The sequence below is a fragment of the Phascolarctos cinereus genome, unplaced genomic scaffold (genome assembly GCF_003287225.1).
Source record: "Phascolarctos cinereus isolate Bilbo 61053 unplaced genomic scaffold, phaCin_HiC Scaffold_1;HRSCAF=81, whole genome shotgun sequence".
NCBI lineage: Eukaryota > Metazoa > Chordata > Mammalia > Diprotodontia > Phascolarctidae > Phascolarctos > Phascolarctos cinereus.
The window spans coordinates 166,483,108-166,627,286 of NW_027555514.1; positions in this window are offsets into that span (position 1 = coordinate 166,483,108).

Genomic DNA, 144,179 nt, shown 5'->3' on the forward strand with positions numbered 1-144,179 from the left:
TTTGAATTTCTCTAATCACTGATGATTTATAGAATTTTTTTGTATGACTATAAGTTGTTTTGATTTCTCCATCGAAAACTGCTTGTTCATATCCTTTGACCATTTATCAATTTAGGGAATGACTCATATTCTTATAGATTTGATGAAGTTCTTTATGTATTTTAGATATGGAACTTTTGTCTGATAAACTGTGTATAGAAATTTTCTCCAATTTTCTGCTTTCCTTCTGATCTTGACTATATTTGTTTTATTATACAAAAAACTTTTTCAATTTAACATAATTGAAATTATCCATTTTACATCCAACTTTCCTCTCTATCTCTTATTTATTTATTTATTTGTTCATCTGTCCATAAGTCTGATAAGCAATATGTTCCATGTTCTTCTAATTTCCTTGTAACATCTTTCTTTATATCTAGGTCATGTATCCATTTTGACCTTATGTTGGTAAATGTCATAAGACATTGGTCTGTGACCAGTTTCTGGTCACACACTGCTTTCCAGTTTTCCCAACAATTTTTACCAAATAATAAATTATTATCCCAAAATCTTAAGTCTTCATACTTGTCAAATACAAGATTATTATGTTTATTTGCTGCTATAAATTGTATGCTTATTCTATTCCATCAATCTGCCTTTCTATTCCTTAACCAGTACCAGATAGTATTGATAATTAATGACTTATAATACAGTTTAATATCTGAAACTACTAAACTTCCTTCCTTTACACTTTTTTTCATTATTTTAAGGAGAATACAGTAGTGATATTCTATAGCATACCACATCTTAATAATTAACTAAGAGGTAGAGAGAATACAAGCCCCTTTAAAGAGTTCTTTCCCATGCATATGTCAAGGTCATGCAAGATCCACTGAAGGTGTAACAAGGAAGATATTTTTTATTCAATAACCCTTTGATTACTGTCAAGTGAGACAAAAAAACTGCTTCCAAAAGGTATTTGCTACTGGCATAAAGGAGTCCAAGTTAAATAGAGATTGCCTAATGGTTATGAAATCCTCCAGATATCCTATTTGTAGATAACCTTTCACTGATTTCATCATTTCATCAACCACTGGAACATTGCAGATGAAAGCCATACTTTCTTAAGAGTTTAAACTAACTATCCATACAGGAAGAAACAAGTGGATGAAGAATGGCAGTTTTATGCAAGTGAATCAACAATTAAAAAACTCTTCCATCAATATATTTGTATAGCACTGCATATGAATGGTGAGCTGAGCCTAGAATTACACAGGAAGAGCAGTGGGGGTTATATTGCCTTTAAGAAATGTCATTCTTTCAGTAGCAACAAGCATCTCCCTAAAACAAAGACCCATATTTTTAATCCCAGTTTTCTTCAGTATGGTTATGAGTCTTAGAAGAGTACAATCTCTGAATAATTAAAGTTAGAGTCATTCAAAAAGTAATAAAAAGGTGTCTATTGTGCATGAGTAGGGTGCAATACACTATAAATATGGGATTATGCAGGAGAAGCAATATAAATGATATAATCAGGAAAAGAAAAGATGGGCTGGTCACATAATGAGTGGGAGAACTCATTAGTGGTTGGTACACATTCCCTGTTGATATACAATATTACCACACAACATCAATGATATATAGGAAACCTATATATTATACAGGTCCCCTGACAAGTTGGGTGGACTTCCTATGGTGAATTTATAAAAGACCATGGTCAAAAGTCACTCAAGGTAAGTGGCCATGGATAATGTGTGATCCCATGGCTATGGTGTGGTCTTCCTCATTTCAGGGAAAACCTTCATCAAAGAGACAACTAATCTACTGATGTAGAAAAGTTATGGTGTAGCAAAATCATCTCATTCATTTTAAGACCAATGGGGCTCATGCTGGCAGAGAAACATGGAATTAAAATGTTGCCTCATATTAGTCTAACTGTTTTGTTTTATAATTGAGGAAATTGAGGCCCAAAGAATCCAAATGGCACAGGTCCTTCAGATGCTCTTTAAAATGATTTATTATAAACTAAATATTAAACATCAATTCAAGAAATTAAACTTCCATTGCCACTATTTTCAATAGTCTAATTTCTAAATATAAAATGTCAATAAGAAATTTTCCATTACCTTCTGAGTCTCCATCAGATTTCTTTTTTCATTCCCCATCATTTTGTCTTTTACATGGTCATACTTAGTCTATGCTCCATTACTGTTTCCCACTCCACTTTTTTTTCTTAGCATCATTTCATTAAAGCTTTTCCATATATTTTATATTCTTCATACTTGCCTATCTTAATTGCATTATAGTGTATTCCATTAATTCCATTACTCTGACGTACCACAACTTATTTAGCCATTTCCCAAATGTCAGATAGTAAGATTGCTTCTGGTTCTTTGCAATAACAAAGAATTCTGCTACAAAAACCTTTGAATATTTTAGTGCTTTTTTCATCCTCCCTGAAAACTTTCTGGGTATATGGAATAATGGAATTAATGAGTCAGAGGGCAAGATTATTCTAATTTTTTAAACTACGTATTGTCAGATTTCTTTCTTAAAAATATTTTATGTATTTTAACATTGCTGTCAAAGCAGTTAATTTAAAACAAAAGTGTTCTTAAAAATTAAAAAAGTTCAGTTAAAATCAATTGATGTGACTTCCGGGTCACATGAGCAACAAGATGAGGGATTAAAAATTTTGTCTGATCCTCATGACCTCTCAAACCTCTCTAAAACAGAAATTAAGCAAAGATAAAGTGACTTCAGCTGCTTTTGTCTAGGACACCCTGACTTCACTCAGCACCTCTTTCCCCAACTCTAAGAGAATTAGCACTGAGGCTATACCAGCAAACCCAAGGACACAACACAGGCTTTCCTCAAAATTCACCCTTGCACCTTGTTCTCCTCTCCCTCTTTCTAGTGCCATAGATATCCTGGCTACAGGATATAGAAGTATGTTCAGACCTCAACAGACAGCTTGGCCTTATCCCTTCAGAAGTAATCCCCTTACTACAGACCATAACCTAGAAGCACTAGTGCTGCAAAGCTGTGAACTGCTAATGCCAGGTAAAACAAACTCTAAACTACCAGTACTGGGCCAGAGAACAAGGAACAAACAGAGTGAGAAAGGTCACCAGGAAACGACGCCCTGAGTGTGGGGAGCTGTGCAGCACTCCACCAAGCCTGAAAGAAAAAGCACAGTATCCTGCTGGGACCATTTTGAACCACACAAAAGACAGCTGGATCAGAGTCCTAGGCTGTTGAAATTTGTATTTCCAAGTATGGTTGGAAGTTGAGATACTTTGATATCTAGCCTCTAAGAAAACCACTCTCAGAGGGGAGGGAGTCAGGAAGTGAGTGATAAAGAAAATAAGGGTGGGTGAGGGAAAACTAAAAGTACAAAAAATTTTGTGAAGAAGAAATCTAAAGACCTTGAATACAAACAGATAAATAAAAAGGAAAAACAGCAACAGAAGGAAATGTGACCTCCTGATCTAGTATACTGCAAAATGAATAAAAATGTTCCAATACTTGATGAGACAAAGGACCTGTGGAATTTGAGGACAATATGGAACCATGACACACTGTTCCTTAAATGGTTTAAAAGAGAAAGGGAAATTGTGAAAGCCGAATTTATGTTCTGCACAGCAAAAATAACAACCAGAATAGAAAAACTTGAATCCTCAGTTTTTAGTCTCATCAAAGGAAAAAATGATAATTAAAGAATTAAATGGACAGAATTTAATAGGATGAAAATAGAGGAATTTGGAAGATTGTGCAATGGAAAGCTCCTATCAAGGTAGAAGATAAGAATAGGAATCACACAGAATGAGAAGGCATACTATTTACCCCACTGCACTGAGAATACCCACCTAAAACACTATAAACCCATTGAAATTGAGTACAATGCAGGGATGTCCTGGAAAGCTATTGAGGAACTTAGGATTGATTACATCTACACTAAATGACCCTTGACTACTGTGCTTTTGTAGTTCTTAAGTGTGATTTCAATAGGGTTTTTGTTTGTTTGTTTTGTTTTGTTTTTGTCTTGTCTCTGCTGTCAACTGTTTCTTCTGTGGTCAATGTTCCTGTCCCCAAGTCTAATTTGTCCTTCTAATCTGTTGTAGACTTGGAAATCAGATAACTAGATTTGTTAGAATTGCATGTAAAATAAGTATAAATAGGCTTTGATGGCTAGAGGAACTCTCCTAAAGAGCTCATGAGCTTGATTTCTACATTTTTTTGTGATTTATATTTTGGTTAAAAGAATTTGTTTCTTCCTTCCTGGTCCTTGATTATTTTCTACTTTTGTATCCTCAATGATTAGCATGGCGCCTCATATAATTAAGAACTGTTTTTGGTTATTTGATTATAAATAGCCTGATAACTAGCTTCTGATTATGTTGTATTACCTCGGTTTGATTTCCAGTATTATATTTTGACAGAACCTGATAAAATGTTTAATTCAACTCTATGGTAGAAGTCATTCTGCTTTGTGGTAGTGAATTGGTATTATCTGTAGCTAAAATAGGGTGTGCCAATTAACATGGTTGGAAAGCTATAACTCTTAACCTAATCTCCCTGATTTTGGCTAGTTGGTAAAAACTGTCACTACTGGGGAGGAATATTCACAAGCCAAGTAGACAGACATCAATCACCACCATACTTACCAGCCTCAGATCAACTTTATTTCCTAATTCTCTCCAACTTTCCAATGTCCCTAAATCTTCCTTGCCCTCCTCTTTGATTTATCTATCTGACTTTCCTAATTCATCTTGGTAGATTTGCTACTGTTTAGTTTTAATGTTTTCTCAGTATTAAGCATAATTAGAATTGGTGAAATGTCAATTTGTAGGTAAGTTTTTCTTAGTGAATTTATTGATCTGTGTCAAAAATATCAGTATTTTTACATCCAACAGAAGTAAAGCTCTAGGCTCCCTTTCAGCTCTAAATTCTATAAAAAATAAGTATAGAATACAAGCTCTATGCAATTGGTGTGTGCTCCTACTACTCTTTTCTTCCCATCCCCCCTTAACCCTATTCCAATAAAGTTGTTTTTGAAGGTCTGTCTGTTAAGTGTTAGCCTCCGGCTCTATATGTGTACATAGTTGCTTATTCATTAAACACTTAACTCTCTCAAGTAGAGTCTGTTTTGGTTTGAGTTCCTGACTAGGTCTGAACCTTGCTGGCCTAGTCCCAATCCTCCAAAAAATCAGGGTGGGCCCAATGAAAAATTCTAAGTTCTTTCTCTCTTCTTTTCTCTGTGTACGTCTTTTAAAAAAAAATGGAAATCTGAGTATGATGCCTGCTTTTGGTTTTAGATAGATGCTTTCATCCTGTTAAAAATGTCTTTCCCTTTGACTTAATAGGATTTTTAGCATGTGTTACACTTTGTAAAAGGCTTTGACTATATTCACATAGTTTTAGACATTTTTTGTTTGTAATACAATTAATTACATTAATGTTTTTTTCTAATTTTGAACTTATGGCTAATATGAATCCAACTTGATCATAGTCAATGACTTTTTCTTTTGATAAGTTGCTATAATCTTTTTTTCCAAGATTTAGTTTTCTAAATTTTAATAGGCATTCATTAATTATATTACTTCATAATTTTCCTTGCTTGAGGTAGTTTGGCTATATTTGTCTTGTAGAAGGAATGCAATTCTCAAATTTTGAGAATAATTTGAATACTATAGATGTTATTATTTAAAATTCTGATGGAATTATTCTGTAAATTCATGTGGACCAAGAGATTTTTCCTTCGGTAGTTCCTTTGTAGGTAGTTCAACTTCCTTTTCTGAAATAGAATTACTTTAAAATTTCTATTTCATGTTCTATTAGTTTGCATATTTTATATTTCATAAATAATCTAATGCTTTTGATACAGTTTCTGAAAATTCTTTTTATTTCTTCTCTAATTTCACCTTTTTACTATGTTAAATTGATTTTCCTCCCTGTTTTTAATCAGATTGGCTAAAAGTATAACAATTTTATTATCATTTTCAAAGAATTAGCTTTTATTTTGTTTACCAGTTATTTAGGGATTTTTTAAAGTCTTCTTTCATGTTTATTTTAGAATTATCAGTATTCCAATTTTTAATCATATATGAGTACATAAAACTTTTTTTTTCTATTTTGTTAAGGTATGTTCTTAGGGATATAATTTTTCTCTGAGGTCTGCTGTAATTGCATCCCCAAAATAAACCATCAGTTGCTCAGAATGTCTTGTTGAGTCTTTCTGTGGTTCTATGTCTTCTGCTTGTGTGCCTAATATTCTATTGTGTTATATTCTATAAATGCATTTAGTCCTTCTGCTTTTTTATGTTGATTACATAATTTATCTGCACTCTAGTATATGTTCTGTTTTTGTGCCAAGTAGTGCTGAGAAAGAAATATGCATATTCTTTAATGTTTCAAATCAGACCATTCCCTAAACCTATCAGCTCTAAATTGTCTAATAGTTTGTTCAGTGCCATATTTCCCATTTTTTTTCTTTTTAAAAAAAGTTCTTATTTTAGCACTGATTTTCAAAATTGCGGAGTTCCAAATTCTTATCCTCCCTCAAATATCTTACCAACTCACTGAGAAGATAAGCAATATGATTTCAATTTTACATTTGAAGACAAGCAAAGCATATTTCCATATTAGCCATGTTGCCTCCCCCTCCAAAAAAAAGAGAGAGAGAAAGAAAGAGAAAAAATATACTTTCACGTACACGAAGAGTTCATCAGTTCTCTCTCTGGAGGTAGATAGCATTTTTCATCATAGGTCCTTTGGAATTGTCTTTGATCATTGTATTGATTATAGTACCTACATCTTTCAAAGTTAATCATCCTTACAACGTTGCTGTTACAGAATACAATGTTCTCCTGGTTCTGTTCTGTTTACTTTGTATCAGTTTATATGTCTTCCCAGGTTTTTCTGAAACCATGCAGCTCATAATTTCTTGTAACATAATAATATTCCATCACAATCACATAGTACAACTTATTCAGCTATTATCTAATTGATGGACCTACCCTCAATATGCAATACCTTGCCATCACAAAAAAAAAATGCCATAAATATTTTTGCACATGCAGGTCTTTTTTTCTTTTTATTTAATCCCTTTGGGATACAGACCTATTAGTTCTATTTTTGGGTCAAAAGGGATGCACAATGCATTGGTATACTTATTTTTCCACATCTCCTCCAGCATTTTCCTTTCCCTTTCATGTCATGTTAGCCAATCTGATAGATCTGAGGTGGTATGGGAGCATTGTTTTAATTTGCATTTCTGTAATCAAAAGTGATTTAGAGTATTTTTCATGTGATTTCAATTCTTCTGAAAACTGTAAATGTCCTTTGATCATTTATCAACTGGGGAACGGCTCTTATTTTTTTTTTATAAATTTACTTAAGTTCTCCCATCTGCTTGACAAATACGGTTTTTATCAGAGAAACTTGCTGTAAAAAAAAAATCCCCCAGTTTCTTGCATTCATTTTCATTTTTACTGCATTGGTTTTGTTTGTCCAAACATTTTTCATTTCATGTAATCTAAAATATCCATTTTACTTCCTGTGGTCCTCTCTATCTCTTGGTCATAAATTGTTCCCTTAACCATAGAACTGGCAGATGTCTTTCTGTGTTCATCTTGGTAAACAGTGTGAGACATTGGTCTACATCTAGTTTCTGTTGAACTGCTTTCCATTTTTCCCAATAAATTTGTCAAATACTGAATTATTGTTCCAAAAGCTTGGATCTTTGGGTTTACCAAATACTAGATTTCTATGGTCATTTACTATTGTGTATTGTGTACTTAATCTATTCCACTGATCCATTCTATTTCTTAGCCTGTACCAGACCATTTCAATGATTAACACTTTGTAATACAGTTTGAAATTTAGTATTGTTAGGCCACTTTCCTTTGCATTTTTTTCATTGATTCCCTTGATAGTCTTGACCTTTTGTTCTTCTTGATGAATGTCATTGCCTTTTCTATCTCTATAAAATAATTCTTTGTTAGCTTAACATATTTTTTTTAAAATCTGAATGTTAGATTTGTCCAGCTCTGAGAGAAAAAGGTGAAAGTTCTCTATTATCTATATCTTATTGTCATTCAGTTAAGATTTCTTTTATGAATTTTAATGCTATTGTATTGTGAATGATTTCCTTAAGAATAATATAATTTCTCACTTTCATGAATTTTTATCTTTGTCTGATAGCATGATTAAAACCCTTGCTTTTTTAGATTCAATTAATGCATGTAAATTTTGTTCCAGTCTTTTGACTCTGGGTTTCTTTGTTTTTAAAATATGTTTCTCGTATACAGCAAATTGGGCAACTTTGTTCTCTTATCTACAACTTTCATTTTATTGGATTTTTTTTAAAAAATTCACATTTAAAGATTATTAAAGTTGGGTGTTGTTTTCTTTAGTCATTTTTGTTTTATTTGTTTTAGATTTTTTTTATCCTCATTTTCTTTCAGGTCAGTAATTTGTCCCTGTAATTAGTTTGACACAATCTACTTTCATGTAACTATTTTCACAGGCCTATCCTCCTCCCCTGCTCCTACTTGCCTACCCTTTCCCTAATGTGACATTTCTACTCAAATTATGACTTTTTAAAAAACATATATTTCTTTCTCTCCCCCCCCCTTTTGTTCCTTCTATTCCTTTGTAGCCCCCTACAGTGCCTGGCAAAAGTAGGCACTTAATAAATATTTGTTGACTGACTGACTAGCACATAGTGAATATTGAAGAAATGTGATGATGATGATGATGATAATGATGATGATGATGATGATGATGATGATGATGATGATGGTGGTGGTGATGATGATTCCTCTTTCTCTCTGACAGTGCTCTTTAACAGAATCTCCTCCACCTCCTCTGGGTTAAGCCCACCCGTTTTAGTCCCTTAGAGTCCCTTCTACTGCCTCCACTGTGCTGCAGACACTCTTTTTTGGTCAAGAGGCTGTAGGAGTCACTGTCCTAATATTAACCTATGGACTCTTTCTATCTCTGACTGTCTCTGTCTTTCTGTCTCTGTATCTCTCTGTGTTTCTATCTGCCTCTGTCTCTCTGTCTCTGTTGACCTCTCTCCTCCCTGATCTATATAGTCAATCCCAGTCTTTCACCTAAGCTATAGTCTCATATCCCCACTTGTTCTTTAGCTAGATTTCTGAGAGACATCTTAAACTCAATATGTCAACAATTTAATTCATTACCTTTCCAATCTTCAAAAGTGTCCTTTTTTTTTTTTTGGTAAAAAGTACAACCACTCCTTCCAATGTCTCACATTCATAATCTTGTCATTATCCTGGACTTGACCCTCTCCTTCACCCCATGTATCTAATCAGTTGCCAAATATTGCTACCTTTCTCTCCACAACATCTTTCATACCTAATCCCTTTTTTCCACTCACATAGCTACCACTGTATTTCAGGCTTTCATCACCTCTCATCTGCATTAATGCAAAGCTTCCTAATTGGTCTCCCTGTCTTCTGTCTCTCACTGCTGCAGTCCACTGCTGCCAAAGTAATTTTAAGCACATATTTTTCCATGTGACTTTCCTACTCAAGCAACTCCAGTGGCTTCCCAGACTTCTAGGATAAAATAAAAACTATGCTGTTTAGCTTTTAAAACCTAAAACAACCTAGACCCAACCTATCTTCCAGCCACATTGGCCATTATTCCTCCTAATACACACTTCAATCAAGAAAATCTAGACTTCTCTCAATGGTGAGATCCTCCTAGACCCTCTATTTAAGGAGGGCCCAAAGCAGCTACTTCATCATTTCCCATCTGGCTACAGGACCTCATCATGTCCTTTTGGGGGGATGCCTTCTCTCTTCAACCCCTCTGCATTGCTTTTCAGCTTCTTTGCATACATTTTTCCCACTAGATTATGAGCTCTTTGAAGAGAGGGACTGTTTTTTTGCCTTTCTTTGTGTCCCTAGGGCTTGGCATAGTTTTTGGCACATTAGTAATCTTTCAAGAAATGCTTATTAACCAACTTTTCCTCTAAACGACTTTTCCTTCTCCTATCTCCATGCCTTTTGTACTTGTCATTCCTCAGGCCTGTAATGCATTGCCTTCTTACTTTTACCTCATAAAGTTCTTCTTTTTCTTAAAGATGCAGCTCAGCTATCAACTTTTGCATAATCTTTCTTGAACCCCCCCCCCCAACTGCTGGTGCCATTTTTCTCAAAACTTCCTTGTATTTAACTACTTCATATACATTTCTATTTATTAATTTTCTATTTATGCTATGCACATTTTTATATGCATTTGTTGTCTCTACTGTTAAAATATAAGCTCACTGTAAAGAAAGGGTATTACATTCTTTTTACTTGTATCCAGGGATACAAAAACATAACAGTCAATTGATAAATATATATTGATTGATCTCTCTTGAATAACCTTTAGAATGTTTTAACTGATTTCTATTACTTATTCTTTGTCTAGTAGCTATATTAAAATATTATTCTTTTGTTTTGAGGATGTTTTGCATATTCTGTTTAAGTATTTTCTGATATTTTTTTTCAAGAATGTCTCAAATGCCTCCCTTTTGTTGAATATGTATCTTTTACTCATGGATGATTAGGTTCAGGTTTGCAGTGTACGTCATTTAATTTTGGATTGCAGCTTTGCTTCTGAGAATATATTATTCCATTTCCTTTTATACTTTCTCATGGCTATTGAATAATCTTTTACAGAATTTGTTGTCTTTGAAATTATTAAAATTAACTACTATTCACATTAGTGTTTAATGTTTTTTTTTTAATTTTGCTTTTATTTTTGTTTTTTGCTCTCCTTAAGGAAATCTATAGATTCTCTCAATTGGTTCTTTGTTACCTATATTTAGAAGTTCTGGGTCATTGTCTTGTATTATTCCTAAATTTTGATCTTCAGTCTTGTTCTTCTGGGAGATCTATGCTCCTTTAGCTATCTCTGTGTATACTGTCTTTAATTACTGAATACTTTTTAAACTTAACACTTTTTCTAAGTGTATTTTATATGTAATATCATATTGACAGTGACTTATAGCAAGTATAATTGGCAATATATGCTTACACTGAATTATTGAATTGAGAGTCTAATCTATATAGGGAGTGACATTCAACTAATAGATGACTTCTTTCTTCCTTTTATCCTTTTCTTCCCTCTTTCCTTCCTTTCATTTTCTTTCTTCCTTTATTCTCTTCCTTTTTCCCTCCTTTTCCTTTCTTCCTTCCTTTCTTTCCTTCTTTTTATTTCATTTTTGTCCCACCATGATGCCACTGTAATTTTACCTAGGATTCACCAAATGATTTTCCCCAATAGACTCTGCACATTTTTGTTCATTCTCAGTTTTTCTCATTCTAAGATGCAGCATAATTTGGTGGATACCAAATTGGCCTATACGTCAGAAATGCTGATTCAGGTACAATCTCTGACACATACTGGCTGTATGAACCTGGGCAAGCCATTTGGCCTCTTGGTGTCCCCTGTAACTCTCCAAGACCACAAGTTGCAAACAGATGATGCAATTTCCTCCACAGGGTTCCTCCTTCATGCCAATGAAACTATATATCCAGTACTACTCCGTAGTGTTACTCCCAAATTTAGAACTTATAGTTTAGAGAGAATTATTCTTGATGTTAGGCTCTCCATTGCCATAAGTTTACATTTCTTAATCCCTGAAGATAATAAAAAGCGAAACAAGGGTGGAATTTATTTACGTTATACTTGTATTCATAAGATATAAGCCTTGTGTACATTTTCTGAACATTTTCCCTTTTTTCTTTTCCTTTTTTTCCTTTAAATTCAGGCAGACAAGCCTTTTGATAAAAGGAACTCAGACCCAAATTTTCATAGCATTAATGTTATAACCCTGGCTATTTTCTAGCTTTACCATGATAGGAAAAAAAATACACCCTCCACTTTAATAACTAAATTAATTTTTTCCTCCCACAACAGCATGGGCAATTATTAAAGTCAGAAAGATCTTGGCAGCCTCTTCCACTGGTAAATAGAATGATGCATTCTTATCATATGATTAATTAATGTTCCTGATTCGAGGAGATATGAAATCGCTTCACATTCCTTCTGTTATTGAATAACCTAACTTGCATTATTGCTCAGGCACATTTTACATTCATGCAGTTAAATGGCAAGTAATAAGCCAAAAAGGCCTAACTTTATTCTGAATGCTGTTTGAGTTACTGAATACTATAACTTGAGAGGAGACACAGTATAGGAATGAAGCAAACAAATGGGGTGGGGAGCAGAGGATAAAGAGGAAGGGATGAATTTTCTAATTGCTACTGTCCAAGGAGCTTCTCTTTAGTGTCTGTCTTGACCACAGTTTATGATGTGAGCTTGCTCAAGTCATATAATCTCATGTTAACAAGTTTTCCTATTTGTAAATCAATATGATACAATATTTCTCTGAAAATACTTTAAGATCTCTGTGTCCAGTTTTGATTTTAAGAAAGCTTTACTATGATGGATGAAGCAGTTATCAGGTAGGATAGGCCTGGGTTCTCTTAGTTAATATAGATGTAGATATAAATATATATCTATAGATGTCTATAGACAGACATAAATATCGATATGTAGACAGTTCTGCCTTCAAGGAGCTTACAATCGAATATAATCTTTTGCCTCTTTTTGTATACCTAATATTTATCACAGTGCTTGGTACATAGTAGGCACTTAATAAATGTGTATACACACATACATTTGTATATACATGTGTATGTGCATATAGTTATAAGCATAAGTATAGCAAACAAACATATTCAAAGTGCCCAAAGGAGTAAGAGATTAGAGTTTAAAGCCATTTTTGTTCTTTTCCAGAACCCCAAAGTGAAAACTTACTCATTGCCTCTTGTAAAAAAAAAAATGTTTAAACTGCCTTTAAAGAAAACCATGTATTTATGGAAAGAAATTTTAATAAGCCTCCCTTCTTCCCTTCCTATCTTTTCTTTCCTTACTTTCCTTCTTTCCTTTTTTCCTTCCTTCCTTTCTTCCTTCTTTCCTTCCTTTTTTCCTTCATTTCCTTTCCCTTTCTTTCCCTTCCTTCTACAGTAATGGGTTAAGTGCTTACTAAGGCGCAAATCACCAGGTTAAATGCTAGCTGGAAATATAAACATGATATCTTACCTAAAATGAGTTCTATATCATCATGGGTAGTAAATAATCTTCAAATTCTTTATTGAATTTAATGAATCTACATTTTCTGTCCCCTCCCCTTTGCAGGCAGCAAGTGTATTTCTGACGAAAAGTTAGCAGAAAGGTCTTTCGTAACAGAAGGCTAGCGCATTTCCCAAAGAACATCATTACAAAGCTGAAATTTTCATCCCATCAAGTCGTCAGATAAGCACACCTTTCCTGACTGCTGCATCATTATCAGTGGAAATGGACTGGACCATTAGTGAAGAACTCACCCAAACTCAAGAAACTTCATCGCATGGGTTGTTCCTCTTGATGAAAGATCAAATGATGGTCAGAAGTAGAGGTTGGGGTGAAACTGTCACAGAGAATGACAGACAATGGAATGAACTGAAAATACAAAAACTTTATAAAATAAGAGAAAAAATAGGAACTTACCTATGTGGTGGTAAAGGAAGGGGAGGGCAGATACACATGGTGCATTTGGAAACGATTTTCCTCTACTCTCTCATGTAGCATATATTATTGAGCCACTGAAATTCTGCTTTACTGGGGATAATATTTGGTAAAATAGAACGGCTTTTAAGAAAAGAGAATAGTTCCATTTTAAAAGTAATATAAAAATAAAAAGAAAGTGATGATGTGCTTGAATAATTCAAAAATCTGCTGAAAAACCACATTGCTAGAGTTTTAAATTCTCAAAACCCCAACATTTAGTCCATTAATGTAATTCCCTCATGCCTTGGGAGTTTAACTCTTATGATGCTGATGCAGATTATTGAATTGAAGTAATGGAAAAGGATCCTGACAAGGAAAAATTATTCTGGTTTACAGAAAATGACAGCATGTTTTCTCTTCCCTTTTATCCTTGTAAAAAATTCTAAGCCAGTGTGCATACTCTTGCAACTATTTAAGAATCCTAGAATATGCATCCAGGGTAGTAGCTGCAGCAACAATAGTAGTAGTGGTAGCAGTAGCAGTAGCATGTAGTAGTAGTAGTAGTAGTAGTAGTAGTAGTAGTAACTAGCATTAAATAGGAATAACAACCATTCATTTACTATACCTACATGGCATAGTAGATAGTGCTGAATCTGGAGTCTGGATGGCCTGAGTTCTAGCTTTATGATTCTGGGCAAGTCACTTAACTTCTGTCTGCCTCAGTTCCCTCATCTGTAAAATGGAGATAATAATAGATAAGCAACTTGCTCAGTGTCATATAGCTTGCTACTGTCTGAAATGGGGTTTAAACTCATGTCTGACTGATTCCAACTCTAACACCGCTGATAGGCCTTTTCACTTAATTCTATGCATATTCTGTCTAATTCTCTTTTGGTGATGTGGTCTATATTTCTTGCAGCCCTAGTGCATTTTTTAATCAATTCAAAGTAATTGCCTAATAAATAATAGAAATAATTCTATCACCTGCAAAACGTTTAAAATATGTTCCATTTTTTTCTGATTTCCTTCACCAGTTTTTCACAGTTGACTGCAGTATTCTTTGAACGTTCTTTTATAATAATCCCAATGAAGTAGCTGTGCATAGCACTCTAGACTCTGAGTCTCTAAAAATATATTCTATGCCCACTTCTGCCACTGGACTTTTTTTGTATCTATAAAACATATCATTTTTTTTTATTCCTTGACTTTTCTATCTGTTAAATGAGGATTATAATTTCTCCCAGAGAGATGATGAATAAAGGGCTGTCTTCAGAGACAAGAAGACTTCACTTTGAGTTGTGGCTCTCATGCTTACCAGCTGTGTGATCTTGGGCAAGTCACTTCTCCTATTTCCACTGACACTTCTTGAAAACTATGAGTTAGACTTACTAAAAATCTCCATCATAAGAGGGAGTTTTCACACTGGAATTTCCCTGTATGGATAAAATTATTGGTCTCTACCAAAATAAATAAACAAATCCTTCTAAACTATAATATTATGAAGATAAAAGAAATGACAGATGTGGGAAAAACTTTAGTTCTTATAAAAATTCAAAGTATTATGTATTCTATAATTCTTTAACAGTTGCAAGATGTGTTTATGAGTATTTATTTAGGTCCCACTATGTACAGCATCTGTTGTTAGGTGGAAACACAAAGACAAAGATGAAAAAGTTCCTATCTTCAAGGATTTTTTGATCTGTTGGGGAGGCAATACATTATGTATGTATGTACGTATGTATGCAGGTTTATACATATATGTGTGTACATAACTACATATATATAAGCTTAAAACTGCAATAAGATCATGGGCATGTATAAACATGAAAATATACAGAAAATAAATACAAACACAGATCTTTTGGGGAGGAAGTATGGCATTAGTATATTTGGAATCAGGAAGGGCCTCATGTAGAAGTTAATGTTTGAGCTGAACTTTGAAAGGAAGTAAGGATTTTAAGAGGTGAGGAAGGAATGCATTCTAAGCATAGGAAATACCCTGAGAAAAGTCAAAACAATGGAAGATGTAGTGTTATGGGTGAGAAACAATAGAAAGGCCAGTTTGGCTCTACTATGAAGTATGTGAAGGAATATAAGGTTAGAAAGGTAGTTTGGATTCAAGTTATGAAGGTTTTCAGTGAGTAACATAAGAGTTTTAATTTGATCTTAGGGGTAATAGGGAGCTACTGAAAGTTATTGAGTAGGGAAGTGACTTGGTAAGATCTGGCCTTTAGAAAAATAACTTTGGCAGCTGTCTGTAAAATGAATTAGAGAGATACGAGATAGAGAGACCAATTATGAAGCTATTGTATTGTCTAGGTCAAAGCTGACCAGGGCCTGAACTAGACTGATGACCACATAAATAGAGAGAATGGGATGATGCAAGAGATGATATAGAAATAGGATTGACAAGACTTTGCAACTGATTAATTCAGTATGTGGATTAAGGATAAGGTCACCCCAAAAATGACATAATAATAGAGGGCTTACTTCCAGCTCTTTTTTCATGCTCACCAAATTATCAGAGGTAGATATATGAGCTCCAAGTTAATTAGTACCCAGGAAAAAAAAACACTCCCTTACTACAAATTCAGATTTGAGAATTATGTGAAATTATGAAATGCCCTCAACTTCCACATCTTTTTAGCTAAGTAATTCAAATTGTAATCTTTCATGTTACAGAAGAGCAAATGTGTTCTTAAAAATGCAATTTTCATTTTAAAATGAATCAGTTCTATTGCAGTACACAAATGAGGATCCTTAATTTTGTTCCCAAGCTACCATGAAGCTGAGCTGCACTAGAAACAAATAGGGCAGGAAGCTTTAGTATGCAGAAAGCACTTGCTTAGAGTTGCTTCACCTGCCAGATGTGATTAATTTGCTATTTCTTACAATGTCTCACTTTGATTATTAATGATAATGATTTGATTTATGAGTTCTGTCCGCTGAATATTCTCAATTTCCAAAGATGTATCCTTTTGGAGGAAAAAAAAAAAGAGGGAGAGAGAGGAGAGAGCACGAGAGAGCGAATCTATTGGGGAGATAGTGAGTCAGGTAATGGAATGTGGCATCATTTACTTCTAGACTCCAGTTCAAATCTATCTCCCCATATTTTCCTTTGGAGTAGTTGGAAATGTGAAAGCTGGGTCACAGATATTGTACATAATGAATGAGAGAGGGAAATCCATGGTTATACCTCTGTTCTGTGGCTTTGTCTGTTTGTGTCGTAGGACTAGAGAACATTTGGGACCAAGGCTTTTAGATTAGTAAAACTCAAATTAGTCTGGCCAGAGAATTAAATCATAGGTGTTGTTTTGAATACTATGATGTGGTTGCAAGTCAGGCTATCTGTGCAAGCTGAGATTTTTAAGATTGAATGCTACTATGCTAGTTAATAGAACAGTCAACATAAAAGATTAAAATAATTTGATCTCAATACAATATTCATCCTCAGCAGACTATCACATTCTGTGACAGATGTATGCCTTGACTGATTCAGAAAAAGAAACTTCAGAGAATGCCATTTTGATATTTTTCCCCTTTTTAGACACACAAATACAAAATAATGAAAAAAAATTGAAAAAACAAAGACACTCATCTTTGCTGATAAATGTCTCACATAAATTTGAGGGAAATAAATTATAGAAATAAAAGTAGCAATGATAAATAGATAAAATATCCCTCAAGTATGATGCCAATAACTGACCTTCCCATGTAGCTATGGTTAAATAATTGCCAGTGTGTCATGAGCACAACTTTGGCTGTGAGATTCATATCTATGCTCTGTGTACACACTTCATTGTGGGGACAGGTAACTGGTAACATCTTTTTCCTACTCTTTTTATCCATATTTGGGGAAAACAGCACATGAAATGGCAAGAGGTAAAACAGAGAATGTTTCTAATATGCATGACTGTGCATCTCTAATATTATTAAACACCAATAGATGCATGGTACTATTTCATTCTATGTAATCAGAAAAAATGCGCATCCATCCCTTCTCCAAAAATTCAATTCTTATGCTTTTTTCATTTATTTCTGTTCAAAATGCAAAGTAAAATCTGGACAGTATGTTGGTTATGGATAGAAAATTAGCTCCTGACTTTGGCAAATGTGAAACAAAAAATATTTATCTGTAATGTTTTATCAAAAAAGATGAAAAAGTTTATCTGCTCTACCATAAGAAAGAGAAATATAGATTTTAACCTGATACTGTCATTAAAAGGAAAAAAAGATTCTGTCCTGAAATAGAATTTCATTATTTGCCAACCTTTCTTGAGTATCCATTGAGCATTATATCATTAACAGCACTTGCTGTTCAAAGGACTTTTACAAAAAATCTACTCTGATCCCTACACAGATCTTACAAAGTAGGCAACTGATGGTATATGAGAGAAGGAAGGAGAAGGAAGAATCAAAGATGACTCCAGAGTTATGAACCTAGATGAATGGGAGGATGGAATTACAAAAACTGGAAAGTTTACAGCACAATTTATTCAGGAAAGATAATGAGCTGTGTTTTGAAAATGTTGAATTTGAAATACGTATTGGATGTCCAGTAGATTTCTTGTGGGCGGTTTTCAGTACATAACTAGAGCTCAGGAGAAAGAGGAAGGCTGGATATGTAGATTTCAGGGTCTTCTGTGACAGTATACTACTTGATCCCAAGGGAAATGATGATATCTCCGAGATGACACATATATAGGAAGAAGAGAAGATGCCTTTTTCCCTCTGAAAAATGAGCCTTTTGAAACACCCAGGATAAAGAAGCACGAAATGTATGATGATCTTGATATGGAATCTGGAAAAGAGTGTTTATACAACTAGGAAGAAAATCAGAATTATCTAAAAGTGTATTGGGTTACCTTAAAGTATGTTTGGTTCCACTTCATTGGAAATCACCAGGTACAGCCTAGATAACCTCTTGTCAAGTGTACTATAGAGGGAATTCTTTCTTTCTTTTCAGGTATAGGTTAGACCAAGTGGCATCTGATGAAGCTCTTCCAGCTCTGAGTCTATGTATATTGAAGTCCCCAAGTATGATGGCAGAGGTGGGGTTGTTTAGAAAGTATGTCATGCAGGTTCTAAACTACTTAAGAATGATAGGAGAAAGAACTTGAAGCTGGTATGTTACAGCATCAAGAATCTGGAAAGGATAATATAAAAGGATGAGCCATACTAGGAGAGAGAAATTGGTGAATGATAATGGCAGAAAGAGGGTCTAGAACTGGCTATGAGGCTTAAGGTGCATGCTAGCTCCTTCTATTGGCTCAGTGTATCAGGGAATATGACAAAAGGAACAGCCAGCAGCCAGCACTAAAGATTGTGTCCAGTAATGAAGTATTTTCCAGAAAGATCCAGGTATCTGGGAGCTCAGCGTAACGGAAAAAATACAAAAAGAAGAGCTCAAAGATGAAGAGAGATTTGCTAACAATTGACAGATGGAAATTGAGAACAGAAGAGAAGGTGGACTGAGAGTGGTAAAATGGAGCTGGATGGGGAAACCTGGACAAGAAAGAAGGCTTTCCCAGTGGGAGATGTCGATTTTGGGTCACCAGTCTATTAATCCACAAGTATTTATTAAGCACCATGTACCAAGCACTGTGCTAGGAAGTAGGGATACAGACTAAAAATGAATCAGTAGTTTGAAGAAAGGGAATAAACATTGATTAAGCATGTACTATGTACCAAATACTGCACTGCTATACAGATGTTATCTCATTTGGTCGTACAACATTCCTGGGAAGAAAATGCATTTTAGAGTTGAGGAAACTGAGGCAGATAGAGGTTAAGTGACTTGCCCAGGGTCACACAGCTAGTAAGTGTCTGAGACTAAATTTGAATTCAAGTCTTCCTGCCTCTAGGCCCAGCATTCTATGTACTGTGTCACCTAGTAGAGGAAGAGTGTCGTCTTGCTAGACATAGGTATCAAATGGTTATAGCCTCTTCCTATTAGGGCTATGTCATGAGAGAAGATGATATTGGTGAACTGCGACATCTCTGAACACCAGGGAGCAAGAGACAATGATAACAGAAAATTCAAGTTGAATTGTAGGTCTCCAGAGATGGAAATAAGTGGGCATGTGGTAACTACTAAATAGTTACAACTCAGCATGGGAGTGGATGAGACACAGTCAGAACATAGCCTGCATGTGCAGTATAAATTCTACTCTCTGCCAGACCTGATGTCTGAATCCCTAGGCCTTTTGCCATTTAAGCTGGCTTCTTTAGCCCCAGTCAGGACAGCACAAGGCCTCTACCTATGATCAAAGTATTCCCAGCTCCAGGAGTAATGCCTCAATCCCATGAACCTCAGGTCTCTGAAGTTCTCATCTTCCTAGCTCCTTGTATGACGTGAGTGCAGGGAAAAGCGGTTGCTTGAGTTCCAAGTCTTTGTGACTCCAAGAAAGTTATCTGATGTCAAACTCCTAGTCAGTATGAGGCTTTTGAATTATTATCTAGACCTTGGGGCTCAAGGCATCATGTCTGCCCAGCATTACACTTTTGCCCAGATAAGCAAATTGAGACAATTAAAGTTGAGATTTGTCTAAGTAAATGGTAGAGCCAAAACTAGAAAACAATCCTCTTGATTCTCGGTCTCTTCAGCTGCAGGAAAATGTATGCATACATGGTATCAGGAACTATCTTCATACACAGCCTGATTCTCTTGTTTTGTGGGCTGGTAAGTTCTAGCCCATGCACTGTCTGAGAGCTAGGGAGAATAGTGAATTTTCCACATTAATAGTGTGCAGGCTGCTGTGGTTAGTGGTAAAGGGACTGGGTCTGGAAACAGGCATTTTGATGTCAGCTCTGTCACTTGCTGGTTGTATGACAACAAGCAAGTTGTTTAAACTTCTCTGAGTCTCAGTTTTCTTATTTGTAAAATTAGAATAATAAAACATGCTCTGACAAGATCAGTATAAAGATGAAATGAATTAATGTAACAGGCCTAACACAGAGCAGAGAGCTTTGTAAACCACTGAGTATCACATGTAATGTATCAAATCTTAGTACAGTTTTAAAATACCAAAACTTAAAACTGTGCTAAGACTTTTGGCACCCCCTGTAAAAATGCTAGCTATTAAAAGTGAGAAAGCCTAAATCACTTCATATATTACCCTGCATATTATTCTCATATTGTAAATTTCCTTGGGCTAAACCATTAAGGGACTTAAAATAATAACTCATTAAGCTATGGCCATCTACTAACAATTTAGTCTAATCAGTGATCAGATTAGCTAAGGTGTTATTTATCAGAGTACAGAAAAAAATAAAAATCATACAGGACAAAAAAATTCAATAAAGTGTGTATGTTATCAAATGAATATTAAGTGTCAGAGGGCATGAATGATGGAAATTAAGATAGGCCCTATCTTTGAATGGGCTTGAGGAAGAAAGAAGATTCAGAACATGAGGGAACCTCATGAAGAACTCAGGAGGATGGCTGAAATGAAGGAAAATACCAAAGAGGAGAAGAGAGGTAGTGAAAGGAGGACAGACTGGCTTTTTCAAACAAATCTTCATATTTATTCCAAGGGAAGCCCCTGAACATCTGTTCAGTTTCCCAAGTGGTCCTCTTTAAAAAGTAGGTAACCAAAAATGCTCATTTCAAAGATATTTCTATCTAAGGTAAAATTGTAGAGCCAGGAAAGTTTGTTTTCTTTAGTTTTCTACATTTCTTTTAAGTGTCTTTCTCCCTATTTTGAGCATTATTCTCTTCATTGAATGTACCACTATGCTTTTAGAAAGCCCTACTATATTAAAGAAAAAGTCAGTTTTGATGCAATATACTGGAGGGCTTACTTAGGCCTTCCTTATTCTGGCAGTACAATAGTCCTGGACAGCTACTGCTCTTTTCCCCATAACAAGACTTATTAAATGGACTTTGCGGCTCATTTTGCAGGACAACTACTATCAACTGATTGTTAGATTAGGAAGGAGGTGACAAATTAGTTTGAGGCAAAGGGTTAATTCCTGGAAAGGTAAATATGTTATTAACTATCAGTGTATAAATCACTCTATTTACATTGTAATTAAACTATGGAGACTGATATTTACTGATTAGATTTCAGACATTAAGAAAACAGGGAAAATATTTTGGCAAATGGAATTCCCCAGTGCCCTTCCAATTAAATTATATAGGTGGCTGTCTATTTCATCATCAGGGTACTTCCCTTAAACTTACTTAATACCTGAGGCATTACTGCTTCCCATCAGCTGATGGAAAGAGAGACTATAGAAAGAAAGTAGGGGGTCTCTGAAAAAAGACCCCATTGGCCAAAGAGTCACAGACTTTTAGAATGGGCAGAGATCTTTTAGAGCATATAGTGCAGTCATCTCATAATAAAGATGCTCAAAGACATTAAGTGAGTTGCTTAAGGTCATCTCATGAGTTAGTGATAGAACTAGATTTAGAAATTAGGTTTCCTGATTACCAAATCAAGTTTTATTCCATTTCACCGTACTATTTCCTTTAAGGTCAATCAAGCAGTCACCATTAAAGTGCTTACTATGCATCAAGCATTATATTGTATGCTACAGATCCAAAGACAAAAATTATAGTATCAATGTTTTTGAAGAGTTTATATTCTACATTACATTACATATGACATTATGTTACAAGTTTACATTGGTCTTGACCATCTAGGTTGTATGTTTCCAATTCTGAGACATTTTCAGCAAACACCAATATATCTACACAGCTACCAGATTATCAGTATTATTTTGAGTTGGATGTCCAGTAGACAGCTTAAACTTAACATGTCCAAAATGGACCTGGTTATTTTTCCCTAATTCTCCCAAGCTCACAACTTGGGCATCATCCTCTATTCCTCCATCTCCAATATCACTCCTCCATATCCACGTCTCTCACTGTCCACATTCTATCTGTCACCAAGACTTAGTGATTTCACTTTTGCCACATCTCTGTGATACACTGTATTTTCTCCACTGACCCTGCCACCACTCTGATGTAGGCCCTCACCAACTCATGCTTGCACTACATAGACTATTGGTGGGTCTGACTGCCTCAAGTCTCTCTCCATTCCAATCCATTCTCTGCCCAGTCATCAAAGTGATTTTCCTAGAGTGAAGGTCTACTCAATGAATTCCAAAGTCTCCCTATCACCTCCAGGATCAAATCTTCTGTTTGGCATTCAAAGCCCTTCATAGTACAGCACCCCTCCTAACTTTCACTTTTCTTATTATCCTTGGCTCCAGATATTTTCTCTGGCTGTCTCCCATACTTGGAATGTTCTCCTTACTTATCTCTAACCCCTGGCTTCCCTGTTTTTTTCCAAGTCCCAACTAAAATTACATCTTCTACAGGAAGCCTCTCTCAATCCCACTGATTTCTAGTGCCTTTCTTCTTTTAATTATTTGCTTTTTTTCTGCATATAGCTTATTTATATGTATGAGTTTGCTTGTTGCGTACCCCTCATTATCTTATAAGCTCCTTGAAGGTAGTCACTGTCTTTTGCCTCTTTTTGTATCCACAGTGCCTGGCACATGGTAGGTTCTTAATATGTTTTTATTAATTATTATACTTTTCTATGATGCTGTTCATATAGAAAACAAAAGGGACTTAATTTACCACATCTGTACAACCTAAAGACAAAAGCAGGGAACAAAATAAATCCCATTTAACTAATATTTAATAGAGAAAATGAATCCATTAGAACAAAAATCCAGTTCTTAATAATAATAAAATCATTATTATTAATAATAATCTACCAATAATAATAATGAGCATTTATATAGCATCTTAAGGTTTTCAAAGCACTTTACAAATATTATCCCATTATTATCCTCACCACAACCATAAGAGGTAGGTGGTATTATTATCTCCATTTTATAGATGAGGAAATTGAGGGAGATAGAGATTAAGTGACTTGCCTAGAGTCACACATCAAATAAGTGAAGTAAGGTCTTCTTGACTCCAGTGCTCTGTGCACTGTGCCATCTAGTTGCCTATCTACCATAATAACAACAACAAACCATATAGAGGGCTTTAAGATTTACAAAGCCCAATACTATAAGCAAATTGGGAGAGCAAGGAATAGTGTACCTGTCAGATTTATGGAGAATAGAAGAATTTATGACCAAACAGATAGAGAACATTATGAAATACAAAATGGATAATTTTGATTACATTATCATTTTTGCACAAACAAAGCCAATGCAACCAAGATTAGGAGGGAAGCAGAAAACTGGGAAAGAATGTTTACAACCAGGGTCTCTGATGAGGGCCTCATTTCTAAAATATATAGAGAACTAAGTCAAATTAATAAGAATACAAGTCATTCACCAATTAATAAATAGTCAAAGGATATGAACAGGCAGTTTTCAGATGAAGAAATTAAAGCCATCTATAGTCATATGAAAAAATGCTCTTAAATCATTATTGATTAGAGAAATGCAAATCAAAACAACTCTGAGGTACCACATCACACCTATCAGATTGACCAACATGACAAAACAAGAAAAATGATAAATGTTGGAGAAGATGTGGGAAAATTGGAACACTAATGCATTGTTGGTGGAGTTGTGAAATGATCCAACCATACTAGAGAGCAATTTGGAACTATGCCCAAAGGGTTATAAAATTGTGCATGTCCTTTGACTCAGCAATAGCACTTCTAGGGCTGTATCCCAAAGAGATAATAAAAATGGGAAAAGGACCTACATGTACAAAAATATTCATAGCAGCTCTTTTTGTGGTGGCAAAGAATTGGAAATTGAGGGGATGCCCATCAATTGGGGAATGGTTGAACAAGTTGTGGTATATGAATGTAATGGAATAATACTATTTTGCTATAAGAAATGATGAGTAGGCAGACTTCAGAAAAACCTGGAAAGACTTGTATGGACTGATGCTGAGTGAAATGAGCAGAACCAGGAGAACATTGTACACAGTAACAGCCATGTTGTGCGATGACTAACTTTGATAGAACTAGCCCTTCTCAGCAATGCAAGGATCTAAGATATCTCCAAAAGTCTCATGATGGAAAATGCTATCAACATCCATAGAAAGAATTACAGAGTTGGAACACAGATCAAGGTTTTTCTTCTGTTTTGTTTTGTTTCCTCTTTCTTGTGGTTCCTCCTATTGGTTCTAATTCTTCCTTACAACATGACTAATGTGAAAATATGTTTAATAGGAATGCATATGTATAGCCTATATCAGATTGCACACCATCTTGGGGAGGGAAGTGGGGAGGAAGGGGGAGAAAAATCTGAAACTCAAAAGTGTATGGAAGTGATTGTTGATAACTAAAAATAAATTTATAAAACATCTTCAAAATCAAAGAAAAAGTTGTAGTATCTGAAAATTTGTTAGTCATTCAAATTCCTTTTTATATTTATTTTAAAGAAAATAGATTGTTGATAAATCAAAATAAATTAATAAATTTTTTTAAAAAAGAAAATTCTGGATGGAAAAAAAAAGATTTACAAAGCCCCTTCCTCACAACAACTCTGAGAGGTGAGTAATACAAGTATGACTGGACCCATTTTACAAATGAAAAGCTGAGAATCTGAGAGATTAAGTGGCTCATATAGCAGTCAGACCCATAATTCAACCCAGATTTTCTGACTTCAGGTTCAACCCACTTTCCATTTTTGCAATTTGATGATGATAAAAATGATTCTGAGGATGCATGATGACAGTCATGAAGTGCTCCAATTCTTGCCTATTTTTTTAAACATTATCTTATTTGAGAAGTACCCATTCATTTACGATATCAAAGGCAGAGCTAATGAAGGCTTCTCTAAAACTAAGTGACCAGTACCATCTCTTTTCTTTTATAGAGGCATTTGAGAGGGGGAGGGGTGAAAGTTAGATACAAATCTACATTTAATATCTCCCTCAAGAAAATGTCTCTTCTGGTTTATAGTGTCAATGTTGAGGAGCCATGCTACTAAGAGAATCTTTCTGTCCAACAACAATATAGTTATTTTGCCTGAAGAAGGATCAAGAAACAGTCCTTGATGGATTCTTCAGTGGCTTTCACATGTATCCCTTTTAACTTCTTGGTGATTTATTCCTGTGGGAAACAATAACACTACCTCTACCCTGCTAGGGAGTTGAGATTCAGTAAGAAACTTGATTAAATTCTGTCATATATTTGTTTAATCCATGACATATCTTGTCCATCAGATGTGAAAACCCCATTATTCACCTTAGAGTTTTGCAACACTTTAACACATCACATCAGACAAAAGAGGATGGGAACAAAATGGTATCATGATATAAGAATGAAAGAATTGATCAATATCAAGCACCACATGGGACATGGATTTCACTTCCTGCTCCATTCACACAGCAAGAACTGCACAAAGCACAGACATTCTTACTATCTGTTGCTGTAGAATCAAAGGGAATTTTTTGAAGGGTAAATTCTCATTGCCACGTACTGGGAATCAAGCCCTTGTTACTCTTAATGGATGTTTCATGCCAAGTTCTCCTGGCCTACGGCTGCAAATTTCCCCTAAAAAGACCTGGAAGGAATTCAAGACAGCAAAGGGCTTGAATAAAACCCTTCTTAATGTGTATTGTACATTTTTATTACCACGAGATGACATGTTATAATTACTCTCTTAAATTATGTGAGAAAGCTCTAAAACACATCAATAACAAATGATGATATCCCTAAACTGAACCAATTTGGTACCAGTGTATTCAAATAAGGAGATGAAATGGGCAAGTGTTCTGTAGGGTCCCCAGAGTTGATAAACATCCATGACATCGATAATTAAAATGACCCTGATGACAGAGACAGACCAGCCAACTTCTGGTGGATTTCAATGTCTGTCTGAAGGGATAAACAACTTTTTTGACCTGATCAGAGATAAATGGTCATTATTTTTGGCATGTACTTCTTAAGAAAGAATTTGTTTCTGGAAAAGAAAAAGAAAATTAGGATAGAAAATGAGGGGGGAACTCTTCTTTGTGTAAATAGCACTTTTAAATTAGCTTATTAGATTTTGATTTGAATTTTTCTACAAGTTAAAGGTAAGACAAGGGGAATTTTTTTTATTATGGGTTTTTAAGTAGAGCTTTTGTTTGTTTTTACTGAATAAAAATTATTTGGGAAAAACAAATAGTAACAAATTGCATTTTTTCTTTGTCTTTGATGACATCTTTTGAATCTACATGGTCCCTTAAAAGGCAACAGAATTCTTTACAGCTAAGTCATATGTAAGGAATTTAGATTGAGAAAGAATTGTCTTTAGGTTCTTTCCATGTCAAATTTGCACCTGGGGGATTTTTATAAAACAGGACAGCATTTTCTACTTTAAATTAAGATTTAAGGTAGTAGGCAAAATTTTTCTGCCATCATTGGACTTGGTCTTCACTGGACTTGATTTTGCCTTAATTGTGTATAAGGGTGAAAAGATAATTTTCCCCCCTTCCCTTTCTGGCATTCTTTAGGCTGGTGGGTGCACATGCAGGTAGAGGCAAGTTTCCTAGTGGAGCCTTAACAGGGCTTTTTGGAAATGGCTGGATCCCAGCTGAAGGTGATGCACTGTAGGTGGTGGCTGGCTCTTCCATCATTTGATTGAAGATCAAAACAGCTTTTGTTTTTGCAAATGCATTTTAGAAGTAAAACCTTCAGAGCATTTAGAAGCAACACTTCTGCTATGTTTTAACAAGGAAGGGTTGGAAGCCATTTTGTAGGTTTTCAAAAGTTAAACTGCCATGACTCCTTAAATAGGAACCCAGAACAGAGGAGAAATCTTAGTCAAACTCATTTCAATTTAATCTAATGCAATTCATTAAGTATTATTAAGGACCCACTATGTGCAAGATAATGCTCTAAGTGTTGGAGATGTAAAGATAAAAGGAAAAATAGTCTGTTATCTCAATGACTTTATATTCTGCTGATGGGGTATATCTTTATACAGATAAATAAGTATAAAATAATTTGAGGCAAGATATAGAGTGCTAGCAACTAAGTGGATCAGAAAAAGCTTCCTCAAGAAGAGGGCTTTTCCTCAAGAAATTTTTTTGTCATCAATCTCTTTGGCAGTGTGGTTGAGACCTATGGACCTCTCTCCAAGAATAAAAAATTTAAATGCATAAAATGAAATACATAGGGTTGCAAAGAAAACCAAACATATTGACATAGAGTCATGGAAATACATACATTAATTTTTTTCACAGACCTCAGGTGAAGAATCATTGACCTAAGAAATGGCTTCTTACTTTCCTTTAAGAAAGTAAGGATTATAAGAGATAGGGAGGGTGTGGTGAAGAAGGATACATTCAAAGGAGGGGGAAAGAAAGCTTATTTAATGGAGTAGAAGATGGAATGTTGAGTTTGGGGGGAAAGGAAGTGAGCCAGTTTTGTGTAACTTTAAGGACTTGAAAGAAGGCAACTGTGAAATATGTTTGGAAATGTTAAATGGAGCCAAACTGCAAAGGAATAAAAATAGCAAGGTGAGGATTTTTGTTGGGTTTGTTTGTTTTGTTTTAGTCTGAAAGAGAATAGGAATCCACCAGGGGAAAATAGTTGAATAGGAGAGTGTCATAGATCATACTTTTTCTTTAGGAAGATTATTTTTAGTGGCTGTATATACATTAGAAATGGGAGAGAATGGAAACAAGGAGAGCTATCTGGAAGTTATTGAAACAATATAGGAAATATGAAGGGTACCTGGATTCATATGATACTTTTCCAAGGTGGGAGGGGGGAAATACACAAGACAGCTATTGTGGCAGTAGAATGACAAGACATGCAATTGATTGGTAAGGGAGAATGAAAAGTTTAAGGTGACTCCTTACATTGTGAATATGGATTATTGAAAGAATGGTGATGTCCTCAATAAAAATAGAGAAGTTAGGAGAAGGTTCAGGTTGGGGGAAGGGAAGAAAAAGGAAGGTTTTCTATTATGGGTTATTTTTGAATGAAGTCATATAAATTATAACTATGTAGCATGAAGGAAAGCCTATAAAATCATAGAAACATGGACTAGAAATGTGATGCCACATGTTAAATGTCATGAAACTCACTACTTCCTAGCAAACCCCATTTCATTTTAAAACATTTGCAATTGAAAAAAGTACTTTCCAGAAATGAATTCAAATTTGCCTCCCTATAATATCCAAATTTACCCCTCTAAATATTTAATAGTTAAAGATACCCAATCCAGAAAATTAAACTGCTACAGTTTGCTTTGTTTAATTTGAAATAACCGATTTATCTCTTTACATTGATCGTATCAACTCATCCTTTGTTTCTTCTCTTTTTCTTCACATAGACTTAGATAGTGTTTTCTTTCCAGAAAATGTTACTTTTTTTAAAAGTTCCAAATATCTAGCAAAATAAAGATAGAAACAAGTCACCTATAAACACCAAGCTCACAAGATTTACTTTTTAATATTAAAAAAAATTGTAGTAAGAGGAATGATCTCCATCAGTTAGTTGATATAATCATAGAAAGTAAGAGACAGATAACAGTGTGTTTAAAAGTTTAATGAATTGCCAATAGACTTCTATGCCCCTATTATCCCTTTACAAAGTGTGAAGAAATTCCTTGAAGGAACTGGAAGGGTAATTGATCTTGCTGTTGCTGTTCTGTCATTTTTGACTCTTTGAGGCCCCATTTGGGGTCTTCTTGGCAAGGATACTAGAGAGGTTTGCCATTTCCTTCTCCAGCTCATTTTACAGATGAGGAAACTGAGGCAAACAGGGTTAAGTGACTTGCCCAGGGTCACACAGCTAGTAAGTGTCTGAGGCTAGATTTGAACTCAGGTATTCTTGACTCCAGGCCCAGCACTCTATCCACTGTGCCACCAAGCTGCTAGTCTGATGGGCTAACAAAAAAATGGCCACAACCCCAAGAGGTCTTTAAAAAGCCAAGGCTAAGAGCCCTGGAGAGAATTTGAGAGAGGAAGCAAAAGGCACTTTGGAATGCCAGGAAGCATTTACTTTGTGAAATGTGAACGTGCACCTCCAACATGAAGCAACACAAAGCAGATAAAATTTAGCTTTTATCCTCTGCCCGTCATTCATGATGTCATTCAGAAGAGCAACTCAAAGGGAGGAAAGAGATTCAAGGATCACAATTGGCAGCAGGGAAAGAAGTTCATTATGAATTCACTGAGAACTAGTCCCATAAGCTGAGCATTTGTTTAGCTGTGGAATGGAAAATAAATGAGAATTCCAGCTGACCAACCTGACTGGAAGAGATGATGCATCTAAGGGCAATATTGTGAGGCCTCAGTCTGTAAAATGAACTAGAGAGAGAAATGGCAAAGCTCTCCAGTATCTCTGCCAAGAAAACCCCAAATGGGATCACAATGAGTTGGACACAGCTGAACCACACCACTGTGGAAGAGAAAGAACATGAAGACAGTGCACTGCTAGTGGTGTGAGTTGCTTTGGCTGCATGTGTTTCCTGTAAGTATGACTCACTTCCTGTGTACTCCAATTTTGTTTCCACTCTTTAAAGGGATACTCTGTGAATTGTGGGAGATTACATATCAGTTTTATGGGAGGGATGTTTTGAATCTACTGTTCTTATCCTTGAAAATATCTTTGCTTTGATCTAAGTGACTATTAAAGGTAAACTCACAAGTAGAGGCTCATGAGACAGACTTTTAGGAGTGCTAATTCAGAATCTGCAAGAATAGTCATAAACCTGGTGAAACAATGTGAAACCCAAGAACAATAAACTCGGGAGCTAGCCTAAAGAGGCATAACAATTTAAAATCATAAAATTTATCAGAAATCAAGTTGGATCATAAGCCCATAGAACATAGAACTGAAAATGACCCTACCAAAGATCTAATGCAATCCTCTTACTTTACTGATGTGGAAGCTGAACCCTATAAAAATAAAGGGACTTGCCCAAGGCCACAGAATTGAAGAAACAGAGACCATATTCAAATCTGCTTGGAGGAGATCTGACCCAGGCCAGATTACTGGTAGTTTAGGTTACACATTGGAACAAACGGAGACAATTCTTAGTCATTCGACGCATAGCAAAAAGAGATTGGGACTTAAAGGAAGCCAGGAGGTCAGTAGTAGGAGTGGAAAAGGGATAGCATTCTAGACATGGGGAACAGCCAGAGAAAATGTCAGGAGCTGAGAGATGAAGTGTCTTGTTTGCGGAACAGCCAAGAGTTCAGTGTCACTGGATCAAAAAATATGTGATGGGGAGAAAGATGTAAGAAGACTGAAAAGGTAGGAGTGGGCTAGGTTATGAAGGGCTTTTAATGCCAAACAGAGCATTTTTTCTTTGCTCTTAGAAATTATAAGAAGCCACTGGAGTTTATTGAGTAGGGGAATGACAAAATCAGACCCTTGTTTTAGGAAAATCACTTTAGTGGCTGAATAGAGGATGGATTGGTGTGGAGAGAGACTTGAGGCAGGCAAACCTACCAGTAGGCTCTTGCCATAGTTGACAATTCTTTGGTAAGGGATTAAAGTAGAAAAATTTTAAGATTGATTGAGCATCCCTATCTTAAATGGGGTATGATTAGCATATCTGTCTACATTCTCATATCCAGAAATGTCACTCAGTTCCCAGGGAGAATGTAGCATTGTTCTTTCAAGTGATTCCCCCAATGTCTAGCACCAAAACTATTTTTAAAAATTCAGAAAGCAAAATTGTAGCTGCTTTTTCAAATTCCAAATAAATTTTTTTTTAAATCAAGTAGTTCCTTCAGCACAGTTGTTAGACAACCCCAAAATTCCAGAGATCTGCTTTGGTTTTCAGTCTCTTACTTTTGGGATTCCTCATGCCACTCCTTCCTTACTCAATGGCCAGCTGTCTCTATATAAAATTATTATTACACTGAAGACTCCTGATTCAACTGCATTGTTACTTCAAAAAAATTCAAAACCAAACAGTTTTCGCAAATAAGACTTCCTTCCATAAGGTTGTAATGCCCTTCTTTCAGCTAGCCTCCTCCAAGGTGATAGGGTAATAATGTGCATTATCAATAATGTCCAAATGCATCCAGTCCTAGCAAAAGCTGAGCAAAACAAGTGCTTCCAAACTTGTCTTTTTCTAATAAGAATACAAATATTTCTCAACCCCTCAAAATTAAATCTCTCCAGGCTGTTTTAAAGGTAAACTGAGTTCGAAAGTTCTAAAAATATTCCTTGGTCAGGTTTAGAGGAGTCTGAAATCATAAGGCTGAAAGGCCCAATAACACTGGAGGATTAAAACAATTGAGCACAATCATCTTCTAGGTACAGCTTTAAAAAACATAGAGAATACTCTCACAGACCTTCCTTTACTGAATGGCCACAGGCAGTTAGTTGTCTAGGCTCCCAGGAGTGAGGGGTGGTAAGTAACCACCATCTCTGGAGGAATCATAAAAAGTAACATCAGAAAGTAACCACTTCAGGGTCATCTTCCTCTGTATTGCCCATCCCCTACTTCAAGGAACTCATTGTCTTCCAATCCTGTAAGACTACACCAATTATTCTGGGCTGGGGCCAGTCCCTTGGTGGTTTATTTTGGTTGTTGGAATAAAATGAGACAATCATGGATTATTCAACAGTTAATAAAAGGAGATTTACTTAGACAAAGCATACAAAGGATATTCAACAGGGATAGGCATAGAGGATAACTTAAGTTGATTGAGCTGACAAACTTTCTTGACTGAGTTACCAGCCAAAAATCAGAAATTCCCTAGAATTCCTTGTAGCTGTTTTTGCACTCAAGTAATAAGGAGATGAAGTCAACAGCCTAAATCTTTAGTTTCATGAGTTAGTTGGGTCTTGAGGATGGCCTTAATACCTTTTAAGGAAAAAATAGTCTTATTTGCATGGAGGCAGGGGTTAATATATTTCTCCTACCACAAAATCTAAGGCAAAATTCAAAACAAAAGCATCTTAAGATCTCTGCTAAATAAGAGATTATGTCTCTTACTTTGATACATTCTTGAAATCAACCTTAATTCAGTAGTACTTCACTCTTTGTTGGTAAGCCAATAAGAAACAATTCTGTAGTTTTCTATCTTTCCTTTTAAAAACATGAATTTCTCAAACTGTGAACCAAACCCACAATGGAGATAGAAAAGAGTTCCAGACAGTAACAGAGATTGTTGGAATAAAATGATACAATCATGGATTGCATATAAAGAATATAAGTTTGGTGGTGTTAGCGCCTACAGAAGAAACTATGAACCTTCACGGTGTAGGAAAGATAAGTAGGCCTTAGAATCTATTAGTTTAGAAAAGTTTAGACAGTTTAGAAAGAACAAAAGACAGGTTCTATAATTAATGCTATTAGAAAATAAAATGATGTGTGTACTATACTTTACTCTTGTTCACTTACTTCACTCATCTAAAATGTCTAACAATGATTACAGTGGATTCTTCAATCGACTTTTAGGAACTTGGAAAAGATGATTGTCTCTAAGGTCCAACTCTATGGCTCTATGGAATTCAGCTTAAGTGGCTAAGAGTCATCTATTAGGCCTAAATTAAGTTATTTCATTTTTATATTTCCTTGTTACTTGATTAGTTTCTCATATGCATTTTTGTGAAAGCTGATAGAGAGACAGAGACAGAGAGCTGCAGAGAAAGAAGATAGAGCTAACCATACTAAATGTTCATTACTAGAGTTTGGATGAGAATACAGTAAAGTCTATTTGTGTAAGTCCTCTTTTATTACTATTAATTGTTTTATTGTTACATTAGTTCAGTTGTGGATAAACCTCAGCTATAGCATTCATCATAAAGGCAAACTGTTTGGTGAATTGATGTTTATTTATTACAATAAATTACATTACATTAAAATCATTGTCTATACTTTAAGAAAAGGTCATCAGACACAAATTAAGAAACTTCTATTTCCATCTCAGTAGAATAAGATACTGTCCCGTTTGAGTTTCCAGATAATGAGGAATTTCCAGAGTGCCATGCACCAAAATGGCAGGCTATCCTCACGGGTCACCAGGTAAATGCCTGATTATCTTACAGTTTAGTTTTACTATAGATATAACTGAAAAAGTATAAAGCAATTCCTCTGTATAGTGGCTAACTGTGGTAATGATACATCTGTATATGAGGTAAAAAGGTTCAATTTTGGGAGTGAATAAAAGCAATTGAGTTGCATGTCTTCTACTTGATTTAATTGTGTATACTATGCAGGAAAATTAAATTTGGAGATATAAAGCAATGATCATTTATGGCTTATGTATTAAGATTATCAATAGACTGAATCAACTAATTATAGGTTAGTAAGGCATCTCTAAAGGTGTTCGATATATCATTTATCAAGAATGCTTATGCTTTAATTGAATGTTCTTCGTAGTAATTTGTAATTATTTTATGTCTAGGTAATGTAAATCCAATAAAAAATTAATTAGCAAAAATATGGTGGATAAGGAGATAATGGCAACAAACTTTAGGGGAATATAATCATGTTTCAAATCATGAATGTGTATTTAGGACATTGTTAAAAACAATAATTAAGTAAAGGATATTGTTTAAAACAATTTATTAATATAACTATGTTTCATTGTTACTCAACTTTCTGTCCAAAGATATCTGTCCATTTTGCCAATGCCATTTAGTCTGTGATGAGGCCAGTCCTCTTGTCTGGCTTCGTTTCCCCTTCTACAGCTGCTAAATTAATTGAGGCAAGGAATGAAATTATATATCTCAATTCCCAAATTAAGTCAGTGCATGGAATTTTATGATTATTTTGCTTTGAAGTTTGGGGTTGGGTCCATAGTATGCCAGATCTATTTTGAAAACAAGGTGCCCTTTAAAGGTTACCACTATGAGAATATACCAAGGAGACATTCAATTTTTAAAAAAAAATCTATGTACTGCTACTACCCAAAGTATCAAAAAGTTCCTTTTCAAACAAAGGATGCTTCAGCTTTTTCTTGTCATGGACTCCTTTTGTGACACCTACGGATTCCTTCTCAGAACATGGTTGTTTTGTTTTGTTTTGTTTTGTTTTGTTTTGTTTTGTTTTGTTTTTTAGGCAATTGGGGTAAGTGACTTGCCCAGGGTCACACAATTAGTGAGTGCCAAGTGCCAAGTCTGAGACCAGATTTGAACTCAGGTCCTCCTGCCTTCAGAGCCAGTGCTCTATCCACTGCACCACCTAGTTGCCCCAGAATAATTATTTAAATTCATAATATAAAATAATAGGATTAAAAAGTAACCAATTATATTGAAATACTGCTATCAGAATATTTTTATATAAGAACCTTTTCTTTAAGCTATGGACCTAGGAATGTGACCATGTCTTCTTAGTTTTTCTCATCATCCCTTATGCATAATGAATCTTAACAATAGGTCAAACTTTCAGTGCTCAAAAACTCTTGAGACATAATGTCTTTGCTGGCTAGTGAGAACAGCATCATCATGCTATCTAATCTTATCTTCTTTAAGAGATGATCCTGAGTTATTTTCTTAGGTCCATTTTATTCTGGTCCTTGAGAAAAAAAGTCTCTCTGTGGTTGTCCAAGAACAGTTGTCAGATTCAGAATGAAAGTTCTATTCTTCCTGTTTCTCTCTAAATGAAACAACTTTCTCCTTATTTATTAGTATCTTTATTACCATTATCAATACCCCAAAATTATATAGAGTGCTTTAAAGTTTGCAAAAGTGTTTTACATAGATTATATCAGAGCCTGACCATAATTCTAGGAGGTAATTACTACAGGTATTACAGCTCTCATTTTACAGATGAGGAAAATAAGGTAGCCAGAGATTAAGTGGTTTCCTGTGGTCAAACAGATAAAAAGCTTCAGAGGTGGGATTCAAATCCAAATCTATTTGGCAGGTCTTACTAACTCTCCCAAGATGATTTTTCTAGTTCCTATTCAAAACTCTCTAGTTTCTTTTATCATCATCTTGGCTTTATTATTGTTGTTATTGTTATCATTATTACCATCATCATAATTATTAATTTTATCATTGTATTCTTCTTATCTTTTTCATTAGAGTTCAGATAGAAATGATTCTGAGACAAGTCATTATCCGTCAATTATTTTTATATTTAGCATTCTACCAATTATTGAAAGGTGGATACAATAATAGAATTCAGAGTTGAATAAAAGCATAAGGATGCAAGTTCATCATCTTTAGGATCACTGAAAACAAGCTCAGGGCAACTCCAGTAGTAGACACAATGTCAAGGATGATCTGCACCTCATTGTTAGTCCACATAATTTTGGTTTTGTTTATATTTTGAAAAGTTTTTTTTTAATTCCTTAGAGATTATGAACACTCAGTAGAGGAGCATGTATTAAAACATTTCTCTTTAGTATTGTCTCAATAGGATATCCAGGTGGTTGTAAGCTATAGGTCAGTGTGTGATAATGGTCCAATTCTAGCATAGTTTATTGGTTAGTCCATGAAAAGTAGCAAGTTGCTGATGTATAATTCTAGCTATCAGGACATATCTTGTAAATATTGAATTAAGTGTTAAATCTTTGCAACCTACTATAATGTATTGCATAGTTTTCTACCATTTCAGTGCATAATCTACATTGTTCACTAAGTCTGCATTCCTTAAATATAATCATTCCATAATTTCTGGTGTCAATGATCTCTAGTCTTGATTTGCCATCATACTTTCTCCTTTTCCAAGAACAAATCTTCATGACTCAGTCATTTGTTTGATTCCTCTTTGTTAACATACTTTTATTAAGTTTGTGTGAATGGAAACCATGGAGTCCCTTTCTGGGTCTTAGTCATTCATTCATCAGTAAATCACTTTTGGTTTCATTCAACAAATTTAATATCATTCCCCCATTATGCTCTTTTCCTGTTGTTCAGTGAAGTAATATCTGCTTGTTGCAAAAGGTTTTTTTTTTTAAGTTTTCTGATAAATTTAGCATGTGCTCTAAGAATATCTATTAATTCTTTTCTTCCTTTTCGACAAAGAAGCGTTAATCTTTCAATACCTATTTTAGGGTGATGGGCCCTACATCACATTATTATTGTAAGACCTATTTTTAGGATACTTTCAAATATGTTATGGTCTATTTTATAGTTCTGAAAGTGTACCTTAATACTATTATTAGGGCAGCCAGTTAGTGCAGTGGATAGAGCACTGGCCCTAAAAGTTAGGAGTACCTGAGTTCAAATCCAGGATCAGGCTAAACACTTGACACATACTACCTGTGTGACACTGGGCAAGTCACTTAACCCCTATTGCCTAAAAAATTTTAAAAAGGGGGGAAAAAAAACTACTATTGTCAGCCAACAACATGCCTGGGATCCCTGCTACTCAGGAAGCTGAGACTAGTGATCTCTTGAGCTAAGGAGTTCTGAGCTACAGTTTGGCTAGAGCCAATTGGATGTCCACATTAAATTTGGAGCCAATGTGGTGAGTCCCCAAGAGCTGAAGCTTGCCAGACTACTTAAAGAGGAATAAACAAGCTCAGTACAGGAATGTAACAGGTCAAAACTTTTATGCCAATTAGCAGTGGGGTTGGGCTAGTGAGTGGCAATTGCATTTCTAGCCTGATCAAGATAGGGACATCAAGTCTCAAAATAAATTACAAAATAAAAAAAGACTGTCATTACATACATAAATTGGTTTAAATATGTCTTTTCCTTTCAGTATGCCAGCAAATTCCAATATATTCAACCACAGACTTTTCCTTGATATCTATATAATTAATGTGACTTTTCTAAAGTGGACTAAAATATTTTGCAGGTATTGCCTTCATCTATTTATTCAACATGATCTTGAAAATCCAACTCAAAACCTTCAGTCTGTATCTTTCCTTGTCTCTGAGAGCTATCCACTTACGGAGTCCAAATGACATTTTGATATCTTTGGAGAAAGAGTCCACAAGATGAAATAAGTTTTAAACGTGTTTTCCATACAACCATTAGTTTGATGTATGTGCCAAGTGATTAGTAAACTGTTTTGACCTGACTCCTTCTTTAATCTGGAAGTCATACTAAGTTCTACTTAGGAGTTGGTTGGTTATGGATGAAAGACTAGTTCCATAATAGATTTAAGATTCTACTTTTAATTTCAATTGTTCTTGACATTATTGCGTTGGTGCCATGTCTTCAATTGAAAAGTTTTCCATGTACCAAATACTTTAGCATTCTTATTGTACTTGGTTCCATCTAATATATTTGCAGCACATGAACAAGCAATGTATACATAACTGAGTAAAAGGTTGTTTTTTTTTTATAATAAAGAATAAATGTTATGGAGCTTTGAAGTAGCTTGTTTAGTAATTAATGAATCAATAACATATATTTCTTTACAACAATTTTAGGATACTCTTTTTGCTTCTTAGCCAATATATTGTTTTCTGATAAGCATTCACAGTTTCCTTTTACTGATACAAGAGGTGGCTATTTTGGATAAAATACACAAATATATAATTAAACCCTATTTGGAGGGGTTACTGGTGTTCCCATATTTTGATAATAGAAATGTGATGATGCTTTCTGGGTGGGATCAGGCTTGTGTCACAGAGGAAGTTGGTAAAATGTGTTGCTAGTCCTTGATGCTCCACTGAGGAGAGTTAGAGCTAATAATCATAGATTTTGTCTGGCCCAGACACTTTCCAATTTGTTGGAGAAGCTAAGGTTTCACTTACTTCCCTTGATGAAACTGTTCAGGTGGTTATTATGGTAATGATGTGCCAGTTTTCTATTTCTTCTTTGATACATCTTGCATTTTTATTTATTAGACTTCTTGTGGACACATAAGAGACCAGAAATTTTTCATATACTCCTTCCTTGGGGGTTCTTTTTCTCCTCTGATTTTTTTATTTTTGCTTCTCAATCTTCTTTGGCACAGTGGATAAAGCAGTGGACTGATAGTCAGAATACTTATGTTCAAATGCTTCCTAAGACAGCAGTCACTGGAAGACCTTGAAGAAATCATGTATCCTTTCAGCCTCAGTTCCCTCATCTGTAAAATGAGGATAATAATAGGACCCTCCTTATAGAACTGCTATGAATATCAAATTAGATAATACATGTAAGTAATTTGCAAGTCTTAAAATGCTATATAAATGTTAACTGTTGCTATTATCATTATTATTGATACATGCTGACTTATTTATTCTGTTCTTTACAACTTGGTATTGCCTTAACTTTTTTTAAAACCTATGTTTATAAGTTTGCTGATTAAGGAAATCTAAAATTTCAGACATCCTTTTGTCTTCCCCGCTCCCAACCCCTAACTTTAATTGGGTTAATATAGCTTTCAAGTTTGTTTTTGTTTTTTAACTAAATGTATCTGCTAGATATTGATGTAATCTTTCAGTGCCTTTCTACAGATCTCCAGATGCTTCCTCAAATATCTTCTGTCATGATGGTTTTTGATACCTGTCCATAGGAGTATGGACCCTTACACTCTTACACCAGGAGAAACCTGAAAATCATACTATGATGATTAATGATCAACAAATCTAATAAAGAACTAAAATCAATAACACACACACACACACACACACACACACACACACACACACACACACACATACACCCTACCCTCCTGCCCAAGAATAGCACAAAATGTCTGATAGAATCCCATGACTAATCAGAAAGGAAGCAACTATCAAACTCAAAGTCTACATAGGAAATCAGGAATGTAATAGCCAAGTAGCATCAGAGAATAGCCAGAAACATATATAGACTTCACAGCTCTGTAGTTGGAGGCAGCAAGAACAGAGAACTCCCATGAGAAAGGCTTAGGGTATTCAGAAATTAACAGTAGGGCCTTTGGAAGACACTAGGAATAGCAATGACAAGTGTGGACATCACAAAAGCTCGGTCTAGGACATACCATGATTCTAAATTCCACTGCATAAAGGGTTCTGAAGTGCTCTAAGCCTCAAAAATCCCAAAGGGGAGAGCACTGTCCTGGGAGGTAGAAGTCAACCAAGAAATCTGAATAGCCTGAGTTGAAACCAATCTGGACTGATTATCCCACCTAAATGATCAGCAGGAAGTACAGCCTTGCCTTCTCACAAAGTCCTAGCTCAAGAATTAAAGCTGGAGGGATGAGTAAACCAAAGAAGACACCAAAGATTATTGAAGATCCAGAGACATCCCAGAGATGCCTCTAATCTAGAAGAGAATGATTCCATAAGAACTATAAAGAAGGGCTCAGAAGAAAAAAAAAATTATTTTCCATGAAGATACCAAGTAAAAAGAAGAATGAGATTAAAAAATGAAAGAAATAAAAGCACTGGAGTAAAGAATTAGGAGAATAAATAATTTAACAGAATGTGTTAAACCTTTCACCAAAAATAAAATCTCTGAAAAATAAGAATAGAGCAAATCCATCCTATTATTCTATTAAATAGAAACATCAAGAGATACTAGAATGAAATCAAAAGACTGAAAAAAGTTTTAAAGATATTCGATAAAAAAACAGACCTCAGAGAAAAAAGTCAAAGAAATTTAGTTGAATAGTCACTAAACTCCCAGAAAATCATAATTAGAAATTGCTTTAATGCTATATTTCATGAAATCATAACTGCAATCTTACCAGATTTACAAGTATCAGAGAGTAAAATGAAGGTAGAAATAAAGCTGATCATCCTCTCAAAGAAACTACAAAAGGAAAAGCCCCAGGAATGTCATAGCTAAAACCCAGAGCCTCCAGGTCAAAAACAAAACATTCCAATATCCAGAAAAAGAAAAATTAAGTTCCAAGGAGCTACAGTCAAGATCACACAAGACATACCAGTTTCTAAATTAAATGAGAAGAAAGCTTGGAAGACAGTATTCCAAAAGGCAAATGATATGTCCTTTTAACCAAGAATAATTTACCTCATGAAACTAAGTATAGTTGTAACAAGGAAGAAAGTAGACCTTTAATGGAATGGAAGTCTTTTAAACATTTCTGATAAAAAGAGAAGAGTTGAGCAGAAATTTTGAAATGCAAATAAAAGTAGCTGATGGCACGGTGAATAGAATGCTGGGCGAGCAAGACCTGAGTTCTAATCTGACCTCATATACTTGCTAGCTCTGTGGCCAACCCTTAGCAAGTCACTTACCCTCTGTTTGCCTCAGTTTCCTCAACTATAAAATGTGAATAAAAATAGCATCTACTTTGCTGTGTTTGTGTGAATATCAAATGATATTTGTTAAAAAAAAAAAAGCACTTAGCAAAGTGCCTAACACAAATGTTGCACTATATAAATGATTATTCCCTCTAGTCCCTCCAGAAGTACAGGAATCAAGAGAAACCAAGAAAGGTAAGTTCTTCTGAGGAATTAGATACAGCTGTATACTGATGCAGTGCTAACATTCTAATGGAGAAAATGAAACAAATACTCCTTCATTACCTTAATGTTTTCATAGAATATTGAGGGAATTAAATAAGAAAAACAAAGGTACTAGTAGGAGAAAGATTTTGTTCTAAGTGTTTTAAGAGATTAACAGAAATACACTAGTACAAATGAAGAAGGGGGCAGTTGAGATATTTCATAATTGGGATGTGTGAGACTATACTAACTTTTTTTATAGGTGAAAGGAGATGGAAGAGCAGACATCATATGAACCTTATCTTTCACTTAACTAAACGAAGATTAAACTATGCACATACAACTAAACGAAGATTAAACTATGCACATACACATACAATTTGGTGTAGAAATTAAGCTAAACAGGGAAACAAGGTAATTGGTGGGAGGTTTAAAAGAGAAGATACAGGTTACATGTAATCCTGTTACATGTAGTCACAAGCAAAACAAACTTCCTGATCATGATGAGGTGTTAAAGGTGTGTGTGAGGGGAGAAGCAAATAATTGCAATCAAAGTGAGGAGGAGTATCCATTTATTCTGGAATGGCTGAACAGAATGTGGTATATGAGTATAATGGACCATCACTGAATCATAAAAAAGGATAAGACAAGTTCAGAGAATCTTGGGAAATATGAACTAATGGAAAGTAGTAGAACCAGGAGAATAATTTATACAATAATAATATTATAAAGAAAAACAACTCAAATATTAGAGAACTTTGATCAAAGTAATAATGAAACACTTCTAGGGGATCTATGATGAAATACATTATTCACTTCATGATAGAGGGGATGGACTAAGTGTATAGGAAAAGACATACATTTTTTGGACATGGTCACTATGTGGCTTTGTTTTACCTAACTACACTTCTTTGTTACAAGTTTTTTTTTTCTTTCTCAATTTTTAATTGTGGAAGTAAAATTAAAGGGAGAGAGAATGAATTATAAATTTTAAAAAAAAAGTGGTAAGAAACAGAGACTTATAGTTTCATATGCAATCTTCTTTTTTTATTCTCTGTCTAGTGTCCCTAAAGTTTTAATTCAGTATCAAGCTATAAAGCTTAAAAACAGAGCTAAGCTTTTTTGAAATTTCTGTATATAGGAATGTTCATGCTTTCATGTTTAAGTTGAGAATAAAAAATTTTCAAAAACACTATGGGGGAATGCATTCATTCCCCGTGTATATAGCAATATCAACTTTTTAAAAAATCACTGTGCTTTGATATAATTGGTCTACTTTTTTAAAAATTCATGCCAACGCATACAACAATAATCATTTGGAATTCCAGTCTAAGTATACCCATTTCCATTTGGAAATTATTTAAATCATTGGTGTCTCTTTTGTCATCTATTATTAGGTTTATTTCATAGAGTTTACACTAAGTGAAGATTTTTAATGACTTCAGGGCCTTCAACTTTTTTTCTCTTTTGATTTTAGCAACTCTTCAATTCCATATCTTATTTCACCTACACTGGGCTCAGGGATAAAGTAATTTTCTATGATTGTCCTGTGCTGATTATCAACACATTGTGTCACTCTGAGGTCACTGACAAAAACAATATGAAACCTTTGCTTATAACTGGTAAAATCTGTTTCCAAGTTTGATATGGTATTATACTAGCACATAATGAAAATATTCATGTTTTCAGCACATTTCATACACACTTGCAGTTTGCCTGCTAGAATGGTCAGCACCATTTGCACTAATGCATTTCAGCAATAAGAATAGGAAGATTCCTGGTTTCCATAGTATCTTCTTATGTTTAATTCCATAACATAAAGGAATGCCATTTACTCTGCTATGCTCTATGTCAAGCCCAAAATCATGATCATTTTGAGAAGTTAGCCTGAAATCCTACACCACTCAGTGAGTTTCTCTGATTTTTATGAGCATTTGTACCACATTGGCCTGAGATACTAATATAATCAATGATATTAGCAGCACCAAATTCATCAACATTTCACAGTTTCTGGCATGATTTTATAGTTATTATAATAGCCTCAAAGTACATGAAGTCCCCACCACACATTTTCACTCTGACTGGCTTTCTTTTCCCTTGTCTTTGCCGTTCCTTTTCCCCCACTCAACAATACACATCAGATAATGGGTTAGGCATTGAGGGATGTTTTCGTTATTGCTATTTTTGCATTATTATTACAATAATTGGGGTCTTTAGCCCACTATTTGGGCTTTCAAGCTTATAAACTACTTTACATTCATTATCTCATCTATCTCAATGCATGCATGCATGTATGACAAATCTATCTCAGTTTTACAGATGACATCACTGAAGCACAAAGAAATTAAGTGATGGGTCTGTGATCACACAGTAGTGGTATCAGAGGTGGGATTTGAACTCAGATCTTTCTGATTCCATTATTCTATGCACTATACTTCAGTTTCCTTTAGCTAGCTAGCATAATAGCTAGTATTTATATAACACTTTAAAGTTTGCAAAATGTTTTACAAATATGACCACATCTTATCCTTGGAACAACCCTATGAGTCAAGTGCTATTATTTATGCCTATTTTACTGATGAGGAAACTGAGGCAGGCAGTGGTTAAATAACTTGCCCAGTTGGGCACCTAGTATGTGTCTGAGACTAGATGTGAACTCAGATCCTCTTGATGCTAAGTCCCATGCTCCATTCCCTGCACCTTGTAGCTACCTAAAGTTCTGCTGATGTCATCATGGCATGGAAGTAACCATGAGTTCTTAAAACCTATTCCAGTGGCTCACAAGTTAAGGCAAGTCTTACCTAGCTGGAAGGTTTGGATTATGAGCCCAACAACAGAGTGAGGACCAGCCTAATTCAGCCCAAAAAGGTTGTTCTTGTGAAGATTAGCCATCAAATTACATGTCTATCACAGTAGTTCATGAAACTGCCACCTGAGGCAGGGAGGGGTGATGAGGATCTGCATTACCAGAGAAAGTACCCCTACTGATAAAAGCACACGTTGTTTGAGGTATTGAAGAAAGATTTACTCCTAGTTTCTTTCATCCTTTTGATCTTCCCTCCCCTACTTATATTGGCATCAACTTATCTGTCCCTCTGTTCTTCTATCACCTGTCAGTCCATCTCTAAGCCACCACAAAATTAGCATACACAAACACAGAAAACCCTCTTGATTTGTAGATTCAGGATTCTCAGTTTCAAACAGTTGCCTGGTATACCATCATGAGCACTCAGTATCAATCTCCTTTGTAACAAGACTGGCAAGCATCAATGAGAGATGTTAAAGATCATTAGCTTTGAGTAGAATCTCTTTTTTTCCTGATACAGTCAGAAGTAGAATAGTATTGAGAAAGAAAGAGCCTCAAACAGAATGTCTGTTCACATGAGCCCTCTAGAAACTCTCCCTAGAGCATAGAGAGAGCTGGCCTTGGAGACAGGAGGACCTGGGTTTTCTCCCACACATCACGGCTATGTAACCATAGAGATGTCACTTAATAGCTGATAATGCTCGATGTTAGAAGATGTATTATCAATAAAGACTTCCCTACATTGATAAATCACTGGTCCAAGCCAACAAAAGAGAAAGAGAGACAAAAAGAGACAGAGACAGGCAGAAACAGAGAGAGGAGAGAGGCAGAAAGAGCCACATATGGAGAAAGATGATGAGAGAGAGAAAGAAAGAAAGAAAGAAAAAAAGAAAGAAAGAAAGAAAGAAAGAAGGAAGGAAGGAAGGAAGGAAGGAAGGAAGGAAGGAAGGAAGGAAGGAAGGAAGGAAGGAAGGAAGGAAGGAAAATAGATAGATGATAGAGACATAGATAGATAGGTAGATAGATAGATAGATTAGATAGATAGATAGATAGATAGATAGATAGATAGATAGATAGATAGATAGATAGATAGGACAAGATAAGAAACATCCAAAGGACAATAAAGATGATTTAAAAACTGAAAACCGTGTTATATTAAGATCATTTTAAACAACTGGAGATAATTAGTAAGGAAAAGGAAACAAAAACTTATAGAAATATGATAGCAATGTTCAAGTATTTGAAGGACTAACTTGTGGAAGAGGGATTAGCCTTGTTCTTCTCAGCCCCATAGATCAGAACTATAGTAGAAGCAATGGATAGAAGTTATAAGGAAGGAAATTTGGGGTTGATGAAAGAGAAAACTTCAGAGCAGCTAGGTGGCAGAGTGGATAGAGCTCTGGCCTTGGAGTTAGGAGGATCTGAGTTCACATCCAGCCTCAGACATTTGACATTTACTAGCTGTGTGACTATAGTCACTAAACCCTGATTGCCTCAAAAAGAGAGAGAGAGAGAGAGAGAGAGAGAGAGAGAGAGAGAGAGAGAGAAATTTCTTATCATCAGCAAAATTACAAAGTAAAATGATTTCCCCTCCCACAGAATCTTCCAACAGAGGCTGGATATCTAGTCATTATTAATATTGCTGAGGAGATTCCTGATCAGGGATGGGTTGGACCCTGAGAGATATTCCAATTCTTAGATTAGGTCTCCTTCACATCAATAAGTCATTTTGGGCAGATATCAAACATTCTAGATTAAGCACAGCACCTTGAGAACCCCTAAAACAGCTCAGGATTCCCAGAATATGGTTTCTAGCTCATACTAGATTTCAAATGCACAAAAAACTTTTAAAACTCTGAGAAGGAAAAGCTAATATGTTGTATAAGAGAATCTGCTGAAAGATTCTGACAGGCCAAAATTGAATTGAGGAGGAAATTTAATAAGGAAAAGTACGAAGTCCTGAACTTGGCTTAATAAAAATCATTTACACATGTATAGAATGGGAGAGACATGGCTAGACCTCAGTTTTTGTCCAAAAAAAAAAAAAAAACTTGAGTGGCTGAAGCGGATTGCATATTCACGATGAGTTAACAGTGTGAAATCGTAACTAGAAAAAAACTAAGCCAATCTTTCAATTACATTAACAGTAGAATTGTGTAGAGAATAGAGAGGCAGTATTATTGCAGGTAATAGCAAAATGGCCTCAGAGTCAAGAATTATCTGGGTTCAAATCCTGCATCTGACACATTCTGGCTTGTGTAGCACAGTCCAAGACATTTAACTTCTCAGTACTCCAGGAAATGTCTAAGATTGACCTTGCAAAACAGTTACAAATCTTCTTTGGTTAATGCACTTTCCTGACGAAAAGTTCTCTACAGTGTTAAAAACATGATCAAAAGATATTGAGTTTGCTGGGAGCTTAGAGTCCTGCCATTCTCTGCCCCTGTTGGGAAGAGCAGAAGAAAAATAAAGGAAAAAAAGAAATTTACATAATAACTTTATTATACATTTAAAAGAAATAGCAAGTTGTACATAATACATTTGCAGGTTCATGTGCAGCCGTCTTTTTATTATACTATGTTATGGAAATGCTTGTTTTATTCCATAAATTAAAAGTTAAATAAATAAAAAAAAATTTAAATGTATTCAGTTCTAGGTATCTTAAGAAAAAATATTGACAAGCTAAATCATCTTCAGGGGAATATACTAGGTTGGTAATGAGATTTAAAAGCCTTCCATATAAAGAAGAGTTGAAAGTCATGGAAATATTAGCTTGAATAAGACATTTTTAGGGGTGACACACTCATTGTCGCGCACTATTTGAAAGGCAGTCATTTGAAAGAAGAAACATTTGTTTTGCTCTGTTTCAGAGGTGAGAACTAGGTCCAATGGGTGAAAGTTGCCAAAAAAGACCCCCATAATTTTGGCTCCATACCAGAAAAAGCTTCTAAATAATTAGTCTTATGCAAAAATAGAATGGGCTGTTTTAGATGGCAGTTGGCCTTCTACTACTGGATATCTTTAAGAGAAAAGTGGATGGCTATCTATTGGGTTCACATAGAGATTCATAGACAGTCTACAGAATTCTTTCCAGCCTTTGCAACTATTTTCTGCCACTCTTCTACTATTGCTATGGAAGTTGAAGGGGTATTTGGTACTCTTGACTTTTATGAGTCACATAAAGAACGAACATTATTAAGAAATAAAGAAATATTAACAAACAAATAAATGTCAACCTTCCAGGAATAAGTCATATTTCTAAAACTATACTTCATTGTGGGCTTCCAAAGTTAATTGTTTGATCCTGATGACTGTAGAAGCAAAGCAGAGTGTTAAGAAGTCCTATTAAATATGCCTAAACAACATTATTATATTGTGGTAAACAAATTCAGATTATTATGAGAATTCTAAGTCATTTTTATACCATTTCTAAATAAAAATAGTTCATTTATTTCTAGTGTAAATCCAAATTTAATAGTAAGAGAAGGAATACCAAACCAGATTTTCCCTAACCAATGAAGAAAGCATATTTCAACTGATTCTCCTCAGTCATAGGTTGAGTATAAGTATCTATGGTTAAAAGGCCTTATTGAACTTATGACCAGCGTTTACTGAACTATACTGAGTCATTGTTGACAATCAGTACTATACAAACAGTAGACTACCAAGTCCACATGTACACAAAAGAGAAACTGAATACCTCAAAGAGGAAGCTGAAGACTCCTTTCTTTCTTTATACTTTATAGATCTAGGACTGAGTCCCAGTTTGTCAGTCTCATCTACAATCCCTGCTTTGTCAAGTTTTCCCATAGCATTAGTTCAACTATTAACCATGCTTGGTTCTGATACTCTCTAATGCAATTATAACTTGTCCTAAATCATCTCTTGTACACAGTCCTCCTCTAGTCCTAGCCAGAGAGCTACCTTACCAGCTACTCTGACCATGTCCCGCCTATGATCAAACCATAGACTGCTACGGCTTACACCCGCAACATAAATTATGAACTATTTCTGTCATTTCCATGGCAACACTAATCCACTAGTGATATTGTTACTTTTCCCAAGACAGAGAAGAAGGTTATTAGGACATTTCAATCACGTCTGATTCTTTGTGACCCAATTTAGGTATATAGAAGAGTGTTATATGAAAAAAATACCATTAAAGTAGAAAGGGGACAGGTCTTAAAGAGCTTTGAATGTCAAGCTAAGTTTACATTTTATCCTAGAGGTAATATGGAGTCACTGGAGTTTATTGGGTAAGAGAGTGGCAAAATCAGACCTTTGCTTTAGGAATAATCAAGCCAGGAGGACTGATTCAAATGCAGAAAGAATCTAGGCCCAAAGAGACAAGGCTGTGGTACTTTTGTGAGTGAAGTGGGTACTGTTTGTGCAAGTGCTTCTTATGCTCCATGATGAAGAAATGCAGACTTACTTTTTGTTCCTGGTACAAAATGCACTATCTCTCATCTTTATATCTTTGCACTGGCTATCCTCTATGCCTTCATTGTTTATCTCCCTCTCTTCCATGTTCTGGAATCCATGATTTTTATCAAGATTCAGCTCAAGTGCCACTTTCTGCAATAGAATGTTTCTGGTCTCCCCAGCTGCTAGTGCTTTCCTCTCTAAGGTTATCTTGTATCTTGTATCATCTACTTTGTATATATCTTAAATATACCATATCTCATTTATGCATTTAAAATGTAAGATCCTTGAGGGCAGGTGATGTTTCACTTTTGTCTTTTTATCCACAGAGCTTAAAATAGTGCCTAGAGTATAGTATCTGTGAAATAAATGCTTGCTGGTTGCTTCATTGATTCACTGCAATTTCTCTCCTTTGGTCCCAATTTTTTCCTCCAGGGTCTAGAAGAACACATTTAACCTCTGTCTAACATAATGCTGCCAAATATTTGAAGATTGGTATCCTTTCCATTCTAAGGTTTTTTTTTATGCCCCCATTTCCAGGAAAAAATATTGTAAATTTCTTTGACTAATCTTCCTATGAAATATTTATGGGTCCTTGTTTATCTTATTCACTCCAGCTTGTCAAGATCTCTCCTATGGTGCTTAGATCTCAATGCAATAATGCAGATGTTGCCTAACAGGACAGAACACAGTAGCACTACCCCATCCCTCACATTTTACATTATTTGGAAGATGTCATTGTATGGTAGAAAGTTCTAGACATAGGGACATACGTGAGCTAAAATATTGGCTCTGCCCATTATTACTTGTGATTATAACTAAGCCATTCAACTTTTTGGGCCTGCCTCATCTATAAAATAAGAGCAATATTAATTGTAGTGAGTATTCTCTGAACTCACAGTCCCAGAGTCAGACTGCTAAATATTTCTCTTCAGGGTCCTAGGTGTATTTCTGTGGGTTTGGGCTGTCATTAGTGTCATTTCTCATTCACAGTGAGTTCTCCCCAGTTGTGAAGGCCAGGTGTTAGCCGCCAGTGTACATAACCCCAATTCCATTTAAATGGTAATATTAATTAGCTTTTTAGAAGTGGATATTTACTTAGAGGATGTGGAAAGCAAAGAAGTGCAAGGATTCCCTTCCCACCCCCACCAATACCTTGTAGTGCACATGCCCCTCTATTCCATCCTGGTCTCTAGAAAGAAGGGGCTTAGACTTAGTACCTTCTAATATAGCATTGATCCCACCAAGCAATTCTCCAAATGTGGCATCTCTGCTGGATGAATCCTTGTCTCAGTTACAGCTGGGCTGGATCCTGAAGGTGTCTCCTTGACTCTTGGGGCAGTTGTACTGGTCTGGCTGTAAAATCCAACATATGTACTCAATTCCTGGTATGTTCCACTCTTTTTAAAACTCAAAAGATTGTTTCCTCCATCTTCTTACACTGACAATGAGAAAGAACACTGAGGCAAGGAAGTTAAAAAGGCCTCTCACTGCCTGTCACCTGTTGCCATTACCAGGGGAATCAAACTAGGACCAAAAGAGACAGTCAGAAGCCAACTAATGTTCTTTAGAATTCCTCTGCAGTAAGTCAGAGAGCATTCTATTCATCACTTGTTTAGGGAACTCACCCCAATCACAGAATGTCTACAGGCACTCCAAAGTCTCTCCAACATACTCCCATTAAATATCATCCAGGATCCCCCAAAATGACATCAGCAGAACATGCTGGTATACTCATGTAGCCTTATAGGGACTGGGTTCGTTGAGCAGTCACTCATTATATACATACATATGTACATACATACATATATACATACATATATACACATGCACACATATACATATACATACATATATATATGTATATGTGTATGTGTGTATATATAATATATACTATAAATACCATATATGTATATATAATATATATGTATATATATTATATATAGATATATAGTGTGTGTGTGTGTGTGTGTGTGTGTGTGTGTGTGTGAGTGTGTGTGTTGTATCCTAGGGGGCAGGTAGGTGGCACAATGTATAGAGTGCTGGGCAGGAAGTCAGGAAGAACTTAGTTCAAATCCTTTCTCAGACACTTACTAGCTGTATGACCCTGGGCAAGTCACTCAACCTTTCTCTGCCTCAGTTTCCTCAACTGTAAAATAGGGATAATAAGTAGCACCTAACTCCCAGGGTTGTTGTGGGGATTAAATGAGATAATAATTTTTAAAAGCTTAGCACAGTTCCTAAAATAGAGTAGAGCTATATTAGTATTAGCCGCTATTATTATTATCATTTTGAAAAGGTGGTATGATATATTGGAAAGATCACTGACTTTGGAGTGAGAGGATTGGGGTTCAAATCCTGCCTCTATTATTTATCACCTGTGTGACCTTTAGCAAGTCACTTAATTTGGGGGGTGCTTGTTTTCTTCTGTAAAATGAGGAGGTCAGACTGGGATCTATGATCCTATATAATGCAAGCAGAAAGGCGGGGCTCTTACAGCCAGTGGGGAGTGGGTTGGGGCCCCCACATCTGTCTGTCCCCGAGCAGATGATGAGATGTTCTCTGACATTTAGAAGGTCCTGGAGATAGCAAACAAGCTGTGCCTGGAGATGGAGGGGAAGATGATCAGTAGGACAAAGGGTACCATTGATGATTCATTCATGAGTGGAAATGCCTCTGATGAAGGTCCTGAGGGTGAAGGAACGGATGATACCGTAATCACTGGAGTTGACATAGTAATAAACCATCATCTGCAAGAAATTAGTTTCACAAAAGAATCCTACAAAAAGTACATCAAAGACTACATGAAATCAATCAAAGGCAGACTTGAAGAACACAAGCCAGATACAGTAAAACCTTTTATGACTGGGTCCCCAGTCCCTGTACCCCATTATACGGGGGTATAATACAAGCTCTTTGTGGGTGGGGACTATTTTGTTTTTGTCTTTTGAACCCCGTTGGGCTAATAGAGGGCTTACATATTATGGGAAGTAATAAATGCTTCTCTAATTTAAATGGACTATCTCACCCTGGCTATACCAAACTCCCCTCCCCAGACCAGCCACCCTGCACCAAACCTGCCCCTCATCCAAGTTCTCAATTTTTTTAATTGTACTACCACACCCCAAGTCACTCAAATTTGAAACATCAGTCATTTTTTTTTACGTATCTCTTTCTTTATCTCACACATCCTATCAGATGCTGAATCTTGCCTTTTCGGTGTCTGTGATGTTTCTAACTTCTGTCCCTTCCTCCCAGTACTCACATTTATTCCAGCCCTTATCATTTCTCACCCATACTATGGTAATAGTCCCCTAACTGTTTTTTCTTCCTCCAGTCTATCAGCTATCCAATCGTTACTTTGTGTCACTATCTGAGTAATATCCCTAAGACATCATACTGAATAAGTCGCTCTGCTCCTTAATCACATCACTGGTTCCCATTGCCTAGTAAATAAAGTATAAGTCCAATACCTTAACATTCAAGCCTTTTCACCATTAATTTTACAACCTACAGTTCTAGACTTCTGTCTACTCTTAAATTTCATCTTTCTACCCAAATCAGAACATGTTTAGTCCTTCATTCTCAACCTGCCCTCCCATGTCAATGACTGTTCATGCAATCTCTATGCTCAGAATCGACTCTGCCCCCCTCAATATTTATAATTTTCTTTCAAGGGCCAATTTAAATACCACTTTCTCAATGAAAGCTTCCCTAATCTCCCTCACTCAGGTAAAAGTAATTTCTTTTCTTTCTGTTTCTCATAGGATTTTGGCTGGGTTCCTCCTTTGCACTTATATCATTCTGCCTGATCTATATCCAACCACTGGACCCAGATGGCTTTGGAGGAGAAAGTGAGGCTGGTGACTTTGCACTCAAATCCAATTCAATTGCAAGTCATGGCATCATCTTCCTGATGTCATGGTCCGCTTTGAGAGCGAAGGACAGACAATAATTTTACTTAATCGCATTTATTGGTGTGGGAAGAAGAGGAGAGTAGAGAGATAAGTATCAGGTGTTTTTTTTAACTTAATTAGTATTTATTAAACATCTACTGTGAATCTAGGAATAATCCAAAATGTGGAAGACAGATCATTCCCTCCATTTTTAATGGCAATAGAAATGGGATGCTCATGAGAAGAAAAAACAACTAAGATACAATATAAAGAAGAGAATTATATGCCACAAAGTAAGTTGACAAAAAGTTAAGACAGGTAGAGTAACCAATAGGCATTGATTAGGTGCCTACTATGTACCACACTTACGTATTAGGTACTGAGGAGGAGAATAAAAAGAATGAATCAAATGAAATAATATATGTCAAGCTTTTTAAAAATCTTAAAGAGCTATATAAATGTTGCTTATTGTTATTAGTTATTATTGTTAATAAAACAACACCTTGAGAGTTCCAGGAGCTTACATTCAATCAGGGTAGAAAATATAAGCATATGCATTATATATATATATATATATATATATATATATATATATATATGTATACAATAAATCAAATATAAATACCAGTGAATTAAATACAAAGTAGATAGAGAATGAGGCAGTAGGAGGAGGAAGGGAAGAAACATTTATAAAGCTCTTACTATATGCCAGGCACTGTGCTGAGTATTTTTTACAAATATTGTCTCATGTGATCCTCTCAAAAACCCTTTGAGGTAGGCGTTATTATTATCCTTATTGTGCTGTTGTTGTTTAGTTATGTCTGAGTCTTCATGACTCTATTTGGGGTTTTTTTGGCAAAGATACTGGAATGGTTTGCCATTTCCTTCTCCAACTCATTTTACAAAAAAGGAAACTGAGATAAACAGTGAGTTGCTTAAGATCACATAGTTACTAAGTGCCTGAGGCTGGATTTGAACTCAGGTCTTCCCGACTCCATGCCTAATGATTTAACTATTGTACTGCCTAGCTGCCTCTGTAGTTGAAGGTTGGGAAGGAATGAGGAAAAGTTTGATGTAGAAAGTGGTGCTTGGCCTGAATAAATAGAATATGTGAGACATTTGTGTGCGTCTATGTGTCACGGAAGATGTGTCTTGAGCATAGAGAGTCTTCAAAACAAACAGAACTGAAAAAATAATTAGGAATCTGTGATTGACAAATACATATAATGCAGGTATCATTGTGTAGTATAATGAATATTAGTTTTATAATCAGGAGAGTGAGGTTCAAATTCCATCCGAGTCCCAGACTAACTCTATGACCTTGGACAAGTGATTTAGGCTTTATGATTCAAGCAGTTCTGTAGGGCTTGTCACCTAAATCATCAAGAAATTGTGAACTGAGTTGGTAGAGGAAGTTCCCACACTGGGAGGTCCTTACAGATCTTTGGTGAGTTGGGGCATATGCATATTTGGTCTGAATCAATGATTTCATCAGTGTGGGGGAGCTCCCTTTATAGAAACTCTTTCCCATATAGATTAGCAAACCAGCTTCCTCTCTAGCACTTAACCAGTTAAACTTTGGTTTCCTCATCTGTAAAATGAGAATGCATGTTCAACTTGCTTCATAAAGTTGCTATCAAGAAAATGCTTTGGAGTAAAGTGTGCCCTACCTGTGAGTTATTATTTTCATTATTCTTAGTTTATAGCTCTTTTCCCACTTCAACTGTGAGCTCCTTAAGAGCTATCTATATGAGATGTCTCTCTTTTTGTAGCTCAAGCTCTCAATATAATGCCTCACACATGGGCAATTAATTGTATGTGTGTGTGTGTGTGTTACAAGAACGACAAAGTTATAAAAAAGCAAAAGATCATTTATCCAGCAAAATCAATTTTGTAATCACAGAAAGAACTGGGACCTATTGAAGCAATTTTGAGTTGGGCGTCTTCCATTTCAAATGCTTTGACAGCATGCTGACCATTAAACAGCCAGTCTGAAGACAGGCCCATGGCAGGGCAGACATTTTTACAAGCTGCAGCTATCTGAGTAGCTGTCTAGGAATGTCAACCAAAATAGAAGAGAAAAATAAACACCCTAATCTTCCTTAAACCACAAAAATATGCATTCATTTTATAGCTAGCCTTACACAGAAGTTAAATTAAAAAAAAATCTGTGTCATCAAAATTTCTCAATGTAGGACCAAACAAGTTGAGAGATTTGAGATAATTTTTACCTCACAGTACAATTCTTTGAAATTAACCCACAAATTGGTTTTACACTGATATTCATATTTTATCACCCATCATTTTGACGTAGATATTTCTTTTCTTGGGATTCTTAAAAAGATACTTATCGGGTATGCGCCATGCTGAAGACTTTAGTGGGTTTAATCTGAGTTTAACATCTCTATATTCAGTGCATTTCTGTTCTTTCCTTTGATAATCTACATGTTCAGATGTCAAAACCAAAGCCCTCCTGACATAGCAGTCGAAGTATCAGATCAATATGGCCAACTCTTCAACTACTGTAGCACTGAGCTTGAAAAGAAGGCAGTTTTTAAAAGTCTGTTGAAGAATAGATTTTCATCATTAATTACTGGAATTAAGAAAAGGGTCACCCCACAATGAAACCTTCTTCCACTACTGTTATTAATGCTGTATATGTTCAAGAGGGACAGGTGGTACAGTGGAAAGCATGGTAGATTTGGAGTCAGAGGCCCTGGGGTCAAGTTTCAAATCCTGCCTTTGATCCTTACTACCTTTGTGGTCATTCAAGCAAGTCACTCAATTTCCCTGGTCCCCAGTTTCCTCAGAAGTAAAATGAGGAGTACTGGACCAGATGACACTTTCATTGTTGTTGTTCAGTCATTCCAGTTGTGGTCAACCCTTTGAGACTCCATTTGGGGTTTTCTTAGCAAAGATACTGAAATGTTCTGCCATTTCCTCCTCCACCTCATTCTACAGATGAGGAAACTGAAGCAAATATGGTTAAGTGACTTGCCCAGGGACACACAGCTAGTAAGTACCTGAAGTATGATTTGAACTCAAGGAAATGAGTCTTCCTGCAAGCAGCCCTAGCACTCTAATCACCATGCCACCTATCTGGCCATACATGACACTTAAAGTTCCTGATAGCTCTAAATCTGTAACCCTATGAATAGCAACAAAATGTTAATTAGTTCTAGGTAATAGATCTAGAACTAAAAGATCTATGAGGACATTTAGCCTACTTCCTCATTCCTCTTTTGACAGATGAGGTGCTAGTGGCCCAGCAAGGTTAAAAAACTTGCCCAAGATCATGAAAGTATTAAGTATCAAAGGTGAGATTTGCACCTGGGTCTTTGCCTCTTGAATTGTATTTAACAGAGTGAGAGATAAGCATAGCCCAGACAATTCACAGGTCAGTTTGAGATTCAAACTTTAAATATAAAATTGTTTTTCCATACCCGTGTTTCTCTTATAACACATTTTGGCTTAATACGTCAATATATAATAATTCCTACTTGCAATTCTATCCTTATGCACTTGCTATATGCTTTCCTTGTATTTGGGAGTGGGGAGGTGTAAGAGAGGTTGGCTATAAGGTAGTGTCTACCCCCAGCATGTGAAGATGTCCTCGAGCAGAATGGGAGGATGAGAACAGTTTTTTCTAACAGCCACAGAGGCGGCTTAAGCAAGCATGATGGAGTGCTTAGAGCTTGAACAGACATCAGAGATGCCAAGGTCATTCACTGCATCCCAGGCCATCACCAGTCATCATGACTTTCGTCTTGCCACTGGACTTTGATGACTCTGGAAGAGAGAGTGAGGCTGCCAACTTTGTGTAACTCTGCCTCACTTAAATTCAATTCACTCACAAGTCAAGATATCATTCCATAATTTTATATCCTCTTTGAAAAAAAGGACAGACAACAACAATACCTTAGTTCATCCTATCATCTTATTTCATATTACATAGTGTATTTTCCCCAAGGAGCTTACAGTATTTTCTACATAGCAATCCTTAGTCTGGATACTAAAACTGAGATAGGCAATTAGACAAATCAGAGGATAGATTACTGGGGCTGAAGGGAAAAGTCAGGAAGGCTGAGTTCAAATCCTGATTCAGATTCTTTTTTTCACCTTTTTTTGTACTTATTAGTATTTGTATCAATTACATGTAAAGATCATTTTCAATATTTAGTTTTGTAAGATTTTGAGTTCCAAATGTTTCTCCTTCCCTCCCTCCTCCCCAAGACAGCAAGAAATCCAACATTCCCAGTCTAATTGGGAATGCTTCTAGCTTATCCACATTACATATAATGCTTCCTGATGATTTTAGTTAGATACTGCTTAACATTTTATGCAAAACTTCATTTATTCCTATGTTCTTTTGTGTTTTAAATAGGAATGGGTGATGTATTTTATCAAAAGCTTTTTCTCCATCTATTCAGATAATCATACTATTTCTGTTAGTTTTGTTGTTGATATGATAAATTATGCTGATAGTTTTCTTAATATTGAACCAGCCCTGCATTCCTGGTATGACTCCCACCTGATCATAGTATATTATCTTCACGATAAATTGCTGTAATCTCTTTGCTAATATTTTATTTAAATTTTTTTCATCAATATTCATTAAGGAAATTGGTTTATAATTTTCTTTCTCTATTTTGGCTTTTCCCGGTTTAGATATGAGCACCATATTTGTGTCATAAAAGGAATCCTTTTTTTTCCACTCCTTAATTTTTTTAAATCATTACATCAGAGTCAACTTATACCCACAACTCTGTCTATGTATACTTCTTCTAACTAATCTAATAGAAATATGGTTCTCAAGAGTTACAAGTATCCTCTTCCCATGAAGGGATGTAAACAGCTTAATCTTACTGTATGACATTTTTTCTTCCCTATTCACTTTTTTTATGCTTCTCTTGAGTCTTGTATTTGGTGATTTAATTTTCTGTTCAGCTCTGGCCTTTTCATCAAGAAAATTTGAAAGTCTCCTATTTTGTTGAATGTCCATCTTTTCTCCTAAAAGCCTATGATCAGTTTTGCTGGGTAGTTGATTCTTGATTGTAATCCAAACTCCTTTGCCTTCTAGAATATCATATTCTAAATCCTCCAATCCTTTAATGTAGAAGCTGCGAAGTCCTGTGTAATTCTGACTATGACTGCTTGATATTTGAATTGTTTCTGATTGCTTACAGTATTTTCTCATTGACCTGATAATTCTGGGATTTGACTACAATATTCCTTGGAGTTTTCATTTTGGGAGCTGTTCAGTGTTCAAGAGGTGTTCAGTGTATTCTTTCAATGACTATTTTATCCTCTGGTTCTAGGCTGTCAAGGCAGTTTTCCTTAATCATTTTTTGAAAGATGCTGTCCAGGCTTTTTTTTTGATCATTACTGTTTCTTCCACTTCTCTTACTTGATTTTTAAAATCTTTTCTGAGCTCTTCCAAGAGGACTTTTTCGGCTGGAGACCAATTCATAATCTCCTTTGAGGCTTCACATGTAGGCATTTTGACATTGTTGTCCCCTTCTGAGTTTGTGTTTTGATCTTTACTGTCACCATATGGTCAGGGTCCTTTTTGGATTTTTGTTCATTTTTAAAAGTTGAGCTCTGTTCCTTTGGCACAGAGGATAAAGTCCCAAGCCTGTTGTGCTGGGGGCTAAGGGCCTGGTCACTGGCTTTCCATGCTGGGGCCTGGCCTAGTCACATCTGTTGTGCGAGGGTTCTGTGGCTGACAAGTTGCCTTCTGTGCTGGGGCTGGAGGCCTCAGAGTTAGCCTGGTATACCACCAGCCTGCTGAAGCAGAACCACAGGGTCCAGATTGCTAATGTGTGCTGTGGCTAAGAGCCTCCTACTGACTTGCCTGGACACCGACTATGCTGGGCTATGCTCCCCTTTTACCCGAGTGAGACAGATCCTTCCTGAAATCCTTCCAAGTTATTTTAAAGCAGAAAATTGCTTCGCTCCATCTTTTTGTGGGCTCTGTCACTCCAGAATCCACTTAGAGGCTTGATTTAATGTTGTTTCTGAGGGAGACTAAGGAGAGTTCAGGGAACTTCCTGGCTTCCCTCACCATTCTGGCTCCTGATTCAGATTCTTACTAGTTGCGTGACCCTAAACAAATCATTTAAGCTCTTTATGACTCAGGTCCCTTATCTTTAAAATGGGAAGAATTAGAGTATCTACTTCCCAGAGTTATGAGGAAAAGATAAATTGAGACAATATTTGTAAAAATATTTTGAAAACCTTAAAGTGCTATATAAATACCAGTCATTATTATTATTTCACTGCTAATTTAACATGTGTTTAACATCCTTGTGCTCAGTGCATTTTTGCTCTTTCCTCTGATCATCTCCCTTTTGAGATGTCAAAACCAAATACCTCCTGACATAGAAGTTGAAGTGTCAGATCAACATGGAAAGAGGAAAACCCTTCCACCTGTATAGGTCTGCCTAGAGCACTGAGAGGTTTGTGACTTGTCCAAGGTCACACAACCAATACGTATGAGGAAGAATTTGAATGCAATTCTACTCAGTTTCAAGGCCAGTTATCTAGACTGGTTCTATCCACTCTTTCTTGCTACATTTTTCTATAGAAGACTGGAATTAAAATTTTCCAAAATAAGAAATTGTCTATTGTATTTCCATTCTAGTTCATGCTTAAAGAAGACCCTGTTAACTCCTAGGATTAACTTCTAGTAACTTTAAGCCATCTTCACTCATCTCTTAGTAGAGACTCTTAGGAGATCTCAAAATTTGTTACATAGACAGCTTATTACTTCATACTCCCTAAGAAAATTGTGCATACTTCTCCATGTACGTTTACTATAGGCCCTCAGGGGAAGGATTTTCTGTTTTCTGTCTCTGATACTGACCTAATATAACACACCATATATAGCTACCCTCTTGCCAGTAATGTTAATGATGGTGATTATTAGTAATAACTCTGAGTAATGAGGCTTTCTTCCCTGTACTCAAAATAATTGCTCCATGTAAATCCACAGCAATTTTTTATGGTGTGCTAAAGATTAGGAACATTAGAAACTTGGCAAATCTCTCCTTTACTTATGGAGGTGCTTTACATAATGATCTAATTCAATGGTTCTCAACCTTTTCAGTCCTGGGGCTCACTGAACATTTTATTTAGTGATCTCCAATCTCTTGAGCATGAGCCAAATAGGGCACCAGATCATATCTTAAAGGATTTTTAAGAAACTTTTTAAAAATCTAAGCTGTAGTTTAAAATGGAGTAGCAAATGAGTTTACCACTAAACGAAATGCAGCTTAATCCTAGAGGCTCATATTTTTTTTAATGATAATTAATAATATATGTTCCACTTAAAAACAAATAATTTTGCTTATAGAACCATGTGTTTAGAAACAGAGGGACCTCAGAGACAGCTAGATGGCATAGCAGCTAGAACACTAGATTTTAAGTCAGGAAGACCTGAGTTTGAATCTTACCTCAGACACGACTAGCTGTGTGTCTTTAGACAAGTCACCTAACCTTTCTCAGTCTCTCTTACCTCGTCTGTAAGGCAGGGTAGATAATAGCACTTACTTCAAGGGTTGTGAAGATTCAAAGAAAAATTATTTCCAAAGTGCTTTTGCAACCCAAGCGCATCATCTAAAGGTTTGCTATTGTCAACTACTTTGCTTTTCAGATGGTGAAATTGAGGCTCCAAAGTGACTTTCCCAATGCCCCCTATGGACATAAACAGAAAATGGTAGAGTTCAGATTTAAAACATAGGTTCTGTGACTTCAGGTTGAGAATTCTTTGCACTGTAGCACCAGCATCATCATCATCATCATCATCATCATCATCACTACCACCACCACCACCACCATACAACATTTGTATAGCATCTATTATGAGCCAAACGCTGTGCTAAGAGCTTTATAAATATTATGTCATTTGATCATCACAATAACCTTGAAATAGGCTCTATTATTAAACCTATTTTATAGTTGGGGAATTGAGGCAAACAGAGATTAAGTGATTTGCCTAGGGTTGATAATATAGCTAATAAATGTCTGAGGCCACATTTGAAGTCAGGTCTCCCTGACTCCAGGCCCAGTACTCTATTCACTGAGCCACTCAACTGCCTCACTTTATCATACTGACTCTCTTTATTAAAGTAACTCTTGCTTTTCAGTCTACAAGAAAATTCCCCCAAGTTTTAAATTATTATTAAATTATATATTAAACAAGGTGTGTTTAACCAACAATCAGCACTCAATTACACAAGACAATGTAGTAGAGTTTTCATGGTTAATACCTTACATTTGTATAGAAACCCCTCTGCATTGCCACAGCCCTTCTCTTACCTGTGACAAGATGCCCCCATTAGAATGGAAGAGGGGGAAAAAGTAAGTAGCAATAAGTAATGATATAACTAATGAAAAGTAATGAAAAGGTAATGTTTACTCATTACCCTGGGATCAGCTTCTCTTAAACTAAACCCGCTGTATTTTAACCTTGGTCACACAATTCATATATCATGATTTATATTTAGAACTGGAAGTTGATCCTGGGGAATCATCAGGACCAACAGCTGGAATGATAAGATAACAGTGTTCAGCACACCAATAGGTACATAGCTAGTGCAACTCTTCTTCCCTTTAGCACATTCTTAGGAACCAGTAAAACTAGTATGGATTAAGTGTCTGGAGTGTAGCACTTGAGAAACTGAGAAACTAAGATAAAATCCATCAACTTTGCCTCTTTTTCTGCCTATCTAACCATGTGCTAAGACCATTATCTCTGAACTCTCAGCTTCAGCCAGTTCTTTAGAGACTTGTGATATTGACCCTAGTAGAACTAGGTCATTTTTCTTGACCCTGTTAGATGCAGTTCAGAACAAATATTACCCTAAAGACAATGATGTAGGGTACTACCTGGGGAATTTTGCAACCACATCAATGCCAGGCATAGAGCATTTGCATAAAATTCTTTTCGTTGGTGAAGAGAATGATGACTGAGGCTATGTCCCTAAGGTAAATGCTATCATTGGTAAGAGAGCTCTGAAAAAGACATTCTTCATTCATATCTTAAGAAAGGACGTGTGGTTATAGACCATTCTGAGAGAGACTCAGGAGAAAGAGACTTTGAAAGGCAGACGTATCTGGAATCACAAGAACAACAACAACAAAAAAATTCATTTCCAATGTTCTCTGGTCAACACTGTCCCTCACCCCAAGCTTACATTGATTTTCTCAATCAATGCAAAGGTCCTTATTACAAATGTCCCATGCTTTTTGGAAAACTGGGTTACATATGTGTTCTAGCAATCATTCATTTTGTGTATTTTCTTGTAGGATTAATCAACCAGGTTTTACATATTTCTTTTCCTTTTTTTCAGAATATCCATATTTTAAAGCCTCTTTCTTGCCTAAAGGGATTATTCCCTATTGCCTACCTGATAAGTTAGGAAATCTTTTTTTGTCCATTTATTTTCTTTTATTAATTAATTTATTTTTAGTTTTCAACATTCACTTCCACAAGATTTTGACTTCCAAATTTTCTCCCCATCTCTCCCCTACCCCTACCCCAACACAGCATGCATTCTGAATATCCCTTCCCCTGATATAAACTTCCCCTCTATAACCTTCCATTCTCTTATCCCTTCCCCTTCTATTTTCCTGTAGGGAAGGATAGATTTCTATACCCCATTATGTGTATATCTTATTTCCCAGTTGTAACTAAAAACAATTTTTAACATGCTTTTAAAACTTTGGGTTCTAAATTCTCTCCTTTCTTCCAACTACCCTAATACTTAGAAAGGTCTCATGAATTACAAATATCATCTTTTCATGTAGAACAGTAAACAGTTCAACTTTAATAAGTGCCTTATGATTTCTCTTTTCTGTTTACCTTTTTATGCTTCTCTTGAGTCTTGTATTTGAAAATAAAATTTTCTATTCAGCTCTGGTCTTTTCATCAAGAATGCTTGAAAGTCCTCTATTTCACTGAATGACCATTTTTTTCCCCTGAAGGATTATACTCAGTTTTGCTGGGTAGGTGATTCTTGATTGTAATCCTATCTCCTTTGCCCTCCAGAATATTATATCCCATGCCCTCCAGTTCCTTAATGTAAAAGCTGCTAAATTTTGTGTTATCCTGATCGTGTTTCCACCATACTTGAATTGTTTTTTTCTGGCTGCTTGCAATATTTTCTCCTTGACCTGGGAACTCTGGAATTTGACTACAATGTTCCTAGGAGTTGTCCTTTGGGGGTGTCTTTCAGGAGGCTATCAGTGTATTCTTTACATTTCTATTTTACCCTCTGGTTCTAGAATATCAGAGCAGTTTTCCTTGATAATTTCTTGAAAGATGATGTCTAGTCTCTTTTTTGATCATGGATTCAGAGAGTCCAATAATTTTAAAATTGTCTCTCCTGTATCTATTTTCCAGGTTACTTGTTTTTTTTTGTTTGTTTTTGGTTTTTTGTTTTTGTTTTTTTGCCTTTTTTTGGTGAGGCAATTAGGATTAAGTGACTTGCCCAAGGTCACACAAGTCGTAAGTGTTATGTGTCTGAGGCTGGATTTGAACTCAGGTTCTCCTGACTCCAAGGCCAGAGCTCTATTCACAGTGCCACCTAGGTGCCCCCTAAAATCAATGAGCTCATCATTTCTTTCTTTCTTTCTTTCTTTCTTTCTTTCTTTCTTTCTTTCTTTCTTTCTTTCTTTCTTTCTTTTTCTTCTTTCTTTCTTTCTTTCTTTCTTTCTTTCTTTCTTTCTTTCTTTCTTTCTTTCTTTCTTTCTTTCTTTCTTTCTTTCTTTCTTTCTTTTTTGATGAGGCAATCGGGGTTAAGTGACTTGCCTAGGGTCACACATCTAGTAAATGTCAAGTGTCTGAGGTTGGATTTGAACTCAGGTCCTCCTGACTCCAAGGCCAGAGCTCTATCCAGTGCTCCACCTAGCTGCCTCTCACTTGTATTTCACATTGTCTTCTATTTTTTTCATTCTTTTGATTTTGTTTTACAATGTCTTGATTTCTCATAAAGTCATTAGTTTCCATTTGCTCCATTCTAATTTTTAAGGAATTATTTTCCTCAATGAGCTTTTGGATCTCCTTTTCTGTTTGGCCAATTCTACTTTTTAAGGCATTCTTCTCCTCATTGGCTTTTTAGACCTTTTTTGCCATTTGGATTAGTCTATTTTTTAAGATGTTATTTTCCTCAGTATATTTTGGGTCTCCTTTACTAAGCTGTTGACTTGTTTTTCATGATTTTCTTTCATCATTCTTATTTCTCTTCCCAATTTTTCCTCTACTTTTCTTACTTGCTTCTCAAAACCCTTTTTGAGATCTTCCATGGCCTAGGGCCAATTCATATTTTTCTTGGAGGCTTTGGATGTAGGAGCTTTGACTTTTTTGTCTTCTGCTTGTATGTTTCAATCTTTTTTGTCACCAAGGAAAGATTCTAAGATCTGACTTTTTTTGCACAGTTTGCTTGTGATCCCAGACAGTTACTTGAGTTTTGAACTCTTTGTTAAGGTAGGGGTCTGCTTCCAGTGTGCAGAATGTACTGTCTCAAGCTTCGGGGGTTTTGTGCAGTTATTTTCAGAGACACTTCTAGGGAACTGTAAGTTTTCAGTTCTTCCAAGGTGGTATGATCTCCTTTCCTGGCCTTGGAATTGTGAGGAGGATTCTCTCTGTACTGCTACCACAAGCTCCACCATGCCAGCACTCCTTCTTGCCCCAGGACTACCACCCAAAACTGTGACCCAGATCCAAGCACAGGCAAAGTAAGAGAATCCTGTCTCAGCACCAGCAAAGAGATTCCTGCAATTCCCCTCTGATCAGCCACTCAGTCTGTGGGCCAGAAGCTCTAGAGGCAGCTGCCGCCCAGGTGCTGCGCTGGGACTGGGGCTGGGACCAAGACTGAGTTTCTCTCTTACCAAGGACACAGACTTTTCCTACTGACCTTCTAAGTTGCTTTTGGTATTTGTGGGTTTGAGAAGTCTGGAAACTGCCACAACTGCCTGTGATTCAGTCCCCTGAGGCCTTCTCCAGGTTTGCTGAGGCCTGGTCTTTGCCTGCGTGACCCACACTGAACTGTGCTTCTCTCCCAGCCCAGCACAAGAGATCCTTCCCATCAACCATCCAGGTTGCCTTGGGCTGGAAATTTGTTTCACTCTGTCTTTTTTGTGTGTTCAGTTGCTCTAGAATTTGTTTGGAGCCATTTTTTACAGGTACATTATTTATAGGGATTTGGGGGACAGCTCAAGCAAGTCAGTGCTTTTATGCTGCCATCTTGGCTCTGTCCCCAAGTGTAGGCAATCTTTGTAGGATTCCAATCAGATCACACATATGGAGTAACTTTGAATGTATGAACTGTCATTCTACTGAGAAGTATTATTATTATTTTATTACTATAATGAATGTAATATTTTTATTATTGTTATTAAAATTAGCAAGAGGTTTGAGTGGGAATTGGACCAGAAGACACTGGAGTTCTTTCCAACTCTGCTATTGTATAATTCTATGATTTAGTGTCTCTAACTCTGAGGCATGCTGGTAAAATCTCTGGATTCATGGCATACACACACACACACATACATACATACATACACACACACGCGTATGTGTGTATATGTGTGTATAGGTGTACATATTTATATATGTTTACATACACATATGCATACCTACATGTACATTTGTATGCACATGAACATTTATGTATTATATTCGAGCATATACATCATATATATGTATACACATAGATATGCACACATATCTATATGCATACATATATCTGTGTGGTATATACTACATCTATATTTATATGTGAATATATGTATACCATATATACATATCTGTATATATGCATTTATAGCTATGTATCTTTGGAAATCTATGTTATACATACATATGTGTATATATGTGTGTGGATACATTATACAAATCATGTATGTCCCTTTCCTCCCTAAGAATGGTATAGGGATTACTTCTATAAAAAAGGCATATATGTATATCATATATACCCTATTAACTATACATACACTAAATAAACCTGAGGAAAATTACTTCAAAGGATTTCCTAAAGCGATACCTGATATATTCACCTCTTAATCTTCTTCACATCTTACAATTCTTTTAAAAGTTTTGTTAGCCTATTTTTTAAAGTTCATTGAAATCATTTCTGTATGGAAGTATGAACAGAAAACATTTTTAGGATATTTTTGTGATTTTATTATAAATTTGTCATGGGATTGTGAATACAAGACCCAAAATTTTCAAATTAGCTTCCAGTCTCAGCCAAGGATTACATGTTTAAAACCCTTGTGAGATGTGGAGAAAACAAGTGCCAGGCACTTAAGCCAATACATATCTAAATAAGAATATGCCATTGACCAGCAATACATAATGTAAGTTTTAAATTAGTTTAAATTCCTGATTCTTTGTATTGTTTTAAACTCTTTTACTTACAATTATATACATATATACATACATAGGTGTGTATGTATATGTGTGTGTGTGTGTGTGTGTATATATATATACACACACACACACACATATGTATGTGTGTATGCCTTTTGAAATTGCTTAGAATTCTTGTTAACCTGTCTAATGTTTGGTTTATTTATTAATGTCAAAAATTTGATTTCTTCAATCATTTAGCTTAATAGTATGATTGTTGAAAGGATCTTCTGTTTTAAAAACTACATCACTCTTGGCTTTTTTGCATAGGATAGGTGTCTTGAATAAGGAACCACATTTCCCTGATGTCTTTTATTATATTTCTTTCTTCATGTCAACGTGGGAGTGTGTGCCTCTAAAGAGTTGTTTAGAGGGAATGCTGCACTGTATAATGTTGACTCAAAAAAAAAATAGAGATAAAAAATGGAAGACAGAATATTCTTTTCCAGGCTTCTACCTGCATGCTTAAACTAAGCCCGTCTGGGGAGGATCTTTGAACAGCAACTGAAAGGAATAAACTTCTTCTGTGAAGTAATATGTAAGAAATAATCATAACTTGCATCCAAATGTGGTACAACTTATGGTAATAATGTTTTCCACAGACCATTGCCTTTCCTAATCAACCACACTATTCAATTCAGTGCCTCAATGAAACTATGTTTTCACTTACTCTGGGTTCTTTTTAACAAATTATCTGCACTCCTGGTGAAGGATAAAGTGCACATAATAATGGTTGGTAACAACATCTTTGTCTTGAGTCTTGCAAACCTAATCATAAGGGCTTTAAACTGAAAAGTGAGGAGTAAAGGGGGGAAAAGCAGCATGTATCTAGCTACTAAGTAAAACATTATAGCTACAATGCAGATAGAAGAACATAAATAAGGGTGCTCAGGTATTTATGAGAGAAAAATAATCAAAGAAATGACCCATTAAAAAGTCCATGGCCTTAGATATCTGCATTCAGAAAAGGAGGTAAGCATTGTAGAAAGTATTTGCATGAAGATATATACAAATATAAACAGATATAAACAAATATAAAAGAGATACTGGTTTACAGACCACCTGAATAGAAAGAGGAAATAGGAAAGGAATTCAGGAAATAGGGCTCATGCTTCAGTCAGAGACATGGTATAGTAGTACTGGGATATGGGTGCTTCAATTACCCAGATATACAAAGGATCTCTCTCTGTCTCTGTCTCTCTGTTTCTGTCTCTGTCTCTCTGTCTCTCTGTCTGTCTGTCTCTCTCTCTCTCTCTCTCTCTCTCTCTCTCTCTCTCTCTCTCTCTCTGTCTCTCTGTGCCTCTGTCTCTGTTTCACCCTCTGTCTCTGTCTCTCTCTGTTTCTCTTTCTCTCTGTATGTCTCTATCTCTCTCTGTCTCTCTATCTCTGTGTTTCTCTGTCTGTCTCTTTCTGTGTGTATGTGTGAGTGTGTGTGTGTTTCTCTCTGCGCGTATCTCATCTATTGATGAAAATCTTGGATACCTGTCACACTGTGCTCAGCTTTCCCCTGCTCACAGAGTGCCTGTCAAATAGTAAACATGTAATGAATGCTTGTTACATACCTACCAAAGCACTCTATCACATATTCAAGATTCAGTACTCCCTTTTGTCCTGAAGGTTACTTGAGCAATTAATTCCATGTGTTTGATAAGATTCATCTCCAAATACTATCCTGCCACTTTTCACACCTATCTCTCTTCCTTCCAGTTTCATGTACTTATACACTTGGAAGGGTCTGACTTAGCTAAGTCTCATACCAGACATTCAGGTGTATAGGCTTGTTTCCTTCTGAACTGTTTTTGTTCTTATTTTTGTTTTTTGCTATTTTAAAATATAAATTGTCCATAATTTTTAATCAACCCACTGCACAATTCAATATAAACAACTACATTCTCTAAATTAACACTGCCCTTTGCTTTCATGTCTCCACTGTGAAAGAAAATCAAGTGTTTTCAAACTGAAGTGGTTTCTGGGTTCTGTATGCCTTTCTCTTTTGGTAATGGCCTTGCATCAGTGAAACATCTATCCACTTCTCCTTTTTTCCTCAGAGTTGAAAACTTGTTTAAATATGGAAAATTGAAGCTTATAATTCATGCAATACTTCCTTTCCCACTTCATCCTTTCTTAAAGTATTCTTAGTCCTTTGCTCTGACTAAGTTGATGGTGTGACTTCAAACACACAACTGATTCAGAATTTATTTCATCGGTCATTTACCTGCATCATCCTTGGTAAGTCACTTAAGTTTCCTGGGTCTCCAAGATCCTTTACAGCTTTAGAATTTTGTTTTCTTGTCCTATTATAAAATGATATAGTAAATGTTATTTTTGACATTCTTTTAGGGTTGTTATGCCTAGTGCCTTCTCTTCTTAAAGAAATAGTCATGTGACACAGGTGTGAAGGTCATGCAGGTAAGCACTCCATAAGTCTGAGTTTTGACCTCTTTCATTTCTCAATTCCAAATCATATTACATATATAATATATGTATATACGTACATATAAGTGTATATGTATGTATATGTATATGTACACATATATTACACATACATATATGTTTATACACACACATACACACACATATAATATTTTCTTTGCCCTTCCTTGTGCCCACATTGCCATTAAAGTCGTTGAATACAAAGAGGTGTTAACTTGCTTTTGAAATCTTATCAAATTTTCTAAAGACTTTGTCTATTTTGTCACTCTTAGTTATAAATGTTGGCACAGAAGCTGCAATTATTTTCCTTGGGTCTATTTGTTTGCCCTCATCGTGAACACTATAAAGTAAGATGACTTCATATCTAATTAAATGATTCCTCTTGTTGGGATTGGACCAGAGACCTTGAACCTTACTAGGAACATGGGAGGTTTTCATTAGAAGATATATACTTTAAAAAACAATAGAATATCGTGCACTAATTGTCTCAGAATTGCCTATTTAGAGGTAAGTTTAATCTTAAACTCAAACAAAGGAAGTTTGAAGTCCATCCTATAGATAAGCTGTATGCAATGATAGTCTAGAAACTGTCAGAAAGGGTGATGAATTTACTTGGCCATAATAACTCATGAAACTCTCTACTAAAGCATGGAGGAATTGCCATCTGCATCACTACTAGGCAAGAATCAACGCAGATAAAATCATAGAAGTTTTCATAGGCTAATATATGTTGTATCAATTACTTTGCAAATTATTAAATAACCTTTGTGTTATATAGTGTCCAATGATAAATTTGTTGACTCAGAATTAGGAGAGCATATCAAAGACAGTTTCTCGTTTGGGAGGCTAGAAGACAAGTATGCTCTGCATTCTTGGACGTACATAACATCATGACTGACCAAGTCGGTTTTTTTACGCATTCCATTAGTCAAGTCAACAAGTCAAGTCAAAAGTATTTATTAAACACTGACTGTGCACCAGGCACTATGCTAAGGAAGTACTGAACATTAAAAGAAAGGTTAAAACATTATCCTTGGATCACATACACAACATGTGCAAGGTAAACAGAAGATCATATCAGAGCAAAGACTAACTAGTAGAGAGGGAAAAGGAGGAAAATGGCCTCTAGAAGGTGAGTCTTGAAGGAAGCTAGCAGGAGGAAGTGAAGCAGGATAGCATCATGACCGTGAAAAGCAGCCAGTGAAGGCAAAGAGTTAGGAGATAGAGTGTCATGTGTGAGGAACAACAAGAAAAGCCAATATAGCCAGATCACAGAACAAGTGGAGGAGAATAAAATGTATGAAGACTGGAAAGATGAAAAGGGACCAGGTTGTGAAGAGCTTTAAAAGCCAAACAGAGGATTTTTATACTTGATCCTGGAGGTATTAGGGGGCCAGTGGAGTTTATTAAATAGAGGGATGATGTGGTCAGACCTGCACTTTAGGAAGATCAATTTGGCAAAAGAATGGAGAATAGACTGGAGCGGGAAAAGACATGTAGCAAGAGGCAACGTAGCAAGAGGCAAACCGTACAACCCCAAGTCCAGAGCGCTATCCACTACACCACACCATGCTGTTTCTCAGATATGATGTTCTAGAACTGTAAACTTGAACATCTGATCACAACATCCTATCATGCCATCTCTCCTCATGCCATATTTGTCCTAAACTTATTCCTCGGCCTGACTGCGACTGCCAGTTCCTCAATTTCTCAGTGCTTTCTCAGACTATCATATCTGCTCTGGTTTCTTTTTCCTTTCCTCCCAATCCTGACTCCATAATCAATTCAACTTTACCCCATTCTCCACTATCGAATCCTTTGGCCTCTTCTCTTGAAAATGCTCATGCTTTGCCAAACAAGCCTGTACCATTGAAACCATTTTTCTCCTCTACTTCCACTCCTTTGCTACCAAACAGAGATGGAGGAAATCACACCACCATGCTGAGTCCACTACTAATTTGTGTTTGCTCATCTCAGCTGGCCTTTTACTGTTTCAAGATATTCCTTTGACTCTTTAGTAATTGGTTATTCCATTCCTCACAGTGGCTGTTCTAAACCTCTTCTTTCCTCAATCCTCCAACTTCATTCTTCATTCCTTCCACTCAATAGTAAACTCGCACTTGTTTTTCACAGAGAAAATAGAGACTATTTGTCATGAACTCCTCATTTTCTCCTCTTCTACATCTCAAAACACTTTGAAATCATTCCCCATCCTCTCATTCTTTCTAAACATTTAGTCAAGCAAATTACCCATGAAGAGTATTGCCATAATGCTGCACATAGTTGTTATTCATCCTTCATTTTTTTGTGAAGCAATTGAGGTTATGTGACTTGCACAGAGTCACACAGCTAGTGAATGTTATGTGTCTGAGCCCAGATTTGAGCTCAAGTCCTCCTGACTCCAGGGCCAGTGCTCTATCCATTGCACCACCTAGCTGCCCCAAAGGCCAAATTTTTGTTTTTGTTTTGTTTGTTTGTTGCATACTTCATTTTGAAGATGACCAATAACATCAAAGGATAATGTCTTGATTTGTCAGAGAATTGCATTTCAGTGAAGCAGAGTTGCACAAAGTTATCAGCCTCATTTTTTTCTTCCAGAGTCATTGAAGTCCAGTGGTAAGACAAAAGTCAAGATGACTGACAATAGATGTAGTGGCTGACTTCTGCATCTTCAATGTCTGACCATGCTCTAAATGCTCCATAGCACCTGCTTCAGCTGCTTTCATGGCTGTTGGAACAAATTGTGCTTGTCCACCCAATCTGCCAGGGAAATTCTTCACATGCTTGGGGTAGATATTCTCCTAACTCACCAACAGGTTTGAGGCTTGCCAGTTATCCTCAACCTGTTTTAGCCAGCCTACAGAGATGATTTTTCTGGGGTGTGGCCACTGGGCATCCTACAGCTTCTTGAAGGCACAGGTAAGAATCTATTGACAGGTGGCACATAGCAAGTATTTAATGAAACCTTATTGGATGAAGGAAATGAATGGATGAGAGAGGAGTGGGATTGAAGAAAAAAGAGAAAACTTAGAGAAATTGCCTTTACATCAGGAAAAAATAATACTTATGCTTCATTGCAATGAGGATACATTAAAAATGAAATAGTAATGATACTACACAAATTTAGCAGAACTGTGTGACTTTCTCCTGTGGCATGCAGCACTTTAGGAGCAGAGAAAGTAGATTGGGGAGGGCGGGTGTAATCCAGGTTTGTAGTATTTAAAAGAAATGGTAGGACAAAGTAGCAATGGATTCAAGGATGGAAAACACTGCACAGCTGAACAAATCAACTATAGAGTTAAGACTTAGCTATAGAGTTGTCTTAACTCTATAGTTGATGTCAGGGACATCTTCCTAATAATTAAAGTTATCTAAAAGGAAACTGAGCTTCTTCAGCAGATGGTGAATTCTCCTTCACTGGCAGTCATCTGGAAAAGGCCAAGATGATGACTTGTCAAGTTTATTATAAACGGGATGCTTGTTCAGGTAAGAGTTAGAGTAAATGGCTACCAAGATCTTTTCCAGGTCTTAGCTTCTGTTATTCTATGGTTCCAAAGGGAGTCTAAGGCCAGACCGGGGGTGACATATTGGGAAAAGAAAGTGGTATGGAGATGCTGGAATTTGTGGTTGGGATGCAGAACAGGTTTAAGAGGACTGAGTCTGAAGAATAGGTGATATCTAATGTCTCTTCCAATTCCAAATCTTTTCACTGAAAATATCCATAATACATTGAGATGATATGAGATGATTAATCCCCAACACCCCCCCCGCAAAAAAAAGGAAACCTAAAGTTAAGTGGCAGTCCTATATAGTCTCCAAAGTCCCTTCCAATTTTAAAGGATCTGAAGGATTAAAGGATTTAAAGGACAGCACCAAGGTCTGTGAATAGTGGTTGAAATTTGGAACCAACAGGTAGCCAATTTGCCCATGAAAATGACTCTTCATAATACATCTGACTTTTTAGCCACTCCCATATATTTAGGGAATGACCCCTCACTCCCTTTAAGTATTAAGGACACTGACATACATGATTTTTGCAGTTTTTCCTTTTCTTTAAATGAGAGAAGTCTGATTTCTTTATATCTTTCTAATTTCTTTCTGATCTTATGATCTTCAGGCTCCCAGTAATTTGCCTGACTAAATACAACATTTTTTAGTTCCTTTAGGAAGAAAGATTACTTTGGATAAGGGAATCATTATTAAATGTAGATAATATATAAAAACTTTAACGCAAGTTCCATTTTAAAATTTTATCCTACATCAGCTCTAATCTCACAAGGAATTCACATAGGCAAATATATGCTCTCTCTTTAGCAGACACTTTATTTTATGTATGGAGAACATATATATATATAAAGATAGCATCTACCTTTGAAAAAAAAAAGGAAATCAAGATAGCATGGCACTCCTTCTTCAAGCATTAACAATTTTTACTGTATAAGTACTATACAAACCCTTAGGATTAAAAAGAATAAAATGACTTTAATACAATTTTTCAAATTGTTTTAAGGAGATAGCCCATATTTCATCATTTGAAAGCAATTGTTTTCCTGACTTAGGTGATGACGGAAATATAATTTTGCTATAAAAATTCTACATGCTATTTATATTACTGAAAAATATACATGGTGCCCATTAATCCATGTTATGAATCATGTCATACTGAGTCAGCTTCCTAGGTGGTCCAGAAACTTCTGTAAACAGGTAAGAGAAATCTGAGAGCAAACTTTGAAGAGGAATATTTAAACCAAAGTAGATTTAGATCTTGAATTTTCAGCAGAGGAGCAAATTCAGTATCAGAGTGTAGGTGTAGATGTGTGTCTAGACATATACACACTTTGATGCATACAGATATAGATTACAGGTTATAACTATAGATATAGATGTTGATGTTAGAGATATAGATGATATAGGTTAAGTATATAGACAATATAAATTTATGCCTTCTAGTCCATATATAGAAAGATATAGATACATAGAGTTTAAAGTGATTTAAAAGTAAGCCATTTCAAAGAAAAAAAAAAGATAGATCCTTAGGGGATTGCTACAACTCTAGAATTCTAATTCCACAACTTTCAAAGCTATGCCTCCAACAATAGCTGGTCATAGGTCAGAATCTCCTCCTTTCATCTCTTACATGTCCAATCAGCTCTATGGCTGCAGGAAAGCTGTGACCTCAGCTTCAGTTGCCCCATTATATCTATCTAAGTTAGGGGGGAAATTCTTAAAGAGACAAAAAATCTTTTCTACCCTCAGAAGACAAAGATTGTAATGCTGTCAACATTCTCTTATATACATGAGGAAGGATGCTGTATTAGTTATTAATAATTGATCCACAGACTAATATTAGAAATGTTTCTTCATTTTCAAGGCCAACTTTGGTGAAATCAATGGGAAGTTAAAAAAAAATGGGTTTCTTTAATGCTTCAGAATTCTTGAAATGCAGGGTTGCAATGATATTTAAGGATATTATAATGAAAACCTACTGAAAAGATAAATCTCTCTCAGTTCAGATTGGGCAGAAAGTAAATTTGCCTTTTGGGATCTCTCTGTCCAAACCAAATGGCACCAGTCAGTAGCTTTTAGTAATGTTTATAACTGGCCTTCCTTTTGGACTCCTTAGTGATTGATTTGAGATAGAGAGGGAGGTAAACACTGCGCTATTAGCAAGTCTGTTCTATATTCTGATATGGACCAAACTCTCTAAAACCCAAGGGAGATGAATGCCTTAAAAGTAACTCAAAATCTCATTATTTTAAAAACATACTAGGTTTAAAACATTTCATGATGAGAGTAAGGGTAGTCTGCCATTTATTCTTCCAAGGTAATACTTTACTAATATTTATAAATAGGGAGGAAATTCCTTTAAAAATTCTTGAAGAATGAATTTGTTAAAGTGAAAGATGTTAAGTAAATTCATGTTAACTCACAGAAGAAAAAAAATAGTATATATTGTTGTTTAACATATTGATTGATTCCATTCTTTACTTGAAAATCACAAATGGGCAATAAAATAAATACCTGTAATTTTGCTCATGCATCTATGCATCTACCACTCTCTCACCCTCCCTCTCTCATCCTTCACTTATCTAAATCTTACTCATCTCTTTAAACATAGCTCATGTCACTTCTTCTATGAAGTCTTCCCTGATCAGCCTAGCTCTCAGTTATTTTTTACCTTTAGTTACTGAAGCATTTACTATGGAGATGCCAGTTGGTGTCATTTGTCACTTAAGATATGCCTCTTGGTAATGTTATATATCTTTTTAGGTTCATGTCCTGTATCCCCAACTTAACTGCAAATTTCTTGTGGTAAGGGACTATCATGATACCTGCTTCCTCTCTCACTAATCTTCAGCCTTTCCCTGTTTACTGGATGCTTCCCTACAGTCTCTGAATTTACCCATGTCTCATTCATCCTCCAAAAACACTAACTTGATCAATCTTCTTTGTTAGTTATCTTCTATATTTCTTCTTCCTTTTGTAGATAAGCTTTCAGACAACCATCTAAAACAGGTTCCTCCACTTCCTTTTCTTTCACTCTTTGCAGCCTGCTTTCAACAAATCTAAATTGCTCTCTCAGAAGTTACCAGTGATCTCAATTGTGAAATCCTTTTTTCTCTTGACTTCTCCGGAGCCTTTGACAGTATTGATCACTGTCTTTTCCTTGAAACTCTTCTCTCTATATATATTTGTGACATTGCTCTCTCCTAGTACCCCAACTGGTACACCCACATCTTATGTTTCCTTTGCTAGACTTTCATTACTAACTATGGCTGGACCTCAAGGAGGCTGGGCCTCCTTTCTTTCATTTTCTATACTTGTGTGTGTGTGTGTGTGTGTGTGTGTGTGTGTGTGTGCGTGTGATCTAATCAGCTCCCAAGGATTCAATTATCATCTCTACATAGATGTTTCTTATAACTAGTTATCCATTCCTAACCACTCTCCTGACTTCCTATCTTTTATCTAGAACTGCTTCTTTGCCTTCTCAAACTAGGTGTGCCATAGTCATCTTAAAGTCAACATGTTTCTCCCAAATTCTTCCTTCTTCCTACCTTCCACATTACTATCCAAGGTACCACTATTTCCCCAGTCATTCAGACTTAAAACAAGGTGACATCCTCAATGCCTCATTTTCTCATCACATGTAACCAATCAATTGTCAAGTACTGTTGATTCCACCTTAATAACGTGCTTAGAATATGTCCCCTATTCTTCAGTGATGCGGACACTACCTTCTTGCAAGCCCTCATCATTTCACATCTGGACAATTACTATAGCCTTCTGGTTGGTCTGTCAGCCTCAAGTCCCTCTCCACTAATCCATCTTCCACTCAGATATCAAAATGATTTTCCTAAAGCACAATTGTAAGCATATCACCCACACACCCTCCTCACTGTATACTTAATAAAAGCCAGTGGCTCCCAGTAAACCCCTGTGGCTCCCTAGTACCTCCAGGATCTAATACAAAACCCATCATTTGGTTTCTAAAGCCCTGCATATCCTGCCCTCTTCCTGTCTTTCCAATCTTCTTATACTTTACTTCCCTTCAGATATTCTATCATCCAACCTCATTGGCTTTCTTGCTATTTGTTCCTCACACATGATGCTCCAATTCTGTTCCTTTTCCCTGGCTGTCCTCTATGTTTGTCTTCTCATTTACCATGATCATTAAAAGATAATTGATCTCAGCAATAACACCTGCTAGTTTGTTCTGGACCCAAAGTTGCATGGCAACTGGGTCAGATGATTTTAATTCATCAAGGGCAAGGAGAAGAGAATAGGTAAAGTGTGGAGGGGAAGAGCTTTGAATATTAATGATGTGTACAAATATTCTAGGAAACAAGAGCATGATAATGAGTATTTCAGGGAAAACCAAAGGAAGAAGAAACAATGGTACTGCCATTTGGATATACTACAGACCATCTGGACAGAAAGAGAATATGGAAAAGAATTTCAGGAAATAGATCACAAGCATGGAATCAACAGAGCATGATATAGTAGTAATGGGGAACTTCAATTACCTAGAAATTTGCTGAAGCACTCTCTAGTAGAGTAGGTAGAACAGGTAATAATTTCATGACTGGTTTAATGATAATTTCACCCTTCGAAGGTTCTAGAATAGGGGAAGTTATCCTTTAGAAATGACAATGTGTTTTGTTCTAGTAATCCCTCACCTCTCTTATATGAAGACGGTATGCTTCCTAATCTCTTTTCTGGGATCTTCATTTCTTTCCAAATTACTTTTTTTTTTAACTCAAAGTTCAGCTTCCTTTTATTGATCTTTTGTAATCATTCGGTATATCATTCTCTTGGTTCTGCTTATTTCAGTCTGCATCACTTCATACATATATTTCCAAGTTTTTCTGAATTCTTCATATTATCCTAATATGTAATATTCTATTACCTTCTTCAATCAATCAACAACCATTTATTAAACAGCTATTATGTGCTAGGTACTGTGCTAGTCTCTGGAGGTATAAGCACATAAAGTGAAGTAATTTCAGCTCTCAAAGAGTTTTTCACTCCATTTATTACCCGATGGACATTGACTTTCTTTACAATTCATTTCTAGCACAAATAAAGTTGCTATGAATTTATTTATGTTGAACACTTGTTTCTAACGTTGACATGTTTGGCTATATACTGCATAGTGTAATCTCCAGGTGAAAGGGTACACATAGTTTAGCTATTATCTTTCAAAAATGAAATAAGAAATGATTGGACCACTTCAAAGCACTATAGCAATGCTCCTGTCTTCCTACATATCTTTTTACTTGTCCTGTATTGTCTCCTATTTATTCTTAAAACCAAAAACTATTTTTGTGGTTAGCAAATTTCCTTTTGCTTAAATTTAATTTCTCCCTAAATAATTTGTTAGGATATTGTAATGGACAGTCATGCTTAAAAGAGGGATAGCACTAGATGACCTGTGTAAATTTTTCTAACAATTTAGTTCTCTGAATATAGATAAAAGTTACTCAATATACCCTTTTTAAAAAAAATTTATTATTTATAATATTTTTTAAAAATTTTAGATTCCAAATTCTATCCCTTCATCCCACCTCTCCCTCACCCATTGAGACTACAAGAAATGTAGTAGGAATTAAACATGTCAAATCATGCAAAACATATTTGCAGCTTAGCCTTATTGCAAAAAAAAACCAAGAAAAATAAAGTTGAAAAATTAAGTTTCAATCTGTAGTCTGTCTCCATTAGTTCTTTCTCTGGATGTGGATAGCATTTTTCATCATTGTCTTGCATCAATGTATTAATCAGAATAGCTAGGTCATTCAGAGTCGATCATTGTACAATATTTTCCTTGCTCTGCTCACTAAACTTTGCATCAATTCATATAAGTCTTCCCAGGTTTTTCTGAAAGCTTCCTGCTCATTATTTCTGGTAGCACAATAAGATTTCATCATAATCATATACCACAACTTATTCCTCCATTCCCCAATTGATGCATCTGCACACTGCTTGTTCATATCCTTTGACCATTTATCAATTGGACAATGACTCATATTATTATAAATTTAACTCAGTTCTCTCTATATTTGAGAAATGAGACTTTTGTAAGAGAAATTTGCTGTAAAAAAAATTTCCCGGTTTCCTGCTTTCCTTCTAATCTTGAACAAATCGGTTTTATTTGTGCAAAAACTTTACAGTTTCATGCAACCAAAACCATTCATTTTACTTTACATGATCCTCTCTACCTCATGTTTGGTCTTAAATTTTTCCCTTATTCATAGATCTGACAGGTAAAATTTTCCATGCTGCCCTAATTTGCTTATGATATCACCCTTTATGTTAAATCATATGTCTATTTTAACATTATCTTGATATATGAGGAGTTGGTATATACCTACTTTCCGTGAAACTGCTTTCTGTTTTTTCCAGTAATTTTTGTCAAATACTGTATTCTTGTTCCAAAAGTTTGGACCTTTAGGTTTATCAAACACTAGCTTACTATGGTCACATATTATTGCGTATTGTGTACCTAATCTATTCCACTAATCCACTATTGTATTTCTTAGCAAGTACCAAATTGTTTTAATGGTCACCACTTTGTAATGTAGTTTGAAATCTGGTACTGCTAGGCCATCTTTATTCACATTTTTTTTATTAATTTCTTGATATTCTTGACTTTTTGTTCTTCCAAATAAATTGTATTATTACTGTTTCTAGCTCTACACACCAATTCTTTGGTAGTTTGATTGCTATGTCACTGAATAAGAAGATTAATTTGGGTAAAATTTTATTATATTGGCTCAGCCTACCCATGAGCAATTACTATTTCTCAAATTGTTTAGATCTATCTTTATTTACATGAAAAGTATTCTAATTCTAATTAATTTTTAACCTGTGTTTCTAAAGCCTTTTGTTGAATGTGATTTTTATTGTATTGTGGTCTGAAAAGGATGCATTTAATATTTCTGCTTTTCTGCATTTAGTTGTGAGATTTTTATGCCATAATATATGGTCAGTTTTTGTTATGGTTCCATGTACAACTGAGGGGGTGGGGTGGGAAAAGCATACTCCTTCCTTTTCCATTCAGTTTTCTCCAGAGGTCTAATGTATCTAACTTTTCTAAAATTCTATTTCATATCTGTCGCTTCTTATTTATTTACCTTTGGTTTGATTTATCTAGTTCTCAGAGGGAAAAGTTGAGGTCCCCCATTAGTACAGTTTCCCTTTCTATTTCATCCTGTAAATCATTTAATTTTTTCTTTAAGAATTTGGATGATATACCATTTGATGTATTTATTGATATTACTTTTTGTCTACGGTACCTTTTAGCAAAATGTAGTCTCCCTGTTTATTTCTTTCAATTAGGTCTATTTTTGTTTTTGCTTTGTCTGAGATCACAATTGCTACGACTAACTTTTTTACTTCAGCTGAAACACAATAGTTTCTGCTCCAGTTCCTTATTTTTACTCTATGTGTGTCTCTGTTTCAATTGTGTTTCTTGTAAACAACATGTTGGATTCTGGTTTCTAATTCATTCTTCTCTCTGCTTCCATTTTATGGTGAGTTCCTCCCATTCATATTCACAATTATGATTACAAACTGTATTTCCTTCCATACTGTTTCCCCCTATGTATCCTTCTCTTGGTCCTTGTTCTTTGCCCTGTCCCTCCTCAAAAATCTATTTTGCTTCTGACCACTGCCTCTGATAACCCACTTTTCCCTCCATCAGCCCCACTCCCTTCTTTTATCCCCTTCCACTCCTACATCCCTGTTGGGTAAGATAGATTTCTATCCCCAGCTGAGTGTGTGTTATTTCCTCTTTGAATCTATTCCAATTAGAGTGGTTTAAACATTGCCCCACTACCCCCCACTATTTTCCCCTACACTATAAAAGCTCTTCCTTATATGCCTTTTTATATAAGATAATTTTCCCAGTTCTTTCTTTCCTTTCCCATTTCCTTCTCCCATTTCATCCTTCTTTCTTATTTTTGAGAGCACCCCAGCATAGTCAACTCACACCCATGCCCTCTGTCTATGTAGACTCCTTCCAACTGCCCTATTGCTTATAAAGTTCTTAGAGTTATAGGTATCATCTTCTCATAAAGGAATGCAAACAGTTTAACATTATCAATTCCCTTATGATTTATTTTTCATGTTTCCTTTTTTAAACTTCTCTTGAGTCGTGTATTTGAAAGTCAAATTTTCTATTCAGATCTGGTCTTTTCATCAAGAATGCTTGAAAGTCCTCTATTTCATTAAATACCCAGGTATTTTCCCCTGAAAGATTATACTTAGTTTTGCCAGGTAAGTGATTCTTGGTTGTAATCCTAGCTCCTTTGCCTTCCAGAATGTTTACATTCCAATCCTTCCACTTCTTTAAAGTAGAAGCTGCTAAATCGTGTGTGATCCTGACTGTGGCACCATGATATTTGAATTTATTCTTTCTGGCTGCTTGCAATACTTTGTCCTTGACCAGGTAGTTCTGGAATTTGGCTATAATTTTCCTGGGAGTTTCAATTTTGGGATTTCTTTCAGCAGGCAACTAGTGGATTGTTTCAATTTCTTTTTTACCTTCTGGTTCTAGAAAAACAGGGTAGTTTTCTTTGATAATTTCTTGAAATATTATGCCTATACTTTTTTTAAAATTATGATTTTAAGTAGTCCAATAATTCTTAAATAATCTCTCCTTGATTTGTTTTTCAGGTCCGTATTTTTTTTCCCAATGCTTCTATTTTCCATTCGTTTGACTTTGTTTCATTGTTTCTTGATTTCTCATACCGTCATTAGCTTCTACTTGCCCAATTCTAATTTTTAAGGAAGTAGTTTCTTCAGTGAGCTTTTGTACTTCTTTTTCCATTTGACCAAATCTGCTTTTCAAGGAGTTCTCTTCAGTCAATTTTTGTGCCTGTTTTTACTCTTTGGTCAACTCTGTTTTATAACATGTTATTTTCTTCAGTATTTTTGTGCCTTTTTTTTTTTTACCAAGCTATTGACTCTTTTTTCACAATTTTCTTGTAACACTCTCACTTCTTTTCCCAATTTTCCCTCTACCTGTCTTATTTGATTTTTAAAATCCTTTTTGAGCTCCTTTAAGGAATTCTTGTTTGGCTTGTGATCAATTTCCTTTTTTTTTTTTCATTTGAGTCTTTGCTTATAACTATTTTGATATCACTGTCTTCTTCTGAGTTTGTGTCTTGATCTTCTTTGATACCATAGTAGCTTTTTATAGTCATGTTCTTTTTGTTGTTGTTGTTTGCTCATTTTTCTGGCTTATTTCTTGACTTTTAACTTTATGCTAAAGTTGGGCTCTGTTCGCTGAGGTGGAGGGAACACTGTCAAAAACTTCAGGTTTTTGTTTTCAGGGCTAGTTCTGAGGTCTGTAAGTTTTTAGTGTTACCAAGGTGGTATGATCTGATGGTATGCTCTCTGAGCTAGTGCACTGGCCTTTACCCATGAAGGGATCTTACTCTCCTGCAGCCACAAGTGGTAGTGCTCCTTTATGCCTTGGAACTGCAACCAGATTCCCTACTCCCTTGTGAGCAAACACAGGCACTCTTCTCTGCCTTGGAACTGTGCCCTGATGGGCAAGCACTAGTGCTCCTCTTCACCCTTGCAATGCAGCCAGGAACTGCACATGGGCAATGCAACAGAATCCTGCAACCACAGCTAGCAAACGTCGCCTATAATCTCTTTCCGACCAGTTATCTGACCCCTTTACTGTCTCTAGACTGAGACCTTCTAAAGCTGCTGCTACCACTGTTGCAGTTGCCTCCAAGGCCCATTGCTTTAGGCTGGCTCCCACCCATGTCACAGACCTCTTCTGCTGACCTCATAAGTGGTCTTGGACTTGAAAAATATCCCTCAGCAACCTTTTGTTGGATCTGCCATTCCAAAATTTTATTTGAGGTTTTATTTCCAAGTTGTTGGGAGAGGAATGTTGGGGAGTTCAGCTGAGTTGCTGCCTGTACTCAGTCATTTTGGCTCTACCTCAATACATATATATATATACATATATATATATATATATATATATATATACATATATATATATACATATATATATATACATATATATATATACATATATATATATACATATATATATATACATATATATATATACATATATATATATACATATATATATATATATATACATATATATATATATATGTATATAGACTTTTTTTTTTTTGGTGAGGCAATTGGGGTTAAATGACTTGCTCAGGATCATATAGCTAGTAAGTGTTGTGTGTCTGAGGCCAGATTTGAACTCAGGTCCTCCTGACTCCAAGGCCAGAACTCTATCCACTGCACCACCTAGCTGCCCTTCATTATATTCTTAATAACAATTATTCGTAGGCACAAAAATAATTATTAAGATAATTCTAAGTTTCTTTTTTTTTCAAAAGAAATAACCCTAAATTATGATAGGCTGATCTGTTTTCATTATTTGTATAGCTCTTTTCTAAATGCTCCCCCATTGCTTAACATTCCTTTACAAATGTAAATAAAATATTCTGACAAGTGGTTTAGAGGATAATATTATCTTACTTGATCTTCACGATAACGCTGCAAGACAGGTACTATTGTTATTCCCATCTTATAGTTGAAGAAATTAAGGCAAACCAAGGTTCCGTGCCTCACCCCAGGTCACACAGGTAGTGAGAGTCTTCCTCTCTCTAGACCTACTACTTTATCCAGAAAGAATGGTTAACTTTGTCTCTTCAAGTGGACTATTCATCCTTGAGAATAAGAATAATGCTTCTTATGTCTGTAATCCTTATATTGCCTAGCATAATGTATACAACCTCGTAGGGCCTTATTAAATATTTGACTGAATAATTACAAGCCACAAAAAGGAAATTCACCAAAGACAAATGTATATACTACTTAATTTCAAGAGATTTGAAAACAACACTTTTGCCCTCCAAATATTGCTTCAGAAAAGTTGAGCAAATCCATTCTCAGTCCCCCAATTTAATATCTGGGATTTAATACAGGAAATGAAAACAAAAAAGGACTATTGACATTAATCTCTAAAAAAAAAAAATAGTTTTTACAGGAAAATATATCCCAGACTGTTTGCCTAGCTTGAGACAATCTACAGCATAGTTGTCGAGAACAAGGCATTTTTATTTCTGTTAGTGACAAGTTAAAACACAGCAGTTAAGGGGGAAAAAAAACTGAAGTTCATATTAATGAATCAATTAATATATGTGTGATGGATGCAGCCTCAATTTCACAGGCAGCTACTTGTCCAACATAAGAGACTCATCGGTCTGTTAACCTATCTATCATATGAGTCAACCCTAAAAACCAACTAAAGGAATATCTAGACTATAACTCAAGTCCTACTACTGCGATTATACAACTTTTATTTCACTGTAGCCTAAATTTATATTAACTTATAGTCATGCACAGTGCTTAAGTCAGGGAATTTTATACTGAAGAGGAAGACAGGCCCTCAGAAATGGCCTACCTAGGAAACGAAGCATAAACTAATAGCCAAAGAAGCCGTGAGGCCTAATTTAAACATGCTTCAAAAATACTTTCAAAAAAACCCCAAAAAAGATCTTATTATAGATTTAGAATAGCAAGGGCCCATGAAGGTCATCTAGCACAGCCTCCTCATTTTATAGGTAAGGAAACTGAGGCCTACACAGGGTAAGTGATTTGCCCAACACCCAGGAATGCTGGGAGGTTCCATTACAAGATAATGGATATGAAGCACTTTGCAAACCTTAAAGTGTTATATAAATGTCAGTAATTGTTGCTGCTGTTGTGGTGGTTGTTGTTGTTGTTGTTGTTGTTATTTGCTGTTGTCCTTATTGTTAGCTTACAGATATCTGACTTCCAGTCTGGTGATAAGTTGACTTCATCCCTGAAGGCTTCTACTGTACTCTTGATGAGTTCAAGTAATATAAGAGTGTTCTGGTGAAAACAACTTGGCTCTCAAGGAAAAAAAATGTATGCACACACACGCACTTTTAAGTTTAATCAGCATTAGTTATGCTTTGTGAAACCTAGACAACCAACAAAACCATAAATTAAGCCCTGACTTCTAATGATTGCCAATATCTGAGGCATAAATGCTCACACTGAAAATTTAACAATGGGCTTTCAGGGGCCAGTTAGAGCTGGTTCCAACACACCCCTGCCAACATCACCCAGGAACAGAGTAAGGATTCAAACCTAGGACCTCTGACTGCAGATCTGGAACCCCTTTTCCTGCACTGCACTGCCTCATTGCATTGATCCATTCACACTGACTTTTTCACACTCTATACAAATCTTTGTGGAGATGAACGAATGAATGAAAATCACTCATTAACATTTATTAGAATACTATAATAGAAAACTATAATACTAGTATAATAGAAACACCATATTGTATATCGAGGATGTAGAAAGAAAAGTGAGACAGTCTTTGACCTCAAGGACTGGACAAGTCACTTAACCTTTATGTTCAGTTTCCTCATCAAGAAATTCCAATTGAGAATGCTAATAGCTTCTATGTCCCACAGTTGTCATGAGGATAAAATAAGGTAAGATTCATAAAACATTATTATTATTAAACACAGTTTTCTTTTTATCTCTTTATCTCCAGCACCTACCATTATACTTAGCCTTATACTTAGAAGTAGTAAGGTAGTGCGGGGGGAAAAGTGCTGGGCCTGGAGTCAGGAAAGATTCTACTAGCTGTATGATACTGGGCAAGTCATTTAACTTCTGTCTGCCTCAACTTCCTTAACTGTAAAATGGGGTTAATAGTACAACCTACCTTCCAGGGTATTTGTGAGGATTAAATAGATATTTGTAATGTGCTTAGCCTACTGCCTGGGCTTAATAAATGCTTAATAAATGCATATTTCCCTTTTTCTTCCTTGTACACAGTAGGAGCTCATTAAGTGTTTGTTGGATTGAATTGAATTGAACTGAACTGAACTGAAATGAGTTGAATTTAATTGGTCATCTATCCTCTCCAGAAAACCTCCCCTAATGGAGGCAAACTGTTAGCCAGGCAGTGCGCTATACTATTGGACATTGAACAATCCTAAGTATCAGAAAGTTTATTTGATTCTCCTTATACTGATATAAGCCTCTCTGTCACTTCTACCCAGTATTCCTACATCTGTCCTCTGAGATTATGCTGAATGACTGACAAGCCTCTTAACTTCCCTGGACCTCAGTTTCCTTATCTGTAAAATGAGGGGGTTGTACTAGCTGACCTCTCAAGTTCCTTCCAACTCTATTTGGGCTTGTATAAACCTTAGTATAATCCTTAATGTAGTAGAAAGAAAACTGAATTTGAAATCGTAAGATAAAAGTTTGAATCTAGGCTCTGCTAGCTATTGCCTGTGGGACCATGAGAAAGTCATTTACTCTCACTAGGCCTTAGTTTTGTCCTCCATCAAATGTAGATAATCTCTAAAACTTCATTTTCAATATGGCACTACATCCTGTGCTAAATCTTAACTGGTCTCTGTCTCCTGTCTCTTCTCCCATTTAAATCAATCTCCTTTGATGTAGCCAAAGTGACTGTCCTTAAGCTTGCATCTAACAATGTGACTGTGACTTCCTTCTACCAATTCTAGTTATGCAGAGAGAGAGGGAGAGAGGGAGAAAAAGAGAGAGAGAGAGAGAGAGAGAGAGAGAGAGAGAGAGAGAGAGAGAGAGAGAGAGAGAGAGGGATTATATCTCTCTATCTCACTCATCTGGCAGTACAGGGGGTGCTCACAGTCAGACCTGACTGCTAATTATAGTTATGAGTAGAGATGTGCTGAAGCCTGCTCTGGCTGGTCAGCCAATTGTTAAATTTTCAATGTGACCATTTACATCTTGGAAATCAGCAAACACTACTAATTAGGATCTATTGTTCTGTTGATTGTCTAGGCTTAAGAAAGTAATGGAGTAAATGTTACAAATGCTGAAACTTTAAAATGTTTCTTATATACCTTCCTTTTTTTCTGAGATCTGGTTGTTAAACATTTTACCAGCATACCTATGTATATGTACCCCCATGCCCAAGTCCCTGTTAGCTTTCAAAGCCCTTTTAAAACCTGGCCCCAACCCATCTTTCCAGTGTCATCATATATTAACAGACCCCCTACAAACACATACACACACACACACACACACACACACACACACACACACACACACACACACTCTTTTATTCAGCCAAACAGGTCTTCTCTCTATTCCTCATACATTACAATCCATTTCCTGTCTCCTATCATTTGCACTTATTGTCCCCCACCCCTGGAATGCATTTCCACCTCAGATAATCCTTCAAGACACAGCTCAAGCCCTTTCTTCTCAAGCAATTTGTATTTAACAACTTCATATTTGTGCTTTTAATATTAATTCTGTATATGCTTATATACAGAATAGGTTGTGTCCCCTTTTAGTATGACAGGTCCTTGAAAGTAGGATTTGTTTCTCTCTTTGTATTCATATCCCCAAAGGCTAGCCACAGTGTAGACAACATAAATGGCACTTAAGAAATGCTTGGTCATTAATTGATTCACTGATTGGCTGATTGATATTCTGCAATCTTCCACTTCACCACTGCCTTTGCCCTCTTTTCTTCTCTCCTCTGTAATCCTTTCAACTAATATCCACATGACATGATCTTTAACAACTCCCAAAGCTTGGAGCTCAGAGTGATTGCTTTGGCTTTCCAGTATCTTAGGAACTGCTTTGGCTCCCCTGCAGGAAGTCTGCCTTCCCTGTTTCCATTTCCTTCTAACATCCCCCTTTGAAGTGCATGTGCCCAGTGACCCATAAGAAGGGTTCAGTGGTACTTCTCCTTTGTACTAACCTGCACTCTTTTGCTTTGTATTCCGATATAAGGCCAGAGAGAAAGAATTTCTTGTTCTTTTTTTTTTTCCTGACAAAGGACCCTGAGGACATCTTCCAGGAAGAGCACTCTCTCATTACAGATGGAGGAAAGCCTAGATTCAAATTATAATCCGTGACACCTGGATGAATTTTGTAATGTGGCATTTCTTTCCCTTTTGCCATATTCCCTCTAACCCTTCTTGCATGGAAGAAGTCCTCAGATACATAAATTGTTACTTTTCCTTCTGAGACAGTAAGTTGATTTTTCCTTCAAAATGAGCAGCAGCAGGATCTGTCATGGATAAAATTATGTAGTAGACAATTTGCCTTTGGTTCCTCTAGTCTCTCTTTTTGTCCTTCCCCCCCCCCTTCCTTAGGCACTCTCATTTTCTCCCATTTCCTCTCTATTAAAATCTAGTCTCAGGAAAGGATCTAAGTCATTTGTACCATACTGAGAAGTTTAGGAATATTTGCCTTCTAAGCTTTTTCTCTATGGAGCTAAAGGTAAAATAAATTGCCAGTATTAGTCAGTTAAGGTCAGAAGCATTTGCAGGGTAAAAGAGTAAACCCTCTATTAAGGATCTGGGACACCTTCATTAGGATTCCTGCGATTGCATCAGGACTGGGGTAGCTAGGTGGCTCAGTGGATAGAGCACCAGACTTGGAGTCAGGAAAACTTGAGTTCAAGTCGGGCCTCAGATACTTACTACCTGTATAACTCTGGGCAAATCATTGAACACTGCTTGCCTCAGTTTCCTCATCTGTAAAATGAACTGAAGAAATGGCAAACCAAGGGGTAGCCAGGTGTCATAGTGGATAGAGCACAGTCCTTGGGTCAGGAGGACCTGAGTTCAAATTTGGCCTCAGACACATAACACTCACTAGCTGTGTGACTCTGGGTAAATCACTTAACTCCAATTGCCTCACAAAAAAAAAAAATGGCAAACCACTCTAGTATCTTTGCCAAGAAAAGCTCAAATGTGGACCAGAAGAGTCAGACATGACTGAAACAACTGAATAACAACAACAGTAACCAAAGCTATGTCTGGATCCTCCTCTCTCTACTCTCTTTGCTTGTTTTCCTTATTAATCTCCATGGATTGAATTATCATCTTTCTGTAGATGGTTCCTATAAATACATGTATATACTTTTTTTACATATATGTCATCCTCTATCTTTCTCCCAATTTCTAATCTTCTCTATTGGACATTTCAAATTAGATGCCCAATAGACTTCTCAAATTCAAGATGTCCAAAACCGCTCATCTTCTTTTCACCCCAAATCCTCCCATTTCCTGAACTTCTCTATTTCTGTTGTGCATATTGCCATCCTACCAGTGACCCAAATGCAAAACTTTGGCGTTATCCTCAACTGCCCACTCTCCTACACCCTTCATACCTGATCAACTGCTAAATCTTGCCTTTTCTACCCCTCTAATATCTCTATCCATCCCCTTCATGCTACTCACAGTACTGTGGCCTTATTTTGGACCTTGCTCACCTCTTCCTTTGTCTATCATAACAGCCTCCTATTTAGTGCGTCTATCTTAAGTGTTCCCCCACACCAATCCATCCTCTGCAGAGCTACCAAAGCGATTTCTTTATGTACGTATCTGATCATGTTACCCGCCTAACCCAAAATTCCATTGGCTCCCTGATGCTTCTAAGAGAAACTCCTTTCTCTTGCTTTTAAAGCCCTTCATAGCCTGGTTTCTGTTACCCTACCAAACTCACTATGTATCACTCCCCTCATCCTACTCTAGGCCAAACTAGCCACTTTGCTCTCCCACGCATGGTATTCCATCTCCCCTTTTGATGCTTTTGTGCTGACCATGCCACTATGTCTAGAAATGTGCTTCCTCCTCACCTCTGCTTCACAGAATCCTTTACATCCTACTAGATAAAGCCTTTCTTGCCCTGGGGCTGAGCCCTCCTATGTAAGCTGCCTTCTCTAATATGAACGTGAGCTCCTTGAGAACAGGGACCCTTGCTTTTCTATTTCTATCCCCAATACTTAGCGCATGGTGCTTGGCATACAGTAAGTGCTTAATAAATGCTTTCCTGCTTCATTCATTAAACTAACTCCTTCACATTTCATGTTTATGCTGCATATACTTCTATATGCAAATGTTATCTTTCCCTGTCAGAATGTAAGCTTATGAAGAGCAGGGCCTACTTCACTTTTGTCTTTGAATGTCCAGCATCTAGCAAAATGCCTGACATACATAGGAAGCTTGTAATAACCATTCATTGATTGAGTGACTGGCTAATATGTGGCCCACTGTTACAGAAGTGAGCAAAAGGCACTGGGGTCATGTCATCTATCATGACAAGCTGCTTCTAGACAAATCAAAAGTGGTATAATTTTTCTCCTTCCCTTTTATATCATCTCTCTAACACTTTAGATAACTTTAGATCTGTTTCCAAAAGGTAATATGAAACATGTATAGAGTCCAAAGAATCTTATCAGTGGAGTACATATGTGCTCATGGTAAGTTAAACAAAAACTCTTAACATACTATTTTAAAAGTTGCTGGAAATTTAGTTTTCAGAAAATGCAAGAAAATTTTAGGGAATAAAGAATTCCTGGGTAGGTGTTCTTTACTCTCAATAATTAGTTGCTTAAAATTTACTTTAAAAGTCAGTAAATACTATCAGAGGGTATACTTAGAATTTTTATCAGTGTTATTTTTTCCTTACAACTATGTAAAATAAAAAGAGAAAAAAATGAATTTTAATATGAGGCCTTTTCACTTTGTGGGATAATTAAGCCATTCTTTCTTTCTCAAGAAAATGCTTCATGAAATGATTGAGATGTGTATTGAGAAAGGAAGATCTGAACAATTAAATTTCATGAATAGGAAGAGTATGAGACATCTTGGGTGGGGGTGAGAGGGCAGATTTTCAGAAGGCTTTAAAGTTATTCAGTTTTCACAGAAAGTGAAGAGCTGGTATTTTGCACACTTTTCATTTAAATGATTTGTCTCCCTGAAAAAGCAGAGCTCTTAAGTACAACATACCTGAGGAAAAAATAAGTAACCATTTTATTCTCACCAATAAAAGCCATTCATCAATAATCATACATTCTATATTCTTCCCACACAAAGACTAATTGGTACTGATGGCAAAAATTAATTCACTTTAGTAACTATATGCAAATTTTTTTTAAAGCCACAGTTAAGATGAAGCCTAGGATATCACTTATCAAAATATTTTAATTGTTCTGACAGTCACTATTCTTATCAATAAGATTCCTTCAACAGATTTACCCTGACAAGTGGATTAAGTTCCCTAGTGTGAGCTAGGGTATTAGCAAGGGTCCCTTACCCAAAAGTAATTCTTCTATCCCCACTGTCATGCTTAACATCCTTTTGTTGCACTATATGAAACTCCACAAACCAGAAATTCATTTAAATTTCTGAGCATTGTCTTTTAACATGGAAACATCCTTAAAAGAGTTACAGGGTAGGGATATCAGTTTTTCATACCTAGTGTGAATTAGTTGCTCTGAATTGCTTTCTTCAATAGATGCTGAATCCCACCAAATTTATGTCAGTTTAAATGTGGATTTGGGAGATTAAAGGAAGGGTAGTTTTAGAACCAGAGGTAGTGAATCCTAGTAGATAGAAAGTTAGACAGAGTCAAGAAGTCATTGATTGGTTCAAGTCTCATCTCTTCCACATATTGCCTGAATAGCCCCAGGCATGTCACTTAACCTCTCAATATGCCTACAACTGAACATTGCAAAGAAGGCACAGATCTGGAGTGGTAGAGGGAGTCCTTCTAAAGCCTCCCTACTCTAATGAAAGTATGGAACTGATCAAAGGGTTTTAAAAAATGGATGGAGAAAGGGCAAGCTCGAGTTAAGCATCTTCCTGTGACATTGTAGGCTATCAGAAGGCTTTTTGAGGGCACCAGGTATTTGGGAGCAGGACAGAGATGTTAGGAAATGGGGGGTGAGTACAGAAAAAGGAGGACATTTTTCCTTCCAAAACAGGAGTAGGAGGATGAGGACAAAGAAGAAATTCATTGCCATTTCATCAATTGTCAGTAACATCCTTATAATACCTTACATTTTTATAGCACTTTATACTTTAAAGTACTTTCACACACATCTCAAAGAGTTAATGTAAGTAAGGTCAGTCACTGTCATTTCCTCTTGACAAGTTAGGAAACTGAGCCAGAGAAATGTTAAGTGACTTGCCCAAACTAACACAGCTAATTCACGTTTCAGTTACATCTAGAACTCAGGTCTTCTGATGCTAAAAGAGTGTTGTTCCATGCTGTCTCCCTCCCCTTTCAAGTCTGCTGTCTTACCAACTTAAAAGAACAGTCACATTTATTTTTATCCATGTATAGCAAAAACCATTGTTATGTTCAGAGAGGCCGGAATACAAAGCAAAGAGTGGGGTCATGCACTATTGAGATCAGAATTTTGCAAAGCAAGTTCATAAATCAAGTTGACAGTAAATCTTTAACAGTATATAAACTTGGGAATGAGTAAAAGTATAGTTTATTTTACTGGGATGATGATATCTGTAAAGAATGCTGCAGAGTGGTATGGGCAATGTTATGGCACACCTGTAAACTGCCAGATAAAAAGAGGAGCTGTTTGCTCTTCATCATTCCAGGAAAAAGCCCACTACAACACACCCTTACCTGGAGCCTCTATGTCCTGAGAAAACAAGCCTCAGTTACTTAAAATGCATGCCCTGTCAATCTTCCTTTCAGTGATTAGGCACTTGGCCTCACAATGTTGAAGTTTTATATTGTAATTATGTTCATTGTAATTCCAGTATTACAGTATTGGTAGGTAAGGTCACAAGGGAGGCAAGACCTTTGATAACCATGTTGGTCCCAAGTCTATTTTGAGCAGCATAAAAATTTATGTCAATGTACAATTCTTTAGCAGTTAGCTATAGTTTTCTTTCTTCTATTATTACTATTATTATTATTGTTATTATTATTATTATTATTATTATTATTATTATTATTATTATTATTTTGAATCCAAGTATCTCTATCTCAACTAGGTTGTAAGTGTACAGGCCACTCATGGGCCCAAATGCAACTACAGATCAGCACAGAAGCCTTGACCAGCTTTGCCTCTGACTTAGGCCTTTTGCCCCTTTTTTTGGTAACCTGGGGCCCCCAGCTCCCAAAGACCCACCATGTTGGTGCAAGACTTAGTGCATATACCTGCACTTAGCCTACTATAGCTTAGAACTCCCAAACTCAAGAATCACCAGTAGCAAGGTACTATGGATGTGCACTACCACACCTGCTTTCATTGCCAATTATTAGGTATAGCTGAACAGTGCAAAGAAATTCTACTCCAGAAGGACACATAGAAATGTGATTAGTATTAAAAGTGTGAGAATTGTGGCCTAAAGTAAGAGTTCAGCAACTTTATCACAAACACTCAACTTCTTAATATCTTAGGTCAAAAGCCTTCATGAGTACTATGGACAGCTACTGACATCCCTTTAGGACATCTACCCTTTTTTGAGGGAAGAAGGGAGGGCCCAGAGACACATCCTTACAATATATATACTCACTTCTGATTACTCTGAGTCCCTAAAGTGTAGCAATCACATCTTTTTTTCTTCCTACCTCTTCTCCCATGATTCATGTATAAGTAGACACTAACTGATCTATACCCAACATATTCCTCTGGTGCTTTGTCCACTTTAATCAGCAAAAGCCAATATGTTGAGGTAACAGAACTCTAAGAAGATGAAAAGCTGCCTGCGGGCAAGAATCATTTCAGTTTTTACTCAGACCATAGTTTTGTTCTTGTTGTAGTGATGGTGGTTATTGCTTTTAAGGAGGAAGTAAAGGAAAAGGAGAAGCATAAGATTAAAGTTGTTGAGTTGGAAGAGAAATTAGAGGTCAAGAAAACTAAACTCCCTGTTTTAACAGAAAACAGGTTTAGAGGTTGTGGCTTTCCCAAAATCTCACAGGTATTCTCTTTTTATTATTTGTTATTAGGGATGACTGGATATGGCAAGGAAGAGATATATTTGGAAATGGATATAATGTGAGAAGAAAAGACATTGATTTAAAAAAAATTTGATCATATGAAAGGGCTGGGATACTGCCTCATACAAAAAGCAAGAAACACCTAGGCAGTACAGTGAATAAAGTGTTGAACTGGGGATCAGGAAAACATGAGTTTGAATCCCGCCTCAAACATTTACTAGATGTGTGACCCTGGGCAGGCTGCTTGTCTTAGCCTCAGTTTCTTCATTTCTAAAATAGGGAAAATAATATCACCTATTTCATAGGATTGTTGTGAGAATCAAATGAGATAATCTGTAAAGCACTTTGCATAGCTTAAAGTGATAAGTGAATGATAACTCTCATCATCATTATCATCATCATAATTAATTCTGCTTTATCACTCCAGATTGGTATGTTAGAAATGTTTTATAGTACTTTACATACACCTTTATAGGAAGGTGTGTATCAGTAGAAGCTCAATAACTCTGAAGTCCAATCCTCGTGAGACTCATATTGCACTTATCTTCACCCCTATAATATAACATGTTGTTATGCAAAACAGCGATTGCCCAATGTGAAACACGCACTTCCTAAATTTAAAAGCTTTATTGAGATACTGGCAAAATTAGGAAATTTTAGATGGCACATAACACTGGGTATTCCCCACCCCCAATTCTGAAGAAGGAAAACATGTTAGCACAATGACTTGAATATTTTTAACTTATTTATTTTGGGACAGACCTGCAGCTAGGTGGTGCAGTAGATAGAGCACCAGGCCTGGAGTCAAGAAGATTTATCTTCCTGAGTTCAAATCCAGTCTCAGATACTTTCTAGCTGTGTGACCCTGGGCAAGTTACTTGACCACATTTGCCTCAGTTTCCTCATCTGTAAAATGAGCTGGAGAAGGGAATGGCAAGCCATTTTAGTGTCTTTGCCAAGAAAACCACAAATGGGGTCATAAAGAGTCAGAACTAAACATGACTGAACAATAATGACAAAGACTTACAATGTCACTGGTATAGAGATTTCCTGTTGAAGCTTCTGCCTTTACTAATAGAGAGTAACTTACAGTTTTAGAAAGTTGACTGAGTCATGGAGGGCCTAAGTGACTTGCCCAGGGTCCCACAATCATTATGTGTCAGAGACAGAATTTGGACCGAGATCACCCAGACTCTAAGATCAGTCTCCCATGGCATCCTGTTGCCTCCTCTGACTTGCATTTAGGGAACACTTAATTTTTAGTCAAATTGATTTGAACTAGTCACTACTCCTATCCACCTGCTCCGGCTAGTAATGGTCTTGATTAATACACTAGAGGAGGAAGGAATGATCCTGTTTTCTTGAAAGTAAGACAGTTTTAAGAGGCACAATGGTTTATTGCTGCAACCAAGCCTTCACATGATCCTTTGGAAGGTGAAGAAACATGCTCCTATTGGCAGTCTAAAGCATGGTATTTATACTGTACCATTTTTAAGGACAAAAATCACATTTTTTAAGGAAAAAAAAAGTAAAGTTAGGAAGAAGTTATACCCATATATAAGCTATTCCCCAAGATGCTTTCTAGTGATTTATATTGAAGTTTATTTGGCCCTCTTCAGTACTGCATCTCAGATATTACTGCAAAGGATTTTGAAACTAATTTGGGAATACTACTCTGAAGTAATAAATAAGACAGCATGCAAGAGATCATTTGCAGGTTAGTGCTATTAGAATGTGGAATGGCAAATTTGCACATTACTACAGGAAAACTTACCCAGGGCAGATTTGTTATGAGCCACATGACAGGAAAAAAAGTAAATTTCATTTATATGGGTTACTTGAGAGAGAAGACTCACTGGGGACAAGAATGGTATCTTCAAATATACAAAGGTCACTCCATTTTTTTTTTTACTGTTCATTTTCACTGGCTTTCCCTTTGCATGGAATTTTCTCCCTCCTCATCACCTCCTGCCTTCCCTGGACTCATTCATGTCTCAGTTAAAATTCCACCTTGTGCATGAAGCCTTTCCTGATTCTCCTTAACACTAGTGCCTTCTTCCTGAGATTATCACCAATTTATCCTGTATGTATCTTTTTTTTGTACACAGTTGTTTGCAAATTGTCTCTCTTACTAGATTGTGAACTCCTTGAGAACAGGAGCTGCTTTTGCCTTTTTTAGCCCAGTGCCTAGAACATAATTATTGTTTAATAAATGCTATTGATTTGACTCCATCATTCTCCAGGAACTTCTTCATCCTGAAAGATAACTTCAGCCCCAGAACTCACATGCCATCTATTCCCTCTGCCCATGGGGCCCCTTCCTTCCTTTGAGTGGAGGGCAGAGAGTGGAGAGATCCTCCCACAACCTTCATTTAAGGAGGATGTCCAGGCTAGCCATCTCTTTATTTCCTATTCAGCTGCACTCCTCCAGACTTCTCCACAGTACCCCTCAGACTGGGCACCTTCTCCCTGTTTCCTGCTTTTCAGTTTCCTGTTGTGTATTGTCTTCCCCCATCCCTGCCCCCCAATTAGTTTATAGACTCCTTCAGGGCAGGGACTGTCTATTGCCTCTTTTATATCCCTAGAGATTAGCCCTGGGCCTGACACCTAGTAGGTGCTTAATAAATGTTTGTTGACTGATTGACTTGATTGTGACCAGAAGGAGGGAGTAGGCTATCTGTGGGTGGAAGTCACTGTCAGGCAATTTGTAGCTTAATATAAGGATGATTTTTTCTAACAGTCTGAACTTTTCAGCAATGCAACAGATTGCCTGCCAAAGCACTGAGCTTCCCAAGCCATTGGAAATACACTAGGGAACCTAGGCAGAGATTTCAGCATTGGATGGAAAATTAGTCCAAATCAGTGGGGTCAAACTCAACAGAAAGGGGAATACTGAACCTATAAATAAAGATCCCTGCTGACTACATATTGACTTAGAAAAAACACATATTAACACTACCCATATTCGATTCTATTTTGCTTATTTTGTTAATTATTTTGTTAATTTGTTATTTGTTCATTTTAATCAGATTCAGGCAGCACTTGGAAGTGCTATGGACTTCAATGCAACCTATAGGCCATGTATTTGACTCTAAACCACCTCCAGGGTTCCTTCTAACTCGAAGATCCAAATACTTCTGCAATTATTGTCCTTACTATATGGCTAAGTCACCACTAACCTCTTATGATCTGTATTAGCCCGACCTCAAGTTCTACAACCTCCCCCATTTTAAGAACTGGTTTACTTCTTTGGTATTCCTTCTAAAATTTGGAATGATTAAAGAGGGGCTCCCCAAAACTTGAACTCCCTTTCAGAAACCAATGAATCTGAGTCAGTCTGCCCTCAGGCTTTGTGTACACATAATATGATAAATTCAGTGAAAGATTTCAACAATTTTCTGAATCCCTTGGCTTTTTGCTATTTGAATCTTTTTAGGTGACATTGCTTTTTGCCCTAATTATCAAAAAAATGGTTTCAATTGTCCACTTACTTTTTTTAATTTAACATTAGCAAAACCTAAAGCTTGGAAATAAATTTTGTTATCTACTCAAGGAAATGACTGAATAGCATACTGGGGCTCTATCATGATTAATGATGCAGTTTATTGCGTAAATTTGATCAACAAAAACCATGTTAAGATCACGCACTTTTAAAACTGTGATAGTAGAGACCAAGAAGAATAACATCTTTCTCAAATTTTTATAAACCTTTGTTTTCTTTATAAATCTTAAAAAGCAAACAAATGTATTATTAGTTGTATTAACAACATCATGCTTGTTAATTACAATAATTGGGTTAATGATCACAACTGCAAGGTATTGTTTAAAATTAGATATGTTTATGCATGTAAGTTGTTGAGTACTTTTTACTCATAATACTTCAAGTTTATCAAGATATGCATGTCCTTTCTCACATAGTAAAAAAAATTACCTAATTACAAAAGATTAAAATCAGTGGAAAACCCCAAAATCTAGTTTGAATAGTATCTACTAAGCTACAGCAGAAGTATTTGAAATATTCTCATTCCACCTCTTCTGATGATGTGATTGAAATGCCTATGTATATTAATTTTGTTTCTTTTTTTTGAAATACCTATTTTGGGGTCCAAAGCTGGTTTTGTGACCCTGCCCAAGTCATTGAAACTTTATGCCCCAGGTACTCTAAGTGAAGACTCTCAGTTGCACAGAAGGTGCTCATTGTCCATAATTAAGGGCAGTTCCTTACTGGATTCTGACTATACTGATCTACAGGCCTGATTTTAAGGAATGTAACAGAGGGATTTTTCCAGAATATCATTCTTAGTATTAATTACTACAGTAGCAATGAGTTCTACCTGACTGATATGTCATTTTCCTTTTTCCTCTAGTGGCTAAATATACAAATCCCAAACCTGGATCAGACTAAAGTGTCTCCTATTGTTCACCATGATTGGTGAACGAAAATTTAATTGATTTGAAATGACCACTGTAAACCAAAAAATCTTAGTTTTTAGAACTGCACCAATGTCTAAAAGAAAGTAGGATCAATGTTACAAGTGGTCAAAGCCACCTCAGACTTTTCAGAAATACTGAAAACATGGCACATCAAATTAGCACTGGAGTTTTTCAGTCTATAGTACACCAATTTTTATGGAATAAGTACTATATATTTTTTTAAGTACTTTGCAATCAAGAAGTGGTCCTGAACCCTCAACTCCTGAACTTATCCATTGAGTAAATCAGTTTTTTTTAAATTAAAGATAGCCAAGATAAGAGGAATAAAAAAAAAACCTTTCAGTAAATTATCTCAACTACAAATGCATATAGCTTAATGGAAAGAGGTTGATGGAATTTTTGGTGGGCATGATATATAACATATGTGCATGTATACACATGTATACCTACATACATAAGTCCATATGTATGTGTATATATGTGTGTGTGTGTGTGTGTGTGTATATGGTTGTTTGTTCTTAACAAAGGATTTTATATTAATTGGATTTTAAAGAATGGGTCATTTTTCACAAATGAAAGGATAAAACATACTACTTGCTAGACTTGGAATCAGGACACTTGGTTTGAATTTCCTTTCTGACTCTTAAATGGAGCTAAGTTATGGACATAGGCAAGTCATTTCTACCCTCTGAGCTTCAATTTCTACGTCCATAAAATGCAGATAATGACACCTATGCTACTTACTGTACTTCTACAATGATTTTAATGACCCCAAGCATCTCCCCAGGAATTTTTTAGCAATATTTTCTCATGATGCTATGATGACTCATGAAATACCACAATTTCTGAAGAATTAAAACTGAGGGTCACCCAAAGGACAATTGCAAGACATGGTGGACATGAATTGGTTGTGACACATTCCCTATGGAGAAATGTAGAAAAGACATTGCATAAGAGATGTTATCAGACACATATATGATTGAAGAAATAGGGAGGACAGTTATGTGGTGAGGACAAGAGATAACTTAAGGACATCCTCTGCAGAGAACAATAGAAAGGGCCCCAACAGGTGACATTTATTAGAACACATGGGCAAGAGATGTACAAAGAAGGCAAAGATGAGCTGGGATTGGGATCTGCATCATTAAAGGAAACCTCATCAATGAGATGGCTCCAAAGCTCTCTTCCAAATCTAAATCTATGATTCTATAATCCCTAACTAATACCACAATGTTGTTTGTTGTTGTCACTGACTTACTTTATGACCTTTGGCATCTCTTTTCAATGTTTCATTTGGACACTGAACCTTCCTTTACCTTTCAGGAGTATTGCAGTTTATTCATTGTGAAGTACTTTCCAAAAAGATAGTGCTTCTTCATAAATGCTGAACAATATTAATTTCATATAAAGCAGATCATCACATCAAAAGGAATAATTATCACTTGAAACCCAATGTTGCTTTCTTGATCAATCCTAAACTGAATTCCTTGCGTGAGTGGTTGGTAGACACTTAGACTAAGATTAAAGAACCAGGCATCCTTTGGGCAAAACAATTCAATCGGGACAAGCATCACTAAATCTATTGCTTCAGAACCACTCCTGTGGGATCAAAAAAACCATTAAACAGCAAGTCAGATTAAATGATGACTCTGTATTTGGGGTACCCTGGATATGAAATAGCTTGATCGTGTCTGCTATTGATTGGTGTGAATGGCTCTGATTAAGATCCAGATTAAAACCTCACTGACAGTGAGATCTGTAGAGACTGCAAGCACAGGAAAATCCTTAAATTGAACAACCCACCATTGATTATTGTTTGTCAATGGTGTAAGGTGGCACAGGCATCCATCTTTTCTCTTCCTTCTCTCTCCATTACACCCCTAAAGACAGTGACAGATTCAGCATGACACTATCATTTTGCATTTAGTCCAAATGGTCCCTATCTGAATGAAGTTGGTGGTCAAGTCAAGCTAAATCAAGAAACATTTATTAAGCACTTACCTTGTGACAGACACCTGTGCCAAATGAACGAGGGTGTTTCAGTCTCTTAGGCATGTTCAGAATTGGTTCTGTGAGCTAACATACCCAAACTAGAGTACTAATTTTGATCCAGAGGAGAGGTGTGACTTTTCAGATGAAAATGATAATTTAGGGCAGATTCAAACCAGTGAAATAAAAAGTGAAAGTCTATTAATTCTCTAATTTTCCAAGCACCTGCATTCCAGATGAACTAGTAACTTGGAGAAGCAGTTCTTATGAATTTAGACAAGCTGGAATATGCCTTGAACTATGAGAAATATGTTCTATATTTCTTATGAGAGTAAATATTTATTTAATAAAAGCATTTAAATGTATTTTCCATTACAGAATTACAGTGTTTTACAAATACCCTTTCATTTATCCTCCTTTCCAAGAGAGAAATAATAAGTATGTTTTAAACATGGAAAATCAAAAATTCAGAGGCAAAGCTGGAGCTTAACCTTGTGTCTGTACCTTCCCGGTCTGCCATATCACATCTCTTCCATCTCACCTACAAATTCCTTTGAAGGTGTCAATTACATATGAAATCATTAAGTGCATCTAATTTAATCAAAACTATGGTAGGGTGCTAGAGGGAGATGGTAGAGAAAGGCAGCCATAGAGTGTGGTACACATGCACACATTTACACATACATAGCCATGCACACGTGCACACACACAAACATACACACACGTATAAGATATGCTCAGGGCAAAAGCATTCCTCATAAGCTTATTCATTTGTATTGAGAGGTTGGCCCCAGATGGGGATGGAAAGTGGTGTGATAAAATGTAAATGGGAGGTTTTTAAAAATTTTAAAATTTATAAGGAAAAGCAATGCTAGGATTTCCTAGGGCAAGTTGCTGGTTTTCTTTAACATGTTAATCATGTACCTGGGCAACTTAAGATGCTTGTCAGTCACAGAATCACAGAATCTTGAAGTTGAAAAGACCTGAGGGGCAAACTTGGTCAACCTGTATCTGACTAAAATTTATTTATACAGCCTATTAAACAAGTGGTCATCAAGATCTCAAGTGAAGAGGGAACCTGTCATCTTCTGATATTTTTAAACAAATTTTAATTTTAATTTCTACTGACAAGTAATGTATATAAATATAAGCAGAAGAAAATTAAAATGAAAATTTGAGATGAAATTTTAATGTAAATTGTTGTATATGCATCTGAAATGTTCTGCTCTTGTTGACTCCAACCCAAAAGATATGCCTGTTAATTTTAACGTAAATGTGTCCACATTTGCCTAGTTTTTTCTTCTCTTGGGTCCTTCCTCAGAGGGGGTCTAACATGGATTTGTTGAAGATTTTGTGATACATAGCTATACAGTTATGGTCAATATGTATACATGCATTTTTCATTTTCTATCATTTCATCTATATTTCTTTGAATAATTGATATTTGTAATTCCTTTTTGGTGCAATAATAGTCCCTTATATCATATAACAATTTATTTAGTCATTCCCCTGATAATCAACACCCAGTTTATTGACTGTTTTTTGTTATGAGAAATCATGTCCCTACAAGCAACCAGAAGAGAAAAATGAAAAAAAATGAAAATGCGTTTTAATTTAACATGGAGGAGTTTTTCTTGGAGATATAGAACAATTTTACCAGAATAAGGGAAATTTCACCCAAACTAGGGTGCTGCCTGTACCACAGGTTTCTTCCTGATCAAGAAGCTAATTCCATATGGCAGGGTCAGGGGAGAGGTTTCTAGAGAAATCATACCTTCATTTACCCTAGGAAATGCAGATATTTTAAATGATCTATCTGCATAATTCAGAATTCGGAACATCTATAATCAAATCAGCACTACTATTGTCTCTGGGAATGGCATGTCAGTGAATTCCTCTATTGCTCTACTCCCTATCCCAATGATTTCCCCTTCCCTGACCACCACCTGTCCTTTATGTATTGTCTACTCTTATTAAAATATAAGCTCCATGAGGACAGGAGTTCATCTTGCTTATCTATTTGTATCCCCATAGCACTGCACACATAGTAAATACTTTTTAATTTTTTGTTTCATTCATTCATTCATTCATTTTATGCATTTGTGTCAATTTCCTATAAACTTCAAAGGTCAGATTCTTTCTGATAGGAGTTTGATGCTGTTTCTTTCATCCTTATTCTGAATATATTCTTTTCCTATTGTACAAAAGCTTTTTTAAAATTTGTATGATCAAATTTGTCTATTTTAATTCATAATTCCTCTAAGCCACAGATTATTAAGAAATCTATTTTCACAGTTGTGGGGGGAAACCATGAAACAAATAAAATTACAAAATGACCCTCAGCCCTATGTATTCCCTTTTTACTTTGACACTTATAATATCAGAATGACAGGAAAGTGGGCATAGAATTACACAGATTTCACAATGGTCATAATCAATTAACAAGTATTTATTAAGCATGTAATATGTGCCAGCCATTGGCTTCAGCACTCAGGGAAACAAAGAAAAAATAAACATTGCTCATACTCTCAGAAAATTTGCATTCCAGTGATGGAGACAACATATAGAAATAGGTACATACACAACATATTCTGGAAAGTACTCTTAGAGAGTAAGGCACCGACAGCTGGATGAAAAAACAAAAGGTTTCTTTCAAAGGAATCTAAAAGGAAACCAGAGATCCAATAGGGCAAAGTTGAGGGAGAGCATTCCAGGAATGGAAAACAGTGCAAAGGCATGGAAACAAAAGATTGAACACTGCATATAAGGGTCAGTGTATAGACCATTATGGTTAGACTATACACAGGGTGAAGAAGAGTAATGTGTAAAAAAACTGGAAATAAAGGAAAGGTCAGGTTGTGAAGAGCTTTAAATGATAAATACAGAAGTTTATATTTGATTTTAGAGGTATAGGGAGCCTTGATTAGGGGTAAGGATGGGGTGAAATGGTCCATCCTATGATTTAGGAAAACCACTTTGTGAACTGTTTGAGTGATGGGTTAAAGTCACTGACAACACTCTTAATGTACAATCATTATTCAATGATCATATATATATATGCATATATATGTATACACACACACATATGAAGTAACTAAACCATATTACTATTGAGTATAAGTGAAAACAAATGATACAAGGAATTCTGTCGCTAAATAGAAGTCTGACTTATAGATTCTCCTTGCAGAAGCATTTGAATAAAGGAGGTAAAGTTAGTTTTACAAAGGCAATAAACATAACATTTCATAGAACTCTGTACTCATAATAAGTATAAGCAAAAGGGATTGCTATGAAAATAATTACAGTTTATATCTGTATCTGCAACATCTATTGCAGAGGATAAGAAGATAGAGAAGCCCTATGAATAATAGGAACTTCTGAATTTAATCAACATATCCTTTAATAATAGGTGATTTCAATGCAACAATGAATATAGGTCAAGAAATCACAGAAAATATTGGAAGATATAGGTGAGGATCAATAAATAAAAGAAGCCAAATGTTTATAGCAATATAACCTCGGGATATATGTTAACAGTAGCTTAAATAAATAAATAAATGCTTAGAACAGCATAAAATTGGGAGCTGCTAGACGCCAAAAGCACCAAGTAACATCACCAAAAAAAATTTTTAAAGGAAATTTATACTATTTTAATAATCAAAAAATAACTGATTATTGATGTGGAAGTCATTTCAGAATCAACTGTTTATGTAGTAAAACCATCAATTTTCAAACCAAGGAGAAATAGCAATACAAAATTAAAGAAATAATAAAATTTGGAAGAAAATATGACTGGCCAGCAAAAACAAAAATTCCAACTTGATCTCTTTAAATAAAGTATCAGTGCAGGGGGGAAAAAAGGGAAATGAATAAAAAATACAAAGTAGCATAGATTTTAATTAATTTATTTTTTTTGCTTTTTTGGTGAGGCGTTTGGGGTTAAGTGACTTGCCCAGGGTCACACAGCTAGTAAATGTTAAGTGTCTGAGACTGGATTTGAACTCAGGACCTCCCCACTCCAATGCCAGAGTTCTATTAACTGTGCCACCTACCTGCCCCATATATTTTATTTATTACTGATGAAAGCTTCACCAATGTAAAGTAATTGACACAACAAGGAGGCAATAAGAGCTTAGAAACCCCTTACCCCAGGAGAAAACTGATCTCAATGGTAACTACCAAGACAGGTAACCAAGGACAGTGTCATTTTACTTTGAACATATTTATGAAATCCTTTAGAGGAAGACAGTGAAAGATTAAAAGAAGCATTACTCTATCAAAAACAACAATTGGTTATGGATATCATTTAACCTTTTTTCATTTTTTTACACAAAGTTGGGCATGATACCTAGTTAAGCTAAATCAACAAGACCATTTAACAATAAAACTGAAAGAATAGCAACAAGACAAAAATAGAAACAACTTATTAAGATTTTTATGAAAAAATTGATCCATCAGTATCAGGAGAATAATTTCAACTCTGATATCATAATCACCAGTGAGAAACATGAGAAAGTAGAAATAGCCCTGAAAAAAAAAAGAGTAGCTGGCTTAGACACAATTCTGATTGATTCTCATGACTATCAGGAAAAAAAATGATCAGAGGAAAATATCTCAAAACTATTATTACCTAAAAAAAGGATATATAAAAGATTTTAATAACTATCAATCCATCTGCTTATTGTTCATCTTTTTAACACATCAATAATTTACAAATGCATAGTATCAAGATCATTCTTGATGAAAACATGAGATATAATTTATTGCAAATGATACTTCAATACTACTACTATCATTATTAATAATAATAGCTAACATTTATATAGCACTTACCATGTGGGGCACTATGTTAAGCACTTTACAAATATTATTTCATTTGATCTTCACAATGACCCTTCAAAGTAGTTGCTACCCCAATGTTACAGATAAGGAACCTCAGGCAAACATGGGTTAAGAAATTTGCCCAGGAATCACATAGCTAGTAAGTATCTGAGATCAGATTCTAACTCAGATTTTCATATCTCCAGGCTTCATGCTCCATCTACTCTACCATCAGAGTTTTAAATCACCACACTTTTAAATCACACAATTGACTAAAAAGGTGTAAGTAATGAAAATACCCATTGTGTTTATAGTTTGTTGACTTTTTTTAAAGAGAAATTAATTCATCAGAGTAAAAGGCATTCTTAAAGAATTTATAAAGTATTTCCAGTGTATTTGTTATATCATATAATATTCAACAAATCACAGGTTCTCAGAGACAGAACAAACTCCAGAGGCCATTTAGCCACATCCTTGATACTGGGTACTAATACTTTTTAATGTAGAATACTTTTAACTCCCTGTACTTTTTTTTACCTGCTATATTACACTGTTGACTAGTATTGGGTTTATAGTCTACTAACATCTATTCTTCTCTTGCTTAAAGACTTCATTCCACATTGGGATAACTCTAATTCCTAGAAATTTTTTTTTTACATCAAGCCACAATTTTCCTCTTTGCAAATTCTACCTTCTGCCTTAATTTCTTCCCTCTAGGGATGAGCCAAACAAGTCTGATCATTCTTCTGCAAGCCAGTCCTTCAGTATTTGGGGACAGTTTTCACACACCAGCTATGCTGTCCATTTTATAAATACCCTTCATAAAATGTGGCACCCAAACCTGAATATATATATATATATATATATATATATATATATATATATATATATATATATATATATATATATATATATATATATATATATATATATATATATATATATATATGTATATATACATACACGCATGTATGTGTGTATGTGTGTATATATGCATGTATGTGTGCATGTATATATATACACACATGTATGTGTGTGCATGTATATATATACACATGTGTGTATGTGTGTATGTGTATATATATGCATGTATATGTGTGTATGTATATATGTATGTATGTATGTTTTATCCTACTAGGTCAGAGTATAGTTGACTATCTTATTCCTAGTCTTGGACACTATGCATCTTTTAATGAAGGCTATTTGCATTAGCTTTCTCAGCCAATATATATCAGCATTGACTAATGTTGAGTTTGCAATCCATGAGAACTCCCAAATATTTCAGGAGCACCAATGCCAATGTAAGACTTTACATCTCTACTTATTAGCCTCATATTATTAGTTTCACCCCAAATCCTCTAACCTGTAAAGATCTTTTCAAACCTGGAAATAGACTAAAATAGACTAAATTCATACATTTGAATGACATATACTAGGTTTCAGTGAAAAAAATCATGAAAGAAGTGCTAGTAAAGAAGGAAAAAATTAGAAAATCTTTAAACTCAAGTACACAGTCTCTCAAGGACAAAAGGAGAAATCCCATCTTCCCTTATTTTCTCATGCCTATCCCATACTCCCCATACATAGTTTTCACCTCTGGGCAGTAGCAATGGAAAGTCATTCAAACTGACAGGCAGCAAAAACCTTCAACTGGGGAAAATAAGGAGGTATAACCCATTTAGTTATAGCACTCCTGAACAATCAACAGTTGATTGTAGTCAAGTCAGTAACAAATCTCACATTTTACACTGAATGAAAATATATTTCAACTGTACTTGGGAAAATATTCAGATCAAAGCCAATTGCTGCCATCAAATTCTGGTCTGAATCTAGAACTTGATCTGAAAGGAATAACAAAGAAGGATTCTATGTAACTGCTTTCTAAAATAGAGATTAATGTAGCCAAAAAAACATTTTTGATACAACTAAAACTGGTTCAGTTTAAAATTTATCTATATTGCTTTGCAAAATAAGTATGCAAATAAAATTGCTAAGTAATGTATAAGTTTACCACAATTTGGAAGGGCATTAATAATACTAATAAGAAAATCCTATTTCTGTGAAGAAAACATAGTATTTGCAAGATGTGTTTTCAAACTACATATTTGTGAAATATATTCTGCATAATTTATTGCACTATTTATGGACTTTACAGCTCTGATATACAACCTCTGGAAATGAATAATTTATCAATCTTTGAAAGACATTTATTTCTGAAGTCAAGTGGTAGAATTTGTAGTATACCAGACATAATCCTCCAACAATGTTAGCAAAAAAGAAAAATTAAATGTTCATTGTGCAAAAAGTAGACATGGGATTTTTAAAGTTTATTCTGTGATAGGATGATTTGTTTCTCCATTGGTAAAATGGATTATTGGCAGTAAAATATCCACTTCACTTAAAGAGATTTTCTCAGTAGATGGGTAACAATATTTGAATTGGTACTACTCATTTAATAGCATTGGACTTAAGTGACTCAAATTGATTTGATTTATATTCCTTCCTATTTCTTCCAAGGGCATAGAATGTGACTCGCCATACATTCACTTTTGAATTGATAGTACTATTAAAATTGCATTGGAAAAGTATTACATCTTTATATTTAAACATTTGGGATGGGATCTTTCTTGAAAGGAAGCATGTTTATAATTTTAGTTGCTGGGTGTAAGATTTAGATATGTTTTGGACTTCCCATTTATCATTTAACCATACAATAGTCAGCAACACATGTTATTACAGAAATGAGTTTACAAGTATATCCTATATAATGGTATATCCTATATAACTATATATTATATATAACTATATAACAGTCAACACCATTATGCAGTAATGTCTTTAATACAGTGTACATTAAAACCCACTCCAGTATTATGATACAAATTATAACATTGTTCTATAACATTTAACTAACTACCACCACCACCACCCCACAATGTGGTTTTCCTTAAAATTGATTTCTTTACATAGCTATTTAAAGACTTTAGGCAAGATAAGCCTAAAGTGTTGCTATCGTACATAAACAAATTGATGGAAACCAACAGTGAGTTAGCAAGCAAATGGGAAGGAAGGAAGGAAGGAAGGAAGGAAGGAAGGAAGGAAGGAAGGAAGGAAGGAAGGAATGGAAAGGAAAGCAAAGGAAAGGAACATTAATACTTACTACTTGCTGGACACTTGTCCCAAGTCCTGGGAATATAAAAATAAGCAAAAAGATAGCCCCTGAATTCAAGACAATTACATTCTAACTGGGGAGGATGTCACACAAAAGAGAATTAAAAAGGAGGAGAAGGGGATAAAAGTGTTAAAGAAGAGACACGATTTTGAAGTCTGGAAAGTCAGGAGCAGGACCAGAAGGGGAATAAAGCCTGGCCAGCCTGATCCTCTCCACAAAGTGGAAGTCACAGGAGGAACTCACCAATATGAATCTCTGTCATTATTGCTGAGAATTGTAGTAGGCAGTTGACAAATCCTCATGAAGTTGAATTGAATTAAATTGACAAAAGACATGGAAATGTGACCCTAATTAATTTTTCCCAAGAACTGTTTATTGTTTATGGATTTTGACCAAAAATTGTTTTCAGCCATAATACATATTGAAAAGATTAATGAAAAAATTATTATGTTTGAATATAGCCTGGATCATCTAAAATTAGTAAATGAGACCTACCTGATAGAGGAAAAAAAGACTTTTATCAGGAACTAAAAATCAGTAATGAATCAAAAAATGAATAAAAATAAACTTTCTTTAGTGTATTGGTAGTTATTGAATTTTTAAAAATCTGTAAAGTTCATTTTCATTAGCAAAAACACAGAATTTTTTTGTATTTACAACTGATTTTAGTTTATTGTTTCAACTCAAGGAAATTTTTAAAATTTCATTGTTAACCTGGAATGAAGCTTATTTTTTGTAATAGAGTGTCATCCTCCTCTGTGTGCCTTGTAATAGTTAATTATCTTCTAGTGGTTGACATATAGATAGGAAGTAGAATACCCTGACCCACCCCAACCTAGTTCCAGCCATTGGAGGTGATCTTTGGTTGTGTTATGGATTGAGAGGGAAGTTTCCTTTCATGAAATATAGGGTAGGACACTTTTGATCCAAATGGTGGTCCCTAATGAGTCACATGTAATTTACTGAAGAGATAACCATTGATTTTTTTTCAATGCTTATTGATTTAAAAAGTGACTCTTGGAAGAACTTAGAATAATAAAGTTCAATCTTTGGGGGAACCTAGAAGGAGGTCACATGCCTGGAAAGAAAGGATCTGAATTAACCAAAAATAGTAAGTAAAACCTCTTTTGTTGTGCTGTAAACTTTGTTTTGTGTCTTTCACTCTTCTCAACATTGAGTCTAGTGCATAGCAAGGGATTAATAAGTTCTTGATGATTTATTGCTTGACTTCTCTAATCAATGAGCAAAGAAGTCATCTCCCAGCAATGCTTCTACCTTTTTTTCCTTCATAATGGTTAAAGATTTAGGAACATGAAAAACTCATTCTAACCATGTTTCTCTCTTCCCATGCCTGACCTTAAAGCTTTCCTTTCTCTTCTGATATCCCAGGAGAGTAGCAACCCATTCCTGGACTATAAACTTCCTTCCTTCATGGCCAGCTATGGCTCTGCCTGTTGTATTTGGATCAGTCACCCTTTGCTTGGACTTGGTGCCAAACAAAGTAGAAGGAGCCTACCTGTGTAGCACTTTTGTTTTTACATCTATCTCTGCCTTGCCTTCGCTCTTGCTCTCCCTCCTCATATCGCCTCTCTCAATCTGTTTAACTATGTTTGTCTCTGTCTTTCTAAATCTCTTTTCCTATCTCTATGCCTATGTCTATCAGTCTCTATCTCTCTGTCTCTGTCTCTCTGTCTGTGTCTGTGTCTATGTCTGTCACTGTCTGCCTGCCTGCCTGTCTGTTTCTCTCTCTCTCTCTCTCTCTCTCTCTCTCTCTCTCTCTCTCTCTCTCTCTCTCTCTCTCTCTCTCTCATTGGAAATCTCACCAGGTCCTGCCTGGGTGTCAAGTAAGTATTGACTATAATCTATTTCCATGTTCTTTCTAGGAATAGTTATGTGTTTCATGATTTAGATGCTTGCTTTCTAGAGGAAAATTATACAATTATACTGTGGAGTTCATCTTTTCAGGCCTGTGATTTTGAAGGTCTAAAACATCCTGAAAGATTTCTCTACAGCTGGGGAGGGAACAAGCATTTGCTAAGCACCTACTATGTGCCAGGCACTATGCTAAGTATTTTTTTAATATCTCTTTTTTTCACAATAACTCTGGGAGATAGGAGCTATTATTAGTACATTTTCTTGCATAATTGCAATTGATTTTCCAGAATGTTTTAACTAAATTCTTCTTGAATCAGCAGCAAATTCTTATTTCTCTCTTCCTTAGACCATTTAATTCAACATCTTTTCTCATCTTTGTTAATTTGATGTGTATAGGTGATACCTCTAAGTTGTTTTAGTTCTCATTTCTCTGATCATTACTGATTTTTAACAATGTTTAGATGATTATTGATGGTTTACATTTTTTTCCTTTAAAAACTATTTCATTCGCTCATGCATCTATTGGGGACTAGCTCTTAATTGTATTACATTTGTGGCAAGTGTCTATAGTTTTTATACATCAATTCCCATTGACATTCAAGGTTATAATGATAGTATATTTTCTTTCAATCCAATCCTGATAAATTATCACTGTGAAAATACAGGAAATAGGCACCAATAGCTTACTTTGCTTGAAAGTCTAATTTCCAACCCTAGACCAGGCACAAATTATTGGTATTGGATCTTTTTTTTTTGTAATAAGGCCTAGATGTAAACAACTTGTTTTACTTGAGGCAATATAATTTGTTTCTACCTTCAGGGTCAGACACAGTCTCTCCCTTCTTCACCTAATCCAGAACCAAATCCCTTGAATCTATTTTTACTGATATAATTTTTTTCTCTCCTCCTAATCCCTTCCCCATCCCTAACTTTACACAAGTCAGGTATAGACAGCTGATAGACCTGAGTTCAGGCCCTATCTCTGGCATGTACTAACAGAAACTATGGGCAAGTCACTTAATATTTCAGTGCCCCTAAGCAGCAAAGACTATAACTTACATATCAGTTACTCATCTTCATCAGTGGAGGAAGTTCTTACACCAAGTGTTTTATATTAATGAAATCATAGGTCTATGTTGTCCCCTTTTACCCCCAAAACAATTATGCTCACTTAGAAATTCATGGAAATCCTGGGGATGATGCATCATTTCAGTTTCAGAAATGTATAATTGAAAGACATTATCAAAATAGCAATCTTTCATTTAAGAAGTTTTTCTTTCAATCTTATCTTTTTCTAATAAAAATAACTCTGTTCAGCATACTTCCATTTGTCCCAAAAAGACCTTATATAGATGAAGACTTCCATGGAAATTATACAATCCAAGCCTCAAGACATAATAATGTGTCCTCTTGAAAGAATTCATGGTATAAATGTGGTTAGAGGCTAAATCAATAGGCCTATCTCAATCATCTATAGTTCTCAAAAAATCTCATTAACTTGGTCCACCACAAAATAAAGACGTGTTGAGATGTTTATGTTTCAGCTAGAGTAGCATGTGAAATTAGTAATGTAGCGTTTCCATGGCAACATGGCGTGGTGGAAAGAACACCATATTTTGAGTAAGGGAACATGGGTTTGAATCTTAACTTTCCTTACTAACAATGTGCATGACTGTGAGCACATCCCTCAATCTCTCTGAACATTTTCATTTATAAAATGATGGAGTTGGACTAGATTGAGTTTGAGATCCCTTTCAGCTTGAAACTCATGATCCTATGAGATGATCTTACATTAGCATCTTTATCAGAAGAAATTCAAGGTTGTTACATCATTATTCATCATACAGCTACAATATGAACTTCTTCATTTTGAAACAGAATATTGCTTGTAAGAACCTTTCTGCTCTTTTGTAATACTTTCAGGGATGCTATCAATTTGAATTCATGCTACTGTCACAAACATTTTAAAACTAGGTATATAGGCCTGTTCTTATTGATAGTATCTTGGCCAATATTTTTTCCTAAGGAAAGAAATCTGAAATTTTTTATCCCAACCCCAATCCTTTGGATACCCTTCCCTCTCTCAGGCCTTTTGAGAATTAATCTCCCCACTTCCTCAATATTTTGCCACCTCCCACATGGACTTGCTCTGTTTATACAGGGTTTTTTTTCTTTTCCCCCAGCAATTTCTTCCATATTTGTTTTGGTCAATTTCACTTCCACTTCCTCGTGTAGCAATAAAGCATAGTAGGTAGCCAGGTGGCATAGTAGACAGAGTGCTGGACTTGGAATCAAGAGGACCTGGGCTCATTGTTGTTGTTGTTCATCCTTCATTCTCAAAAAAAAAAAAAACAATGACTTCATGAGTGTGATGTCTTGACTTGCACATGAATTGGATTTGAGTGAGGCAGATCTGTGTGAACTTCTCCAAAGTCATCTGAGTCCAGTGGCAAGAAGAAGGTCAAGAAGACTGGCTCAGGATGCAGTGGGTGACTTTGGCCTTTTCTAAATTCAAGTCTCAATTTGTGTGAGGCCATACCTATTCAATAATGACAGGATTGGTAAGAATTGAGGCAAAAGATGACCCAATTTACTATCCCAAAGAGATCACTGTGGGAGAGGAAGACCCTGAGAGTTTCATGACAGAACAGAAAACAACTACTATTTATACTCATTCTAAGTCATCAATACATTTAGGTTCAAATCTCTCTCAAACACTAGAGGTGTATTCCTCAACAAACCATAAAACCTTGTGGCCTCAATTAATTCTTCTGTAAAAGTGGGATAATAACAGTTCAGCATTGTGATAAGAACCACATAAGGTATCTCATATAAAGCTCTTTATCAACCTTAAAGCACTTTATAAACTCCACTATCATTAATGTTGTTAGACTCCAAATACGGTGGCTCAATTGTCATTGGTGGACAAACAAAACATATTCTGATCATTAACAAATGCCAATGCTTGCTCTCACTTGAAAGTATATTGTTCAACTTTAAGAGGAAGCAATATAGCATAGTCTTGGAGTCAAGAACAAAAAACCTGGGTTCAAAATCTGCTTCTGATATATACTGGCTATTTGACCCTATGAAATTTATTTAACATCTCTGGACTCATAGACTACCCTCTAAGTCTACAAATTTCATAATAGGTACTATCTTGAATTAGTAAAAAGAAATTTCATTGTCTGGAGTTCCCTATAATAATAATTAACATATTCATAGAGTTTTAAACTTTGCAAAGAGCTTTAGAAATAATCATCTCATTTTATCCTCATGATAACTCTGGGAAGGAGAGAGGTATCTTAATTTTGTTGATCAGGCAACCGATGCAGACACAGATTAAGTGACTTATCCAGGGTCAAACAACTAATAAATTTCTGAGTCCAGATTAAAATTCGGGCCTTGCTGAATCTGGTGCTCTATCAACTGTGTCACTTAGCTGCTTCCATCTATTCATCTAACATCTCTCTCTCTCTCTCTCTCTCTCTCTCTCTCTCTCTCTCTCTCTCTCTCTCTCTCTCATACACACACACACACACACACACATATATGTATGTATGTATGTATGTATGTATATGCCCTATCTATATCTATACTACAAGAAGATATTTCTAGATAGTTCAAGAGACAAATAAGACTAATGAAAAAGGAATTTATGCCCTATAAGAGCAGCAATAATTGTCAAAATAGAAAAAACGGTATCTACAATAATGAGTCTCCCCACTGAAACCAAAGAAAGAATGAATGGGAATATAAATACATAGACATGAAGAACAATCTGGACAAAGAAAAGCAAAAAGGAATAAAATTAAAGGAACATGATACAAGCAAAATGTGTTCATCTCAAAGACAAGATGCCTCAAGAAAACTTAAGGATAAGTGGTTCCCAAAAGTCAAAAGACCTGAACATCAAAACACAAGAAATAATACGAGAGAACTGATGAAAACTCCTTTGCACAGAAAGCAAATTGCCAATTGAAAGAATTTCTAGATTACCACTAGGAAAAAAAAATACCTAAACTATAAGCTCAAAGACATGTGGTGGCTAATTTCACAATCCCAATGTTAAGCAACTAATTCTGCACGCAACCAGTAGAAAGACCTTTAAATAAAAAAGAAATTTAATTAACCAAGATTGTTCTGCATCCAGAAGAAATTGCATAATGAAACAGAATAGCATGTCCTAAAAGTGATATACTCTGATAACCTGAACCTAATCATCAATGAATAAAGATGAACATTTAATAAAAAGAGAGACATTTGAAGCATTCCTACAAAGAAAACAGGAATGAAAAGAGTGTTTGCTTTGAAAATATCCCAGACAACAGAAACATTACAAAGGTAAATAAATAGTGCAGTCAAGGAAAGCACAAGTAATTAAAATATCCAAGGGATAAAATAGGGAAAGAAAACTTAAATCAACAATAATGACAAAATAGCAGAGAAACCACTAAGAGATTTCTTTCTAAAAGTACACAAGGCAATAAGGACAAAAGAACTTAAATAGCAATGATTACAGAAGAACAGGTCTGAAACATAGACAAAAACTTGCAACTCCCTTGCCTAGAGGTAGAACAAAGTTTGATAGAATTAAGCTGAAGAATAGGAGAGAGTATAAAGGAGGAGAAGGGAGGTAGAAGATAGAAGGAACCCTGATGTGCCCTAACCAAATCAATGGTAATTTAAGTCCTTCGTGGCCTCTCAGAAGAAAAGTGGCTGTGGGAGAACAGATAAAGTGTCAAAGGGAAGGATTGAAACAGGAGGGAAAGAAAAGGTGAATTTCAATTCAGTGATGGGAGAGGTTCTGACTGAAAAATATGCTTCATTGGGGATGGAGGTTGAAGGAAATATTCTGTAAAAGCATATGACAATCTTGAGGGAGTATAATTTGTATACATGCAGTATTTACAGACATCTTTATTTCTGAAAGAGTTTTGTGCCTCCATGAAAAATATCCTGGGAAAAATATTTTATTGAGTTCTATAAAGTATCCTTTTGATAGTTTCATTGGAATATAGTTTTAATTTTAAAACTATAAATAATTGTCAAAATAGAAAAAATAGTATCCACAATAATGAGTTTCTCCAAAGAAACCAAAGAAAGAATGATTAGGAATATAAATACATAGACATGAAGAACAATCTTGTTTGTAGAAAAGGGGAAGCAGAGCTCTTAGGGGGCAACTGAAAATGAAAAGGATGGAAAGCATATACCTAGAGAGGAGATTTCATGGAAAATGGGGAGAAATGATTATGGGGAGGGCAGGGAGTGGTAATGAGCTATACAATCAGGGATGTATAAAAATATCTACCCTAAGGCAATACTTTGATCTTTTCTATGAGGATGAGGCACAACAGAAACAACATAGGAGGCGGCAAGATCAACAAGGCAATAATATAGAATATGTTGGGAAGACAGAACTCAAAATAGATGCTTTATAAGCTTCAATTCCATGAGAAATGTACGGTAAAGAAAGAATAGGAAAGTATAAGGATCATGAATTAAAGAAGTCTAGAATAGGCAAAAAGGATGAAAATTAATAAAGAGAATAAAGGTAAGAAATCATATGTGGAAAAAGTTACAGAAATTTAAAAATAACAAAAAAACTTGAAGAGAAGGATAATGGAGAGGGGGAAAAGATGGGAAGAATTAGATAACTAAGTGGAAGAAATAAAAAGAATTAAAAAGTTAAATAAAACTCCAAAAGTAGGGGAAAGGATAATAAATGGGGAGGAGGCTTGAGGGTGATGAAAAGAGAATTGTTGGGAGCAGAGTTACCTTAAAGCAAAAGTAACTGAAGAGATAAAGGAACCCAGAAAACCTAATTCAGAAAAGAAAAACAATATTAGAGACAAATGGAGGAAAATATAAAGCTTACTCATAACTAACCAAAAAAAAAAGGATTTGAAAATCCTACAAAAATAGTTACAGCTTGGATTAGAATATAAAACCTTTATTAGGCAGCTAGGTGGTGCAGTGGACAGAGTGCTGAGCAAGGAGTAAGGAAGACCTGGGTTCAAGTCAGACTTCAGACACACTAGTTGTATGACCCTGGACAAGGCATTCAACTCTGTTTTTGTACATTTCCTCATCTGCAAAATGAACTGGAGAAGGAAATGTCAAACCACTTCAGTATCTCTACTAAGAAAACCCTAAATAGGGTCACAAAGAGTTCTACACAACAGAATCAACAACAACAAAAATAAAACCCCACAATATGTTGCTTAAAAGAACACATCTAAAAAGCAAAGATATGCACAAAACAAAAATGAGATAAGCATCAGTTTAATCCAGAAAAAGGTGGGAGTTGCAATCATAACAACAAAAATTCACATTAAAAAAAAACCCACCATAAACAAGTAAACTGTATTATGCTGAAAGAAACCATAGAAAACAAACCAATATCAATATTAAACTTATATGATACAAATACCTTAGCATCTAAATCTATAATGGAAAAAAATAACTGAATAACAAAGAGACATTTACAGTAATACAGCAATAGTAGGAGACTTTAAAAGAAAGATAAACAAAAGGGAAAATACAGAATTAACAAATTGCTAGAGAAACTAGAACTAAAAAACTTAAAGCATCTTCTAAATGGGATTGCTAAAGAATATACATATTTCTCATTACCTTATGAAACCTTTACAAAAAGTGACCATGTATTAAAGCATAGAATTTGCAAATAAATTCTACATGGGAGAAATAGTAAACACATTCTTTATAGAACAGAACACAACAAGAATAGTAGTTGGTTTAGGGAGTACAAAAGATACAAATGTAAATAGATATTTAATGTTAAAATTCTAAAAATAAGTTCATCAAAGATGAAGTCATAGAAATAATAATTATGTGAAAAAATGTTAATGAACAAATACCATCAAAATTTCTCAGATACAGCTAAAGTAGCCCTCAGGGAACAATTGTATCCCAAAAAACATACATTAACAAAATAGAAAAAAAGATTAATAAGCTGAATATGCATTTTTATTAGAAAACCAACAGATTAACCCGAAATGAGCCAAAAAAATAAATAAATATTAAAAATTAAAGAAGAAATAAGTAAACAAAATAAATGATCAAACTAAAAATTGATTCTTCAAAAATACTAACACAGATAAACTTTTCTTCAACCTTATTAAAAATGCAGAAAATCAAATTCATAAGTTAACAAATGAACAAAGTAAATAAGAAGAAAAAAAATTTCTGAGAACATATAGTTATATGCTAACAAATCTGAGAATCCCAGAAATTCAATACCTTCAGAAATATGAAATTCCCAAACCAACAGAACATCAGATATATTCTTAAGTAACCTAATGTCAGAAAAAGAAATAATTATAAAGAAACTACCAAGGGGGAAAAACAAAAAACAAAAAAAACCCTTCCTGTTCCTGATGGATTCACTGGACTATTCTATCAAACCTTTAAAGCACAATTAGCAGCAATACTTCACAAATTATTCTCCAAAACTAAAAATAAGCACTCTATGAGATTCTTTATTTTGAGGCAAATGCCTGATACCTAAGTCAAGGAACCAGAAAGCATAGAAAGAGAACTATGGATCAATACCGTATGTGAATATTAATTCAAAAATTTTAAATAAAATCCTTTTCAGATACAGCAATTCATCTAAGAAATTATTCATTATGGCCAAATTGAATTTATACCAGGAAGTCAAGGATGTTTCAACAATAATTAAAAAATCAATATAAATAATAATATTCAAAATAAACACATCCAAAACCATGTAATTATCAAAATATATGTGGAAAAAGCCAATGACGAAATACATCATTTTTTGACATGTGTGTCAGTGAGAGAAAGAGAGAGAGAGAGAGAGAGAGAGAGAGAGAGAGAGAGAAAGAAAGAAAGAAAGAAAGAAAGAAAGAAAGAAAGAAAGAAAGAAAGAGAGAGAGAAAGAAAGAAAGAGAGAAAGAAAGGGAGAGAGCCAAGGAGAGAAGGAAAGAAGGAAGAAGGAAAAAGGAAGAAAGGAGGGAAGGCAAGAAGAAAGGAAGAGAGAAAGAAAGAAAAAAAAAGGAAAGACCTAAAATCATGTCATAAAATTTTTCTGTATAAATTGAAGAGCAAGCATCATATACAGTTGGTATACACTAGAACTTTTCCCAATAAATTCAGGCATAGAGCTATTATTAAATATTCTAAAAAATAGCAATAGCAACAAGATGAAAGAAAGACATTATAGAGTTAATGTTAGAAAAAAAGGAAAATCAACTATTCCTATTTACTGTTGATAAGATAGTAGTTTATTTAGCAAATACAGGGGAATCAACAAAGATACTAATATAGAAAATAAAAGCTGCAGGAAAAGTTACAGGCTACTAAAATAATTACCTCAATATAAAGAGCATTTCTACATAATAATAAGAAAATCCAAGAAGTAATGCTAGAGAAGTAAATCCAGTTCAAAGTAACTATAAAATATATTAAATATTGGGAAATCAAACTACTAAAGCACATAAAATACTCTTAGATTTAATTACAAAAGAAATGTTTAAAAATTTCTGAAATAGCTAGAGCAGTATTTCATGAACATGGCTGGGCTGTGCAAATATTATACAAATTATAATGCTACCAAAATTAAATTATACTTTTAAAATTAAAACTATATTCCAATGAAACTATCAAAAGGATACTTTATAGAACTCAATAAAATAATAATAAAATTCATTTACATAAACAAAATGTCCAGACTATCAAAGGAAAAATTTAAAAGATAGTGATAAAAGGAGAATGAAACTTGAAGACTTCAAACTTTGCTTTTGTTTATAAATACCAATGACTAGATAAGAGAATCAGAAATGATGGAATTCAATAATCCAGTGAGTAATAAACCCCAAAATATGCTATTTAGGGGGGAAATCTTGTTTTATAAAAATTGCTGGGAGAACTTAAAGCAATCTGGCAGAAATTAGGCTCAAACCAACATCTTGTACCATATTTCACAGTATATTTTAAATGGATATGTGACTATAATTTTTAACATTTTTATTTAAAGTTTTGATTTCCAAATTCTATCCCTCCCTTCCTGTCTCCCTCCCTGAGACGGTAAGCAATCAGATACATATTATACATGTGCAATTACATGAAACATTTCAATATTAGATGTGACTATAATATTAAAGATCATATCATGAAAAAAAATTAGAAGAGAAGGAAGAGAGACACAGATCATGTATCTTTCATAGCCATGGCTAATTAGGGAATTTTTTCTTAATTAAAGTATGCATACATACTCACACGCACACACACAAACACGAATGCACACAATATATAAAATATAAAATAGATATTTCTGATTTTATGCAATTGTAAAATTCTTACATGTCATCAAGCCAACAAATGTTCAGGCATCTACTATATGCTAGGCACTGTGTTAAGCACTAGAAAAACAAAAGACAAATCAGTGTCCCCAAGGAGCTTACAATCTAGTGGGTGAAACAATATGAAAACAATTATCTAACAAACAAGCCATATACAGGAGATTATATATATATACACACACATACACACACACACACACACACACACACATATATATTATATATATATATATATATATATATACATACATATATATATATATATAATATATATATATATATATATACATACATATATGCACAGGACAAATGGGAAATAATCAAGAGAGGGAAAGCACTAGAATTAAGTGGGATTGGGACAGGGTGAAAGGTGGCATTATAGCTGGGATTTAAAGGAAGCCAGGAGATGGAGACAAAAACAGAGGGTATAACATTCCTGGGGGACAGCAAGTAAAAATGCCCAGTCAGGAAATAGAATGTCTTCTTGTTCAAGGAACAATAAGAAGCCCAGTGTCATTGGTGGAGGTTGAGGAAGTGATATTGCATATAATTTCATATTATTCCATGAATTGATTAGTTTTAGCTAATGGTTTTGGTCTTTTCATCTTTTTTTTTCTTATTATTATTTATGTGGGCTGGCTCTCTGGGAAGAGAATAGAGGAGGATTACTGGGAGAAATTCTGGTTATATAAAAATAAAATATATCAGTAATTTTTAATTTTTAAAACATTAAGTCAATGTTTTGATCTGAATTCAGATGACTTAGTGTTTGCATTATTTTGACACATACATACATACATACACACACATATACACAGCAGATAACTAGATAGATAAATATAGATTATATTGAGGGAGAGAAAAAGAGAGAAAATCACTAATACTATTAAATGAAGCAAGCAAATAGACTGAGGAGGAAGAGGCTTGAGAAAAAACCTCCATGTTTAGAAATTGAGAGACTATGAGTTAATTTGTAAAGCACATTTTCAGTTGAAAAATGTGGTCAGAATTTGGACTATACAAAGTTGAAGAGTAAGTGAAGGGAGAAAAGTGGAGGCAGTGAATTTAGATGGTGTTTATATATATAATATCATATTATATCATATATTATATATTATAAAAGTGTTAAAGGTTCTACTTTCTTTTATATATATGAAAAGTTATTTTGTAATATAGTATTTATATATTTTTCCAAAGTTATCTTCTACTTTCTTTGTTCTTACCTATCTTCTTAGTTTCCACTTTGCATGCATATATATAGTCATGTTTCAGCCATCTACAATTCTTTGTGACTCCATTTGAGGTTTTCATGGCAAAGATACTCAAGTGGCTTGCCATTTATTTCTCCAGTTCATTTTACAAATAAGGAAACTGAGGCAAACTGGGTTTAGTGACTTGCTCAGGATCACAAAAATAGTAAGTGTCTGAGACTGGATTTGAACTCAGGAAGATGTATACACACACAGATAGATACACACACACACACACACACACACACACACACACACACACACACACATATATATATATAAATATGTATGAAATGTGTTTATTCATACAGATTGACATTTTATAGATAAAGACTATAAACACCACCTACATTTACTGCCTCTACTTCTCTCCTCTTATTCACTCTTCAACTTTGTGCAGTTTGAATACTGACCACATCATTCAATTGAAAATGTACTCTACAACTTTGTCAGTATTAGGGTAGTTGAAGGAAAAAAATTGTATAAATGTATAGATAGATAGATAGATAGATAGATAGATAGATAGATAGATCGATAGATCGATAGAGGGCACAGGGTGAGTTGAAGATTAAGGGGACATATCTGGAGAATAAAATTAAGGGATGAGAGAGGATGATACTCAGAGAAGAAAGGGAGAGGTAGAATGGGGTAAATTATCTCACACAAAAAAAAAAACAAACAAAAAAAAGTCTCTCACAGTGGAGGGGAAACAGGGGAAGTTGAGAGGGAATGAGGGAATCTTATTCTCATAGGATTTGGCTTAAGGAGGGAATAACATACACATTCAATTGGGTATGGAAATCTGTCTTACCCTACAGGAAAATAGGGGGAGAAGAAGGATAAGAGAGCAGGGGGGTGATAGAGAGGAGGGCAGATTGGGAAAGGGGATAATCAGAAGTAAATACTTCTGAGGAGGGACAGAGTCAAAAGAAAGAATAGAACAGATGGGAGGGCAGGATAGGATTAAGGGAAATAGAGTTAGCTTTCACAACATGTCTACTAAGGAAGTGTTTTGCATAACTGCACATGTACAACCTATATTGAGTTGCTTGCCTTTTCAATGAGGGTGGGTGGGGAGGGAGGAAGGGAGAAAATTTGGAACTCAAAGTTTTAAAAACACATGTTTTAAAAAAAAGTTTTCACATGCAACTGGGAAATAAGAAATACAGGAAATGGGGGTACCGAAGTCTATCCTGCTCTACAGGAAAATAGAAGGGGAAGGGGTTAAGAGAAGGGAGGGGGGAGAGATAGAAGAGAAGGCAGACCAGGGGAAGGGGTATTCAGAATGCATGCCATCTTGGGGTGGGGGGAGGGGTGAGAAATTTGGAACTCAAAAACTTGTGGAAGTGAATATTGAAAACTAAAAATAAATAAAATTTTTTTAAAAAGAGAGAAAAAAAGGAAAAAGAAAATGTACTCTACAAAGTTACTCATGCCCTCTTAATTTCTAAAGATGGTAGTTTTTCTCAGGCCTCTTCCTCCTCAATCTATCTGCTTCGTTGAACGGTATTGACTGTCATCTATAAACTCTCTCCTCTCTGGATTTTTGTGACACTACTCTTTCCTGGCTCTTCTCCAATCTGTCTAAACCCTCCTGGGTATCCTTAGCAAACATCATCCTGATCACGCCCTCTATCTGCGGTTGTTCCCTAAGGCTTTACCTTAATCCCTTTATTTTTCTGTTTCTATACTCTTTTGGTGATGTCATTCTCCCCCTTGGGTTTAATTATCATCTCTATGACAGTGACTCCCAGATACATATCCAGCCCTATTCTTTTTTGAGCTTCAATTATATTATCATCAATTGCCTATAGGACATTTCAAACACATATCCCAGAGACATTTCACACATTTATGTTCTTACACATCAATATTCTAATGGCAGCCTAAAAGCTTATGTGCTATTTACCTGACCTGTTCTGTTCTGAACCCTCAGTATGAGGACTTATCCTTTCCAGTGCTTTGTAAGAAGCTCAACTTGTGGTTGAGCTAAAATGTGGGTTTGACATTCAACAAATACTTCTAAAAAAGATGTTAAAGCTACATATTTGAAGTATATGCTAAAGCTAATATTTTTCTCCCTGATGATTGTTAGTTTTTGGTGAAAAAAAATATACACACACACACACATATATATGTATATATGTGTGTACGCATCTGTGTTAGAGCTAAATTCCATTTAGCCACTTAACCAGGATAGTGTCTCCTATGATGTCTTTCCATTAAAATTTTCTTAAAATTCACCAATGTTGCGTAGAGTGCTATATTTGTTTTTAAGCTGGCTATCAATTAATCAATGTGTCTAAAATAGAATGTATTGTCTTTCCCCAAAAACCTTCTGCTCTTCCAAACTTCCCTACTTCCTGACTTTTCTAAAGAAAACCATTCTCCTAGTCTCCCCCATTTGTAAATTTGAGTTTGTCCTCAGCTCTTCCATCTTTGTCACTTCACATAGGCAAATCATGCTGTTCCTACCCTACACATCATCTCTCACATCTCTCCACTCACACAGCTACCTCCTTAGTTGAAGCCCTCATCACGTCACCTCATTTATTTCAACTGATCCTAACTGGTTTCCTTCCTTCTAGTCTCTTCTCACTCCAGTCCATCTTATATACTGTTGCCAAAGTATTTTTCCTTAAGCGGCTCTAACCACATTGCTCCTCTCCTCAGTTAATTCCAATGTCTCCCTTTTGTCTCCAAATAAAATGTGTACTCTATTCAGCCTTTAAAGTCCTTCATGATCTGACTCAAACCTAGCCTTCCAGCCTCATTGGACACTATTCAATCTGCACTCTGCGATCTAGACAAACTAACCTCTCTTTCTCATTCATAATACTCAACCTTCCATCTCCCTATCATTGTACTGGCTTTCACCCATGCCTGGAATGACCTCCCTCCTAACTTCCAGCATATCGATTCCCCTTTTCCTTCAAGATTAGCCCAAGCATCGCCATCTACATAAAGCCTTCATGAATCCTCCCAATTGCTAGTATTCTCCCTCTCAAATGACCATGTATTTAACTACTTTGTATAGATTTACATTTATATGCTTGATTTTTATTGTATATATGCACTTTTCATGTCCCCTGCTAGAAAGTAAGCCCCTGCAAAGGAGGAATGTTTTCATTCATGCTTTGAAAATAACAAGTAATTATCAAATACTTATTGATTGATTTGTTTAATCTTCTTATATCTATTCTGTATACATAATTTGAACATTCATATTTTGTATCATTTATATGTTTAGTCTACATATACACATACATAGATAATATGTATTCTATGAAATACATAAATACATATAGATAGATTTATATCTATCTATATCTATATATTATATATTATTATACAGTAATACAGTAATTTATTATAGGAAGTTTCATATAGTAAGCATATGTATATATATAGTAATATAGTAAGTAATTATATAGCAATATATTATATATTATCTATATCTATATATTTATATATTATATATGTGTGTGCGTGTGTGTATGTATGTGTATACACAAGGTAGACTGTTGATTCACCCATTATAACATAAACTCCACATGAGGAAGGATTGTTTCTTCTACTGCATTTGTATCCCCAGTGTCTAATACAGTGCTTTGCACATAGTAGGTATTTAATAAATACTTGATTCAATTGTGTTAATAAACCACAATTTGTTCAGTTATTCTCCAATCTATGGCCATCCACATTGTTTTCAGGTTTTTGCTACCATAAAAACTTTTGCTATACATATATTTGTATATATGTAATTAACTCTTCTTTATACAAGAAGATGCTAATGGAAGAATAGAACCTTTCCTTTCATTTGCTTAATCTAGGATTTTTCTATTATGATAAGGCTCTAACAGGGCCATTACCACCTTACCATTCCCCAGCCTTGTATTTTTCCCCTGTTCTATGCTTCCAGACTTCTTTCTCCTGATGTTAATGTTCTTCAGTCTTCTTTTGTTTAAAGGAGGTAAATGTGATAGTCACAGCCGTTATATTGTCAGTCATCTGGTCTCTGGTCATCCTAAGACAGTCTATAAGCCTCCTTATACACTGCTGGCCACCACAGCTTTGAGTATACCCAATTTTTGCATTTCATAGAACATATTTTAAGAAATTCTGGTCTAAAAGAACATTTATCTGATTCTACATAGATAATATTTTATTAGGCACTGATTACCTTTCAGCTCTGCCTATAAAATATACTCATCATGCCCAGAATAATATTTTTAAAATTTCTAATCGGATGCAAAACAAAAAAAATCACATTTGTGGAAACCGGAGGTAAATGAATTATTCATGAGTTAGGACATATTTTCCATCACTTTTATTTTTTTCTCACGATAACTCATCACTAAATATATTTTTAAAAGTTAGCATAGATGATTATGTATTTATATTGGCCTTCTTTATTCACTCAAGAAACAGATTAAATGTCTGCTTTAAACAAGGAACTGTGCTAGGAGAGAAACAATGGTAATTAAGACATGGTTGGCATGTTTTAAGACATTATGATCTTAATTTTACATAGACCTACCACTGTTCTGTTTACCTTATAGGCATTAATAATAATTTAAAATTAGGTAGTTTTGGGTTTTACAAAGCACTTATCCAGAGCACATCTGTGAATCAGATATTATACATATTAGAATTCTTATATTACAGATGAGGAAACTGAGGTTAAAATGACTTTCTCACAAAACTAGAAGGTTTCATAGCTGAGTTTATTCCCTTTGCTTCCAAGTCCAACAATCCTACTATACTGTGCTTCATTGAATTTTATTGAAAACTGCTTTGGGGAGCTAAATAGTGTTTTGGATGAATAACAGATAAATCGGTTTGATACACTGATTAAACAACATTCATCTCAGGCAAATAGAGATGGGTTATCTGAAACATCTCTGAAGTATGTGGCAAATATGAGGTAAACCTATATGTCAGTCAAGCTGTCATGTTGATTTCATTTTGCTAAGACTTTCTCATTCAATGAATTTGGAATTTTCCAATAAGGGATATGACTAACATATCCTACATCTCAGACAGAATTTGTAAAAGGGACAGCTGAATTAATAATATAGTAAAAATGTACAAGGATTTACCTCTTTTCACTCATGGACTCTAAAGAATTACACTATTATCCCCAATAACTGAATGTGGAGCAATAGAATTGCTATCTTAGAAAGCCTGAATAAATATCATTTGGGTTTTATACCACAGCAAACAGACTAGCACACCATTGAATGACAAAGGAAATTCATTCAGGAGCTAAAGCAAAAGATCCAAATAGCTATGACTAAAAGTTTTCCCCTGTGCCCCAGAGAAAGACTGACTAAAACCAGATACCAATATGTATACGTACATCAGAACCCTTATCGAGGTAGTCTAAGCTTCTATAATTCAGGGTTTTTAAGACCAAAGATCCTGAATTCACTCAGAAGTCAACCATGGGTTCATACAGAGTTGGGAACAAAGGCTTGTGTTTCACAGGTTTAAGCAGCTTGAGCAAAAGGCTCCACTTTTACAAACCAGATAAGGTTTAAAGATGGGTTTAGGGGACAAGAAATCAACCAATATGGTGGTCAGGAAGATGACAGTGCATGGTTTCTTTCGATAGTTGGATGGATCTCCTTACTAAAATAAGATGTCAAGTTAACTTTAACTAATGAATGCCCATACTTTAGGACTAGGTTAACATAAGGTATGGAAATATAATAGATTACGATTATGTCTATACTTTAGGATGAGGTTATATGGACAATTGAGAGTTGCAGAGCATATTAAGTATTTCCTAAGATGATAAGAATAGCATTCATATGAATGGAAATCATATGAAAATCATAAAATTTCAGAATTGGAGTGGACATTTAAGGTTATCTAGTCCAACCACAACTGACTGAGAAAACATCTGCGACATATGTTCAACTGGCTTCACTCGAAGATCTTTAATGATGGGGAACCCATTCTCTTACAAAACTATCCTTCCTATTTTTGAATCTAATTTTTTTGGAAATAGAGGTAACAGAGTACTATGAAAGGCTAGCGGATTTTCAGTCAGAGAGTCAGTGTTCAAAGATTAGTTTTGCTTTTCCCTACTTCTGTGTGACCTTCAACAAATCACTTGACCTCTCTAGGACTCAATTTCTTCATCTGTAAAGTGAGCGAGTTCATTTATGTGGTCCTCTAAGTTTCTCTCCAGAACTACATCTATGATCCTATGGTGCTTCTCCTGACATCAAAAAGCATATAATCTGATAACAACATACCAATTAGTTTAAAACCTTTAGTGTGTTTCCTAACCCATGCTTAATTCTTTAGGAAGTTATCTATAGCTGTTTGCAAATAAATCATTGAAACTCCATGAATTACCATATTTCTTTCTGCCATAGAAGTGAGAAAGTATATTTTAAGACAGTAGCCTTTGACTCTTCCTTCCTAAATGGGGATTTCCTGTCAAAAAAGTTGACAAAGTGTGTTTGAGACAGCTTCCTCTCATTAATGGTATTTCTTTTTGTATGAATCAGCCCCTGTTGTAAAGGGGCTGATTCAACAGCTTTGAGGCATCATAGTACAGTGGAAAAATACTGACTCAAGTCAGACAACTTAAGTTCAAAGTCTGTTTCTGTCATCCATTTACCTTGTCCAAATTATCTAATCCTAATTTTCTTATCTAAAAAATTAGTGTCTTAGACTGGATGACTTCTAAGACCTTTTTTAGCTTTGATACGCCGTGATTCTCTAATATCTAACTATCAAATATGAATGCAAGAACAAGTTTTCCTTGTGTAGTGGGGACGTGGCTGCACTCATCAGCTGGAGTTTGATGCCTGTTGATGCTTTTTTGGTACAGAGTTGGATTTGACAGATGGACTTGCTAAGTGACGATGACACAGGAGACATATCCCTGCATGGACCATGAAGATGAAAGAAGGGACTGGAAGGAACATTATAACAACTGAGTTCACACTTGTCCTCACTCTATCAGTGTTGAACTCGTGAAAAGTGGGTAATGCTATGGCACTTGAGCTCCATCCTGTTTCAGTGTTGGGGTTTTAGGAACTGAGGTACAAGGAAGTGATAGCTTCTAGGTAGTGACATCCTGCTGTACTGTTTGCCTATTTAGCTGTGATTACAAGCCTTCACAATGCTCTCGAAGCTTGATATACATGACCAGTATTTAACTGATGACCCCAGCTTCACTTAACAGAAAGATAAGGAGTCTAAAATAAGACATTGAAATTCTGAGGCATACCTTATCCTTGAATGATGAGAAAGCAACAAGGACACATCCCAGTTCAAAGGAGATTGCTTTCTTTGAGAATGAATGGGTCCAGAGAACAAATAGAATTCTATTGCATAGGATCAATGTATTTATTTAATTAACTTTTATCCAGTCCAATTGAACTACTTACTAAAATAATGACACTTAGGGGCAGCTAGATGGCACAGTGGATAGAGCACCGGCCCTGGATTGAGGAGGACCTGAGTTCAAATCCAGCCTCAGACACATAACACATACTAGCTGTGTGACCCTGGGCAAGTCACTTAATGCCATTGCCTAGCTAAAAGAAAAATAAAATAAAATAAAATAATGACACCTACATAAAGGGCTTTGATTGACAACTCACTGAGAAAGATAGAAGTGGCCAGTATATGAGAATGGACGTGGGAGATTGATTGACATAAATCTAGAAGACTTAAAATGTTCCATACAGATCCAAACCAGTTGGTAAATGGTAACCAGCATATACTCAGGTCCTGTTGAGGGCTTTAGAGGATCAAGTGACTGGTTATATACTCAGAACACTTAATATTTTACCAGAATTCCTCAGAAATGAGCCGCAACTCTATGATCTGTATTCAACTCAGCTAAAACCACTTATTGTTAATAATTGATGAATTTTGGTGTAAAAGCAATGGATAGACTATATGTCATTATATACTTTTTAATCAATCTAGAGACCAAAAATGCTAATAAAACTCTAGGCTAGATATGTTTTCGTAACATATTTCTAAACATCTTTGTGATTTTAGGTGACAAAGGAAAATAGGAAATTATATATCTTGAAATATCATTTTAGTAAATGCCAAAGGGATTCCTTACTCTCTTCTTTAGTTAAAAAAAAGAAGAAGAAGAAGAAAAATATGACTGTTACTTTTTTTTTCTTTTTTCTCCTTTATCCAATGCTGGGTTTTGATTGTTTTTTTGAGAGGAAACTGAGATATTTGAGAATATAAAGGGTTTTGGATGAATGAGCCTGGAGTGACTGAAACTCTCATGAAGGAATGTCAAGGATCTCAGAGGCATGCAGTCACATTACATAAACATATTTTGAACTGTACCATCCTACCTATAGCACTGGCACCACAATTACATTAAGTGAAATTTTATACAAAAATTGGGAAGTTTACAGGGGTTGTTTGCTCCCCTATTCTTTTTCCAAAATGTTAAGTGAAAGGCCATGATGGTGTAAAAAAGTGTGGACAGTTCTGAGACTATCCCAACCTGACAAAGGCCAATTTTATTTTCAAGCAATTATTCCAAATAGTCACTCTGGATTGAGATGGGCCCCTGAAGAATAGCCTTTTCCCAGGTTCTCACCCTTTTTAGCTTCAGGAGAAATTCTTTCTTAGTGTCCTTCTCCCTTCTTCTCTTGAGAATGAATGGTAGACAAAAAAGTGAGTAGGTGCATCATTCTCTAACTCCCAAAGTTCAAAAGACTGCCAGCCCTTACAGTCATCATGAAAATGGACTTGCTTATCTTTTATCCCCCTACCCCCACTTGAAAAAAAGTGCTTATTTTTTTTCCAAAAATACCCAAAGTGGCACTAGCTAAGCTTCAAATCTGTTTTCTTATATTCTGTGGCTTTAAATTCAGCTGTCTGTATTGGGCAAAGGCAGATAACTGAAGCAAGCTTAACAAATACCAAGCCTGAAAAAAAAAAAAGCACAAGGATAACTGTTGTGCCTGAAAGTCGACATCTGACTCCTCTTCTGATAAACTAGGAATTTTTTTTTTTTGCAGAAGCTATGAGTACTACAGCTATATTAGAATATTCCATTTTAAAATTATTGCAGTAAGGTACTTGGTTTCCTGGAAGTTTCATATAGGGAAGATGCATTGTTCCTGCTCACTGAGTGTGCTTGGCAGAGTCGATCCTTGCAGTGCGAATCTGTCTGAATGCTAGCTGTTTCAGGCCCTTTTCAATGGAGCAGCAGTGTTCACAGTATAGACTGAGAGCCCAATGCAGCAATGTTTATTGCATCCTCTGCTAATGGGATTTCTTCATTAAGTAGAAATATTATGAGAATTATTAGCCTGGAATATATAACCCACCAAATACTATTAATCAATTCTGCAAAAACATAATGCTAGGATGAAAAAAATCATTATTAGGGCAGTTACTTCCATAGGATCAATATCATAAAGGTACGGGTTTCCAAACAGGACCAGAGGAGCATTCTGAGATTTTTTTTAAAAGAGTCTTAGGATGATAATACTGTAAAATGATATTCAACAGTACAACCTTATGTGGTCTGTTCATGTAATCTAGTAAACTCTTTCCTCTGACTTGACATAGAATCATCTTAGAAAAATAATAATTTCTGCTTTTGCTAATAACTTCCTCAGGCATCTTGGTCAATGCAACCCAGTGAATATAACCTCCTTTCTCACTATTAGAAAGTTCTTTCTTAGGTTTAACCTAAATCCATCTTGATGGTTTTTATGCTCATTTCCTAATTTTTCTGATCCTAAGGGAAAGAGATAAAGCTTTAGGAACTCAATAATCTCTGCTATTTCTTCAAATTAAATGCATTACATTAGAGGGAATTGTGCATTAACTTGCCTAGTACAGAATACTATACTGGACAAAGAACTTGACCAAGAATCAGGAGACTTGAGTTTTAAGTCCTCAACTGCCACTGCTAGAGTTCATACACTTTACCTGTATGGGCCTGTTTTCTTATCTGTAAAAATGAATGGAGAAGGCAAATGATGAAACAGTCATCCTTCCCCTGGGAGATAAAAGACAAGATGAGGGAAGGAATAACACATGCTAAAATTGGCAAATATGGACAGAGAGAGGCAAACATCCATGAGACAATGCAAGAGAGACAAGACAGGAATATAATTGCCATCTTCACAATATAGACAATTAGTTCTATAGAAATTTATTTCTGAGTGATAAGGGGACATTTCACGGAGGATATGGGGTTTGAAGTTATCCTTGAAGAATGATAAGAATTACAAAAGGTTGAAAAGATGAATAAGCCAGTCCTAGCAGAAGGAAAGGTATGTGATATTGTTATTGAAAATGATCATAATAAATAATGTCTTCCACCTTATTTAATCAATACTTCTTTTCTACACAAACAAAAGCCATTTGTATAAGTATTGAGGGTAGCTATATGGCACAGTGGATAGAATGCCTGGCCTGGAGTCAGGAAGACTCATCTTCATAACTGAAACAACCAAATATCAACAGGAACCAAATTATATATTATTTAATGTATTCATAAACAAAGAACTTGGAGTCAGAAATCCTGGGTTCAAATCTCAACTTGGCCACTTAAGAAGCTTCACCAATAAAGATAGCTTTTATGTTCTTAGAAATGAAGCATTTTTTCCTAAAATGCAAATGTGGAAATTTTAACAAGTTAGAGTATGGTACAGTTTAATTTTTAAGTTTGTATTCTTCAAACTTATGATACGTTAAGGTAGTTTTCCCACTATATTTACCATTAAAATCACCCCTTCCTCTCACAATTGCATCATCATATGTTTCCTTTCATTGTCATGTCAAGTATGAATACCATAAAGGACTCAGTATGACTGAAAAAAAAGGGAAAATAAATGCACTGGTGTGTGACAGTTAGAAAAAAAAAAGAAGCCTAGATGAAGTGGCTTCTGTACACTAAAATCTATATAGATAGTTTTGATAGACAATTAGGTGTCTCAGTGGACAGAGCACTAGGGATGGAGTGAGGAAGATCCAAGTTCAAATCCAGCCTCAGACACTTTTTAGCTGTGTGACCTTGAGTGAGTCATTTATCTTCTGTTTGCCTCAGTTTCCTCATCTGTGTCATGGTGATAATTATAGTACCTACCTCCCAAAGTTGTTGTGAGGATCAAATGTTAGGTAACTGTAAAGTGCTTAGCACAGTGCCTGTCACACAGTAAGTGATATGTAAAATGTTAGCTATTATTATTCTACAAAACTGATGAAGAAAATGGTGACTGGTCACCACCAACTTTACCAAATCATCCTCTTGAACCTCTCCTGCCTTCAGCCACCTTGTTGTTGTTGTTTGTCCTTCCTTCTTGAAAAGAACCAATGACTTCAGGAGGGTGATGCCTTAACTTGCAATTGAGTTGGATTTAAGTGAGGCAGAGCTGTGCAAAGTCATTGGCCCCACTATCTCCTCCAGACTCATCGAAATACAGTGGCAAATCATAGGTCAGGACAACTAGCGCTGGCCCCCTTCAGCCATCTTACTCTACAGTTGTAGTGCAAACCTAACTATTGAAGGGGCTTTTGTATCGTTTACATTTCAGTGAAACTTCTAATTGCTTCAAGTAACCATTTGGTCAATTCTTTTCAATTCTCTTCAAACTAAGGAACATTGAGATGTGACATTTCCTAGTTTTTCCTCATAAAAACACATTCCGAATTCAAGAGAAACACTACCACCACTTCTCAGGTCATCCTTCAAATGGGAAACAGTGCTGTGCTTGCTCAGTCATGACCCCATGAACTACAGCACACCTGGACCTTCCATCCTCTACTGTCTCTCCATGTCTGTTCGTGTTCATGTTTATGTCCATCCAGTGACAGTGATACAAACATCAAATTCAGCCAAACATAAAAGTTAGTAGCATTTTATAACTCAAGAAAGCAAACCTACTACCAACAATATAGAACCAAGAACATAGAACAGAAATAATCAACCCCCTTCCTCAAGAGAGTTCTATTGAGGCATCCAGGCAATAAGAAGTTTGCAAAGTACAGAGAGAATGATGAGGTCATTAGCAAGGAAGAGATTGCTAGGATGCTTGTTGAAGATTTTGAGACCTAAAACAATCTGTGGGGGCCCATGCCCTGTGACGCTGTCATATTGACTTAATCAAAAAGGTACTTACGAGATTTCTGTTGGTCCAACATTTTTTTAGAAGAAGCACCTCTAGAGGGTAATTTTTATGTCTTAAATGTTTTCTGTTCATTGAAATTCAATAAATGTTCTCATCGAACATCTGGTATAAGCTCGAGAAATAAAAACATGAGTAGGACATAATATATCCTTGCTTACAAGTAACTTACAATCTTGAAACAAGGTTAAATTAAGCATACAAATAATGAATGCAGAGTATGATTTGATAAGTGTCATAACAACAATATAAATGCTATGAGGCTTCAAGAAGGAGAAATCATATCTAGTTTGAGGCATCAGAGAAGGGTTCATGAATAATAGGTAGGTTTTCAAAGGTTGAAGCTGTCTTTTCAGCATGTTGTTGGATATCATTAAGTACAGAATCATCTTAGTCAAGTGGTTGAATTGTAGCATCTTAACATCACCAAAAGGTTTTCTTGTCATTTGTCATCTTGTCATCAAAAGGCAAATCTTGTCATTTTTACCTCTATAGCAGCTCCCCTTCTCTCCACTCAAACAACTGTTACCCTGGTACAGGTTCTCATTTCTTCAGGCCTCAATAGCTTCCTAGTTAGTATCCCTGTCTCAAATCTCTCCCCATTTCAATCTTTCATCTACTCATCTGTCAAGATGATTTTCCTAAATCACAGGTATAATAACTATGCCACCTCTCCTACTCAATAAATACCAGTGACTGTTGGAAGAAAGGAAGGAAGGAAGGAAGGAAGGAAGGAAGGAAGGAAGGAAGGAAGGAAGGAAGGAAGGAAGGAAGGAAGGAAGGAAGGAAAGAAGGAAGGAAGGAGGGAGGGAGGGGAAAGAAGGAAGGAAGGAAAGAAGGAAAGTAAAGAAGAAAGGAAAGAGGGAGAGAAGGAAGGAAGGAAAGAAGGAAAGTAAAGAAGAAAGGAAAGAGGGAGAGAAGAAAGGAAGGAAAGAAGTAAAGAAGAAAGGAAGGAGGGAGAGAGGGAAGGAAGGAAAGAAGGAAGGAAGGAAGGAAGGAGGGAAGGAAGGAAGGAAGGAAGGAAGGAAGGAGGAAGAAGGAAGGAGGAGAGGAAGGAGGGAGAGAAGGAAGGAAGGAAGGAAGGAAGGAAGGAAGGAAGGAAGGAAGGAAGGAGGGAGAGAAGGAAGGAAGGAAGGAAGCAAGGAAGGAAGGAAGGAAGGAGGGAGAGAAGGAAGGAAGGAAGGAAGGAAGGAAGGAAGGAAGGAAGGAAGGAAGGAAGGAAGGAATAAATAGGAATACAAGCAAAAAGAAGGCCCTCAAGATGCTGACATTTTAACGAGTAAAGAAAATGCACAAAAGTTAGCTAAAAAGCAGGGTGTGGGGTGTGAGTGAAAGAAATCCAGCACAAGGCTATGCTTTTAAAGTTTATAAATCCAGGAATGGGACTAGGAAGGGAAATGAAGGCTGGTTGGCCTGACCCCCCTCACAAAACAGAAGCCCCAAGAACTCGTAAATAAGAGAAGAGGTTGGCCTGACAAAGTAATATCCCAGAGTGAGAAAGCTGCTGGGCCTTTAGATGTTCTAGGGCCAGGCCTAAAACATATAGGAAGCAACAAGAACAAATATAAAATTACTTCCAGGATTCAATATGAAATCCTATTTTTGGTATTTAAAGCTCTTTATGACCTGGTTCTTTTGCTGTCCCTCACACATGACACTCCATCAATGCTCTCCTCTCCGTTTTGAACTTGAAACTGCCTGGCTTTCCTTTCAGACTCTGCTCAAATCCCATCTTCTTCAACAGATCTTTTCTGTCCTCCCCCTCCCTCATGCTAGCACTTACCCTCTGAGATAAACTTTCATGTGTATGGCGTATAGCTTGTATTTACATATTTTATGTGCATGGCATCTCTCCCCACTTGAAAATAAGTTCCTCAAAGGAAGGAATCATGTTTTGGCTACTTTTGCATCTCCAGTGTTTAGCTTTATTTTTTGACTGTACGTATCTGCATCTTCAACATATGGTACTTGGTTCATCCCTTTGCTCTTGGAAGATTGCAATGTTACAGATTTTGGATTCAAAGAAGTGCCACTGCTAGCCTCTCCCTAAAATTCCCTGCTCCAAATCATGGATATCATTATCATGTTGAAGCAGATGATTTCCAGATCTCTATATCCAACCACAGTCTCCCTCTTGAGTTCTCAGGTTCCACATCACCACCTGCCTATTGCACTTTTCTAATTAAGTGTCCCACAGGCATCTGAAACTCAACAAGCTCAAACAGAATCTATGATTCCCTTCTCCCCAAAGCCCATCCATTTTCCAATCACTACTGAAAGCACTACCACCCTTCTAAACACCAGTCAGCTTCACAACCTCAGTGATCCTCAACTCCTCCCTCTCCGTCACCCCACCTATCAGATCTGTTGCTAAAGCTTGTTTCTACCTCCACAACATCTCTTGCATCTGTCCTTTTCTTTCTATTCATAGTTATCACCCCACATCAAGCCCTCTTCATCTCTAACCTGCAAAATTTCAAAAGTCTTCTACCTGATCCCCTTGTTGCAAGTATCTTCCTACTCCAGCCCATCTCCCTTCAGCTGCCAAAGTGATTTTCTGAGAATGTAGAATTAATCATTTCATGTCTACTACTCAATAAACTTTCCCCTCCCCCACATGTATAGAAAGCAAAAGTGGCTCCCACTCTTACTTTCAGGACGGCAAAAACCATCTAGCTAGCTAGCTAGCTATCTGCATATGTGTGTGTGTGTGTGTGTGTGTGTGTGTATGCAATATGTGTATACACAATAGAAAGAGAATAGACATTTCATTGGACTTGTCCTAGGAAAATTAGACAATTATCTCTGTACAGAACTGAAGGTGTTTATGTCAGTAAGATAAAAAAAGAAACCTAACTAGAAAGACAACTCCAGAGCTGAGCAAGTATGAAATGGTCAGCATAGAATATATGTGTGTATGTGTATCTATATGAATACATCATAAAACAGCATGAACAGCATAAAATATATGGCATGTGTATGTGTGTATATGTGTGTGAATGTATACTATCTATATGTTTATGTTTTATACATGTCACACATGTAAATATACATTGCACATATACACACACACTGGTGTATACCAGTATAGATTATGCATTTATAAATATACATTGATATGTGTATGCATATATGACACACATATAGTGTTACGTGTACACACATGTGCATGCACATGCATGCATGTGAAGTCACCTATCAAGTGATGGCACACATGGGTGTGCACCCATAAATGCATGTGTGTATGTGCGCTTATATACATATGCTGCACATGTGCACATATATATAGGTGTATATATCTACATGCACACGTGTATTCTATCCTGGTCCTTTCATACATGCTATGCCTTGCAAGCTTCCTTCCAGCTGGTTTTTTTCTTTATCCTACTGACATAAACAATTAGAGAACTTTCAGTTCTCTACAGGGATAATTGTCTGACTTTCCTAGAATAAGTCCCATGAAGTGTTTATTCTCTTTCTATGCTTAGGTAATAGGAAGCCATTTGGCTTGCCCATGTTCGCATAAACTGCTGGAGTATCTCACAGATACATTTGAAATGACAGAAGCTCTGCTTTGGAGAGGCCCCAGAGACCATCCAGTCCAATCCATGCCTGAAACAAGAATCCTCCCTACAACACCCTTGACAACTGTTCATTCAGTTTTTGTAAAAGACTTCCAGTAAAGAGGAACCCACTACCCTGCAACTTCTACTTTTGAGTGTTTGTAATTGCTTGGAAGTTTAAGGGGTTTTGTTTGTTTGTTTGTCCCCTTAGATCAAACCTAAAGCACCATTTTGTAATTTTCACTTATTACTTTTAGTTCTGCCCTCTCTTGTCAAGAAGAGCAAGATAAACCCTTTTTCAAATGCCACTGCTTCAAATATTCTAAGGCAGCTCTCGAAGGCAATTCCCCATATTGTAGATCCCTTTTAAGACTTAAAAGGGGCTTCAGAGCAAAATAGATGATGTCATTGATGAAGTCAATGATGAAGTCATTGGTCTTTATTTTTTTGTTGATGGCTACAAAGCTCTAACTAGAGATACCCAAAGGAGTATGAAGGGAAAGGCAAGAATAAGAAAGGAAGTGTTTTAGGACCACATCTACGATCCCCAAACAGGAAAGTAGTTAAATGTCCACGATGGAATGGAGAATAATAAAAAGGGCTATAATTAGCAATGTTGCTTGAAAGACTCAGGTATGACAACTTTCAGGACATGACAGGAGAAGAAAGCAATCCACCATGGTCTTGGAGAAAGCTATCCCTAGCGCTTAGCATATCACTATACCAAGCTTTTGCTAGTTTAATGAGCAGAAATCCTAGATTTGTCACCATTCCAGGTATAAAGGAAGCTCAGAAAAGCTGAAAAAGAATAGTGTTGGGTAGAAGTGTTGGATACAAGGGTCAGGGTCTAACTCAGGCTAAACTGGTTGATTTCCTTTTTTTAATAGCATTTATTTTTATTGTTTTTCTATATCTACTGCCACTGGCATGACAATACCAGTAATCTAAGAAAATCTGTTTCTGGCCTGAAAAATTCCAAGTATAGAAGATTCAAGATACTGGTTATGGACCATTTTATAAAAGCAGTAGGGAAGAAGGAAATTGGGCAGGAAGACAACGTATATGTATAGGTATAGGTACATAGGCATATGTATTGCAGAGATAGCCTATAGAAGAAAGACAAAGCTAAACTGGACTTTAATACGCCCTAAATCTTCCCTTCTTGATAAAGAAGTGTGGGGTATCAGATATCCTCTCCCACTGAGAGATCCTAGCTCTCTTGGGGTCACGCTGTCCTGGAAAAAGGAAGAAAACACAGTGAGAGTAGAAGTTGTCTCTCTTTTAACAGTCTGAGTGGGTGGCTCTTCCTGCCCATTCAATGGTTAATCATCTTTAATACAATGTGCCATCACCTTAACCCCCCATGTGTAAGACAAGGAGAAGACACATGAAGACCAACCAGAAGCCTCTGGTTGAAAATTTATAAAAGGAGCCTTCCTGAAAGGACCAGCTTGAGAGACAGCATATGAATCACCAGAAGAGGTGGCCATCCTCATGCATGTCTAATGAAATGGTCACTCTTACATTTACAAGAAACATTCACTGTTCCTTTAAGCAATTATCAGATGGATTGACCCTAAGTCCCTCCACCATTCTGGTGGTCTCCTCTAGACACTCTTCACCTGACCAATAGCCTTCCTAAAACTCAACCGAATACAATATTCTCAATGTAATCTGAAATGAAAAACTAGAGGCAGCTTTCCTATGAAAGGATATTTTTAAAAATCATTATTGCTTCTACTCTGAAATAAGCTGTTATCATAAGAATTAAACACTGGCAAAATCTAGCTTTATCACTATAGTATAGTGGGGAAGGCACCATCTTCTGCATAGAGTCTTTCCTGATCCCAAATGCTAATTTCCTTTCCCAAACTACCTAGCATTTAACTACATTGTGTGTATACATTGTGCATGCATTATAATTTTGTACTTATGCTGTAAATATTTTACATATACTCACCTCCCCCATTAGATTGTAAACTCATTGTAAGTTGCAAATTGTTCCATTCTTTTATCTCCATAGTTCCTAACACAGTGCCTAGCACATTGTAGTTGTTGTTGGGTTGGGTTGTTTTACTGTTGGTGTCCAACTGCTTGTGACCCCATGTGGGATTTTCTTGGCGAAGATACTAGAATAGCTATTTCCTTCTCACTTTATAGATGAGGAACTGAGACAAATAGGGTTAAGTGACTCACCCAGGGTCAGACAGCTATAAGTGTCTGAGGCCAGATTTGAACTGAGGAAGATGAATCTTTCCCACTCCAAGCCTGGCACTCTAATCCACTGTGCCACCTAGCAGGCACATAGAAAGCACTTAATAAATAGATGATTGATTGCACTCAGAGTCAGAATAACTGAATTTGACTCCTCACTGTGAAACTAAGCACACATCGTGACTTGCCACTCTAAGCCTTGCTTTCCTCATCTATAAAATGGAGATAAAAATTACTTGTACTACCTACCTTGGAAATTGTAAAATGTTCTACAAATCTGAAAGTAAGAAAGGAATGTGAGCTATTACAGTTATCATTAGTTGAGGTCTCTTGTTACTTTATTAAATCTGTTGGCCAGCAGTTTTTTTTCAATCTCTTTAAAAATTGTATTGACAACTCTTGTTTTTATATCACCTTAATTTCTAAACATATCCTTCCCTCCTCCCCTACCCAACAAGTCATGCCTTACAATAAAGACGTAGGAGAAGAAAGAGAAAAAAAGAAGTGGTATAAAACCAACCAACACATCATCTGAGTCTGAAAGTATATGAAATATTTCAAATCCATGGTCCCTCACTCCCTTGCAAAAAAGGGAAGGCAGCACATTTTTTCAATATTTTTCCAAGGCCAAGCTCCATAGCCACCAGACGAAGTGTGTTCGTAAGTGTAATTTTTTTTTCTCTTAACTAATGATGTCAAGTTCTACCCTACATACAGCTAGTCTTTTCTGACCTTATTTCTCTGAGATCCTCCTTGTGCTTGTAATCATTTTTGTTGTTTTTTTGTTTTGTTTTCTGCATATCTTGAGAGAAGTAAAATTCAACAAATTGGAATTTAAGTTAGACATCAGTTCAAGTTTTGGGGGGGTTGAGGTTTTCTTTTACCTCTAAGGATAAAATGTAAAGGTGCCTTCAAAGTTAGCTTAGAGGAAAAAAAGAGTTTGAATTCAGTCAATGTAAAGCAGCTAGTGTTCTGGAAAATGAACCTAGGAAACTTTTCTTAACCTTGTGAGCTGAACTAACCTGATATGCTGTGGGAAAGGACAGCATATTACTCTGGGCAAATGAGAAGCACACAGGAAATAAAATTGTTGGGTTTTGCTTGGAATTGGAAATTGTTGAAGGTTGAAGACTTTAATGCAGGGAGTTTATCAACAGCAGCAGAATCAGTGGTTTTATCAGAATAGCAGTAAGGTCTGCAAAAGGCACTCCCTGCTGATGAAATTATATAGCTAGAGATTTGGGTCCCGATTTTCTACTCAGGAAGCCCTTGAAAACTTGTTTGCTGCTGTCATGCTGTGGGAATTAATATATTAGGCATTAAACACTAAAATTTGAGGTAGCTCAAAGAATAACAGCATCTCCTACAAGAACAGAGCATCCTTCAACCTCAAAGCAAAATATGGAAACTCCATTTTCCATGAAGGCCATTTATGGCAGCCATCAAAGCAACATTTTACATGTAGTAGACACCTTGCAAATGAGAGGATATCCCTCTGGATGTAACTTGAATTATCACAAGAGAATTGAAAATAGAATTACAACAAGGCTTTGGTAGTAGGTAAACTCATGATTCATTTTTATTATTGCTAATATTAAGGAAGAGTTCCTACAGGCTTTGATGCTGATATGCCTTTCAAGCTATTTATTAAGTATTTAGGATTTTTAAAACAAATAATATTAAATATTTGGGGAAAAAAAGCAATTGAAATTTAACTACATGTCTAGTTCAGAGTTAAGAGCACTGGACTTGGAGGTCAAAAGGTTTCAAGGATTCAAATCCAAGTTTCCACATGTAATCATTATGTGACGATGGGTTAGTTACTTAACCTTTCTGAGGCTCTCACTTTATCTGTAAGTTGGGAAGAATAATCATTTCACTGCTTATCCTCCAAGGGTTGTTATGAGGAGAATATTGGTAAACCTTGAAGTAATTTTCAAAGTGGAAGCTATTATTATGTTCATTTTTATGAAAATATGAATTGCTTTAAATTGTTTAATATTCAAGGCTCTTTGGAATATTTTAATAGCACTCTTTCAGCTATTGCCATGGGAGGGGAGGGGATTAGTGGATGTATATGTCATAGATGGAAGAACAGTTAGGAAATTTGTATTAGGTGGAAATAGTAAAATTGGGAAAGCTGCAGAAATATAAGTAGACTAACTCACTATTGATGGGGCATGTTTGTCCAATTGTTCTGAAAGGTAATTTAAAAGTATTCTAAAAATCAAATCAAAACGTCCATATTGTTTGACCCAAAGATTTCACTGCTAGAGATGTATCCTCAAGAGATCAAAGATAGAAAGACAATAGCCATATCTACCAAGTTTTCAACTGAATCCATTTTTGTAGTAAAGAACTGGAAATAAAGTAGATGGTTAGTTATTCAGGAATGGCACAATATGCTATACTGCATGAATGTAACATATTATTACTATGTGATTTTTAAAAAGAATATGAAGAATTGAGAGAAGCATGGGAAAATTTTCTATAAACTAATGCAAAATGAAGTAAGGAGAACCAGGAAAACAATACACACATAATAACTACAGTAATGTAAATGGAAAGAACAACAAAATGAAATTGAAAGCTATGTAAATGTAATGAGCAAGAAAAGTGCTGAGAAAGTATAGTCCATCCACTCTTTGCAGGGTTGGAGAATATGGATGTGAAATATTGCATATATTGTCAGACATGATTAATAAATAATTTTATTAACTTCAATGGACTATTTTTATTTTTTTCTTAAAAAAAGTTTTGTTATAAACTTTGGCTGGATAGAGAAGGGGCAGCTAGTTATACAGTGAATAGAACACTGATCTTGGAATCAGGAAGATGAGTCTTCCTGAGTTTAATCTGACCTCAGGCTTACTAGTTGTGTGACCCTGGACAAGCCACTTAACCCTGTTTGCCTCTGTTTCCTCATTTGTGAAATGAGCGGGAGAAGGAAATGGCAATCCACTCCAGGATCTTTGCCAAAAAAATCTCAAATGAGGTCATGAAGAATAGGACATACTCTGAATGACAACAGATAGAGAAGGGGGATGTACGTTTTGAGAAATGAAAGTGACATAAAAACCAAATCTATCCACAGATATATTTTTAATTATATTTCAAATATTTTAAAGTTACTTTAAAATAATACTATCATAGAGGGAGTTAACTTGAGTTAAAATGTATTCCTCAATCAGACACGGGTACATTAAAATTTTGACAGAGCCTAAGCCTATGCTATGAGATAAAAGATCTACTTTCTAGAATATTTTTTTAAAAAAGTATTATTTACTCCTGGGCACAAATGACCTTAATAATGATTCAGCATCTTCATTAAAATAAATAATTTGATTTGGCAATGGAAGCACATAAACAAAACTTCTGATTTGTTAATGTCCTCCAGAGGACATTTTCTAGTGTTTGTCTTTAGGGAAAATATATATCCTAAAGTGTTATTTTTTTCCCAAAGACCATTCCTAATTGCCTCTTGGATTTTTTTTAATGGGGCCTTTCTAGAACTACAATCATGGGCATTTTCATCCCAGTTCTATGTAGATCTGGGCTGTTCCACAGTTTGATTAAAAAGAAATGAGCAAGGAGAAAAATAAAATACAACTCCACCCCTGTCACTAGCAAAACCCAAACCAGGTGATGCATGGTAGCCACTAAGGCTATTCTCACTGGCACGCATAGGGTCAGCACTCATTAATGAAAAGACCAGGAGAATTTCCTTTCTGAAAAGGCTAACAGGTTCAGAGCCCTCCAACTATGTAATTAAGAAATCTCTACACTTGGGACCAGCTTTATCACTCTACTGCATGTTTCACCCGTGAAGAAATAGACTCAATGAAAGGGGAATGAAATCAAACCCCTAAAGGTTTAGAGACATTTGAATTCATGATATTCATGAGATTGTCAATCCAGCATTTTTTGACCGGAGGAAAAACATCTTCTCAGCATGTACAGATCTTAGGATTTACAAGTGGAAAGGGAAGTTAGAGATCATATAGTTCAGCACCCCCCTTTTATTAAGGAGGAAACTGAGGTTCTCCATTATTTCTAATGAGAAATCAACCTAAGTAAGCTCATCTTCAAAATAAAAAGAATTCTCTCAGTTATCAAGATTGAGAATGCTACTGCATAAAGAAAAGTAACAAAACATAGATGATTCTTTTGATTTTGGAAAATGGTCTTCACAGGGGGGAAAGTTAACAGATATAGAAGAAGAAGAAAAGATGGAAATGAATGAGAAATTCCAAGGGGCAAAGTGGCTATTAGTAAACAGAATTAATGTATCTTGAAAAATGTGGGCATACACAACTATGAGGAGAGTAAGAAATAAATGTATGTTATGTAAAACCAGACCCTGTAATTTGAATTTTGGGAAATCTGACCAATCTCATTGATTGGAGGGGATGGGGGGGGGTGCGGTAGGCTATAACCAAATTTCTGTTTGCTGAATCCATCTTAATATAAGAATACAAATGTCTTCCTCTGTTCTGTTTTGATTTTGTTTCTGAATTTATTTTCCAATTTGTTTTCTTGAAAAAAATTTCTGCCAAAACGACAAATATCAGTATTAGTGTCAGTATTAGAAAAACCAATTTCACAAACATACACATGCATATACACAACACACACACACACACACACACACACACACACACACACCCTTTACATTTGAGCACGATAAGATACTCCTTTTGTGATATTCATTAAGTAGGTCTTAATAATCAGGAACTCTAAGATAACTAAAATCAAAACATAGAACTGTAACTGTCACAAATTTACATTTCTGGCCTGTTCCATTTCAACCAATCAAAATGATAACCCTGAGTTACTCCAGTAAAACTCTTGTAAGAGATCTTACTCTAAGGGACTCATATTTATTCTACAGCCTTGAAACCAACAGCAGCAAGACCTGTTAGGAATGAAATAGCTGGAGACCAAAACACAAAATTCACCATCTTTTTTCTCTTTCTACAAAGAAGTAAATAGTTAATCATCACTTTACAAGTCTTGGATGTGAAGGTTATGAGGAGGAAAATAGCAGAGGAATAAGAATGTGTTAGACTCTGTCATTAATAATCATATTTCATTTCTAATACAGGTAGCAAAATGATGTTTCATTCATATATCTCTTAAATAAATTAATGAAGTTGATAAAGATGTGGTAAGCATGCAATTAAGTTAATAAATGACATTACAAAACCTCACTGAATGAGAGATAGGCTGTGACCCAAATAATCTGTACAAAAAAAAAATTGAAGGGAAAGTGTTCATTATTTTCAAATGTTATAGGTAATATATCATATATATATATATATACACACACACACACACACACACACACACACACATCTATCTACCTTTACATATAATCTGAATAAATAGTGAATATTTACTTCAATCAATGTTTTTCTTCTCAAATATAGTGTTATCTTTATTTTTTTAGTGAAAAGACGTCTTAAGCATGTACAAAAAGTTTTCTTTTACTTCACTTTTCTTGAATAACTGAATCTTAGGAGTAAAAGATTAGAGATAATAAAACAGATAATTAACATAAAACTTCTCCATTAGGTCATACAAAAGGAGGTCAAAAGGGCCAACCCCACTGAAGTAAATCTTTCTCTCTGAACTTCTAAAGTAATATCATTGCAAGCTCTCAACAGAGAACCAAAGTTCCAATGGTATGTGAAAAACAAATGGATTTTGTTTTAATGTCTATTGTATTTGCCATAGCTAAGATAATTGCATGCAAAAATATAGCAAGTGGTTTTCTTATCTAGTCAAGGTCTGCAGACCTTTGCAGAGCAAAGTTTCAATGTTAAGGATGTGGGAAAAAATAGAAAAAAAATTTTTAACAACATTCGGCGAAGCCTAATGTGATATTGCATTTTAATAAATGCATATAACATTTTTCCATAGAGGCAGATTTATTATTATGCATTCACTAGAAAATTTATTTACAATAGCTTACAGTAACATTTGCAGTAACCTATATCATACTAATGTAATTCTACTTCACACTTATATATGAGATTTCGAAGTGGTTTTCCAACAAAGGTTATTATCCCTATTTCTCAGACACTGTAACTAAAGCACAAAAAAGAGTTAAATAACTTTCTGAAAGTTATACACCAGCATGTCAATGACACGGCAACCTAGAGAACCCCGCAGATGTAAAGCTCTGTTGTTCTGTACAGCTCTCATACTAACCCAACTCTCTCAATAGACGTGCCAGTATTTCAGAGATAGCCTACTGTTTTTCACTGCCAAGGCCCCCATGTCTTCCCAATTGCCTTTTCTCAACCTCTCCAATTTTAGACATTATAATTTAGCACCCCTGTTGTATAACTTCCAATCCTTTTATAATCTCAAAAGTATCTTCTTTTTGCCTGCATCACCTCACTTCTCAAAAATTACAGCTCAATTCAGCTCAAAGAAAGGATTCAGGGTTCAGTTACATGAGGAGTCAGGTGGTAGAGTGGGAATCAGGTCAGAAACAAATTGCAAAAGCAAAAATGGGGGAGAGAGAGAGAGAGAGAGAGAGAGAAAGAGAGAGAGAGAGAGAGAGAGAGAGAGAGAGAGAGAGAGAGAGAGAGAGAGAGAGAGATCCAGAGGACATCCTAATTGAGCTAGAAAGGATGATTGATATTTCAAGGCAAGCTGACCCTGCTATCCAATAGCCATTAGCCCACAATTGATAAGGAAAGGGAAAGGTTAGAAGTATTAATGTAATTATGAGCTCCCCCTATACGTTTATTGAGACCTAGTGTGTGTTTGAAAGAACCATTTCATCGATAATAATGGCAACAGCTCCCTACTAAAGTATTCAAAACTGCACAGGTGTGTTAAAAAGCCTTCTTTAATTTCATTAGCTGAGAGTTCAAGACTCTGGCCCCACTTCTCTACAGATTTAAAATTAAAGCGGCCAACCTAGTGGACCAAAAATAGTGTGTGCCAGTATCAGCTTTGGAAAATGAGGTTTAAAGCTGGAAATACAGTATTTATCTAAACTGCCATGTCACTGTTATCTAAATGATTATTTGAAAAAGAAAAATCAATTTTATGGAAATTTCGGGGGGGGGTTTGTTTGCTGCCACCTCTCTTGTATCTTTTCTTTAGGTATTGTGTTGGGACTGTGCTTTTGCTTCACTATTTATCCAATATAATGTTACTGTTTGGTATAAATGCAAAATCACAAACTTTTCCTTTGGAGAAGTGGAGAGTATTTTTCCCTCAGATCAACAGAAGCCTTGAATATATTTAGGTTTTGCCTTCAAAGAAATGCAGAGATGAAAAGCCCTACTTTTCAATGCCATGTATCTTCTTCTATTGCAGTAGTAAAACTGGTGA